Below are 119,331 nucleotides of genomic sequence, written 5' to 3' on the forward strand. Positions count from 1 at the left end.
CACATGACCATTGAAGCCCATGGTCAAACAAACAAAACTAGAAACAATGACAAATATTCCGAAGATTTTCCTCGAGAGCCCTTCGAAACGCTGTAAGTGAAGTTAAAGAACGGATAAAAGAGGAAGATTGTTCCAATCATATGGAGCCTTAAAACAAAATGCATACTTGCCTACTTGTTTTTTAACTCTAGGAACAACAAAAAAAATCTGATCATTGTATCGCAGGCTGTATAGCGAATTATAAAGCACCAAGTGTTGCTTGAGATAAACTGGATAATTCAAGTAAAAACTTTTAAAAATAAACTGTAACCAGTGAGACTGTCTCCTGGCCGAAGGGGCCAACCAGGACAACTGTCTGTATAACACACAGTGGTGTGTCCTGAAGGGACAACGGAGAACAAAACGGCAAAGACTGTTGTAGACCACATCAATGGAATGCAAACAAGAAGCAGGAGAGTTCTGATAAATAATGTCGGCATAGTCCAAAATAGGCAGAAGCAGCTGTAAGACTATTCTTTTCCTGACCGGAAAATTAAAACATTTAACAGATTGATAAAGTATTTTAAGACGAGAGTTAAGTTTGTTTGTCAATGCTTGTACATGAGTTTTGAAAGATAAATCAGTTTCCAACCAAACACCAAGATATTTAAAGGTCTCAGTTGACTCTAAAGGAGAGGAATCAAGAAAACAAAGATTAAGGTTGTTTTCACCTATATCCAAGGTTTTTCTATGGAATAATAAAGAGTAGGACTTTGATTTATTAAGGAGAAGTTTATTTGCCAATAGCCACTGCTGTATAGAATTAAAGTCATACTGTAAAGCGAGGTTTATCCGGAGATAGTGGGTTTACTACAGTAAATGACTGTATCATCGGCATAAAGATGAATATTACAGTCTGTACAACATAAGGGCATGTCATTAACAAAAATAGAAAATAATAATGGTCCCAAAGAAGAACCTTGAGGGATGCCTTTTACTATACCTGTATACTCTGACTGACAACCCCTGTAGGACACACCCTGACGACGATGATGAAAATAGCTATTAAACCAGAGTAAAGATGATCTCATGAGACCAATAGCATGCAATTTATCTAATAGAATATAGTGATCAACTAAATCAAAGGCTTTGGAGAGATCTAAGAAAATGGCACCGGTACACAGATTGTCATCAAAACTAGAAAATATATCATTAGAGAGTTTTAAGAGAGCAGTGGTAGTGGAAAAGTGTTTTCTGAAACCTGATTGGCATTGAGTAAGTAAATTATTATCAGATAAATAACCAGATAATTGATTAAAAATGATTTTCTCAAAAACTTTAACCACACTATTAATTATTGATATTGGCCTATAATTGTTCAGAATTTGTGAGTCTCCACCTTTGTGCAAAGGAATAACTTTGGTACATTTCCAAGCAAGAGGCACTTCACATGTATCAAATGACATATTAAAAGCACAGCCAATGGTGGTGCTAGTACATGCGAGGCAAGTTTAATAAACTTACCCTCAAGACCATCAGGGCCAGGACTACTGCTATTGGAAAGCTTATTAATAGCCTGTTGAACTTCCGTTGATCTAACCAGTCTAAATTTGAAAGAACTACCGCAGGGTTGGCTGTTAAGACATGGGTCTGCGAGAAAAACAGGAGGTTGGACAAGCGGTATTTGAGAAAAAAGCAAACTAAAGGCATTAGAAATCACAGCTGGATCATTAGTTATTTCATTATTAATTATCATATTATTTGAAGTATTATTGGACTTACCAACTAGAGTGTTAACTCGCATCCAGAATTGCTTTGGGTTACTTAGTTCATTTGACAGGCTATCTCGATAATAATAGGCTTTAGCGTTTCTTGTTTGAGTTGTACATAAATTTCGTAATCGTTTGTATTTCTCCCAGTCTTCAGGCAGTTGTGTATGTTTATGTTTAACCCAGGCCCTATCCCTCTTTTTAAAAAGATTAATAAGATCACCATTAACCCAGGGCAGATGATGGCCTTTAACCTTAATGGATTTCCATGGAGCATGTCTGTCAATAACTAGCCCAACTTCAGTATAAAAAAAATCCCATGCAGCTTCAACATCAGGAATTAAGTAGAACCTATCCCAATTTATCCTCCGAAGGTCATTAACAAATAAATTATTATTAAATAATTTAGTTTCCGTACCTTGATATATTTAGGAGGAAGATGAGGAGTAGCAATTTTCCAGATACAATGGATAATGGAATGATCGCTAAAGCAGTCTGAGAGAACTCCAGAAGTCATTATTCTGTTTGGATGAGAAACAAGAATCCAGTCAATGAGAGATTTAGAGTTAGAGCAGACTCTAGTGGGCTCAGTGATGATTTGAGTCAAATTAGCACCATTAACCATATTACGTTCTTTGAATGTAGAAGAATCATTCCAATTTAAATTAAAATCCCCAGCAGAATAATTTCTCTCGAGTCTCCCAGTAATGATACCGTAGCTAAAATGTTCTTAACAGACTCTAGTTTAGGAGCTGTAGGAGGTCGATAAATATTGCCTATTATCAAATGTTTATTTGCATGAAGAGTTATCTTAACAAAGATACCTTCGAAAAGCTCAGGTTTCACCTCAGGAATAATTAGCTGTGAACTCAGATTAGATGAAATATAAGTAACAACTCCACCTCCCCTGGAACCTCTGTCAGCCCTATACATTACATAATTTTCAAGGTGAATAATAGCGTCAGTAGTACTATTAGTAAGCCATGTTTCAGACAAAGTAATTATATTGGGATTATTATAGGACAGCCAAGCTCTAAGCTGATCAATTTTAGGGAGTAAACTACGGATATTAAGATGGATAGCATGGAGACCTTTACCCATAAAATATATATTTGTAATCAATGAAAATAAAGCTAACTAACCTCGTGAGGTAAAAATCGTGAAAGTGAAGAAGAGGTGAACATGAGAGCCAACACCATATACACACACACTCAATCATACCTACATTTAAAAAAAAAAAAAAAAAAAAAAAACAAAAAAAACAAAACAATAATACAAAAATCCACACACAAAAGCAAGATAACAAATTAAACTAAACTGTCTTCATTCACTCCCTGATAATAGAACCACTGAGTTACTTTCCATAGCGTAATTAAGTGCTTCAAGATTTATAATAAATCCCTTAAAGTGAATAGGTAAAATAAATTAATAAGCAAAAGAAAACACACTTAATACATTTTTATTTGCTTTATACCAGAGACCCAGTGGTGGAATAAAATAAAACAGCATATATTGAAAAACCAAAAACAGCAATCTTCAGGGTCAGAGAAAATCAAAAAAAGTAAACCTAAGTAAATATAAGTAAATATAATCTGGCAGAATATCTCAAACCGTAAGAGATCAAAAACACAGATGGATCCTCACCAAATACAGACTCAGTGATCACAGTCTGGCCATAGAAAAAGGCAGACACAGACAAACATGGCTACCAAAGGAAGAATGAGTCTGTGCTCACTGACACTGGTGAGGTCGAGGCAGAGACACACTTTCTCCTTCACTGTGAAAAATTTACAGAGGTGAGAGAGAAATACCTCCACAAACTCTCAAACCTCATGCCACAGTTTTCCAGTTCAGCAGAAACAGATCAGATGCAGGTGTTACTGGGGGAGGACAATCATGCATCAGTTTTTTTTAGATGCACACCCTCAGAAACCAATCAATGCCTTAATGTACTTTATTCACAGTACTTTTATTTTCTTATATTCATAATGCCATGTTAAAGGCTTATTTTATTTTTTATATTGTATAGTGTATATTGTTATTATAGTTTTTATTTTATTAATTACCTGGCACCTTATTTTAATTCTATTTTTATTGTTATTTGTTACTATTTTATTATTTGTCTTGTCATTATCTGTTTTGGTATTAATGATTTGCCAATATTGTATGTAAACACAATCACGCAAACAAAGTACTTTAAAATTGAATTGAGAGAGCGCGCGTGTGTGTGTGTGAGAGAGAGAGAGAGAGAGAGAGAGAGAGAGAGAGAGTGTGTCTAAAACCAACAGTACAAATTGGAGAGACACCGAAAACAAGGACAGAATAAAGCAAGACAGAAAAATAGTTTAGAAGAAACAAACTAACATTTGTATATGAGAGAGTTAAAAAATAAAGTACGTGTTTGCCTTTAAGAGTGTGATGGGCGTAGTTTCAGGCACAGTGACCTCAGCGAGGTAGAGTTTCTACTCAGTTGTGTTACTAAAACACCTGTTCTGTTGCCGCTCAAACACGGAGCCAAAGTCGACGGTGTGTTTTCGGAACAAATTTTGAAACGTTTATGACCAGGCCCAATTTGTTTTCAATTGTGTTTTTTGTATATATTCTGCGGCAGCGCTGGTTTGCTGAATATGGGGCCTCTTGCGAGTCTGGATGTGCTTTCGTGGCTGTTGATGGCCTCTGCTCTCCAAGTGTCGAGTGTGCGGGCCACTTACCTGTGCACTGCCTACCTGAACATTTCCTACGTCATTTCAGAAACAAACCAAACCATCTGGCATCAAGAGGAGAGCGGCTTATATGGACAAGATTCACCCAAAATATCTGTAGCGGGGAATGTTTATTTAGCTGAACCGATCTACGGTTGTGAGTTGGACACGGTTTATCGCCGACCGAACGGCTCTAGGGGTTGGATCGCCTTAATTCAGCGCGGAAACGGATGCACTTTCTCCAACAAAATTAACGTCGCGGCTAGGAAAGGAGCCGCCGCTGCTATTATTTTCAATGACGACGTAAGCGAAAATCGGGTCATTCAGATGTCTCACCCAGGTATGTACCCAAAAGTTTCAGGTGAAGTCTGGAGGTTACCTAAAAGTCCCTGGACCACATATGGTCCTTATAAGACGTTTTTTTAGGTGTGGTCCAGTCTATGTTTTCGTTGTACGGTTGGGTAGGCTATGTGTAAGTGATCTCCTGCATTTTTTTATTTTGATCAATCAATTCTCAGTTGGGCGCCAGTTGTACTCTAACCCGTGCGTTGTGTTGTGTAAGTTGTGTAAACTGGACAGCTGATACAGACATCACGTCCCCGTGACTTTGTCTATGCGGAAGAGCCCACACTCTCCTCATACCTGTTCAAAGAAGAAGCCGTACTAAACCCGCAATTGAGATCTGGTGTGATCTGGTTTGCGTTTTTAACGCACATATTTTTTTGTCGCTGAGCCTAAATGAGAAAACTGCATTGTGTAATGACTCGGCTTCCTGATAAAGGGCTTGTCCAATTACTTGTAATAAACCTGAGCGCTTATCGCATCATGTCATAAAACTGCATTTGTTTATATGTGTGTTGCAGAATATTGTCTTATGATGAGCCCAGACAGATTATTGGGAATGATCATGCAGTGTTTTGGTGTGATGCACATGCAGACAACTTTTTTTGTTCGTTGGGGCGGGTAACAAAACAGAAATAAACTATTGACACTGTCAGTGATCACTGTTTAATGGCAGGCACGCTGACCCCAGGGCAGTGGCTAATCCACAAGAATCCTGGATTTCTTACTTTTTGTTTTATGAAGATTTATGATTATTATCTGCATTTTTTTTTTTACATAGGCTATTAATCAAAGGAAATAATGTTAACTACTCCGCCCTCTCACTCCTCAATCGTCAGGTTGCTAAGCGCGCGTATGTTTTGGTGCGCACATGCGTCCTGCGTTTGTTTTCATTAGCCTCTGCTTTGTGTGTATATGTGTCTCCAGGCACGAGCATCGTTGCCGTTATGATTGGGCACATCCGTGGGATGGAGCTGTTTGGGCTGCTGAAGCAAGGCATGCCAGTTGCCTTAGCAATAGAGGTCGGGAAGCAACACGGTCCCTGGATGAGCCACTATTCCGTGTTTTTCGTTTCCATCGCCTTCTTCATCGTCACCGCGGCGACGGTTGGATACTTCATCTTCTACTCCGCACGGAGACTGAACGGCCTCAGACAGCAGACCCGCAAACAGGTACAACATCACAATATCTATCCTGCATGGAGAGTTTTGATGGAGTTTAAATAAACGTTAATACGTCCTTACAGTCGTTTCCTCCAAAATACCAGTTGAATTGCTGTTACAAAAGGGGGTATATAAGTTACTGAGGTAACTTGGTATTGGACACCACTGTTATGAAAAATAAATACATTCAATCTTTAATCTCTAAGGATGTTTTAAAATATTTCATTATTCAGTGGCATACCCAAAATAAAATATAAAAGTAAATTAAAAAAAACTTTTCAAATGTTTTAATGATATAGATTATGATAAATCATGTGGCTCTAAACCTAAAAAAACTGCTAATAATCATGTCACCTGTTACTGAGTAAAACTTTCTGTTGAAACCACAAAGCCATCAGTGATTACACAAATGTATCCAAGTGTCCAAAAGCCTTTCCAAACAAATAAAACACAATAATTGTACATAAGAACTAAAAACACTTGCAAATACAATGATAACTAAAGGTATGCTCTCTCTCCAAAGTATGCAGGTTTGAGTAACGAGATCTCATTCCTTTCCATCTGTGCCATTTGAACCATCATTGAGTCTGTGTTATGTACTTGGCTCCATCTCTTGGTGGCCATATGCAATTAGAGTGAAAGATCCTCTCTGCCCATATTTGGATGACTTCCATCTCTGGTTGCAGCAATCTTAATTCTAATACAATTGGTTTAGCTTTCCATGATGCTGGACAACGTACTACCTAATTTCAGATGAAGTCATCTGATCCAAGAAAGCTAATGTGATTTTAGCCAGATTGCAAATTATGTGCTGTGTGCACATTATGTGCTGTGTGCACATTATGCTTTGAGTGGTGGTGGCGTAGTGGGAGTGGTGGTGGCATAGTGGACTAAAGCACATAACTGATAATCAGAAGGTCGCTGGTTCGAGCCCCACAGCCACCACCATTGTGTCCTTGAGCAAGGCACCAAACTCCAGGTTGCTCCGGGGGGATTGTCCCTGTAATAAGTGCACTGTAAGTCGCTTTGGATAAAAGCATCTGCCAAATGAATAAATTTCAATGTCAAATGTCAATGTGTGGATTATCTAATGATCTATGCATCCAGTTACTATGGCTGAACAATTTTGACCAAAAAATCTAATTGTGATTATTTTGAAAAAGATTACGATTTGAACTGTGATATGATAAACCTAAAACAACAAAAAAATTGTTATTCCTTTTAACCAAAATTAAGCCATGTTTTGCCCATGATTTACTGCCTACCACAAATACTGTTCTAGAATGAGTTCACACTTGAGTCCTCTTAAAAGAACCAACCTAAATAAAACAGAGGGGAGAACATTGCATCTGTATGCATTGTTAAAAAAAAAAAATATATATATATATATATATATATATATATATATATATATATATATATATAACTAGTTCAATTTGTGAAAGGGTCAGTTCACTTTTCATCATCATTGTTTTTTGTTTTTTTTTTTAAACCCATTGAATATTATATTATTGCATTAATAATACAGTTAAGAAATTATTGAAGTATATTATACTGTAATAATGTATTATTATTTAATAGTAATTTATTTATTTCTTAACTTACAGTCCCGGTTAACCCTCAAGCCTATTTCGGCAGAAGTTTTTATTTTGAAATCTGAAGGGACAGAAGTTTATGTTGTTTGAAGTTGATTTGACAACATACACTCTCATACACCTTGCTTTCCAACAACATATGACACATGGCTATTTGATCTTTTTTTTTTTTTTTTAGATTACAATAAAATGTGCAGTGCAAAATTATTAATAAATTAGCAAAATGAAATGCATCTAATTTCTCTGCAAATTTAAAAGCTCTTGTTCAGTTTTGGTCATAATGCCTACATGCATTGTAAAGTGAATAAGCTTTAAAACTATACCTATCTTGCATTGGTCAAAACTAATAATTTTTTACAATAACAGTCCCATCCAAGGTTAAAGGGTTAATAAATAAAAATAAGAATTAAATATAAAAAAAATTCCATATTCTGAAATCTTCTAAACACTGTATCAAGGAGATCCCACCCTTAACTATGTAGTAACTATGGTATTTTGGCAGAAACTATGGTTATCATGTTAAACCTCTTACAATATTCAGTGATGCAACTAAACATTTTATTTAAATTATGTAAAAGTTTACAGGTGAAGTGTGTAATTCTGGCCCACTAACATCACCAAACAGAATTGCACAAAATATTCCCCTCATCTTCCATTGGTCGGCAAACAGATATTTCCAGCCCGAACTCACACCAATATATGCTCAAATAAGCAAAACGATAGCTGCATCTGAATATGTACACTTCCCTACTTTATATAGGGCCCTATATGGAATCAGTTTTATTTTTTCCAAAATTCTGTGTTTTTCATTTTAATTTCTCTGATTGATGGGTTTTAAAATTTAATTACATGTTATCATTAAAAAAAAAAACTATCTATTCAATTTAATTTATATAATTTTAATCAAATGAATTTTTTTTAATTAAACAAAGCGTGTATATGGATCCGCACAGCATGATCCAAAACCCAAAATTTTAGTTTAGTTTTTTTAATTAATTTATTTTTTTGTTTATTTTTTTGTCAAATATATTGCAACAATGTATTAATGAAAGCAGCGTTGAAACGCTTGTTTAAATATTGCTTTAATTTAGCGTTGTTATTATTATTGATATATTATTATTAATACTACTACTACTACCACATTAAATATTACATTTTACTTTACAGAAGTAAGATATTCCTGTGACATATTTTCAATTTCAAGCATCTAGTTGAATAGAGCATTTACTTTGGCGGAAAACTGGATGTTTTTGACGGCTTCACTTCTCACCTCTGGAAAAGCAGTTCACTGATGTTTTGATAATGTCACTGTGTTTACACTTTGGGGGAATCAACCGACAAATGGCTTATTCATAGTTGTCTCTCTCTGCATATTAAGCGGGGTTAGGAGCAAGTATTTTAAAATTGAAAAATGACCCACACGTCCTTTAAAATTATTTCAGTGACATCTATATGACCGTGTTCATTCATCACATCAGTATGTATAGTTTCACTATCAACACATGCTTATTCATTAGTCTGGTAAATCTGGCTTCTAACTGGTTAGTCTACTTTCACAGTTTTCTGGGATCTGTGTTTGTAGTTGTTAGTACAAAGAGAATGTTTTGATCTGGATAACGTTTAACCAAATTCACAACCAGTTTCTCCTACTATTGTCAGAGGTTACACACAGACCATTTTCAGGGGAAAATCCGCTGTGAAAAAAGTATTTTTAGAAACGAAAAGTGAAATATTCTAGAATGCGATTCTTATTTGAACATGACCGAAAAGTACCTGTTCAAATTGATTGCTTTCTAGAGAATAAGCGGAAGAAAATTATAGATGCAGATGACTATAATTCAAATAGAAAAAAATTTAGTCATTAATACAGACACTGTTGAACATTATCTGTGTGTTTGTGATAGCGGGATGCAGTTATTTGCACCTACAAATGGCAAGTTCTTTATTAAAGTGGGAAAGTTGTGTCCTGTATGGCTGAGCAGTAACATTAAAGGATTAGTTCACCCAAAAATGAAAATTCAGTCATTGTTTACTCACTCCTGTGTTGTTATAACTCCATATGATTTTCTTTCTTTTTGTTAACACAAAAGGCGAAATTGTGAAAAAACATTGACGTGCTCAGTGATGTCATAAAATGGCAGTTTATGGTGACCACCTCTTTAAGCTTCAAAAGGACACAAAAAACATGTTGATAGATAAAACAGGTTGCCACTGTTACGGAGACAGTCGACCAGAGAGGTCTTGTTAGTGTTTGTAACTATTAATTTAACCAACAAGGCCTAGACCTAGCTTTTGTCTGCTTTGCTGGGCATTATGGTAATTTTTATGGAAACTTCCAGTCAGTCTACTTGTAGAGTGACCCAGAGTAATTAATGTGGTAAAGTGTTCAGTGGTTCCCAACCCTGTTCCTGGAGTTCCCCCAACACCACACATTTTGGATATCTCCCTAATCAAACACACCTGATTCAGCTCATCAGCTTGTTAGTGGAGACTCCAAGACCTGAATTTGGTGTGTCAGTAAAGGAAGATATACAAAATGTGCAGTTTTGGGGGGCCTCCAGGAACGGGGTTGGGAACCACTGCGATAATACATTTTCCTACTTGCATATTACAGTTTGAGTGATAATGAACTTTAGTGCTTTTAATTTAGTATAAAATAATAATAACTCGTAAAAATAGTGATATTAACATATGCAGAACTCTTAAACCAGTGAGTTGAAACCCTCTGACATCCAGCTGTGACATTTTGGTGAATTTCAGCCCTCTGATGTGTAGCCTAATACACCAAAGGCTGAACCTGTGCCAACCTTCCCTTTATCAACATTTGACTCTGATCATTAACTGCCTTGACATTGACAAACACAGTTTCACTTTGGTACTTTCCTATGCCAGACTAAACTTATTTAGTGACTAAAGATTCTGTTATGGGCTCATTTATATATATATATATATATATATATATTTTAGAAGACTGCTGATCCTTTCATTTTTACTGTTGTTTTCAGGCAATGAACAGTGCTTGAAGTTTAACATACATGCATCACTCTCAGCATCAGATTCAGAACCAATAATTCCTCAAAGCTATCTCAGTAGATCAAAAGAAAATCTGCAAGAAAGACAGGCCAAAAAAGTTCTGGTTAGCTGAGGTTACTTGAATCGGAGTTAAACAAATAGGCAGCAGTTTAACTGGAGTCCATCCACATTTCCATAGATTTTCAGTATTGAGCTACAGCTGAGAAATCTTTGACTTATTTACAAACATTTCAAATTCATAGTGGATCTAAAAAAATATTAGCAAAACAAATGACTGTTTTCAAACATATGGAAGCCCAAAGAAACAGTGCATCATTGGATTTTACTTCCGGGCACTTTAATGGACATCTGGAAAATAAAGACTCATTTCATCACATCTCAAATGAAAAACTCCATTGTCTTTGAGGCTAAATTAATAGCTAACATTTATGTAGTTTGCATAATTGGGCAAAATTACTGCTTCGGAAATGACACCCATTACAAATATTTTGAGTTTACTCAAGTTTACTCAATGCACCACCACTTGATAATTTAAATTCACATTAAATCTGAAGTTTATAATGTCTTCTGCATTAGTGCCACCGAATGGAATTGCATAAATTAACATAAGCTGTGTCCCAAAATACACACTATCGACTATGCACTTACAAAATATACAGTTGAAGTCAGACGTTTACATACACCTTAGCCAAATACATTTAAAATCAGTTTTTCACAATTCCTGACATTTAATCATAGAAAACTTTCCTTGTCTTAGATCAGTTAGGATCACTAATTTATTTTAAGAATGTGAAATATCAGAATAATAGTTGAGAGAATTATTTTTTTCAGCTTTTATTTATTTCATCACATTCCCAGTGAGTCAGAAGTTTACTTACACTTTGTTAGTATTTTGGTATTATTGCCTTTAATTTGTTTAACTTGGGACAATAAGTTGCTGGAAGTTTGGCCTATTCCTCCAGACAGAACTGGTGTAACTGAGTCAGGCTTGTAGGCCTCCTTGCTCACACACTCATTTTCTGTTCTGCCCACAAATTTTCTATCCAATTGAGGTCAGGGCTTTGTGATGTCCACTCCAATATCTTGACTTGTTCTTAAGCCAATTTGCCACAGCTTTGGTGGTAAGCTTGGGGTCATTGTCCATTTGGAAGGTCCATTTGTGACCAATCTATTTTGTGAAGTGCACCAGTCCCTCCTGCATTAAAGCACCCCCACAACATGATGCGGCCACCCCCATGCTTCACGGTTTGGATGGTATTCTTCGGCTTGCAAGACAAGAGGACATTTCTCTGAAAAGTTCGATCTTTGTCCCCATGTGCACATGCAAACTGTAGTCTGGCTTTTTTATGGCAGTTTTGGAGCAGTGGCTTCTTCCTTGCTGAGCAGCCTTTGAGGTTATGTCGATATAGGACTCGTGTTACTGTGGATATAGATACTTTTCTACCTGTTTCCTCCAGCTTCTTCACAAGGTCCTTTGCTGTTGTTCTGGGATTGATTTGCAACAAACTACTTTCATCTCTAGGAATCATAATGTGTCTCCTTCCTCAGCGGTATGATTGCTGCATGGTCCCATGCTGTTTTTACTTGTGTACTATTTATTGTTTGTACAGATGAATGTAGTACCTTCAGGTGTTTTGAAAATTTCTGAGGTCTTTGCTAATTCCTTTTGATTTTCCCATGATGTCAAGCAAAGAGGCACTGAGTTTGAAGGTAGGCCTTAAAATACATCCTCCGGTACACCTCCAATTCAGTACACCTCCTATCAGAAGCTAATTGTCTAAAGGCTCGACATAATTTTCTGGAATTTTCCAATCTGCTTAAAGGCACAGTTAACTTGGTGTACCGTATGTAAACTTCTTACCCACTGGAATTGTGATATAGTCAATTAAAAGTGAAACAATGTCCATTTCTGTTACTCAAACCCTTCTTATTCATTGCTAAATTGTGTGTGTGGGCAGGTTTAATTGGTTTACGTTTTTTTAGGTTACAAACTGGTAATTACAAGGGTATTATGATATAAATGTGGTTTATTAAGACATTTCTAGTGTCCCCATAATTCAAATCACAAAAAAAAAAAGAACATAATAAACAATGTTTTATTGAAAATGTAAAAATACAGAAAGTGAGGTTTAGGGGATAGAATATAGTTCATACAGTATAAAAATCATTATGTCTATGGAGAGTCCTCATAATGATGCACCAACTGTGTGTGTGTGTGTGTGTGTGTGTGTGTGTGTGTGTGTGTGTGTGTGTGTTACATTTCCTGCATAAGGGGAGAGTGCTTCATTTTGAAACCATACAAGCAAACAAGTTCCCCTTTTTTTTTTTTTTTTTTTTGCTGGATTGTGAAAGTGTGGAATGGATTGACTAAGGACTTCAGTATGTGTGACCAAGGTTTATAAGCAGAGTTTGAGAAACTAGTGATCCAACCCCGTCATTGTAATATTGTAATTGTATATTCTGTTTTATGATTATGGAGTATAGTGTGTATGTGTGAATTGACACAATAATTCAAAATGGATGTTGTTTTTTTTTTAATTTGTAAATGGTAATTGTAACTCTCCCTGCATATTTACTTAATACTCCTGTATATTTTAGGCCCTTTGTTGCTAGTGTTTTTAGATTAGAGCAAATTCTTTGTGTGTGTGTGTGTGCGCGCAGTGAACTTTGTGTGTCTTCTTTGTGTGTTGATACTCACGTTACAGTTCTACATTGTTCATACACTTCCTGAAAAACCAGTGTGACCAGATCAGAAACACAAGATCACACATACTGAACGCACACAAACACACACTCACGCATACCTGAAATTGTTTGTCTGTTGCCCTTTTACAGAAAAAACTGAAGGCTGAAGCAAAGAAGGCGATTGGTCAGTTGCAGGTTCGCACTTTGAGACAAGGGGATCAGGTACATCTCTATTTCCTGTGGTCTTTATTTATACATGAATACCATAAATGTTCCCCCTCTATACTTCACAAGGACTAGGGAGGCACAAATACCATTTTTTTTCTCATCTGATCCAATTCCGATTACTGAACTCCACATTGGCTGATACTGATCCGATACCAGTGATGTTTTTTTTCATAATCAGTTTAGTAGATCTTTACTGGGTGGAACTGATTGGGGGAACTCTTTTATATGTAAAGAAACACAACATCTAACTAAACATTAGACCCCCAAAAAAATATTACATATAAAATATGTAGCCTATTAAAGTTCTCATTACAGTTTTATTTTTTTTCCAACTTTAATCTGGATTAAGACCACTTTTTTGTTAATTTCAGTTGTAATAGGATATCGGTCCACTTTTCAATTGCACAGTTGATTTTTTTGGAACCCAATCAAGTTAAAAATTATTGTAACTGAATATAAATTATGATAATAATAATAATAATAATATATATATATATATATATATATGTATGTATGTATGTATGTATTTTTATTTATTATTATTATTAATAATAATAATAAATATTTGAATTTTAGTATGAAGTAGAAATGTATTTCAGTCATAGTTTCTTAACTTTAAATCCCTGGGGCTTTTATTTTGACGGAACACTCCAGAGTGTCTGCGTGTTGGCTAGATCACAGTAGTTTAATATACATTTCATTCAAAATCTGGTGAATTACTCCTCCGCTTCCAATCTCAATGCATGTTATAATATAAGTGAACCAAACTATCAAGCACCTACATCCGAGATGTGGTTTGTGTGGAGCGCTCTCATATTGCGCGCCACTCTAAAAGCTGAAAACAGCAGCACGTCATCAGCCTGTGTGTGTGTGTGTGTGTGTGTGTGTGTGTGTGTGTGTGTGTGTGTGTGTGTGTGTGTGTGTGTGTGTGTGTGTGTGTGTGTGTGTGTGTGTGTGTGTGTGTGTGTGTGACACAACATCTGCGGATGTAGACGATATATTTGTTTATTAAACACATCCTTTTAAGATTTACAAAAATATTGTTTGTCTTCAGTAGACTTCAAATAAAGAATATTTAATGCTACTTTTATGCCATTTTTGGAGCTTGACAGTAACGGCCATGACAAGTACACACAGTATCAGATTCGGATCAGTCTGTCAGACCAATACCCAATCCGGTAAAAATTATCCAGGTATCAGATCAGTGTAAAGCTGGGCGATATGAAGATATATCGTAACGATGATGTAAAGTGTCAATCAGTAGAGATTTTGCTTTATTGTGTATATTGCGATATGTAAATATCCATGTGTGCGGCGTGTGCTTATCTAACAGTGGGGAGGGCATAATTTTTTAGCTAAGAAAACCAATTGGAGAACTAAATCTTATGGAATTATTAAAATGGGTGCGACATCTGTGGTTCGCACAATGAAAATCACTCGCAGTACTGTACAAGCAATTAATCGTAATACTGTAATGAAATTAAAGCAATTCAATTAAATTGGTACTTTTCAGATTAAGGATACATATATACAGTATATAACAGAGAAGAGTATAAATATTACAAATATTTAACTTTACATATATGTAGGTTTTAAAAAAATTAGTATTGCAAATTTATACAAACTGGAATCTGCATAAAAAGAAATGAAAAAAGGCTTTTTTTCAAGTTTTATTGCATTTTTAGTTTTTATTGAAGGCATAATGTCAATATGTAAAGTGATCAAACACCATTATTCGCACCGCTTGAAAAAACAACAGCTTAAACAATGTTTTGATGATTTATGTTAATGTTTTGGTGTGTTTGTCTTACAGGAGACTGGCCCTGATGCTGATACCTGTGCAGTGTGTATTGAATTGTACAAACCTGGAGATGTGTTGTCAATTCTTACATGCAAGTATGTCTTCTCCCCCCATCATCCTTAGTCATTCTTTCCAAAACGTTTTCACTGTCAATCAGAAATGCCCTGTTTTTCCAGTCCTGATATGGGTGTATGGTTGTGTTTGTGTGTGTTTTGCAGTCATTTCTTCCATAAATCTTGCATAGAGCCATGGCTGCTGGAGCACAGAACCTGCCCTATGTGCAAGTGTGATATTCTTAAAGCACTCGGAGTTGAGGTGAGCTTTCACACCGTGTGTTTTACACTGGCAGGCAAAAGTTTTGAATTATGTACAGATTTTGCTCTTATGGAAAGAAATTTGTACTTTTATTCACCAAATTGGCATTCAACAGGACATTAATGTGAGAAATTACTATTACAATTTGAAAAAATCTTCTTAAACTACTTTGAAGAGTTCTCATCAAAAAAATCTTCCATGTGCAGCAATGACAGCTTTGCGGATCCTTAGCATTCTAGCTGTCAGTTTGTCCAGATACTCTGGTGACATTTCACCCCACACTTCCTGTAGCACTTGCCATATATGTAGCTGTCTTGTCAGGCACTTCTCACGCACCTTACAGTCTAGCTGACCCACACAAGCTCAATGGGGTTAAGATCCGTAACCCTCTTTTCCAATTATCTTTTGTCTAATATCTGTGTTTCTTTGCCCACTCTAACCTTTTCTTTTTTGTTTTTCTGTTTCAAAAGTGACTTTTCTTTGCAATTCTTTCCATAAGGCCTGCACCCCTGAGTCTTCTCTTTACTGTTGTACATAAAACTGGTGTTGAGTGGGTAGAATTCAATAAAGCTGTCAGCTGAGGACATGTGAGGCGTCTATTTCTCAAACTAGAGACTGATGTACTTATCCTCTTGTTTAGTTGTACATCTGGCCTTCCACATCTCTTTCTGTCCTTGTTAGAGCCAGTTGTCCTTTGCCTTTGAAGACTATAGTGTACACCTTTTGTATGAAATCTTCTGTTTTTTGACAATTCCAAGCATTGTATAGCCTTCATTCCTAAAAACAATGATTGACTGATGAGTTTCTAGAGAAAGCTGTTTCTTTTTTTGCTTTTTTTACCTAATATTAAGATTTTTACCTTAATATTAATATTGAGACATTTCTCAAAGGCACACACTAACAAATATAGCTGCTTCCCCTTTCTTATTTCTATTAACTCATGTCAATACAGTAAAACTATATGAAGCTAAAAGCTGAACAATTGGTTAACACAGACAGACACTTAATTTCTTCCCTTCTCTGTTTGACTTTAGTGTGCTACTTTGGCGTGGCAGTACATATGTATTACAATTAGCTACAGTGTTGCTATGAACAATTTACAAAGGTGCAAAAACAAAATAGAAATGAAACAATATGATTATTTAAAAAGATAAAGAACAACAGACAAGGAAATGAGGCAGGTTTCTCCTTGTCCCTTGTATGATGTAAAAGTCAGTGTGAGACAGCAGAACCAGGTCATGTGGAGACAGCAGTTGATTTCTGAGTCATGTACAATGTGACGAGCACCAGACTGTGTGAATTCATTGATGTGTATGTTGACTAATGTCAAGCATTCTTGGTAGAGAAATAATGTTCTTTTGCTGCTGGTCATTAAGGTCATATCTCTTTCATAAATAGAATAATTTATTGCAGTGACACACCTAAAAGTTCAAAGTTTAATTTTCACGAGCTCTATTGAGATTGCAGTAATATTATTTTATCCACATGTTCCATGCTGTAAAAAAGCACTAAGATAAAGACAGAAAGGCAAAATATAAATGCATTACCAGTTAAAAGTTTGGACTTGCTTGTTCAATCAATATTATTACTATTTTCAACATGTTAGATGTAGTAATTTTTTTTTCATTCACTATCCTGCTCAAGAGTTTATATCTAAAGGTTTTTAAAATCATGTAAAACTAAATTCAGTCAATAATAAATTCAGTCAAGTGTGTCCATAAGTTTGAGTGTAGTGTATATAGTGGGGCAATATACAAATTCAACAGATAACAGGCTAAATTAACCTAGTGTTTAGAATAAATGTGTTTGTGTAGATTTGTGTGTAGAGAGGTGTGAAATTGCATTTTGTAATGTCCATAAGTCATGGGTAGCTAGAGAAGCAGGATGTGTATCCTTATTTAAAATCCGGTGGTATTGGGGGACGTTTTTCTCTTGATTTCTCCGTATTGGCCCTAAAAGTATGGTCTCACAAGACTTTATGCTCCATTCACTCCCATTCAAACGCTTCTGAACACACAAGAGTGGAAACACTCATTTGAAGAAATGTCCTATTCCACTGTGCACCAAAGTTCAAGTTTGGTGAACTCACCTGCAAATTGGTATGACAAGAAGATGTGTGAACGATAGAAGATTGAAATTTCAAACACTGAGCTCTTGGCTCATTACAAAGAATACATATTTCAAAGTGGTTTTGATTGTTGCTGGAAAGTAAGATGAAAGGTTTGCCCTCTGCAAGTCTTTATGCTCAAGCTCCCATTCCAGAGAGTAATAATGCCTGACAGGATGATTTCAATGGAGCATCCAAAAAAGGTTCTTGGCATCTGGGGTCTTTCCTTATCTTCCAGAGGTTCCTGAGGCAATACAAGAAACCTGGGGTGTGGCTTCCGGTCACTAAGTCCAGTTTGACCTATCTGCTTACCAGAGCTTTGGAGTGGTGGTGGTGTAGTGGGCTACAGCACATAACTGTTAATCAGAAGGTTGCTGGTTCGAACCCCACAGCCACCACCATTGTGTCCTTGAGCAAGGCACTTAACTCCAGGTTGCTCCAGGGAGATTGTCCCTGTAATAAGTGCACTGTAATTCGCTTTGGATAAAAGCATTTGCCAAATGCATAAAGGTAAATGTAAAGTTTTGTCTCTTAGCCTTTGTTTGTATTTAACCATTACAAAAATATAACTCTGATCACAGTTGCAAAACAGGGATACTAGAACAGAGTAGTAAAATTAATCCAGTATTCTATTGTCTCTTATTGAGCAAGTTAGATTCTGGTGGAAATTTTAATTTAGCATTACATTTTTAAGGGTTTGCCCTTTCATATTCCTTGGCCACAAAAGGGTCTGCGTCTGGATGCAACTCATAGATTGCATTATTTTGTCTGCTTGAGATGGTATGCAAACTATGGAGATGAGTACTGAGGTGAATTCCTTGAAGATCAATTCAAATTATGCATCATATACAGCAGAATAGGTGATGTTCTTGATGTCACACTTCCTGCTGTTAACCATAAAACCATTTTGCTTTCCACTCAAGTTGCCAGACTGTCCTGTTTGGCCTCTGTGAATTGATTTCAAAGGCCCTGATTGATTGACGATAAGTAAAGATAGTAACTAATACTGTCCTGTTGTCGTCTGTCTTTGTTTCCAATGACTGGACCAGGATTGTCGATATGCAATGGATCTTCTTAGCCTGTTCTTAACACTGGAGCATCTCTGCCCACCTTTGTTTTTGCTGTTCTGAAGAGTTTCCCTTGGCAGTTGTGAACCAAAGATGTCAGAAATTCTGCATGCCTGTTTCAAGGGGTGCTAATGAAAAGTTCACATTGCAACTGAATGTGGCCCAGATATGATTTTCTGCTCAAATCAGATTTTTTGTAAGGTTGTTCACAATACATTTTAAATGTAGCCCATATCAGACACTAGTCTGAATAGCCAAAGCTAGTTAACTGACCCACGTGCGTATACAAATACATGAGCATGTGTATAACAAACACAGACATGTTCATAATTTAAAATCTATAATTAACTTATTAAAATTGTTTTTAGCATTTTTAAACCATAATAGGACACTTAATGGCTATCTAATAAAATATCAGCAATTGATGGAAGACCAGATGTATAAAGTCCTCTTAAATTAAGTAATTTTCAGACATATGGTAGAATTTAATTACCATTGAAGCTGAAGAATATAATATTATGTGCGATTTCGATTCATAGCAGCCATATCACCCTGGTGCTCTTGACTGGTTACCCACTGAAGTTAAGCAGGGTTGGTCAGTACATGGATGGGAGACCTCCTGGGGAAAACTAAGGTTGCTGCTGGAAGAGGTGTTATTGAGGCCAGTAGGGAGTGCTCACCCTTGGTCTGTGACTGTGACACTATACTGTAAAAAGGCACCATCCTTTGGATGAGATATTAAACTGAGGTTCTGACTCTCTGTGGTCACTAAAAATCCCAGGGAGTGAGTGTACAAGCGCACTATGACTGTCATCGCATCATCCAGGTGGATTCTGCATACTGGTGGTTGGTGAGGAGAGTCCCCTATTCTCTATGTAAAGCACTATGAGTGTAGTTTCAGAAAAGTGCTATATAAATATAACGTACGTTCATTCATTCATTCACTTGCTTCCATTGGGGTTTCAATACAGTTTCAGAAATGTAGATAACGTTTTCTGCAAGAGTGACATGAACAAAGAGCTATTATATAGGCTAAATTTACATATTTCACTGTGAAATCAAACCAAATGTTGAAGCTTATAGTTTGCTTTTCTTGTATTAAAAGAACAGATATAACAAGAAATGTAAAGTTTTAAACCATAACAGGCATATTATGTGTTAAATCAAGCACACAAGTGAATAATGTTGAGTTAGATTGATGTAAAAAGTCACATTAAATCTGACCTGGCTGTTCAGACTTGAGGCACATTGGAAAAAATCAATGCTGATATGTGTCTGATTTATTTCTACATATGAAAGTGGCCCAGATCGGATTTGAAAATGTCAGATTCAAAGCATTTTGGCTGTTCACATTGTTATCCAATTAATAAATCCATGGAACATGTGAGTGGGAAAAAATCAGATTTGACCCACATTCAGCTGCGGTGTGACATAGCCTTAGATGTGCTAATTGTCCTGTTGAGTGAGAATATAAGATATTTAGTAAACATTTATTTTTCTAAATCTCTTGTAGATGGATGTGGAGGAGCAGCCACAGATTTCAGTGCATGATTTTAGGTCTTTTTCTACCTCTGAGGACTTCCACAGTGAGACAGCATCACACACACATAGTGAGACAGCATCCTCTGGATATGCATCCATGCATGGACACGAGCAGCTCGGTCCTGCTGAAGACACAAGAAATGGTTTGAAAACACACATACACTAATTTCTCCCAACAGTTAGAAACACACACTTGAACTTGTAGCGATATGCTGTTTAACTTTAACACACAAGTACAAAAAAAAAAAAAAAAAAAAAAAAGAGTATCACTGCGAAATGTAACAGTAATGGTAATAGAAAAATGTATTTACACATTCTTATTTGGCTAAGATGGGTGTGAGGGTGAATAAGACACAATATGATATAATGTCTTTTAAATCTATATATAATTAAAGGAATATTTAGGGTTCAATACAAGTTAAGCTCAATCTACAGCATTTGTGGCTGAAAAAAAAAAAAAAAAAGTCAATGGGGCCAATCTGTAAATGGTAAACAACTCACCGTTTCAAAAGTATAGCTACAAAACATAAACTATATGCATGTTAACACGATTGTAGTGTGATAAAAGTTATAGCCAATTTGGCCACTTCATTGCCATACTTCATTCAGCAATTTAAACCCTAAAACATCTGTAAAAAGATGATTTAAACAACTTTACAGCTCAAATAATACACAAGTTTTAAAAGAAGAATTAATGTAAGCTCTTTTATAAAATTACAAGCTTCACATTTTGGTATTTAAACTCTCTTAAAATTGGTCCGGTTGACTTCCATTGTAAGTACCTCACTGTAACCTTGATTTATTTATTTATTTATTTTTTAAAGAAAACTAGTAACATTTCTTTTGTGGTCCTCTAAATTTTCCAAAAATGCTTTTGATTGAGTTTAAATGTGTAATATATTTACTTTACTAAATCATAAAATAATCATAATATGCTATCAGAGATTTAGGAGACATGCTAAATTGAAATACTGGCTTCTCCAAAAACAATGCTACAGCCAGTATATTCTGCTTTGAAATGTCTGTTCCGGGCCGGAATTTCTGTTTGCATTTTTGCCTGTGTGATCCTGCCCATTTCCCAATATTATTTTTGACACCCCGGGCTGCAAGATTTGAAACCAGTTAGTGGGCTAACACATCGCACTGCAGCCAAGGAAGCCAGCAATACATCTAGCTAAAATTGACAGAGTTATAAAAAAATCCACATGATCTGGTTTATAATTTGCAAACAATAAAAACATTGCAAACATATACATTAGCTGATCAACTTACAGAGTAAGGCTAGTCGCTTCCCATTGTCAGTTTGCTTGTTCCTGTTGTGTGTCCTCAACCTGGCAACCCACCTAAGCTTGGAGTCTAGGGAGGAGTTTGCGGGGGTGACAATTCTCTCCAATATTTTGAATTTGGACTGCAGTACCCATTTTAAATGCTTAATGTCAATTTTACATATTGTTCCTTTAACTCTTATTGAACACAGAATATTCCTTTAAAATAATTCAGATGCAATGAAAATCAAGGATGCATTCATACATCATATACTATATACAGTGGTATGTTGTGATTGATTTGCAGGTTTGCAAGAGGAGCAGCTGGATGTGCCACATCAGTATGATAATTTTGCCTTCGAGAATGACATTCACAACCAGAGTGAAGTCAGGACCTGAGCGGCTGTCTGTGACACCAACACACAGCACTCATACAAATGAATAGTTTTGATTCAAGGACTTCTAATAATTTTCAAGCACTGCTGAGCCCTTTTCTGATTAGGTTCTGACTAAGTGCCTATAAATTCTCTTTCTCTGTGTGTGTGTGTGTTCGACTGTTTGTCTCTGTGGGTGATCTCAATGATTTGATTTCTGGGCTGATCAGAGGTCACGGTTTAATTCTCTGTGGCTAATTCAGGGTATTGTTATTGATGATTCAGGGTTTAATTCCCACTGTGGTTGTGTCAGGGTTTGAGACTTCCAGCCTTCAATAATATAATGATGAAGTCAGAGCAGCTGTGGAGATGCACAATGAGAGACTGAGTGCTCCAATTGCTGTTCGTTAGTGGACATAACACTCACTGTACTTTCTCCCCTGTTATTCACGGTTTATTAGACAATATATTGTTCCAATTTTTATGGAAATTTTAGAAATATTGTGCCTTACACCCATTTATGTGTGCAAATGTATAAAACTCTGCATAGATTTAATGGGGCTGGTTTTAAAATGTATTTTAAGTTCTCTTGATTTGAATATTTAAATAAGAAATGGAAATATTCTTAATTCTTTGAATGAATAGTACAGACATAAAGATTAACATTGTAAATAAAATATTTTACGAAATGCCTGTATCCATCTTGTTTGACTTGCAAATGTGTGTGTGCTAGTGTGAAAATTCAGGAAGTTAGGTTAACCATGCTTTGTGTCATCAATACAGTAAAATGGAATTGAAGGGGTCCCACTTTGTGAAACCATAAGTATAATTTATTCTCAATACTACCCAAGCAAAATTTTATTTGGTTTTGCTATTTGTTGTGATTTTAATTTGCAAATTAATTTAGAAATGTAAATGTTTTACTTGACAATTATTTAAACTTTAGAAATTAGTATCAAACCATATTTATAGCACACCATATTTCTTTTTTTTTCCACTACTGTCTCCCATAGTTATCCATGTGAGGCAGTGGCCAGAATAGTTCTGGTCCTGGGTGCTAATTGGGCAATTAATAGCTGCGCTTTATTAACAATATAGCACAGCTATGACCTTTACCAAGCTTTTTTATTATTTTACTTAAAAACATACACATTTTAATTAACATTTGTTGCATTTATACTTTTATTATGTGGACAGGATTGTTCCGATTTTGTTAATTTTTAGGCGAACCTAAGGTTAATTCGCCGTGTGGGTTCCTTCAAGAATTTAATATGGATTTTTACAATGGGGTTTGTCAATGTATGAGTAAAATAAGGTCTGTGGTAAACATTACCAGAGGTTAATTGGACATTTTGTTCTACAATATAACATATGTCAAACGTAATATTTAAACCACCGTGTCTTAAAGAGTTGCTAGAAAAAGACAAATACCGCGAGCGTGCCTGACGAAACGGAATACCATAGTTTTAACTTAACAATTTCTTAGCAACTTCTATATATATATATAAAACATGGCGGCTTCGAAATTAACTTTGGGGGATATGACTATAATTTATACCGTAGAACAAAACGTCAAAGTATCGTAAAGAAAAATTTTTCCTCAAACTTTATTTTACACATAAAACAAAAACTGGACTAATAAAAACCCATAAGTGAAGGGAACCAAATGCTCGAAAATGCGGATTCTCGTCAGAGTTTTTGGACAACAACCTGAACAGCTCTATAAAATGATCTAACGATAAGATACGATTTCTAATATACGCTTACACAATTTAGGATAAGAAGTCTATGAGTCGCTATGCCCCTTTAAATAATTTGAAACAAAGTCACGCGGTGGTTTAGGAGTTATGGGAAGTGTAGTTTGTTATTTAGAGGACATGGCTTTCCTCTGCTCACCGGTGCAGATGTGGAAGACTACAATCCCAGTGCCGCCGCTGTCTCTGCCTTTGGCTCGGTTTCTGTCGACGTGGGAAAAGCGTTGCAAGAGCAAGCAACACTGAATCAATCTATGGGTGTATGCTCTTGAGATGAGCGGAGTGTCATGCCAGTGGACGTGTAGCCCTAGAAAACAGATTCTAGTATGTGGCTTAAACCCGAAGAGGTGCTTCTCAAAAACGCGCTCAAATTATGGGTGACGGAAAAATCCAACGATTACTTCGTGCTGCAGCGCAGACGCGGATACGGGGAGGACAGCGGAGGATTGACAGGTACCGGGAACGCGCGTACCGAGATCCGTGTGGAAGCATTAAACGTGAAAGCCGCTCCTTCAATTAATGTGCCGTATATGTTGCAGTCTCTCTCAGTGTTTCTGAACACACGTCAGTTGAGTGATTTTGCAACAGGTCAAGGGTTAATTCAACCTTGAAGATGTGTAGTTTGTTTCGCTGTCATTGGACTGATTATGTGCTTATTTGAGCGCTGACGTCACCACTGCGGTAAATTGACTATCTTCGCAATATTCCACTGTGGTATTTAAATATGTAACATTAGTCTAAATCTTTAAGTTTAAAAAGCTGAAGTCCGAACTTCGTGTTTAATAGAGAGATTATTCAGGTAAGTATGGAGGTATTGACGGGAGTTATTGCGTCATGGTGTGACGTCACGTTGTTTAGGTTTTCCGTTGGATTCGGCATGTTTTCTTGGCAGATGCTTCCCCACCAAAGCCACTAGGAAAGAAGTCCATATCGATTGGTGTTGTGACTTGGGAGTGTTTTATCAGCAAAGAGTGATTACTGCGAATCTGGTGTCATTTAAAGCCAATTTCACTCTTTTATTTCTTGTAAGGTCAAGCTCATCTGACCCTGAGATCTGGCTAGTGTAATAGTACATGTATGGTTGCTGTTCATTTTGAGTAGTCCTTTTATAACTTGGGACAAGAGCAGAGGAGCTTGAGGATCAAGCGTTTTGCTCTTCTAGAAATGAGGCAGATCTTCGTGAAGCATAATAACCTTTAAGAAGTTTTTATCAAAATAAGCTCAAAGCAAGACTACATTTGTGTGATGGGAAATGATATATGTGTGTTAAACTGATCCTGCAGTTCTAAAAGATGATTTCATATGTAAGATCATTAGATGGTTGAAAACCTATTGGTCAACTGAGGAGTTCTTGCAGTAGTAGGCGTTTGGTCACCAGTGACAACTCAAATACCTGTTTTGTGTCACATTGTCATGCAGCAGCCAGCTCAGATGAATATGTGGCTTGAAGTGATGCTTGTTAGTGAGCTAATTGTGGGTTTTACTCTTGCTAGTGACTCACTATATCTTTCCTTGGAGTTCATCACCATGGCAACCAGTGCTTTATGGCCACACTGGTGGCTTTCTGTGGCTTTTCAACATATTTAAGCAGTGCTGCTTGAAGCTTAGAAGGAGGGAAGATTTGCAATAATAACCATTGTCAATGTGAAAAAAGAGATTCTCACTGCTAACATCCATACGTCCCTTGGAGATATTTCCAAGAAGTAAATAAAGTGCCAGATAAAACCAGGATTTAAAATGTTTGTGCATTAATTTGCAATGCTGACTGAAAGTTTAGCCTACTAATAGTTCTAATAATATATTGTTTAATCTCAGAAGAGTTCTCATCTCTTAATCAGTTGTATTGGAATAACTATGCTCAAATGTTATATTTAAATGGTTATTCTCTGGATAGACCTGGTCTTTATACTACTTAAACAATTAATAATTTTCTCAAGAGATGGTGGTTTGTAGGTTTGCATATGCAGCTGTTTGCTGCAGTTATATTTGGATATATCACTTGGAGAGAGCCCATATCAGTCTGTAAACATTCCTGCTCCCCCTAAATTTAGTCAGTGGATAATGGATAGACTTGCAGAGTCAGACTTTTGAATATTGACATAACAACTTTGCAAACTTTGACTAATCAATTAGAGAAACTAGTTCTTCCTTAGAAGTACTCATTGTAGCATTCTTGTACCTTGTAAATGCAACTTTTTTTTCCAGATGAACCGAAAAATCTAGCATCAGACAGTCCATGAATGGACCAGTTCTTTAAACCATGTATATAAATTACGTTACAGATTGTGAGATGTATTTTCTTAATTTGGTTTTTCCAGGCCTGCTGGTTGGAACATTGGACACAGTTCTTGACTCCTCTTCCAAAGTGGCCCCGTTCCGCATTTTACACCAAACACCTGACTCTCAGGTGTACTGGAACATTGCCTGTGGTGAGAGAGAGATGCTACACAGTGTGTGTTTCTGTGTGTTTGTTTGAGGGGCTTGGCTCAGATCCACTTCATTCAGATCCTGATAAAATAGGCAGATGCTATTTGCACCCTGGTGCAAATAATAGTATGCGCTATGTACACCCCAGTGCAAATAGTGGCATATATTATTTGCACCCCAACCCATACTAATTGCACCCTGGTGCAAATAATGTCAGATACTATTTGCATCCATATTTAAGTACTAACATACAGTATATGGGCATCACTGCAGTGTGTTTATTGTGTTTAATGTTTTACCCTTTAACCTAACCTTTAAAAAAAAACAAAAAAACAGTAACCATAGTTTCCCCATGGTATTTTGTTGTAAATTTACAGTAACCATAAAATTAACTATGTTTACTATATTACCACTAGATTACTGTAGTAACAGCATGGTTAATTTAATTAAAAAATATGGTTTCTGGGGGCCTTGGTAGCTCAGCGAGTATTGACGCTGACTACTACCCCTGGAGTCACGAGTTCGAATCCAGGGCGTTCTGAGTGTCTCCATCCAGATCTCATAAGCAAACAAATTGGCCTGGTTGCTAGGGAGGGTTGAGTCACATGGGATAGCCTCCTAGTGGTCACGATTAGTGGTTCTCGCATTCAATGGGGCACGTGGAAAGTTGTGGGTGGATAGCGGAGAGTAGCATGAGCCTCCACGTGCTGGGAGTCTCTGCGGTGTTATGCACAACGAGCCATGTGATAAGATGCGCGGATTGACTGTCTCGGAAGTAGCGGTATCTGAGACTTGTCCTTCGCCACCCGGATTGAGGTGAGTAACTGCACCACCACAAGGATCTACAAAGTAGTGGGATTTAGCCATTCCAATTTGGGGAGAAAAATAAAAACTATGGTTTCTTCCAAAAAAAACATGGTCACTACAATATTACTATAGTAATACAGTAATTAAATCTACACAAAAGCGATGCCGAGCAACAGGAATCAGTGCGATCGACAGACCCTGCATTTGCATCAAACCCTACTCTGCACTCCCTGACATTCAATGACCATGGCCAAGTCACTGCGATGAAATCAACATTTACATTCATTTTTATTCATTATAAGTAGTAATAAAGATAATATTAAGAAAGGAAATCGGATGAGAAAAAGAGTGGGACAAAAGGCGGAATCGAACTGGGGTTGCTAGGGCAACACTTCACATTCACACCGTCTTTACACGCCACTGCAGCAACATCTATTGTCTAGTTTGCCATATGTGTATATTCCAGTTGTTTCACCAGACTGTTGGGGTGCAAATAGTCACTCTGGATAAAATATGTTTTTTGTGTCCAGGAGCATCTTTAGAGGAGATCTCGCAGCACTGGGACTGGCTGCAGCAGAACATCATCAGAACTCTCTCTGTGTTCGACTGTGGGGAAGACATCACCAGCTTTGTCCAGGGAAAGATAAGGGTGAAAGAACATTTACACTTATGCTCAAGTTGCAATACATTTTGGATAGGAATGTCAGAATGTCTCCAATACAAATTTTTACAATACAAGTCTACAGTATTAGCAGTAAAAAGCACTGAATCAATTTTACCTGAGTGTCTGATTGACATGCGACTGCTTTTGAATGCATGCATGTGTCTGCACATGCTCTGTGAAGAGCACTCATGTTATATTATAACAACACTATGAACTGGTCAGCTGGGGCCAATAGTTTCGGATCTCAAGCCGCAAGACCAAAATCGATCTGCATTCCAAACATGGGGCCAATAGCCCCGCAGGTTTGACCTAATAACCACCCTAAATATGCCGTGCTAGTGCCATTGTCATACACCCTGCCCGTTTCACAAGCAAGAGGGAAGTTCAAGCTGAGGTACAGGCTCTGGAGACTAGCTAGCTCTCTAAATGAACATGGTGGAGACTGAAGCTGCCATTTGTTTGCTTATTTTGGTCTTTGCTTGGTGGAAAGCTAGTCCTGACTCAGTGAAACTCCTCCTTTGACATTGACCCTGTCTCAATCCCCAGTTGGCCTTCTTTGGCAAAAGGGTAATCGACGGGCCAAAGGTGCTTGCCTGTTCATCCCAAGGAAGCCCGAGGAGGCATGACGAAGCTCCTTAAGTGACCATGGGAACACAACTGGTCCTGGCACCCACTCATTTGGCCCGATAGTGTAAACGCAGCTTAGTGAGGCACTTTCAGTGGAAGGGAATGGAGCCAATCCGTAAATGTTAAAATACTTACAAGTCTTGTGGCTATACTTCATAATTATAAATATAAACAATAGGGGTGTAAATATTGGTAATGTCAACGATTAGATTAGATTAGATTACGATTCTAAACCTTACTATTACAATGCATCATGAAATCAGTCATTTGGTTACGAAATCGATTAGATGTTTTAAGAATGATTCATAATAATTTTCAAAAATATGCAAAAAAAAGATTCAACATTTAATGAATGTTCTTAATTTAGACAGCACCAGACTTGAGCACTAGAGACACAGATGCATATTGGAGGCTTGGCATATGTGAGGCTTCATATATAAACAGAAAATTAATACTTATGTTTAAATGCATTATTGAGCTGATATGAATAAAGGATAAAATAATGCAACATAATGACTTGATGCAAACAGATGGCATGTAAACCGCGATTTTGCATATCATGTCAAATTAACATTTATTGCACCAATAATTACAAATGGAAAATGTGATGTGCAGGCAGCAGGCAGCTCTGCTTGTCAAGCATGTTCACGAGAATCTTTTATCTGCTGCCATGTGTCATTGACCAATCAGAGATATCTTTAATCAGCTGGCATTTTGTTTATAACTGGTTAGTTCCCTTTAGAACATTCTGAAATTACTCCCCATTCCCCATATAGTGCACTATTTTGTATTCACTATGTGGTGTTCACATTCATTTAGGCTGTGTTCTATTCGTGGTAAAAGTATTTTATGGAGAAATAATGCAATCAAGGAGATATAAAGCAATATATACATAATGTATTGAAATTGAAGAAGAAAGCATAGGCAATGAACTTACTTTGGTCAAATGGACGCAAACATTTATGAATAATGTCACCAAAAATAGAACTCGAAAGCATGAACTTTCTTAATTTAAAGTGCTCTTTTTTTCCTTCATTCTTTAGGGTCCCGTGGGGTTTGTTTTGAGAAGGCTTGTGTAATCTGAGACAATATCTTTATCACATTGGGTATTAATATAGTAATAAAGATAATCGATTCTGAAATTCCATAATCAATGCATCAACATTGCTTTGTGAGACAATGTTAACAAAATTTTAGTATGATAAAATCGCTTACTAAACTTTTCTGTGTGAAGTTATATCCAATTTTACAACTTTTGTTGCCATGATGACATACTTTAAACCCTAAAATTACTGTAAATAAACAACAATTTAAACAATTTTACAGCTCAAATAATACATGGACCTTAACAGAAGATTTGTAGTGTAAATGTAAGTGCTTTTATAAAATTACAAGCTTCACATTTCTGCTTCCAAAAATTGTCTCTATTCACTTCTATTGTATGTGTTTCAGATTTTTCCTTTTTTTTTTTTTTTTTTTTATGAAAAGGAGGAAATTATTTTTCGTGAGTGTCTGCATTATTAATTAATTATTATTTTATTTATTAATAATTATTAGTAGATTAAGCTTAACTCAAAGTGAACCTGGAATATTCCTTTAATTTGTATCTGTTCCCTATTGTTTTTATTTGATCTATTGATTGTAAATTTTTTTCTTGTTTCTTTTTTTTTTTTTCTGGCTGTTTATTTTCCTTGAGTAATTTCTTAAGTAATTTGTTTAGGTATTTTAATTAGAAACTACTTGATGGTTACAAACCATTGTTTCAAGATCATTTGTTAATATTTTTACTTATATTTATCTTAAATATTTTACATATTAAAATATTGTTGTTCAGTTGCATAATAGTTTCCAATGTGATATCGAAACTGGTATTGAGAATTGTGAAATGTCACTGTTGATATTGACTTTTGAAATGTTGGTATTGTGAGAACCCTAATTTTGAATAATTTTTGTATTTTAGATTTTAGTCCATGCAGCTGCACATGTGCTATTGATTACAGTAGTGTATGTTGTGTTTGTGTAGGGTCTGATAGCAGAGGAGGGCAAATCCGCTGGTGACGAGGAGGATCCAGAGCACTTCAGGGAGGTAGTGCTGCGCTTTGAACGTCTGTTCGGTTTGCCTCAGAGAGAGAAGCTTGTGACGTATTTCTCCTGCAGCTACTGGAGAGGACGAGTGCCAAACCAAGGCTGGATCTACCTCAGCACCAACTTCCTGTGTTTCTATTCCTATATGCTGGGAAATGAAGGTTAGTAACACACTCACTTACAGATTTGATATTTGCGATGGTGGCTTTCTTTTGGTTCTTTGCTGTGGGGCAATAACATGCACCAACAAATGTCATTGTTTTAATTTGAATGCATACTGTTCCTTTAATGGCTCAAATGTAGACTTTAGAAGGACACATTTGGCCCCTAATCGGCCCCTAATCAGGCTGATTAACCCGAGAGGGATAAGGGCCAAATGGAGATGGCAGTGCGACAGAGAGAGAGATTTACGGGCAGCTGCCCGACACCTGTGTGTGTGTTTGTCTTTTTGGTTCAGTTTTATATTAAATTATTATTTATATTGTCAAGCCGGTTCTTGCCTCCTCCTTTCCCTTTAATCCCTTTACAATTTGCTAGAGGGCATTTGATTTTTTCTTCAAAACAATCCAAACTAGTGAGCTATGGCAGGTAAATAGTGATAGAATTTTCAAAATTTTATTTTTTTAATAATTTAAAATTGTACATCACAGTAATTTCCTTAGTAGGAAGCAATTGTAATCTCACACGTTGATCACTGTTTGTGACTTTCATTCTCAGTGAAACTGGTGTTTCCCTGGGATGACGTCAGCCGTCTAGAGCGTACGTCAAGCGTGTTTTTGACGGAGAGCATCCGTGTGCGTGTAAGAGGAGAAGATCATTTCTTCTCGATGCTCTTGAGGCTCCAGCAGACATACCTGATCATGCAGCATCTTGCTGAGTATGCCATCGTGCGCTACTTCGAGAAAGAAACCTTCAATGCTGAACATCCATTAGCCAACCCCCTTCACATCACACAGAGGTTAATTTATTTATTTGAACTGGATTTAATTCCACTGATCTGTGTACTGAATACCAAATGTACCATACCAGATTTTTTGACAGTATTATAGAAAGCAATTCATTTATGTAAACGGCAAGGCTGTGCTGTAGATGTATCTGTTTGTTCTCTGATGTATTGCACTTTACAGTCTAATTTTAATGTAATCTGTGCAGAGCTCTGGAAATACATGCACGGAATCAGTCGTTCCGAGCATTTTTCCGGTTGCCACAGGAGGAGAACCTTTGTGAAGTTTATGAGAGCTTCCTTTGGGTTCCTTTCAGTCACTTGAACACACTTGGAAAAATCTGTGTCTCTGAGAACTATTTGTGCTTTGCAAGCCAGGATGGGTCTCAATGCCATCTCATAATACCTTTAGGCGAGGTGTGTATTCAGAATCTTATTTTAAATGTAATCATTTATGTGTACATTTTATCATGATTTATGAACATAACATCAAGTGTCAATTTACCATGCCAAGCAAAACGAGACTCACAAAATTTGGAAATACACAAAAGCTACACTGTACAGTAAAGTGAGAGGTCTTGAGACCTGGTTTGAATGTGGCTAGAGAGCTGTTCTGACAGTTATTTGTGAAATCATTCTACAACCCTAATTCCAAAAAAGTTGGGATGGTATGTACAATGCTAATAATAAAAAAAGTAGTGATTTGTAAATTGTATTCACCCTTATTGCAAACACTACAACTACACATTATATTATGTTTTTGAATGACCTTGTGAATTTCATAGTTTGTTTGTTTTTTAATATACAGTAATTTTGAATCAGATGATTGTAACACATTCCAAAAAAGTTGAGACAGGAGCAATTTAAGACTAATATCAATTTGACGAGTTAAAATAACAAGGCAATGTGAAACAGGAGATGTTAAACAGGTGAGACAATTGTGTCATAGTATATAAGGAGCCTCCAAAAACTGACTAGACCTTCAAGAGCAAGGATCATTTGAGACTTGTCATTTTACAAACAGATGCTTCAGAAAATAATCCAGCACTTTGAGTCTCTGATGAGTCCACATTTCAAATAGTTTTTGAAAAACTCAGCAGTTGTGTTCTCCTTGCCAAAGAGGAAAAGGACTATCCAAGATGTTATCAGTGTCAGGTCCAAAAGCCAGTGTCTGTATGGGCCAGTAGTGTGTCAGTGCCCATGGCATTGGTAACTTGCACATCTGTGAGGGCAGCATTAATGCAGACAGATATGTACATATTTTGGAGTAGCATATACTGCCATCCAGCACTGTTTTTTCCAGGGACGTCCCAGCATTTTCAGCCTGACAACTTATAACCACATACTGGCCGAGAGCGCGGGTGCTAGACTGGCCTGCCTGCAGTCCTGACCATCTCCAAATGAGAATGTGTGGTGCATTATGAAGCGGCAAAAGACCCCGTAAAATTGTGCAGCTGAAGACCTGCATAATGGATGAATGGGGGAAAATTCCACTTTTTAAACTTAACAAACTTGTGTCTTCAGTGCCCAAATGCTTAATAAGTGTTATTAGAAGAAATTATGTCCTAACTTTTTTGAAGTGCGTTGCGGTCATCTGATTTGAAATTACTGTACATAAAAAAAAAAAAAATGAAATTCACAAGGTAAAACAGCATATAATGTGTTGTTGTAGTGCTTTCAATATAGCAAAGCGTGAATATAATTTACAAATCCTTTTTGTTTTTATTAGCATTTGTCATACTGTCCCAATTTTTTCGGAATTGGGCTTGTACATCACACTATTATATAACTATTATATTTACTGTGTATGTGTGTGCTGCATCAATACTTATGTTTTAGTGTTTTTGCAGGTGTTTAGTGTGGAGATGCCAGACCGCAGCACTCGTGCCCTGACTGTGTGTATGCGTGGCAAAAGAGCTTTGCGGTTTTCTGAGGTTCGAGATTTTGAGCGACTTGCTGCCACCATCCGCAGGAAATGTGGGACAGCAGGAAGCCCTCAACATTCCTTCAGTAACCAGGTCTCTGCACTCTAACTACTGAAATAAATAAACTGATATAGTTTGATATATTCTGCAGTCATTTCTACATGTACTATTTTGAGGTAAAGTACTATATTGGAAGATGGATAAAGTTAAAGGACTTTTTAGTAAATTAGAAACTCAAGCGCTCTGACACAATGGCCCTCATTCATGAAACACGAACAACACAAATTTCTTCATTTATAAAACTGTAGTTACAAAAATGTAATGTGGCAATTTCAAATTATGAGTAGAGTTTACACAGTTTTTTGTTCTGCTAGAGTTTCATGAAAGACGCCCAGTTACTTTCAGAAAAAACACTATTAGAAATGTCAAATGATTAGAAATTATTGCAGGTAGTCTCATGTCAAAAAAATAAAAAAAAGGATTTAATAATATTCCAAATTGCATTATATGATTTTCTTATAGCGGTCAGAAGATACTGATTGGACTTTGGGTTGTGTGGGGGTGTTTGTTTGTTTGTTTGTTTGTTTATGTCTTTCTCTGAGGATGAGGAGGGTGTGATGGTGGGGCAGAGTCAAGCTGTGAGCACCGAAGCTCTCATGAATGTCTTTCATCCACACGATGCAGAAAACCTTGACCCCAAAATGGTGCGTTCTGATTTCACTGAATTTGACACTTGCTCAAATTCAGACTAAAAATTAGATTTATAAATTGCGTTGCTGTAGCTCAACTGGTAAAGCATGGCTGTAGCATTGCCAAGGTCATGGGTTCAGTTAACACATAAAGTAAACTGATAAAATGTGTACCTTGAATGCACTGTAAGTTACTATGGATAAAAGTGTCTGCTAAATACTTAAATCTAAATGTAATTGATCTAAGCATGTGCTATGTGTCGTTATGTTGTTATTAAGCTCCCCACTATTGACATGATAACATTGTTATTGATAGCTGAAGGAGCGAATGAAGGAGCAGTCATGGCAGATCCACTTTGCTGAATATGGCCGTGGAACTGGAATGTTTTGCACCAAAAAAACGCGTGATCTCATCGTACGAGGAGTTCCTGAGACTCTCAGAGGAGAACTGTGGTTGCTCTTCTCAGGTGTGTGTGCGCTCGTGTGTGTGCTTGTTCGTGTGTGTGTGCGCGTGCAGTTTATAATGTTGTGTTGGTTTGCGTTACAAAAGGTGCTGTACATGACATGACCTCTCACCCCGGGTACTACGGCCGGCTGCTGGAGGAGTGTATGGGCAGCAGCTCACTTGCGTGTGATGAGATTGAGAGAGATCTACATCGCTCCCTCCCAGAACACCCAGCATTCCAGAGTGACACAGGAATATCAGCCCTCCGAAGAGTCCTGACCGCCTACGCTCACCGCAACCCCAAAATTGGTTACTGCCAGGTAAAAACACACACACAGTCTCTCTCTCAGTTGCACACTCGTAGTCCCATGGACCATTCACTGACTAGATGATTGTGTGTATTAGGGCTGGCCAATATGACGATATATATTGTGGCAATGATATAAAGTGTCAATCGATAGAGATTTTGCTAGATTGTGTATATCACGATATGAAAATATCCATGTGTGCAGAATGAGCTTATCTATTAGTAGGCAAGGCTTCACATGACAGTTAGAGAATTTAAGAAGAATGGACAGGGTTTTTATGGCATAAACAAACATTTACTGACCTGCCAGGCAAATTAAAAAACATTTATCTAGCTTTTGCTGCTTTAGAAGCGCTTCTGACATGCTCAGCTATGTTTCATCTGCGTGTCGTGTGCACTTTCTCTGGATCACACAAGTGCGTGTAAGTTCAGCAGGCTTCCTGATATTTACAGGAGAGCACAGAGCGGGATTACAAAAGCCATCACTGAGCAGAAAAATTTCATCTGTAAACAAAAATCACTTGTAATTCAAGCAATCTGTTTTACCTCCTCAAATGAAGGATGCAAAAGTATATTATGAAACCCAAATAATGCTTTCCTCGTAATTCGAACTTGAGTTTCTTAGGGAAAGTTTAAAATAATATATGCCAAAAACATATCAGATTGAAATGTGGTATAATGTGAAATTTAGCATTATGTTAAGAATGATTTCAAACTAAGTTAAGTACTTCTTCCTTTGACTATTGTCAAGTTCAGATTAAAGAGAAAATTATATAAGTGGAAGTATTTGGAAGTATTAAATTCACAGACCGTATTACACAAAAATAGGCTGTACAATATGGTTATTTAATATATTAACCAATTGTTATTGATTTTCAAATACAAAATAACTATATTGTGATTATATTATTGTTATCGTGGTATAACATTTTGGCCACATCGCCGACCCCTAGTGCATTTTATTTATTTTCACAAAAACGGTGAGAACTTTCTGAAAACGGCAAGCTCAAATCTGATTAGTTGGCTTTATGTAATTTCCAGCAATCAGAGTGCACATGTTTTTATCAGTACACAGAGAAGCAAACAAATGTTTAGAAGTACTCTGATGGCTACAGTAAGGAGCACTTCTGAGGAAGAACTAGCTACATGCTGGATTTGCCAAAATGTGAGTATAAAGGGATATTCCGAGTTCAATACAAGATAAATTAATTCGGCAGCATTTGTGGCATAATGTAGATTACCACAAAAATAATTTTGACTTGTCCCTCCTTTTCTCTAAAAAAAAAAAAAAGCTAAAATCGAGGCTTATAATTTTATAATATATTAATATATAACTAATTAATATATTAATTCTTCTGTTAAAACTCATGTGTTATTTGAGCTGTTAAGTTAAATTAAGTTAAAAGTTTAAATTATTGTTTTACGGTTGTTTTAGGGTTTACTGTGCTACATCATCATGGCAACGAAGTTATAAAATTGAACATAACCACAGGAAAGTTTAGAAAGCAATTTTGTCCCACTAAAATCATGTTAATGCGCATATTGTTTACTGAATTGGAAAATTTAGTATTTTTACATGTATTGTTTGGCCCCATGTACTTCCATTGTAAGTATCTCACTATAACCTTTATTTTTGCTTATTGTAAAGACCATTCATTTTGTGGGAATCAACATTATGCCACAAATGCTATCAGTTCAGCTTGTATTGAACCCAGAATATTTCTTTAAATGTGTATAGCACTGATTTTTTTTTGTTGTTGTTTTTTTTTTTTTTTGTTATTAACAATTTTTATTGATTCCATATAACAAATTAAAAATACATAACAAAATATTTAGAATCAAATTATATACATTTACAACCCTTCTCCCTGAACATTAATCCCCCACCTGACACAAACAGGCACCCCGGTGGTCAAATGCCAATTGAAAATGACACACAAACAGACAATAAAACAACAGAAAATATTTTGAAACGTAAAAAAAACAAAAACATAAAGTATACATTCAAAAACAAAAAGGTTGCAGCATACACTTTTAAAACAACAAGTCTCTCCCACTGCCCCTCCCAGAGAGCCCTCCAAAAAAGCCAAAGAGCTGCCCCACTTCTCAATGAACAAATCTATGTTGCCTAGCCTTCTATATGACAACTCCTGAAATGCCACCACCCTGCCCATCTCCATGCACCATTCACGAAACGAGGGCGCTCCAGCCGACTTCCATCCCCTAAGGATGACCTTTCTGCCGATTATAACACCGGGCAGGATCCAATTCTTCATGCATTTATCCCCTACATCAGTGACCGCCCCATTGCTTAAAAACAGAGTCTGGGGAAAATCTGTGTACCCAATACGTCACACTTAAAACTCTAAACCCTCAACCAAAACTCTTGAATACTAACACACCATCAAAAAACATGGGATGTGTCCTCATCTTCTGATTGGCATCACTAGCAGGTGGGTTTGTCTTTAAGACCATGCCTATACAATCTAGAGTGGGTCCAATAGAATGTAAAATCTTAAATTGCATAAGACACATTCTTGCATCTCTAGATGTAGACTTGATGTTTTTTAGAATCCTAGCACACACTCCCTCCTCCAATACCAAGTTTAAATCTTTCTCCCATAATCTCTTGAGAGAAGTTGTAGCTCCATCCCCAGACTCTGAATAAGCATGGAGTAATATACTGATGCCTCGTGGCCTTTTTCAAAAGCAGTAATCACCAATTCCAGAGTATCTGCCGCTTTAGGGGGGTGTATGCTATTCCCAAAAATAGTACAAAGCAGGTGGCGCAGCTGTAAATACCTAAAGAATTTAGATCTGGGAATCCCAAACTGTTGAACCATATTTTCAAAAGATCTCAACACTTCTCTCCCATATAGGTCAGCGAGTGTGTTATACTCCCTCACAATCCACTCTATACAGCAGAAAGGGGACTTAATATACATAACTTTGAGTTCAGCCATAGCTCAAAGCAACATTTAAATACATGTTCTAATTAAACACTCTGGACACTTTTGTCCATACCATGTGCAAATGTGAGATAACAAGGTGTGACTTAACTTCTCCAGTTAGTTTGATAGAAAGGCTTTGCAATGGCGAAATAGGGGCAAGAACTTACTGTTCAATACAAAACCAGGGAGGGTCTTTCTCAGGTGGAAGAGACCAATGAGCCAAATGTCTGTGACTGAATGCACAATAATAAAACTAAATCTTCAGTATGCCTAGCCCACCTTTGTCAATTGGCCTATGTACGCCTAGCCCACCTTTGTCAATTGGACATTTACCATTCCAAATGAAGGACTATCAAATTGCTTGAAATAAGAGAGGAGACATCAATAGGGAGATATTGTGGCAGGTAGTTGAATTTTGGAATACAATTCATTTTAATAACATTAACCTTCCCAATTGATAAATGTAATGATGTCCACATCGCTTGAAAACCTTTTTATTTAAAGGGTCAAAATTAACTCTAAATTAAACTAAATCACACAAATTTGCTGGGAATAAAATACCCAAAAACTTAATTCTCTGTTTGGTCCCCTGGAAGTGCTCGGCTTAAAAGCCATTACCAGGCAGAAGGCGGTCAGAGCCAAAGCTTTGGATTTAGACCAGTTAACTCTGTATCCTGAGAATGAATTATTAATTCTGTGGAGGAAAGGCATAGATCTAGTAGGGAAATATCCTATATTTAGGGGCAGCACCTCTACGCACCAGGGCATTATCTGAGACTTATTTTTTTCCAATTGAGCAATCAACAACAGATGGAATGAGGGACTTGGATATAAATAAAATCTATTCTAGAGTAAATCTTATGGACTAATGGAAAATAAAATGTACAGTCCTTCCCAGATGGGTTCAAACGTCTCCAAAATATCTGTAAGACCAAGATTTTTACACATCCTATGAAGTGTCAGTGTTGCTCTAGGGGGCTTGCACACTTTTGCTTCACTATGATCAAGGACTGAATCCAAAAGATTAAAGTCTCCTCCCAATTTTATATCATAAGGGGTGCCAGCGGCTTGCCGCATCCTTTCAAGATCTATTAAAAAAAAACCCTGATCATCAACATTAGGTGCATAAATATTAGCCAAAATAAGACTTTGCCCCTTAATTTCAGCTAAAACAAAAATAAGAGACATTTGAATTGTAGATGTTTCCTTCTCAGCGTAATGACTCCCCTGCTCTTACTTGAGCCAGCACTAAAGCAAGCATGCCCACCCCATATCCTCCCAAATTTTTCAGCTTCCCTCTGAGAAAGATGTGTTTCTTGAAGAAACACTATATCATATTTCTTGTGCTTAAGAAGAGAAATAACCTTCCTTTTTTTTTATGGGGTACCCCAACCCATTCACGTTCCACGTGGAGAGAGATAATCCACTCATATTAACATTTGACATTTTGACATATAAGAAAAAATAGATTGTGTGTCAAAAACAAGATTATAAAGACCACATTCCAACATTAGTGCATCCATGAAACCCCAAACATCCCCCAAAACCAAACAAACAGAAAAAAGATAAACGTGCGCATTAACCCTGTGCACGATAGCCCAAACTGGCGTCCATACCTCCAAACTCAAAGAGTCCATGCCCACCAATTAAAACCCAATGACAACTTTGCCATCGGATTACTCAAGTCCGGTTTCTGTACACTTTTTGTGAGACAGAATTACACGGCAAAAGATATTCTATAAAACAAACTCCAGCCAATAGGTGGAATAAACACAAAGAGCATGTAGATTCATCCATAAAACTGTCCTGAAGGTGTGCTACTCTAAAAAATAAACTTCAGCCGCTAGGCGGAACCAGCACAAAAAAAGAAATGCTCAGAGTCAAGTGAATGGTCAGTGAGTTGGTCCAACCGGCTGAAACGTGAGTACCATAAGATAACTTTACACTCCATTGACTTTATGAAGGACATCTCTTGCTGTGCATCTATTCTCAATTTGGCCGGGAAAATCAGTGCAAAAGCGGCCTTCCGTTGATGTAGAAGTTTCTTGCATTCCTTAAATCGATCATGTTTCCCTCTTGTCGAATTCGCAAAGTCTGGGAAAAAGAAAATGCTGTGGTTCTTCCAAGAAAGCTTTCCTTTACTCCTCGCCTCGCGTAACACAAGATCTTTATCGGATGATCTCAGAAATTTGTCCAGAATTTTATTGGGGCCTGAGTCCCTCCGTGGATCTCTGAGCTCGCTCGATTTCCAGCTTATGGCCTGTTTTTGCGAGCAGATTCGGAAGGAGCCCATCCAGGAATTTCCCTATATCCCAACCCTCTTTGGCCTCAGGAATTCCGACAATACAGGCATTATTCCACCTGCTTTGGTTTTCCATGTTCTCTAACTTCTCCCAGACATGCTCCAAATCCACCCTGGTCGCTAGCGGATTAGCAGATAATTCCCTCTTTGATGTCTCCAAATAATCGATCCGTTTCTCGACATCCCCCACTCTTGTAACCACCTCAGAGAACTTCGTCTCCATGGCAGTGATCGATCGATGTATCACAGCAAGATCCTCAAAGTCAGTAACAACCTTCGACAGCATTGCCGACATACCCAGCATCTCTCGCCGCATCTCTCCAACCAAATCGTCTCCCTGGCTCGCTGCTTGCACGGGGGTGACAGCTTGAGCATGTAAGTGTCTTTTAATGTCTCCAGAGCTCGAGGATTTTGAATACTTTGACATATTGTCCTCCTAGAACACTTATGGAGCAGAGTGTATTGAATCTGGGAAACAAATTATGTGCAATTACACCTGTATTCTACCCTGGTCTCATGGCTATATCCAATTTGAGATTTTCCTACCTGTAAACATGATTTTGAATAGCAAACTGTGTCACTTTACTTGTGCGTCAGCTGGCCCCTTCCTATCTAAGTGGGTGGTTTTTTTTGTTTTTGTTTGCCAGAATAGGCTTCAAGGTGGGTCAGACTTTATGCAGATTGTAAAAAGTCTTGCTCTTTGAGACAAAACAAACATAATACTTGATTAACTTACACATAAATAACAATATGTTTACAATGTCAGAGATCTATCTACCATCATTTTTGTATGCAAAACTGCTTCAAGGATTGCATGTCTCATCTTATGCAAATAGAGATTAATAAAGGGAATTATGGGCAGGACATGGAATATGAAGGGTTTTGTAAGCCTAACGCTTTGTGTATGCAAACTTCAAGCATGGAAAATATGCAAAGTACATCTCACGTATTTGTGATATATGGTGACAAGTGATATATGATGAGCACTTTGAAGGTATGACACTAAGAATAAAACATTATTTACCAGAAGAAATATTAACCTATCATCCGTGATTTTTTTATATATCTTTTTTTTTACTTCTAATTTGATTGCCAGATGTGCCAAAATACCATAATAATTATTTCTGAGATGATAACTAAATGCTTGAGTTAATTAAACACAAAACATGAGGTCATGTGACAACAGTATAGCATACTATTGTTTGAAACAGTTAACATTACATATTGCATGCTGTTTCACATACTTCTTATACAATAGAAGGCAGTAAATGGTATGTATTGTGCAGTAAGCAGTATGCTCAAATTCTTTTCTAAACCAAGCCATAAAATGGCTAATTTGTACTTAACTCGCATCATAAACTCTTAAAACATTAGTTCACCCAAAATTTTTATTATGTCACCATTTACTCACCAAAACCCATATTTAAGTTGTTATTCACTGAAAATCTTGCACTTGACATCATGTAAGGAGGAGAACTGAGCTCAAAGGTTATTGGTTCTCACATATATCATACCGCTATTTAAATGTACATGGGAGTGAATGAGATTTGAGAGCTCAGGTTAAAAGTTTGGTCTGTTACTCACAAAGTTATTCTCTATGTCTGTCCAGGCGATGAATATCCTGACATCAGTGTTGCTACTGTATGCAAAAGAGGAAGAGGCCTTCTGGCTGCTGGTAGCTGTATGTGAAAGAATGCTCCCAGACTACTTCAATCGCAGAATCATTGGTATGTGTGTGTGTGTGAGAGGGGTTTGTTATATAGATGTTATATTCAACCGCATTCCTGGGAGGTAATTGACATCATATTAATAAAATGGCAGCATTTTGAGTTTTGCACAGCTGCAAAACATTATGACACAGTGCCAATAGTAGTTGTCTTAAATAATCTTCTGATGTGAAGTACTTCCCCTCACACTCTGGGGAAGGCTGTGGCTCAGGTGGCAGAGCGGGTTGTCCACTAATCACAGGGTTGGCGGTTACATGCCAAAGTGTCCTTGGGCAAGACACTGAACCCCAAGTTGCTCCCAATGGCAGGCTAGCACCTTGCATGGCAACTCTGCCGTCATTGGTGTGTGAATGGGTGAATGAGATGCAGTGTAAAGCGTAAACTTAGCTGTTTTAAATACAGCTACCTTTAAAAAGGCTCTATATAAGTGCAGATCATTTACCATTTACTCAAATAGAAAGGCACCTATGAAGTGGATTATAAAAACTGAGCTTTGTCTTGGTGTACTCTACAGCTATCTGTGTTCAAGGATCTTCTTTTAAAGGTTAAACTAAATGTTATGAATAAGAGTTATGACCTAGACTATGATCTGTCCTTTGACTTACTACAAAATCCACACTAAAACCAAAAAACTCAATTTCAGTGTTACTCACTGGGGTGGGGTGGGGTGTTGGGGTTATTAGTATTATTCAAATGTGTGTATAAATGTTTCCCAGGAGCATTGGTGGACCAGGCCGTGTTTGAGGAACTGATCCGTGTACATCTAACCCAGCTGACAGAACATATGACAGACCTGTCGTTTTTCTCGTCAGTATCGTTGTCATGGTTCCTGACTCTCTTCATCAGTGTACTGCCCATAGAGAGCGCTGTGAATGTCGTCGACTGTTTCTTTTACGATGGAATCAAAGCCATCCTGCAGCTTGGCCTTGCTGTCCTTGACTACAATATGGACAACCTGCTTTGTTGCCATGATGACGCAGAGGCTGTCACAGTCCTCAACAGGTGATGAGAACATCCTAAATCTTAAAGGAATAGTCTCTCTTTACTTAACCTCATGTTGTTCCAAACCCTTAGGACTTTCTTTTTTCTTTAGAACAAACTGTTAGGGGTTGCATCTTTTTTCCATACAAATTATACCATACAGCTTAAACTTTGCTCATCAGGGCCTAATAACGGGATGTTTTTTATTTTGGTTCATTCTGAGCAGATACTGTATTTTTTTGTTTTGGTTCCTGCATTCCACAGCATCCTTTCCTTACGGTTAATAGTTAATAATGTTCGAATGTCGTTATTGAACTGAAAACTACCGCATTTGAATGATGCTGTATCTACCATAGGTGTCAATGTATGTCCAAGACAAAATATTACTGAGTGCGCCTATAAATATATCTCCAAATGTATTTGAAATATTTCAAATATTCATCTGGCCACCTAAAATCAATTAATATCCTGAATCTCTCTCCTGCATGCACATACATGCACACATGTGCATGGCGCGTTTGGCAAAAAGTTATTTTAACGTTGATTTTTAGACTAGCTGGTTCCTTCAGAATCAAAGCACATGCTCATGTTCTACAAAAAAAAAAAAGACAGATTTTTTTCTTGCAACGGGAAATGTTGTACTTCCAAAAGTGTACTGTGATAAACCCAGTAGTCTTTGGTTTCATTAAAAAAAAAATATTGGTACAAAATTAACTGGTTATTGACCGGTTACTATTATTTAAAAATGTATGTTTTCACTATATTACGTTCTGCGAAATATTTCATTTTTAGTCCCTGTTGCTCATATCGGATTTTGTCCTTCAGGTTTTTTGACAATGTCACCAATAAAGATAGTCCCCTCCCAGCAACTGTACAGCAGGCGTCAGCAGCAGCCAACGACAAATCAATGCATAAAGTGGACATCAGCGATCTCATCAAAGAGGCGTATGAGGTAAACATTGCACACACTTTAATAGATTGCAGTGAGTATTAAAACCCATATTCAATTTAAAGATTTTGCTAGTTCACAAGCACATTCATTTCAGATTGTTCTATTTTAATTTTTTAGGTTTTTTGGCCATTTTTTGCAAGTCCAGAGCTATGGCAAAACCACTCCTGGTGCTTCTTAACCAATTAAATATTAAATAATCCTTTGCTATTAAAACCGTTTGTGTCTTCACAATTGAATAAGTAGCAATAATAAATGTGACTATTTAAATGCATCCACAAAAAGTGTTTTGGAAGCATCTGATGCCTTTGTTAATGCTTACATGATTAATACCTGTACTCGTGGTGACAGATCTCTGGGGAATTGGTGTGCAATTAAAAGGTGTAAATTTTGCGAGCACCTAAGAATTCAGCTCTCTCAGACTGGACTATTGCTGAGAATGAAGGGAGGCCCTCTCTGATAGGAGTTTTGGGGTCAGCACACCAAAGGCCTGAGACAAATAATCACTCAGATATATAATAACAATGCTTTGTTTCAGAAATATGGAGACATTCGAACAGAGGAAGTGGAAAACATGCGGAAGAGAAACAAGCTGTATGTTATTCAGACACTAGAATACACAACCAAACAAAATGTAGTAAGTACAAAAATCATGCTGATGTACTTTATGATGCCCTTATATTGTATTCACTGATTAAATATTTGAACATCCTTTTACATTCCTGCCTAGAAGGACCAAAATATGTTTTTTATCACTTGTAACATTGTTAGTAACTATAAATGAATTGTTGAATGTTGAAATATGGAGTTATGAATAATATAATGTACTCATTCATGAAGTTCTATGTCTTAAAAAGTTGTTTTCATGTTAAATTTGATCATCTTAAAATACTTTATTACCTGCACTGTTTTTGTTTTAGTTGCGTGTTGTTGCTCAGGATGTTAAATTCAGTGCTGCTCAGCTGGAGGAGCTGTACATGCTGTTTAAGGTTAGTTACACTATAACTGCCATTGTATGTATGGTTTTTACTATTAAAACTTGAATTGCTCATGCTTTAGAATAAGATTCAATTTCTTAGCATTAGTTAACAATATTATTTAACATAAATTATCAGTGAACAATACTTTTACAGCATTTATTAATCTTGGTTAATGTTAATTTCAACATATAGTAATTTTTAAATCAAATGTTGTCTATGTATATGACATATTAAGGATTGAATCTTTTAAATGTGCCAGAAAACCCACCACACTCAGGCCCCACTTTACACAACAGCACATCTAAACAACATAAAGCCATCTTTACACTGCAAAGGTGGCACAGATGCTGCTCAGAAGTGGCATAAATGGCATAAAATTACAATTGAATAATGTTATGAGATTAATGTTTTAAAAATAAAATTATGAATATAGAAATATGACATGATTAAAAATATATATACATATATATTTTAAAATGTGAGCCTAAATTATGAAATAAATGCTCTATCATGACAACAACAAAGTTTAAGGCTACTACTATTTCATTTTCACAGAACCAAAGCAGCGTCAAATCTGCCTTTGAAACTAGAGGCTGAGGTGGGTCAGAGCTGCCATAATTTAGTCTGGCTTAAATGCAGCAATACGTCTTTACACAGAAATTTGAGCAGGCACAGAGCACAGTAATACAACTAATGAACAGTGTTACAGTAATACAACTATGCATGATAATATTTTTAGCTTTTATTGTATCATAAAATATGATTAAGATATTATGACAACCCTATAACAAACACACACCGACATACAGACATGTATTTATGACATATTGTCTCATAAAATTATATTTTGTGACAAGTTTGTGTATATATTTGCTATGTATGACCTGAAAGCCTTTCGAATATGTAAGTGTGTATGGAACAATGGTTATTACCGTGATGGTTTGAATGTGTTACAGAGGCAACACTTTGTGAGCTGCTACTGGTCAGTGTGTAGTCCTGCCCTGCAGAATCATGACCCCAGCCTGCCATATCTGGACCAGTACCAACTTGGTCAGTCCCAGTTTAGCAACCTGTTTAACCTGCTGCAGCCGTGGACCACACAAACGCACACTCGCACACTGGCACGATCAGCCTTCCATCTACTGGACGAGAATGGAGATGGACTGGTGAACTTTAAAGAGTTCATAAGCGGTCTGGGTAAGAGGAGCCTAACCCTTACTTAAAATGTGTGCCCTTTCACCTTTCTTCATTGCAGCTCCCTTTACAACCTGTCAAATTGATTCAACATTTTGTGTGTGTGTGTGTGAACGTGTATTTATCACTTTGTGGGTACCAAATGTCCCCATAAGGATAGTAAAACCCGAAATTTTTGACCTTGTGGGGACATTTTGTCGGTCCCCATGAGGAAAACAGCTTATAAATCATACTAAATTATGTTTTTTGAAAATTTAAAAATGCAGAATGTTTTCTGTGAGGGTTAGGTTTAGGGGTAGGGTTAGGTTTAGGGGATAGAATATAAAGTTTGTACAGTATAAAAACCATTATGTCTATGGAAAGTCCCCATAAAACATGGAAACACAACGGTGTGTGTGTGTGTGTGTGTGTGTGTGTGTGTGTGTGTGTGTGTGTGTGTGTGTGTGTGTGTGTGCGTGTGTGTGTGTGGTGTGTGGATTTTACTGAGGACAATTTTGTAAGTTACAAATTAGTAATTACAAGGGTATTATGCTATAAATGTGATTTATGAGGACATTTCTAGTGTCCCCATAATTCAAATCGCTTAAAAATCATACTAAACAATGTTATATTGAAAATGTAAAAATGCAGAAAGTTTTCTATGATGATTAGGTTTAGGGGTTGTGTTAGGTTTAGAGGATAGAATCTATAGTTTGTACAGTATAAAAGTCATTATGTCTATGGAAAGTCCTCATAATGATAGGTAGACCAACATGTGTGTGTGTCTGTCTGTGTGTGTCTGTCTGTGTGTTTCAGATGTCTTATACAACAGGTCATTCACAGAAAAGCTCAAGTTTCTCTTCAAATTGCACCTTCAACCAGGTAAAATGCTTAATTTTATTCAACTCCACTGTTATTTATATAGTAAACTTTTTCTAATCTCTGCCAGTGTGCTGTAGTAAGAATTTAGTGTTTACAAACAATATTATTCTATATGTATTAAATAGTGGAGTGATTTATTTAATACTTGTTTTGTATTTCATCTCTTTAAATCTGACCTGATTAACCATGTACTACAATCTATATAGCTAACCCCTTTACAACCTTTATTAACAAAAATGATATCTGATCCTTCCATAATCCTGTGTAATCTATATACAGCGATCAGCCACAGCATTCCACATCTCAGATTAGCATTCTGAGATGCTATTCTTCTCAACACATTTATATAGAGCAGTTATGTAAGTTACTATTGACTTTGTCAGCTCAAACCAGTCTGGCCATTCTCTGTTGAACTCTCTCATCATCAAGGCATTTCCATCCACAGAACTGCCGCTCACTGGATGTTTTTTGTTTTTGGCAATAAATTCTAGAGACTGTTGTGTGTGAAAATCCCAGGAGATCAGCAGTTACAGAAATACTCAAACCAGCACATCTGGCAAAACTTGTCTCGTTAATATTTCAATATTTTATTCAATATGAATTTGAATTTTACATTTGTTTAATTTGTTTTGTTGTTGGATTGCTAAATGTAGATTTGCTATTTCCTTTTACTCGAATAAAACAAGTTCTTACTTAAAATCACTCCAAAATAAAATTAAAGTAATTTACATTTAGCAATCCAACAACAGAATAAATTAAACAAATGTAAAATTCAAGTCACTTTCAGGAGGAATATCAAAACATTGTGCAACCTCGAATTTAGCAGTCCAACATAAAATCATTTTACAGTAAAATTAGTTCAATTTGAGTAACATTTAAATGTTTTTCTAACAGGAATCAATTCAAATGTGCATTCTTAATCAACTCTCAGTAATACACACACCCAACTTAGCACATACACACAATCTCCCTCCACCTCTCCTCTCTCTCCTTCCCACTGATCTTACAGTAAAACTGGTGCAATTCGAGCAACAGTTAACTTTTTCTAACAGGAATAAGTAAAACTATTTAAATCTGCATTAAATCTCTGTGGGGTAAGGAATAAAATTGAAATGATTTACAGACTGTAACAGTCACACAGTTTACGCCATTTTCTCACTCATACATGGCCGATAAAGTAAACAGAAAATATAAAAGAGCCAAATAACAAATTTAGATGACACATGGTGTAAATTTACGTTAGCAGCGGTAGAGAAATTACTTTTAACATGGGGGCAATGAGGAAACATTTAGAAAATATATTTTAAGTGACTACTATTAACAGAAACACATGTTGTAATACTATACTTGGGTGGGTGGGGACTAGGGGTGCAACAATACAGTTAGTCGACGGTTCAATACATACCTCGGTTTTTTAACCGCGGTTTTCTGTTCGGTTAGATTTTGATGGCTTGGCACATCAGATTGTTTTTTGTTATTCTATGCTTAGGCGACAAGTACAGTAAGAGGAGAATTTTTTATTTTTTTTATTGCAATACTCTTTATTTAAAGCAAAACAAAAAAAAAATCCACTTGTACACATTCCTAGTGTATTGTATAATTTCTTCCTCTGTGGAGGGCACAGGAGTCTGTACTAGACCCTGTGTATCAAAGAGAATGATCCTTTAGTATAATTACACCTCCCCCACACAGATGCACACACATGCATGCACAGCTCAGAACCACTTTGCTGTCCTTTTCTGCATATCGTGGCACCGTTTTGTTGTCCATTCTGCATAACGCAGCGGCTCATTTTTGCTTTTCGCGGACCATTCGGCACATTTCGCGGCCGACAAACCAGCCCGCTCGGTTCTCCCAAAGCCAGACCGCCCCTGATCGGCCCCAAAGTGTGTCGGCCCACCGGGAAAATGCCAATTATGCCAGTTTACCAGTCCAGCCCTGGAATCGGGATTTACCTCGGCGCTGAAAAAAGTGCGAGACGGTTGTCTGTAACGCGGATCGAACGCTTTCAAAAGGTGGCGAAAGCTCAAATCACCGAAAACGGCTGCAAATCTTTGACAATGAACACCCCCACTGCCTTTGTTATTTTTTTTGTGTCTCTTGGAACCATTTGGCTATGTATGCTGGAAGGAATCAGCAAGGGACTGTTGCTTTTTGGATGACTGTATTACCTGCCCTGCTATCCTGATTTCAGACAGTGAGATCGCTGTCATGTTGGAAGTGTTTCCATTTGAGTTGGCAACATGTGTAAAACAATGCTTGCACAGTCATTTTTTTATTTACCATTTTTTCTTCCTCAGCATTATACTCAACGGCAAAACCGAAATGACACCACACCACAGATTTGAAAGACGGTGGTGCTTACTCGTATTGCAGCCTCACTTCACCGCTCACCATGTTAAAGTGTGAAATCTGACATTAGCATTGCAAGCATGGTTAAGCGCCCCCTAACTTTAGTGCATAGTGATTGGATATTTACTTGCGGGGAGGCGTTTCCTCATCTAAGCGCGTAGACGGGCACACACAAACAGTTCGGAGAGAAATTATTTATACGCAAAACCAAAAAACTGCAATTCGCAAGCGCGTATTGAACCGTGGATGTCATACATAACGGTTCAATATTATATTGAGAATTGTGGCATCCCTAAAGCTGCAGCTTGTTCTTCGGGGAATCCATGCTTAAACCAATTGCTGCCATTTTAATTATTCCATTGGGACGCACCGACGCATGTTATGCAAATCAACGTATTTCTGTAATCGATGACATTGATTACGTCGATGAATCGTTCCAGCCCTAATTCACTGTCTGCCATGATTACTTTAATAAGTGAGTGAAAGTGTCAAATAACAGGATGGTTACTGAGATTAAGAGAGTAGTATTTGGCCGGTCATGTGATTCTAACATGGCAGCCCCCACGTGCAGACCCTCTCCATGTTGAATAAAACAGCTTTTATAAGGTTACTGATATGACTGGAGTCTTCATTTTAATGTGAGTGGTCATAATGTAATACATGTATTGCAAAATTACAATTTATTTGTAAACTTTTTTTTTTTAATTGTTAGTTAAAAAATTACTGAATGCACCTTTAACGTCTACAAATTGAATCACTGGAATTCATATTTTTGCTTTTTGTTTAAGAAAAAGGGGGGCAAGTCAAAAAAACTTTTGTGGTTATCAATATTATGCCATAAATGCTGTCGATTGATCTTAACTTGTATTGAACCCAGAATATAACTTGATCCCTGTATAATCTGTATAGATAACCTTTCAATAACCCTGTATAATCTACATATCTAACCCCTTTTTTAATCCTTATACTCGTTTATAATCCTGTATACTCTATAATCTGTTAATCTACCCCTTCTTTAACCCTGTATAATCTACATATCTAACCCCTCTATAACCATGTATAATCTATATAAGACCTCTGAAACTGTCTATTCTGTATATCTAACTGTTCTATAATACTGTTTAATCTGTATATCTAACCTCTCTGTAACCCTGTATAATCTATATATCTAGCCCCTTTATAACCCTGTACTCTAAATATCCCACCCCTCTGTAACTCTATACACTCACTGAGCACTTTATTAGGAACACTTTTACACCTACTTATTCATGCATTTATCTAATCAGCCAATCATGTGGCAGCAGTGCAATGCATAAAATCATGCAAACACGGGTCAGGAGCTTCAGTTAATGTTCACTTCAACCATCAGAATGGGGAAAACTGTGATCTCGGTGATTTCGACCGTGGCATGATTGTTTGTGCCAGATGGGCTGGTTTGAGTATTTCTGTAACTGCTGATCTCCTGGGATTTTCACGTGTAACAGTCTCTAAAGTTTATTCAGAATGGTGCCAAAAAAAATTTTAATGAGAGAGGTCAACTGAGAATGGCCAGACTGGTTCTAGCTGACAGAAAGGCTACAGTAACTCAGATAATCACTATGTACAATTGTAGTGAGCAGAATAACATCTCAAAATGCACAACACGTCAAACCTTGAGGCGGATGGGCTACAACAGCAGAAGACCACGACCATAGTGTTTCTAATAAAGTTCTTAGTGAGTTTATATCTAGCCTCTCTATATCCCCTCAGCAATCTCTTTTCTTTGCAATCTCTTTACTTTGTCCTAAAGAAGACAATATCTCACCAAAAGGGACTTAAAGTATATTTAGTGCAGGGTCATTTCTTTTTGAACTGCCTGGGGGTAAATGCTTGCGTGAAGGTCATATTGTAATTTAAACCATTGACCTCTGAATTACTAGTCCAGATCCTTAATAACTAAGATACTACCACTTTATCTAGATGTCACTCTTTGTGGTGAATAGTTAATGGAACACATTTATGTGTCTATCTGACATTTTTAAAAAAAAAGGGTTATTTTGATAAGTGTCGACTTATCAGATGTCCACATTAATGTTAGTTATGTTGTAAGTTTATGTTCCTGACAGACGTTTTCATAAGGCAATTAACAGAAGAGGAATGTGTGTTTCTGCGTGCGTTTTTATGTGTTTCTTTAGGGACCCAGGAGTGTACGATTTTAAAGTCTTCTAGATTTATTCCTCCGGCTGAAGGTCACTCTTTCTCCACTCGCCTTTCTGGTCAGCTTTCACTCCTGTCTGTGGCTCCTTATATTCGCTCTTTCTGTCTTTTTACTCTTTCTTCTTTCTCCCCATTGTGTTATTTGATTGATTTTGTGCAGTTATGCTTATGTGTGTATTCACATGTATGGTGTGTCTTGTGTTTTCTTCTGTGCTTTAGAGACACATTGCCTTGTTTGTATCACCTGACAGCAAAACATTATTTTACATTGGTAGAAAACTCATTCTGGTGTTTTAAAACAGATGCACTCCAACCCAAATACCTGCCCACCCTGAAAAGCTTGTAAAACGCGTGTGTGTGTGTGCGCGCGTGCGGTTTATGAGGACATTTTCGTAGGTTATAAACTTAATTAATAAACGTAATTACAAGGGTATTATGCTATAAATGTGGTTTATGAGGACATTTCTAGTGTCCCCAAAATTTATATTGCTTAAAATCATACTAGACTATGTTTGAAAATGTAAAAATGCTGAATGATTTTTATGAGGTTTACGGGTAGGGTTAGGGGATAGAATGTATAGTTTGTACAGTATAAAAATCATTATGTCTATGGATAGTCCTTGTGTGTGACTGCTTGTGTGTGTTTCATGTCTTAACACTCTCTCCTGCCTTCTGTTTAGACTCTGCAGAGGATGGAGTGATCAGGAGATGTCCAGAGAGAGGTGATCTATTTAATTACAGTTCTGCAGTTATTTAGTCATGTTCTCTGGTCATTCAATATTTATGGAATAATCTGATATATTTCTCCCTCAGGTCGTGCTAAAGTAGATCTGCAAGAATATCTGAAACAGTGGCAGGAAGACTTGCAGCGGAGAGAGGAGAACATTAAAGATCTCCCCAGAATTAACCAGGTACACAAATCTGAAATGTCTTTGTGCTGTTGCATAATTGGTTGATACATTTATAATTTAAGGGCACAGTTCATGGTTATAAATAGCATTGTCCAGCCTTTTAATATTGACTGAACAGTATCTGTTGATTGGCTTGGCCTTTTTCTTCCTAGTTTTTCAGTTTGTGTACTGTAGATATTTGTATTTTAACAATCAGTACAGTTCACATAGTTCTATTCTTGGTTTCTGTTATACTGATGTTCAGTAGTCTGTGAGTCTGCCCTTTTGTGCTCTATTTCCTGAAAACATGTAGAAATGCTGCCCCTATTTACCTCCTTACTGCTTTGTTGGTATTGCAGAGCACATATAAAGAATGTGAGGATCTCAAAGCCAGATAAAAACAACTCTATTGTTTGTATTTAGAGTATAAGCTATCATTTGAACTCCCAGTCTGCTTTTTTTTTTTTTTTACATTTGATACAATAAAAATGAGGCTGTGATTGACAAAAGTACTGTTTGTTTTATATGTCGTTTTTAAAGTTTAGGCAAAGAAACACTGAAAATGCATCTTTTCACAGGTCTCAGTGGACTAACAAATTCCAGTAAACATGGGCTAGCATGTTAAATAGTCCAACATATAGGGTCCTATGATTTCAGCATCACGGAAAACACAGACAGAATTGCGGAATCCAGTCATAAAAATGGAAATAAAAATAAAACATGGAATGTCACAGAATTTTACATATTTGGAATTAAATTATTGTTTAAATGCACAATTAATCAAATTAAAATCGTGATATGTCCTAGTGTGATGATTTCACTACAAAAGGCTTAGATTTACTGTCTGCATGATCTTCAGCAGTAAGTGAAAGTGAGAAGCCACTGCTTATACACTAATAGCATCATTAACATCACATGCGGTCTGTGTGTAGTAATGACAAAGAGCAGAGCACTTAATTCACTGTGAAGCGCAGCACACGCAGACTATATATTTATATAATTAAATCATAGTCTTTCGCGGTTTAATCAGCACATTAGCCCATATAGCGAACTGCTTTTTGAAGGTGAATCCTTTAAAACTTATGGTTTTCTGCCAAAACGACAAAATAAAAGCTCCAGTAAACTAGATGTGTGAAATTGAAAAAAATGCTACATAAATATATTACTTCTGTTTAATAATATATAATATTAAATTTAGTAGTTGTAATAATGATAATAATAATATATTAATAATAATTACGTTATATTAAAGCAATATCTCAAGCACGTGTTTCATCACTGCTTTCATTAATACTGTGATGCTCTACTGTGCAGCACTGTATTTGACAAAACATTTACATTTACATTTATGCATTTGGCAGATGCTTTTATCCAAAGCGACTTACAGTGCACTTATTACAGGGACAATCCCCACGGAGCGACCTGGGGTTAAGTGCCTTGCTCAAGGACACAATGGTGGTGGCTGTGGGGTTCGAACCAGCGACCTTTTGATCAACAGTTATATGCTTTAGCCCACTACGCCACCACCACTCATTAATAATAATAAAAATAAAAAAACAGAAAACTCTTCATTTCATAAAAGACAATGCAATGGTTTGTTGAAAAGTAATCGTTCTGTTTTCATTTTATTAAAATTGTATGTATTCATTTGATTAGAGTTTTTTTATGCTAAAATTAAACTTAAAATTCAGAGACAATAATATGGAAAACACAGAAATTAGGGAAAAAGTAAAAAAATTGAAATAAGATGGATTTCATAGGGCCCTAAGCATATTCAACAGACTGTACCTTAGTCCCTTACAGCCTTGTTTTCATTGCCTCAAATTAAAGTATATATTCTTTAAACAAATTTGTGTTTACCTTCATGGCAGCTACTAAAGTCTGAAGATTTAAACTGAAAGGGAGATTTTAAAAGGACGTTTTATTCACTTATTTGTGTGGTTTTACTTTTTTTAAACCTTTTTTCTTTTTATTTCTAAAAATGTATTTTTTTTCCTAAAGTGGTCTTTTTCTTGTTGAGGGGATTTTTTTCCACATTTTATTGATAGCCACTGTAGGAAACCAAGGGTAGAGAGAGGGGAATGGGATGGGAACAAATCCAGACTGGACTTGAACCCAGGTGTCCCATGAGCAAGATGTCAGATCACTTGTACTGACCACAGATTTTTCTTCCCAGAAAGTCTATGATACTGCAAACCTCAAAGCATAACACTCCGCTCACACGTTTCTCACTCCATTTCACACCTTGTTTGTGTTCTAGGTGCAGTTCATTGGTTTGACTAAGACTCTTTACGCTGTGTTCCACGGTGATGAGAAGGAGGAGAGTCTGTGCCGTGCTGTGGCACGAGTTACCAGTCTTTTGTTGCGCATGGAAGAGGTGGGACGCAAGCTACAGGAGAGCAGCCCACTAAAAACACCCCAAACTACGGCCCAAACTACACCCACCAGCTCCCCCAGCACAGCTCCGCCTGAGATCTCCCAGCCATTACCCGCCAGCCCTGAGACCGAATGTGACCATGGCCCACCTGAGTCTCCAGTGAGTCTACGTGAAACTGCTCCGTCACACTCTGACATTACCCCTAACTCCACCTCGCGGCCCTCTACACCCACCAGCAGTCCTACCGGAACCAGCAGCCCCGCCTTGGACACACCCACAGACACACCCAGCTCGCCCATCGTCCTCAGAGATGAGGACTGGAGTTTCTCCTTTGAACAGATTCTCGCATCTCTCCTCAATGAGCCGTATGTTGTTCGCTTCTTTGAACGTGCTGTTGACACAGACGCTCTGATTGCATATGCACGTAAAAACCAGCTTAAAGACACACACTAAACACGCACACACATCAGAGCAATTACAGCACAACACTGCCCTAAAAGCCATAAACAGTCACCCTCCCTCTTTCGCTCTCTTTTCCAGTTTTCTTTGGTTCTCTTCGTCTTTCTCTGTGCAGTTTCTACTAGTCAGTGTTTGTAAAAATCTCTGTCCAGTACAGATGAAGGAAATTATTTTGTTTAAATACAATGGAAAAGTACAAGTCAAAGGGGAGAAAAAGAGAAGAATTGAAGGTAGCGCTTTACAATATGGGTCTATACTTTAACATCAATACATTAGGTATCATAAACTAACAATGAACAGTATTTCCTTACAGCATTTATATATCCTTGTGAATGTTGATTTATAAATATTCTATTGTTCATTGTTAGTTCATAATGCATATACAGCTTTAAATGTTAATAATGCCTGTTATTTTCCATTATTATGCAAATTAACATTAACCAAGATTAATAAATGCGGGAAAAGTAATGTTCATTGGAAGTTTAACTATTGCGTTATTAATGTTAATATATACAACCTTATTGTAAAGTGTTTCTGAATTATAAACTGACTGTTTCAGTTATTAAACTAAAGTCAGGTGTAATAGTGATGCATTTCAGATGGAAGGTGTGAGGTATTGCGATGTAATATAAAGGATTAGTGTTAGCTGTATCAAGTTGTAAAATAGATGATTGGTATAACATAAATATAGAGATGATTGGTACAGGTATTATGATATAATATAGATTATTAATATGAACTAATGTTGTAATATATTTCACAGCTGTTGGGCATTATGATGTAATATATATATATATGGGTATGAATTTTTATGATGTAATATAAACAGTAGGTGTGATTTGGGATGATGGCATGTTATAGTGTTTCAAGCTTCATTAAGGAACCTCAGAACATTCCTCGAGCTCATAGGCAAATGCACAGCGCCTGTCCCTCGTTCCCAGCCTGACCTAGCACACGTACGCACATATAGGAAATACAGCCACCACTAAAGGGAGAGATGATTTTTATTTTTTTCAAAATATTATGCTGTTGAACTCCTAATTATAGAGCTATTTAATTTGAAATTTTACACAAATGGCGCCTTACTTTATTTACCCTCCTCAAATAATCTTCGTAGTTGTTTTTGCTTCTGAGGGTTGTTTAGAAATGCCTGTAAAGTCAGAGCTTAGCACATTAACTCTTCCCACTTAGCTGAAATCAGATTCCACTGCATTCAAGGTCTGCACCAGCTTGGTTCTACATTATTGATGTTTGTTCCTGAGTCACTGAATGTGTTTGTGTTTGTTTGTACAAACCAAAATCTGTGGTTTATGCCTTATTCGTTTTGATTCAGGTATTCAGTACAAATATCACAAGTGCTTCCATTCAACAAAAACGATTTAATCTTTTCCATCATTAATGGTCAGATAGTTAATAGTAAATATTTAGCACCATTTCCAAATATCATATTTGAACGAGCAGGATAGTTTTTATACATTATACACTTTAAAAGTATTAAAGAATTATTCTGGGTTCAATACAAGTTAAACTTAATCGACAGCATTTGTGGCATAATGTTGATTGCCACAAAAATTACATTCTACTTGCCACACTTTTTCTTAAAAAGTATGTGTTCCATTGAGGCACTTACAATGGAAGTAAATGGGGCCAATCCATAAACATTCAAATACTCACTGTTTCAAAAGTATAGCCACAAGACATAACCAAAATGTGTGATAACATGATTTTAGTGTGATAAATTTGCATACTTTTGCATACTGTGTAACATTATAGGCAATTTTACAACTATGTTGCTATGATGTAATGCTGTAAACCCTAAAATGACCATTTAATGATTTTAAATGATGATTTAACAAATGTACAGCTCAAATAATACACAACTTTTAACAGAAGAATGAATGTAAGGGCTTTTATAAAATTACAGGCTTCATATTTCTGCCTTTAAACACTTTATAAATTGGCCCCATTCACTTCCATTGTAAGTGCCTCAATGTAACCTTGATTTTTGCTTCAAATACATTTTTGTGTTGACATTTTGCCACAAATTCTGTCGATTGACCTTAACTTGCATTAAACCTGGAATATTCCTTTAAGGCCATACAGTACACAATGAAATATTTTAGCAAGGGAAATATGTAGAATTATAACACTATATATTATATCCAAAGAAATAATATAGCGATCACAGTTTAAGTAACCAAACCGGTAAGGAACATTAAGCGATGATTCGCTTGACCAATCAAAGTAAGAGATGTATTATGCTTTAAAAGTACCAATGAATATGTAGTGATGTTCTGAATTTTGAACTTTGTTTAAATGCTGAGAGCTTTTGGTGATGAATGCAAAAATGTATACGAGAGAGAAATTGATGTTTTGTTTAATTCTGTGGTTATTCTGTTTAAAGATGTCTGGCTTACACCAGCTAAACAACGTTGTTAACTCTAAGAGTAATGGAGTAGTTTTGTTCTTCTAAAGTTAAAAGGCACCTCAGAATATTGGAATGCCATAGTGTGTATTTTCGGTTTTATGTGTTGGTAAAATTTCAACTACGGATGATGCTTATTTTTTGCCAGAGTTCCTGTTTCTAGGACACACACAGCAACAGAAAAATCTGCTCAGCACTTTGCAGAAGATTGCAGTGGAAGTTAAATTACCTGTGTTCCATGTTCTCTGAGTCACTCACTTGCTGTTTGCTGAACATTTGCTGTTCACAAATACTGCAAGGTAATAGTGTGGTCATTTTTATTTCTGTTTTTTGTCTAAAAGATTTAGATATTTGTTATGATCTGTTTGTGCCTCATAAACTGTCACATTATGGAAATGTATCAGTAATGTCAATGAAATAAAATGAATGAAGAAAGGAAATAAGGATCTAATTTTCTCATGTATTAAATATGAAGACACTCTCCGAAACAAATTAAAATGCAATTAATACCCTTGTGGGGAACTGAATATGACATACGCCCTAATACATTCCTTCAAGACAAAAAAATAATTTTGATCCTGCTTAAAATAATAATATTATTGCCCAGTGTTTTGTATTTTTGGATATATTGTTTCATCATATACAGTTAAAAATGTGGGTGTTATGTTTAATAGCAATTTGGTTTTTGAAAATCACATTTTCAATGTTTGTAGCACAGCATACTTTTAAGTTCAAGTCAAGTTATGACACGTGCTTTCTGTATCTGATGCCAAAAAACTAATTCATGCCCTCAAGACTAGATTATTGTAATGCATTACTGTGGGACGCAGGTTCCATAAATAAGCTTCAGTTAGTTCAAAATTCAGAGTGCTAACTAGAACCAAGAAATATGATCATATTAGCCCAATTTTTTCGTCACTACATTGGCTACCTGTTAAGTTTCATTTAAATTTTCAAATTATGCTAATTATAACAAAGCTTGGAATGATCTAGCTCCTAAGTACTTAAGAAACCTTATATCACGCTATAATCTATCACGTTCCCTATGATTGCAAAATTCTGGCCTGTTATTAATACCTAGAATCAGGGACAGACTGGGACACAATTTCAGGCCGGAAATCCCCCCCTTAAAATTACATTTATTTCACAGTATGACCATAACATAACATAAAAACATAAACAACCAACCTAGAAGTAAAGCAGTCCTAATATCAAATGGGTCTGCACATAACGTCCTGTGCACTGCAATTACAACTGCAATAATTAATGTTATGAGATTTATGTTTTAAATAAATGTTTGAATATAAAAAAAATGCAATACTTAAACATTAAACTAAACCGCCAATAGGTGGCGGCAAGTGAACGTCTTAATTAGTGAGTCATTCATACAAAAGATTAGTTCAAAACGCTGCTGCTGTAGCTTTCCTTTGGAACTATTTTAGTCGGTGAAAGAGAACAAAAACATTTAATATGGGTTGCGTCTAAAATGTAAGTAACTTAATAATAAATATTAAATACGCTACTTGTTTATTGAACAATAAATTCAATGTAACATTTTCAGTCGTGATAATATTCAGCAAAACAGCTCCCTTATTTGTGTTGTTAAACTAAATCATATGTTATAAATAAAAAAAAACAAAAATTCGAATTTTTACCTCAGTACATTGCTTCTGTGAGTTTTCTGTGTGCACTCATTTGTTTTGATTTCTCCACGAATGTAACGTTAGACAGATTTTCTGTTTAACCGTTTGTCTGAGGCGTAAAGTCGAATCGTAGCCTTGCCAGTCAAGACTAACAGATTCATGATAAAAAAAAAATATTGTTATTAATATTAATAATAATTTTATTGAATGACGAATTCAAAAATGATCACTGGTAAAGGTTGTAATATAAAATAATAATAATTTAAAATAAATTAAAAAACGCTGGCTGGCAGCAGGCCAACTTAGTCGCCAGGCCAGCGGGAATTGTCCCGGTGCTCCTGATGGCCAGTCCGGGCCTGCCTAGAATATAAAAATCCAAAAAAGAACTTAGATCCTTTTCCTATTTGGCTCTTAAACTATGGAATAGTCTTCCTAGCATGGTTCGGGACTCAGACACACTCCCTCAGTTTAAGTCAAGACTAAAGACTAGGGATATCCTGATACCGATAATGGTATCATGATGGCTACCGTCATCACATCAAAATAAAAGCTCAGTCAAATTAAAAGCTCAATCTAAAGGAAAAAAGTATTACAGAAATATATTACTATTGTAAAGTTAAGTAATATTCACTGTATTACTACTACCACTAATAATAATAATAAACAAGTGGTCTTGTATTATATTTAAGTAATATCTGTGATGCTTTGCCATGCATCACTTTATTTGTCAAAATATATCCAATGCTGTAGTTTGTATTGTGCTGTGAGGTTCTGTATATAAGCACTTCATTTGATAAACAAAATCATAAATTATTATTGTTATATTTTCATTTGATTAAAGTTTTTATTAATTAATTTTGATCATAAAATTTAAATAATTTGTTGATATGGATTTCAGAAAAAAACGGGAAAAAAACAGGTATCATACTCGGCATCGGCGAGTATCTGAAAGAAAGTATTGGTACTCGTAATTGTTCTAAAAAAAGTTATATTGGGACATCCCTAAAGACTCTTCAGCCAGGCATACACCAAATGTATCCCTCAACCTGTAGTAACTGTATGCCTCATTTGTCAGGTCTGACGGAACCGGAAACACATCTCATATCACACTGCTTTAGAGTGAATGGGATCTACTCTGTTTTTTAACATTCTGTTTGTTTACCTGTTTCAACCTCAGGATACATATCCTTAGGTTACTAGAGCCTGCCAGATCCAGCTCCAGTCCAGCACAATGTCTTACTCCCCGCTATGTGTCGCTGAGCGATGAATACTAACTGCAGCCTCTACCAACCAGACAGCGAGGGGTGCTTTGATGATCACTGTCTGCATCACATCAGTTGCAATTTCTATAGGGAACGGTTCTTGTGCTCCCACGAGATAAAGACTACCACGAAATAGAGAAATACCCCCACTTGAACAGCTATTTTATCACTGAGAAACCAGACCTTCAGAAAGCTGACAGCTTCTCTTCTTGGGTGTGGCAACAGGTGATCCCACATGCTCCATCTCTCTCTCTCTCTCTCTCACTCTCTCACACACACACACACACACACACATCCATCCATCCATCCTTGTTTATCCAATAACTTGTTCGAAGCAGCACAAGCTATGATATTATTTCTGAAGTGACATTTTTGAATTACTAACAAAGGCTTTGACGCATCATCGAACCACTTTTGAACCAGCAACAACAGATTCTGATCCATTGTGTAAGAAAGTAGTTCCATGCACAAATGCGTTTTTATGACCATACTCAGTTATTCCTATTTTTTATTTTATTTACTTGTTCTTTGTATATAAGCAAAATCACACTCGCAATCATGCTATATGGCCCTAAATCAGCACTGCTGTGATTAACTGCGGCCTCGTGCTTGCTCGTGTGATATTGCTTAATTACTACATAAATCACTAAAATTGACATTATATTCATGCTTTAGCCATAGGGGAACTGCCTTCCCCAGCTGAGCAAGGTTTCTCTCAAGGTTATTTTTCTCTGTTAATTAACATCTTATGGAGTTTTGTTCTTTGCCACAGTCGACATTAGCTTGCTCACTGGGGCCTAAAGACAATAATGTTTTAATGCATGAATTGATTCACTTTATTCATTTAAACCGCACAATGAGGACTTTTAAGACATTTCAGAATTTTCTGTTACAGAATAATTTTCTGCATAGCTGATTTGAAACGATGTATGTTGTGAAACGGCTATACAAATAAAAATGACTTGACTTGAAAGAGGCTTCAATGAAACAGATGCAGCTGAAACTGTGCATCCAGCTGCTTTTTATTGTATTTTTAATTAAAGAGTGACAAGAGAATAGATCACATAAATATTTTTGTATTCATGCCTTTGAAGAGGACTACTGATCCCCATGCTGATCCATCTGAAAATATGTGGCCAAACTTCCCGCCATTGTATATATAAAAAAAATAAAAAATTTATTTGGACAGATACAATTTTATACATTTATTATTATATCTGAATATATCAGGCAAGAAACACAACCTGATTTAGCAAAGATAGATTGACAAGTATTTGAAGAATTTGAGTTAAAGCCCCTAGCCCCAGGCGGGCCAGATCTAACCCTAAACTTAACACTAAATTCTGATGCATTTATTGGAGCGTATGTTTTTCCAGGACTAACAAGGATGTTCATGTAGGAACATGCCTTAATTCAACAAAACACATTAAGCCTCCTGGCATGAGAACAATCAGAGCAGATTGACCACAGAGCTGTCAATAGTTTGATCGACCCTAACTGCAGGTGAACAGGCAGGCTGCTGTTGTAATCAATCTTTACTCCAGACATGCAGACAGGCACCTGCTGTGGTCTGATTAAGCTAAGTTTGATAGGTGAGTAGTTAACACAAAACATGTCCATGGAGTTCTTTGTCAACATCAACAATTTAAGTTAAAATATGCATTATTAAGAGAAAGTGTTTTTTAAGTATAGTGACATTTGAAAAATACAAATACTCCATGTAGCCTTTGCATGCATAATAATAATTATAAAGTATTTGCAACATATGTTCAAAATAGTTTATTTTGGATTAAAGCATGTTACACTGCATGAAAAGATATTTCATTTCAGATACCTAGGTTATTGACTGTACTGTAGAGACTCCACAATGATCCATAAAAAAAATAAGGTCACGCTGGCATAGCTCACATGACCTCTGACCCTGAAAACTGTGGTAGCACCTTCAATGAGTCATGTGGCTTATGGAATGTGAGGGAAATTCTCTGTTCCAAAATACAGTAAGCTACCAAACAAGGCAACATTTTTAGGCATCATAAAATGTGTGCTAAAAGTCAAGTTATTTTTATTGTACAGTGCTTTTTGATAATACACATAATTTCTGTGTATTGTGGCAAGGAAAATGCCACAAGATGTTGAGTTAATGGAGGGGGAAAACCTTGAATGGAAACAGACCCATCCTTATCAGACTTTATGGTACATTAACATACAGTATGATGTATAATACAAGTCATGTAATACATTTTATGTATCCTTTGCAGATAAGGCCAATGTAGAATGGATTGCAATAAGCTCAGTCAAATTTTAGTTTTTTACATTTTAATTTTAAATACAAAATACCTATTTAAATTATTGATAGAAAATAGTTACCTTTCATTAAGCATGCAACATTTCACTCAGTATTTGTAAGCATTTTGAATGCATTTTGAATTATGAAGTCATTTGAGCTTAGCAACCTGTTAACATCATGCTTTATTTAATCAACTATGAACGTTAGTGTAGTCTCTTGCATTTTACATGAGGACACATTTGTGTGGACAATATTTGACAGTTAACAGAGTTGTTGTCAGAAAAGAGCATTTCAAACCAGTCACTTATACGGTTCCATGTAATCTATAATGAGCTTTAGAAGGTATCTGCCCATGTAGAAATCAAGGCAGCTCACTAGGTTTTGGAACAGAGCTAGAGAGAACATAAAAGTGTATTATTGCCCTGTCACACTCTCTAATGTATGTGGAATTTAACTTTTAGAATCTGCTGGGATGTTTTCGTCCAATTCAGCTCTTTTGAGCCAATCTGCTCTCTTGCCTAATGAAATGGATTTAACCAATCAGTGTTCCTTCCCATTCGTCTGCCAGAACTGTCTCGGGTTTCATTCTGAACACGCATATACAGAGTGTCTCTGGGTACTCGTTTCAGTCTTCTTAGAATAGAATCCAGTGTTTATTTAAGAAGTGAACACACACACATAACAACTTAAGTTTATATGAATCATGTTTACACGCTGAGAATGTGTGGACAGTAAATTACTACAGTGGTGGATCTCTGGCTAAAGAGTTTTAAACTGACTATAGACACACACTGATGATGCTGTGAACCTCAGGTTAAGATTGTCAGAGCTGAAGTCCATACCTTCCAAATGTGCTTTCTGGTATGTGTGCATTAGATTTGGTTCATTTCAGCTGTACAATTTGAACAATTTGAAATTCTGTTCTTAATCTAAAATCTCAATGAAAATAAAAATAACAGGTATTTGACACTGTATGTGTGTGTCAGGTTGTTGTGTAAAAGATATTTAAAACTGAAGTGTGTTGTTTTTGTTTTTTGTTAAATATTTTTTCTGCCCCAGCTTTATACAGAGGCACCTATAAGGAAGCCATTTATAGGATGATATCCCTGAAAAGTGTAAACAATGTAGCACCATAAATACATTACTTTGTTTGACCATTCAGCTCAGACAGACACAGCAACATTGGCTTAACCATTTGCATGAATTTGGGTCAAGACCATCTGTTGAAAATAATTATTATTTGTACAATAATTGTTTCATGATGCTAGCGTGCTGAAATTACCAGCATTGGATAAATTGCTCAAAATTAGTAATAAACTACAAATGATTTATATCTATATTCAAATTACTTTACTGATTACTTCATAGGGGAAATAATCACAATACAAATTACTTTGCATTAAGTTACTTTCTAAAACAATTTTCAGAGAATAGTTTGTTTTTCCACTCAATGATTTCAAAATAATGTCTATTTCCACCTTTTTCACAGTCATTATGCCTTCAGCTGTCACAAAAACAAACAGGTGTATATATGAAAATGTTTTTAATGGTTTCTATATAAATAATATTATTTTAGAATTATGTGTAACCCAAGTGATGTACTTAAAAGTAATTAACTTTGAAAATCAGTAACTGTAATCAGGGGTGGGTTCATTGTTCATGCCCAAAAGGATGAACTGATTTTCAAGCAAGGGCGGTTCACCAAACTACATCGCGCAGCCTTAAAGCCCAGGGCACCCCCGGGCAGTCAAGGGCTCCCTGGTAGTCAAGGGCCTGGTCAGTAATGTAATGTCAGTAATGTCCTTCTGATCAGATTTTGAGGTCATCCAGCCTGGTCTTATTGCTGCTATAGCGACTTGAATGGCTGGGCCTGCGTTGCTGGTTTACGGGGATCCAGGTGCAGAGTTTGAGTTTTTGCTGGTCTTGACTTCTGCGTCAGGCTTGCCACTGCGCTCTACAGCCATGTTCTCCCGGTTTTGCTTGTAGACAGTGCGGCTGCCATGGGGCGGGAAGGTTCCATCCGGTTCTGAGAGGTGGAAGTGGGGCTCGGTGGGGAAGGGGGCAGGGGGAGGAGCGTTGGGGGGGAAATATGGGTAGTTTGGCACAAAAGAAACCATGGCTTCCTCACTGGCTGTTTTAGATTCAGTGTCACAGACGGAATGAGAGCGTCTGTATCGAAGACCCTGTCGGCACTTGGTAAAGCCCAGGTGATACATTTCCACCAGGTTGAGAAGCAGAGACAAGCAGGCCACGGCTAGCATGAAAATTATGAAGATGGTTTTCTCTGTCGGTCGTGAGATGTAGCAGTTGACGGTGTTGGGGCAGGGCCACCTATTGCAGGTGTACAGTGGTCTCAGCTCAAATCCATACAGGAAGTACTGTGCCACAATAAAGCCCACTTCAAACAGTGTTTTGAAGATTATGTTGAAGACATATGTGCGTAGCAAGACACCCTGCAGACGAATCTTCCCCTGCTCATCCCGAACAGGACTCTTTCCAGCTTTGGTACTGATCAGGGCCTGTTTGTCCGTCCCGCTTGGCTGATTGCATTTATGCTTCTGCTCCATACGCACAAGGTGAAGGATGTGGCCCAGGTAGATCAGCGTTGGAGTGGACACAAATATGATCTGCATCACCCAGAATCGGATGTGAGAGATCGGGAAAGTTTTGTCATAACATACATTCTGACAACCAGGCTGCTTGGTATCACATGTGAAGCCAGACAGCTCATCACCCCAAACCTTCTCTGCAGCAGTACCAAGCACGAGGATACGGAAGATGAAGAGGACGGTAAGCCAGACTTTCCCTACAACCGTGGAGTGTTCTTGGGCGCTTTCCAAAAGCTTCCCAAGAGAGCCCCAGTCTCCCATTACTGCTCTGTGCCCACCTGCACACACATTGAACATACATACAAACATTAATACTTGGCTTTTTAAGGGAATGTGTGTACATTTTTTTATGTTCATATTCTGGGTTCAATACAAGTTAAGATCAATTGACAGCATTTGTGGCATAAAAATTGATTACCACAAAAATAATGTGATTAACATTTTTTATTTATTCATATATTAAACAGATAAAAGCAAAACATATGCAAACAGAATCAATACTTAACCCCCCTCTGACGCATGCTGTCGTCTGAGTTTGACTTGTATTAATGTTAACTATCCCTTTAAAATATTTTCTCACATCCTAGTTTAAAATAAGTAAGCCATTTGTAGGTTGATTTCCCCAAAAAGTGTAAACACTGTGTGGTTCTGTGGCGCTACGGTGATCTTCTGTTTGTTTGCATGATAAAGCAAAATTGTCTCAACCAGTGACATGACTCTGGGGCAGGACTACCTGTTTGGTTGATTAATGGAAGACCAGCAATGTGTTTGTGAAGCCTGTATGAAAACAGACTTCACTTTTGCAGTTCAGTCAGTGTGGCGCCATTAGAGGCCAAGAAATGACATGCTTCCCCTTTAAATTCAGCTCCATAAGAAGGTCCTGCATACATTGACACACACATATTAGTAGAGGTGTTTGTTGAAGGTTCTTTGTCAGGTTTGAGGGATGTGTTTGTGCTGCTGGTTTGACTGGCATGTTCTCATGCCTGAGCATGACCTGAAACAGGTGGACATATTCGACCCCTGCACACTCAAACACACACGCAAGTTCAAACACATAAGGATCTTCTAACAAACTCCATAGTTCCTGTATTACATGCCATCTATTCAGAGCTTTCCAGCTAAAGAGTAATTTATCTGTATATGTACACATGTAATGTGATTCAGCTAAACATTAAATCCAAACTACAAGCTGAACACCAGATTCCACCATCCACAAGTTTCTCTCTCTCTCTTTCTTACATACAGAGGCAACAGCAGGAATATGCCAAAATGCTGCTTAATAAACATGTTATTACAAAAGGATATTTAAATCCCAAATTATTACAAACCCAATTTACACAACCTCTTACCCCTCATGATCAGTCCTAGAGACCCCAATGTGTTAAACCTTTTCATTTATTTTCAAATTCCTTATATTATGCTGACCTAATCTAACTGATCTGACAGATATTACGCTATTTAAACTCTCATTAACTATCTACTGCATCATAAAATGTATCCATAATAAAAAAAAATAAGAAATATGATTGCCATCCAGTATTGAAATGTTGCTGCTGTTTGGGGTCAATCTGTACCCAGCAAAAACACATTGTCAAAAAAAAAAAAAATGAATACAAATGATAATAAGTCTCAAAATTACAGAAATTCTTTGCTTGTGAAAATGAATTGCATTTAATCATATTTTATAGCTATGGTCTTTTGAGACCCCCAAACTGAAGCAATGTAACATTTGTCATGATGGATGAGTGGTGAATGTTATCACGTTGATATTTTGTTTATATCAGTTCTTATAAGATTAAGAAACTCAATGAAGTATCAACTTGCTACTTTAATGTAGCAGGTTGATACTTTATTAATGTACTTTATTATTGTAATTTATAGATTTTATAAGGGCCTTGGTGTCTCTCAGACAACCCAAATTGACCCCCGCACTCAGTCACACATGATTCAATCACATAAGTCATAATAATAAATATAGAATCCCTTTTGCTGTCTTTAGATGTGATCGTTTCAATCATCTGCCATTTTACTTAAATGTAGAAATAGAGAATAATTAATGTGCTGAAAGAAATAAAAAACTGTTAGAAGTGAGACAGAGTAAAACAGAGAGAGTGAAATTACAGAACTGTGAAAGGTTATTATATTGCTCTTTCAGTCTGATAGATGCTGCGCCAGTGCTCCTGTTGCTAAGTGTGTTTAAAGCCCATGTGTGGAATTGATTCACTATAGGTTAGCATGTGAGAGAGTTGGGTTGTTTGATTCTATAGATTGATACTCACCTTGTTTAAGTGTCCAGAATGAAAGTAGTCTGCTCACACACGCATACACACGTCAACGAGTCTACACAGAGTGCCGTGCCTTCTGTCATACACTTTCTTCTGTACTCCACCACTGCCTCATAGAAAGAGAAGACTGACCCATAGAAATACACTGTATATGTGTGAGTGGACGTGCATGTGTGTGTGTGTGTGTGTGTGTGTGTTGGGGTTAATTTTGGTAGGGAACACAATCCCCAGGGAGAATTTTGAAGAGTGTACCACCTGCCTTGTTTCTCAGAGCCTCTCTGCTGAGTGACAGCTGTCAGAACCAATGGCAGAGCTCACACGAGACTCAGAGTCAGTTCATCTCAATGTTTTCCTCCCTTCGAAGGAAAGCAACTGAAATACAAACTGTCACTTTTTGTCTGTTTGTCTGTCTATTTTTGCATTGGTTTGGCACCAAATAAAGCGCAAATAGAATTGAGAGAGAGTAAGAGGCAGACTGAGAGACATTGAGAAAGAAGCTGCAGTGCTTTGCGTCTTTGTTTGTGTGTTTGGTAGGTATGTCATTTTCTCAAATAGAATGGGGGGCTTATTTTACATTCCATAAGATTTGAATTTGGCTGATTATATGATAGAGAAGACCCAGGATACAAAACAGCCAATCTGATTGGCTGATGAGTTTTCAAACATGGACATGTATATATACTGTATTTAAATAGTGTGATGATTCAGTAATGGCCTCACAGAAACTTGTGATATGTAGGTAATGCACAATTTTACTAATAAGCATTTTAACAACAGATGTTTTGCACACAACTAGAGATGTATGAAAAAGTTGAATGCTATTAAATTATTTACTTTAGTAGAAATCCTTGTAATTACCTAACTTTGGTTTACAAAAAGTATGTAATTTATTTAATTATTTTACTTTTTATTATTTATTTACGTATTTTCCCTCTCATACTTATTACGCTCATGTCTGCTCAGCTTAGTTAAGATGTATTTCATAATATTTTGATGGCTTGTTTGTTGTATTATTGGAATTTATGCAATAATAATAATAATAAAAAAAAAACTTTCTGCAGTGTTTCAATGGAGTGTTGGATTTTGGGGTTGTAGCGCCACCTAAAGGTGCTCTGTTATAGAGTAAATCAAATTAAATCTTGATGTAGTCGGCAGTGCTTCTCACTTTGTAATAATAGTGATATTATATTAAACACTGGTGACAGCGTAAATTAATTAAACTGTCCACAATAAATCTCTATTTGAAGCTTAAAGGGAAAGTTCACCCAAAAAATAAAATTCTCTCATTTGCTCACTCTCATGACATCCCAGATGTGTATGACTTTCTTCTGCAAAACACAAATTATTTTTAGAAGAATATCTCAGTTCTGTAGGTCCATACAATGCAATTTGAATGGTGGCCAGACCTTTGAAGCTCCAAAAATCACATAAAGGCAACATAAACAACATATCAACAGAAACAATATGATAAGTGTGGGTGAGAAACATCAATATTTCACCCTCCTATTGCATTTAGGTAATTTTTTTATATGGGAGAGGTAGATAAATTTTTTTAAATACCACATAGTTTTGGGACTTTGTCAAGATAACACATAACAAATGTTTTTCAGATTTTTTAATCAAATTGTTTCAGAGATATAACCATTGTTTTATTTTAATCTTCTGAGTTCATGGGTCAATTTTGACTCGGACATCAATTGTGGCTTTACACATATTATTATGTACATTTTTTGTACATCTTTGAATTATATCTTTTCTTGTAAACACCACTTACATTTTGCCTCTTTTTTTCCATACTCTCACTTTTTTGTCTCTCGTTGCATGGGACTGCATCTTGTTTACAAACACGCACACACACATACACGTTCCTGTACAAAGACAGATGTAAAAAACATAACAAATAAACTAAATCAAAGGTACTACTGTCTAAACGGGGTATGGGCAGAGCAGAAATTCATGCACACATTAGTCTGAAAGAGGAAATTGTCCACATTTAAATCTGTAGCCATCTGATACTGAACAAGCTTGCAGCATACTAAAAGTTTACTAGTAATTCTTAATTTAGATGTTAATATAAATTGCATATTATGTTATATTTAGATTAAATTTCACAGAAATGTTGATAAAACAAATTATTTGCATGTATCACACAAAAAGTCAAAGAATTACTACATTTTATTATTTCTACAGAAAAATGGCATATTAAATAAAAACCTTTATATCAGTCAGTTAACATGCCAAAAATATCTATCTTTTTACATGTATGAACAGTAAAGAACCTGTTAATGACTGTCGTGGAAAATCGTGATTAATCTCTCTAAGTTGTAAGAAAACTCTCGGAGTCTTGAGTTCCAGATGCCAAAGTTGTAGTTTATTGAACACCAACAAACTTGAGACCGGTCAGCTGTCCGTTCTGGCTCTCTAAGTCCAAAACCTCCTCTTCTATACAGTTTGTTATCTGGCATTACCTCATTTCTGTGCCCCTTCGTTATTTTTGTAACCAATGGATACTATTTGCCACCATTATCTCACAGAGCATTTTGATATCTTTTTACTTGTAGAAACTTGTCTTTAGTCTATCTTTTTAATACATTTGACCACTAGTTGTTTTTACTACTTATCTTCAGCTGTGTTACAAGGTCCTTAGCCTCATTATTTTGTTACAGCTGGGTGCTCTTTGTGACCTCTGCAGCATCAACACTTTTAGTAACCTCATATTCTCTCTCCTGGGTCACACAAAGGCCAGGAATCTCATAAGTATTTGATATAAAAAACATACTACAATATTGAAAAATACACAATATGACTTACAATTTAGTTTTAGATAAAAACCATTGGATTATGAATGATTTATAAGCTTGAATTCCACCGGGTCAAAATTGACCCTCGAATGCAAAAGGTGTATACAGATTCTGAACACAATATGAGGGTAAATGTAACCCGCACACACACAAGACGAGACAGTCACAATGTGAGTAAACACTGCTTTTATTAAAGAGCAGGCAAAGGTACAGTGGGGAAAATCCAGAGGGAGAATCGTCGAGGAAGCGTAGGGTCAAAAGCCGGGGAATCAAAGTAGAGTTGCGAGGAGCGCGACCTCTGGGAAGTGGTGCTGGACGATCCCAACAAACAAAAAACCCTGAACAGACAACCCACAAAACACACAAACAAAATTGAGGGCAGTCCAAGGGGCACAGAGGGAAATGAGACAGTCCATGGGGTCAATGGGCAGTTTCAAGGCAAGGTCAGGGGGAACATAGCGGACAGGCAGGTGGTTGGGAGATCTAGGGGGCATCCAAAGGGCAGAGACTGGGTCAGGGGGTCTGGAAGGCGACTGGAGGACAGGGACTGGGTCCGGGGGTCTGGAAGGTGACCACCGGACAGGAATAGGGTCCGGAGGCCAGGGAAGAGGCCACAGGACAGGGAGGGGGTCAGGAAGTCCGGGCTGAGACGTGAAAGGCGGTGCCGTCAGAGGCGGCACTGTAGGCGGCTCTGGAGGTGGGGTTCTGGAAGGCTCTGGAGGTGGAGCCGAAGGAGGCTTTAGGGGTGAAGGCCTGAAAGGCTCTGGAGGTGGAGCCAATGACGGTGGCGCCGTGGGAGGCTCTAGAGGCGGAGGCCTGGAAGGCTCTGGAGGTGGAGCCGAAGAAGGCTTTAGGGGGGAAGGCCTGGAAGGCTCAGGAGGTGGAGCCAATGATGGTGGCGCCGTGGGCGGCTCTAGAGGCGGAGGCCTGGAAGGCTCTGGAGGTGGAGCCGAAGGATGCTTTAGGAGCGAAGGCCTGGAAGGCTCTGGAGGTGGAGCCAAGGGAGGCTTTAGGGGGGTAGGTCTGGAAGGCTCTGGAGGTGGAGCCAAGGGAGGTGGCGTCGTGGGAGGTTTCCGAGGCGACGGCCTGGCAGGCTCTGTAGTCTCGGGGGGTAGAGCCGTAGGAGGCCCGAGAGGCGGAGCCATAGGAGGCTTGAGAGGCGGAGCCCTAGAAAGCTCTGGAGTCTCTGGGAGCTGAGCCGTGGGAGGCTCGGGAGGTGGAGCCGTAGGAGGCTCTGGAGGGGGAGCCGTAGGAGGCCCGAGAGGCAGAGCCTTAGGAGGCTCTAGTGGCAGAGTCCTGGAAGGCTCGAGAGGCTTGAGGGACGGAGCCCTGAGAGGCTCGAGAGGAGGAGGAGCCCTGAGAGACTCGAGAGACGAAGCCGTGAGAGGCTTGAGGGGTGGAGCCATGAAAGACTCGAGGGGCGGAGCCCTGAGAGGCTCGAGGGGAGGAGGAGCCCTGAAAGACTCAAGAGGGGAAGCCCTGAGAGGCTTGAGAGGGGGAGGAGCCCTGAGAGACTCGAGAGAGCGAGCCGTGAGAGGCTTGAGGGGTGGAGCCATGAAAGACTCGAGGGACGGAGCCTTGAGAGGCTCGAGGGGAGGAGGAGCCCTGAAAGACTCGAGAGGGGAAGCCCTGAGAGGCTTGAGAGGGGGAGGAGCCCTGAGAGACTCGAGAGGCGAAGCCGTGAGAGGCTTGAGGGGTGGAGCCATGAAAGACTCGAGGGACGGAGCCCTGAAAGACTCGAGAGGGGAAGCCCTGAGAGGCTTGAGAGGGGGAGGAGCCCTGAGAGACTCGAGAGGGGAAGCCGTGAGAGGCTTGAGGGGTGGAGCCCTGAAAGACTCGAGAGGAGAAGCCCTGAGAGGCTTGGAAGGAGGGGGAGCCCTGAGGGGCTCGAGGGGTAGAGCTCTGGGAGGCTCGAGAGACTTGAAATGCAGAGCCCTGGGGGGCTTGGGAGATAGAGCCCTGGGAGGCTCGAGAAACAGAGCCCTGGGAGGCTCGAGAGGAGGAGCCCTGGGAGGCTCGAGAGGAGGAGCCCTGGGAGGCTGGTGAGGCAGAGCCCGCAAGGGCTCTGAGGGGCGAGCAGAGCCCGGCAGAGCCGTGGAAGACTCTGAGGGAACCTCTGCGGTCTTGAGCACAAGACGAGACTGGGGAGAAGGGTCCCTCTTCCTTCTCTTACGTCTTCGGCCAACAGGGGACGTGGCCATGGGGATGGTCAAGGCTACAGGCGCTGGCTCTGGGGCGGTCGAGGCTACAGGCCCTGGCTCGTTGACCGTGGCAGACATGGGCGCTGGCTCGTTGGCGCGCCGAATGTGACGTGCATCTCCGCTCTAGTGAGCTGCGCGAATCCTCCGCGTGACGCATTGTGAATGTCTACGGTGGGGTTGTTTATTCTGTAACCCGCACACACACACACAAGACGAGACAGTCACAATGTGAGTAAACACTGCTTTTATTAAAGAGCAGGCGAAGGTACAGTGGGGAAATTCCAGAGGGGAGAATCGTTGAGGAAGCGTAGGGTCAAAAGCCGGGGAATCAAAGTAGAGAAAAGGGGCAAATCCGGGAGAGAGTGGTCAACGAGAGCGGGAGGTCAAAGCCGGGAATCAGACACAACTAGACGGGACTAGTGGGAGCAAAAGACAGGGGAACAAGGGGAGCTGGCAAGCTAAGGGGTAAACTAGAGGAGTACAAAACTAGACGAGACTAGCGGGGGGCAAAGATACGGGAAACTAAACACAATAACCAACGGGTGTGAATCGAATGTGCTGTGATATAAATAGTGGAACTAACGAGCGGTGCAGGTGTAACGAATAAAGGGGTGATTGAGACGAGTGCAGGTGTACATAATGTTCTGGCGATTGGGAGCGGGCATGTGAGCCCGAGGGGGGAGATAGTGTACGAGCATGTGAGCTCGTAGGAGCAAAAACGAGCGTGCAAGCTCGAGCGAGCAAAACGGGCGTGGAAGCCTGAGGGAGCAAAACGAGCGAGGAAGCTCGAGGGGGCGGAGCGAGGGAGCGGGGTTCGTGACAGTAAAGTCCTTTTTACTCAAAATATCCACTTTTACTTTCACTTTTACATCTGAAAGTCACATGTGGTAATTACATCATCATTTACTCACCCTCATGTTGTTCCATACACCTTTCAGGTTTGGTCACATTTACCTTTGAACAGCGAATGTGCAAATGTGTTGAGAGCATGTGAAACCAGCAAAAAATAATTGCCAAGCAGCCTCATTTTTTTATTTATATATTTTTTCTCCCCAGTTTGGAATGCCCAATTCACAATGCGCTCTAGGTCCTCGTGGTGGCATAGTGACTCGCCTCAATCCTGGTGGTGGAGGACAAATCTCAGTTGCATCTTATCACGTGGCTTGTTGAGTGCATTAACATGGAGACATGGTGTGTGTGTGTGTGTGTGTGTGTGTGGAGGCTTCATGCTATTCTCTGCAGCATCCACTCACAACTCATTACGAACCCCCCCGAGAGCGAACCACATTATAAGGACCACGAGGAGGTTACTCCATGTGACTCTACCCTCCCTAGCAACCGGGCCAATTTGGTTGCTTAAGAGACCTGCCTGGAGTCACTCAGCACACCCTGGATTCGAACTCACGCCTCCAGGGGTGGTAGTCAGCGTCTTTACTCGCTGAACGACCCAGGCCCCCAAGCAGCCTCTTATTAATCCTGCACTTTATAGAGTGATGTTAAAAAAATAACTCGCCGCTAAAATGATATCCTTGTACATTTAATTATTGTGAATATTCAATGTAGGCTAGTTGTTTACGAAGCACCGTCCACACAGAGGTCACTGGCAAACCAAGCAATTCCCAAAGTGCAGGAAACTTGAACTCCATGCAAAATCAAAAAAGGGAAATTATTTGCCACCGGAAGTCCATCGCATGAACTTTTGCTGTGTGAAGTTAAATGTGACTGCGCCTTTACTCACCCTCATGTTTTCCACATAAGAAAGAAAGTCATATAGGTTTGGAACAGTAAATAATTAAATTTTTGGGTAAACTATCCATTTAAATCTTGACATTTACAAAAAAACTCAGAGAGTGAAATATTTGTCATTAGTTATAGAGAGATGCTCCCACACATACAGTAAATTAAGGATTTTATTTCATTATAGTATTTTAGCTACAAGATAAGTATAAAAATTCATACAACAGTGAGAACTGAATTAAACATTGGTCTAAAATTATATGGAGTATGCTAATATTTTTTACATATTTTAAATGTATGAGTTCTGAGGTCTACAATAAAACAGCAATGAATAAATAATGTCAGGATATTATCACTTGTAAACATTAGGTGTTTGAGTGAAATGTATTTTAGAGTTTAGAGTAGAGTGAGGCTCTGAGTGCCTTTTGTTTCTGAGCACTTCTAAAAGGAACACAGTTTCTGAGAGATCCAGGCTCCCAAGGGGGAATCCTTGGAATTATTCAGATGTCGACTTGTCGCCCTGGCAACAAGATAGATGATTTCTGCAATGTTGAGCAGGATGCAGACGCCAGACACGGCAAGCATAAATATAGTGAACACTGTTTTCTCTGTTGGTCGGGACACAAAGCAATCTACTATGTTTGGGCAGGGGTACGAGTCACACTTTACCAGCCGGAACATTTTATAGCCGGGGTAAATCATATAGAACAAATACATAAAAGCTGATTCAAACAGCACACGGAACAGCAGGCTAATCATGTATGTCCACCAGAGACCACCAGTAATCTTCATCTTTTGCGTCTTTATCTGCTCCAGGTCCTTTGGACTGGTGCGGCCAGCCTGGCGGTACAACTTTTTATCGATATGCCGACGATGTGCAATGTGCATGGTCACCAGCAGGGCGGGGGTAGAGACCACAATCAGTTGCAGTGCCCACAGCCGGATATGAGAGATGGGGAAGAAGTGGTCGTAACATACACTGTTGCAGCCAGGTTGCTGGGTGTTACAGATGAAATGTGCTTTCTCATCACCCCACACACTCTCTGCCGCCACCACCAGAACCAGGATCCGAAACATGAAGAGGACCGACAGCCAGATCCGCCCTATACCGGTGGAATGCCGGTTCACGCCGCTGATCATGGCATAAAAAGACGCCCAGTTCATTTTTGGTTCCAGATCTGAAAGAAAGAGCAAAGCCCCACTGTTAGGAAACACACATATATATGTTATTAGAACAGTGGCCACTCTCAACCAAACAGATGATCATAATAATATCTGACATTTTATAACAAATCAGATATCATGCATTCAGCTTGACTGCATCATCAGATCTTGCAGAAATGCAAAGGCTTTCAGTATAACATTTTAGATGTAAAAACTATTCATTCAGTTGCTTATATATTTAAATGTTTTGAGTCTCAATTCAGACATAAGACATAGGAAATGGTTCCTTAAGATCAACAGGTAGAGCATGCCTTTAGCTAAAAAGAAGATGTAGTCTATACCTTGAATGCACAATGAGTCACTTTGGATAAAAGCATCTTCCAAATACATAAATGTAATGTCATTGAGATATTACTCTAAACTCCTCCACATCTGGCTCCGTGTACCAGCGTGTGACACAATGATGATAACAACTATCAATCAGAACCTGGTGATAAGATGACCTCAGAATCTCAGAATTGTACTCAGAATCTGAAATATCACAATGTAAATGTCTTTTAAGTATGCTTTTTTTTTTTTTTTTTTTTTTTTTTTGCATATTGACATTCATGCTACCTGGAATTGCTATATCCATTGAATATTATTCACATTTCAAAAAAAGTTAAAGTCCAAGGCCACAATACAACAAAATCTACAGTAGAAAACAGCAGCAGACAGCTTAAGTTATAATTCTGGACCAAGAGTAAGAGAGAGATTTATGGAGTATTCAGTATTACCAGACTCCGCAGGTGGTGTTAGTGGCATGGGCAGTGCCCTTGTGAAGGGGTTCTGAGACCCGTTGTGTCTCCAGTGTGTGTATGAGTGTGTCTGAATGTGCGTACATCTGTCAGATGGAGAGTTTCCAGCTTGCATCCACGATTTATGAAGGCACGGCCAACCATGTGACCTGCAATCACGCCAATGTCATTCTCCCATCGCACAATGAAAGCGTGGGTTCAGTCACAGAACAAGAGTGTGTGCTTCTGTGTGTGATATGGGTCATTGAGTATCTTCTATCTTTTACCTTTCTTTTGCTGCCTCATAGATTGGTGAACTTTTAAAAGTTGTGACATAAGAGGCACAAATGATAAAACAATAATTTACAGATTGAAACACACTATTGGTCAGTAGTGCGGTTTAACCCTCATTATGAACTCAAATATTTATTGATGAGTTTAGATTTGATTAACAGTGGATTTTAACACTCATTAAGGTCTCAGATATTTATAGTTTAGAATTGGTCAGTAATGGGTTTAAGACATTATGAATTCAGTTCTTTATATTTTATCAAACTGATTATATTTGCTGTTACTCCAAAATCGATGTTCTTTAAGTGCAAACCATGGATTACCATGATGTATTTTATGTAAATTAAACTTGGTATTGGAAGAGGGAGTGTGGGCTAGGATTCTAAAAAAAACATCAAGTCTACATCTAGAGATGCAAGGGTGTGTCTGCGATTTAGATTTTGCATAGCTTCTATTGGACCCCCTCTAGATTGTATAGGCTTGGCCTTAAAGACACACCCACCTGTTGGCGATGCCAATCAGAAGATGGGGACACAACCCAAAAGATCCAGGAACTTTGGTTGAGGGTTCAGAGCTTTATTTAAGAAGTAGTGGACACTCGATTTTATGTGATTTGATTTTGTATTTTCTGTTATGTGTATATGATTTGATTTAAAAAAACAAACACAAAGAAAATGTTAAGCTTAATTTAACGAACCAAATAGCTTTCAACTGTGTTTGATATTATGATATACTAAAGTGATTTTCTAGTACCAAATTAGCAATTGAGCATGATTACTCAAGGATAAGGTGTTTGAGTAATGGCTGCTGGGAATGGGACCTGTGTAGATTTGATCAAATATGACTTTTTTCAAATAGTGATGGTGCTGTTTTTTTTCATCCATAATGTCCTGACTATACTTTGTGATCAGTACCAATTTCCTTCCAAAACAGCAAAATCTGTACATTATTCCAAACTTTTGGACACCAGTGTCTATGATATAACCCCTAAAATTAGTTTTGCTGGTGTAATGTAATATATTCAGGTTGAGACAGTGATGTTATTTTAAGATTTTTACTTGAATAAAACCAGTCTATTTATATGTTACAACATGAAGCACATTTTTAATCTAAAGTTTTTTGCGTATATTGTTATTTCAGTTCATACAACATTTTAACCACACATCATGTCATAAAATATCTTATATAGATAAAGCAGAACTATACAACAATTTATCAATCAATGAATTTAGGTGTGTGTTAAAAATAGATATTTTTTAGTTTATTTCTGTGATGTTACAGGTCAGTTTCATCTCTAATGCCAGAAAAAAATCTTGGATCATTAATGTTTGTAATAAAGAGTTTGCTGTGTTTTGATTAGAAGTGAATGAATGTTTGATGTAAAATGGTGGATGTCAACATAGATCTGAACAAAGTAATTAAAAACAAATCACTGAAGAGCCTGTAAATACACTGCAGAACATCTTTCCTTCGAGTACACAGACACAGATTTTTAGTTTCCCATGTGGTGTTATGAACAAATATATATTTACTGACTTATTATTGTAACTTATTATGTGTTATATTCATTAATGAAAAAGGAGTGGTTGTAGTATTTACATTTCTAAATTATGTAAACCATGGGTGTTTCTTTGGTGGTTTCACTGGTAGTGGTTGATTATTACTGAGTTGTTGGATTGAACATGGTTGGTAGTTGATTATGACAAGGTTTAAGTGGTTGGTTTAGTACTGTGTTTGGTAGGGTTGGTATTTGTCTGATGTTTACCTGCGGTTGATGAGATCCCTGAGCAGAAGAAAAGGCTGGAGTTGAAGTCGCACAGAAAGGGTTGATGTTTCACTAGTGCAGATTATGGCGCAGAACTGGAACTTTGCATTGCTAATCACTTGTGTCACGCTGTTACTCACCCCACTACAAACATCTCCACACAAAAGATGCTTGTGCTGCTGAGTTCTTAACCATTCAGATCAGACAGAAGATACACACCCACCAGCAGAGACTCTGACGCACATAATATACGAACACACACACCAACATACACAAAATCACACACACAAGTTATGTGCATTTACATACATTCACACTCATATACATACAAATACAAACGTTAATGTCTAAATGCACAAACACTCTATGCATTACAGCCTTTTACACACACTTAAACCTATACTTGGGCATCACAACTGTACATATAAATGTACATAATAAAAAGACACCTTTACAAAACTTTCTATTTTTTCTTCTTTTGGCTGCAGAACAAAGCACAAAATATAGCAAATGTGCCCTCAGCACAGCCAACAATTAAGTCCACATAACATTGATGGTTCCCCTAAATTTGGATAATTATCCATTAAAACATGTACCATTTAAAGCTGTAATTGCTCTGGTGTGTTAGAGGCAGTAAAAGGCACATATACTTGTACACAAATATTTATTCTCTATTCATCTGAGGACTTCTGACTATAGAAACTCTTTGGACCAAGAAATGATACTTCACTTGTCAAAAAGTACCCTACTCACATTAAGAATAATGCTGGACTACACTGGCACAAGACACATAAAGACATACACACACACATGCATAAAGCAAATACACAGCACAAAAGATGTTTGTAGCTATCTTATTGTGGCCTTTCCATTGACTTCTATTCTTCTTTTTAATATTATTATTATTATATTACGTTCGCCTAACCAGCGCTACCAGTGCTTTCCTCTCACTTTGTCCTTCATTTTGCCACTGTCATTTGAAAGTGAGATTTTTGTAGCTAACTTAAAGGGATAGGTCACCAAAAACAAAAAACAAAAAAAACTGTCATCTTTTGCACACCCTCATGTCGTTCCATACCAAACCCGTATGGAATTCTCCATACAATGAAAGTGAATATTGTCTGAGGCTGTCATTCTGCCTTACATCTCCAGTGTTCCACGAAATAAAGTCATACCGGTTTGTTATTACATAAATAATGACATCATTTTCATTCTGAATGAACTGTCACTTTAAAGTTGTCAAAAAATACAAGTCAGCACCACACACAAGTTTATTTTTATACTTTGTGAGTGCCGTCTTTTGACTTATTTCTAACGTAATATGCCCAAAAGTACCAACGATGTTAAGTGCGCGCGCATGCACGAACGTTCAGTCCCACCCGCCCAGGAATTGTGGGAAGACATGGCAGCTTCCGGTATTTGTGTTGAGTGAGTTTCTACACAGTAAAGTCAACACGAAAAGGATTTATAGAGTTTAAAAACTTAACGAGTTTAGCAGTGCCGCGGTACGGTCCGATTCGGTATGGAGGAGAGCGGCAGTGTGGAGTCGCTGTGCAGGTACAAGCAAAACACACACATACACAATGTCTCTCCCCTCACAGCTATTTCTACATGTAAATATAGTTAAATTTCACAAATGCACTTTATGAAACACATTTATGCAAATTAAAGGGATTTTGAGGTGTCCTCAGTGGGATTTCTCTTGTCAGAACACGACACATTATGAGTAAAGCAAATAGATATGGGATTAATCCGTCTTCGTCCTCTAAAATTCTTTCAGCTCCACCACGACCCGTTCGGACCTCTCGAGTGGCACCAGACGGTCGGATGCAGAGCTGCGGGTCAGAACAAAACTCCAACACAACACTTTACACTCTGTTCCTAAAACTGCTGTATGTTCTGAGCTATGACTACTAATGAGCTTAAAGATCTCCCTATTCATAAACTTAACCTCATTTCTTCTTTTTCTTCCTTGCAGACTAAAGGAAAAGCATTTGAAAAGGTAGCCTATAAAAGTTATCAGAAATTTAATTAGGTCTTAAAATGTAAGTTTCATCAGTTCTTGTGCACTGATCCTATATTATCCTTTGTTCAGGTCTATAAGGACCCTAGTAAAGAAGTGCTTCCTCTTTTGCCTGAGGAAATCATTCAGGATGCGGGTATTTATGGCACATTATATTTACTACCATATATTTCTACTGAAAGATGGCTTCATTGCTATAGATTACTGCTCTGATGGTTTTATTGTAGATGCTTGTGTGTTTGTGTCCACAGCTAAAGACGTCACGTATATTTGTCCATTCATTGGGCCTATTAGAGGAACTCTAACAGTCACCAACTACAGACTGTTCTTCAGATGCACTGACAGGGTAAGTCATTCACACTCGCATATACTGTCCCGGTAAAGTAAAGGCAGTTGGTGAGAATTTCCAAAAAGTCTATTTTCATTCACTTTCGTTTGTATAGGAGCCAGTGTTTGTGCTGGATCTACCGTTGGGAGTTTTGAGCAGAGTAGAGAAGATCGGAGCAGCAACTAGCAGAGGAGATGTCTCATATGGCCTTGTCTGCAAGGTTCGTGTGCAGTTAACAAAATTAGATTTTTGCAAATGTTTTAATGCAAATTAAACGTGTGTGTGTTGTAGGACGTGAGAAACCTACGCTTTGTGCACAAGGAGCTTGAGGACTCATTGAAGAAATCAGTGTTTGAGGTTCTAATGAAGTTTGCCTTTCCAGTGTCCAACAACATGGTGAGAAATGGCCCTAGACAGAGAGCATTGATTGAACTCATTAATCTTCAAGAAATATTCATGTCTCAATTCTCTGAATCTCTGTTTGACTCCCTCCTTCCCTCTATTTCTAGTCTCTCTTTGCATTTGAGTATAAGCAAGTGTTTCCTGTGAATGGATGGAAGGTATATGATCCACTAGCTGAATACAAGAGACAGGTATATTATGTTTTTCTTTTATATATATATATATATATATATATATATATATATATATATATATATATATATATATATATATATTATTATTTTTATTAGTATTTAATTTTTTACACATTTGCTTTATTTTTGAGTTCTATGTGCACAGCTGCTCTAGACAGTATTCTCACATGTAAATTCCATGAATTTCATTGCATTAGATGGCAAAATATGGTACTGAAATGGCATTTGCAAACTTTTGTGTACTTTTCTTTGCCTTTTTGCAACGACTTTTAACCATCCAGTCCCCCAGGTCATTTTTAGTGGATTTAGGAAATCAATTTACACAGGTGCCCTAGCAGAGTGACCACAGGTGTAGTTAATTACATTGACTATGGCCATATTTCACTAAATTCGACAACCAGAAAGTATCCAAATACTTTTGTTCTAATTTTAAATAATATATCCAATAAATTGGAGACTTCAGTAGCTATGTTTCCATCCAAGTTGCAAATTTAATTTATGCAAAAAACAATAATGGCACAACAACCATGTGCGAATAAAGCCGCGTTTCCATCCCTTGTGTTCAAAAGAACAAAATCATAATTTCTGGAGAAATTGTAGCCACCATGACTCTTTTATGAATAAAATACTCTTGGGGGCCTGGGCAGCTCAGCGAGTATTGATGCTGACTACCACTCCTGGAGTCGTGAGTTCAAATCCAGGGCAGACTGAGTGACTCCAGCTAGGTCTCCTAAGTTCTACCTCTCGGTGGGGCACGTGGTGAGTTGTGCGTGGATGCCGTGGAGAATAGCATGGGCCTCCAAACATGCTACATCTCTGTTGTAACACTCTCAACAAGCCACGTGATAAGATGCGTGGATTGACCGTCTCAGACGCGGAGGCAACTGAGATTCATCCTCCACCACCCACATTGAGGCGAGTCACTACGCCACCATGAGGACTTTGAGCACATTGGGAATTGGGCATTCCAAATTGGGTAGAAGAAAAAAAAAACTCCCAGTTTAGAGCATGCAGACAAAGCACTCTAGAAGAACTTGTCTCATGTCTGGGAGCGACAGCGTGTCACACAGTTCTGGGAGCACTGTGTGTGTGCATTCCTCCATCCATATGACTTTGCTGGGTTGATCTATAATATATTTTTAAGTGTCAATAAACCTGCTCTTCAGCACAGTTAGAAGTTTTCTTTCAACTTATTTGCTATATAGGTTTTTATGCACTTTTTGGAAATTGTATTTGCATCTTGGTGTTTCCATCCAGCAGTTTTTATGCAATATCTCAGGATGGAAACCCAGCTGTGTAATGTATTGTTTTATCATATAAACAAACTTATTTTGGGGAAAAACTTTATTGTTGGGAAAAGTGTGCTTGTGCTATATTTGTTTTTAAATAATTGCAACTTGGTTTGATATTTTGTTTCAAATGTGATGACATTCTTACATTTTTAAGTATGTCTTAGTTGTCCAAATACCTTTTTGGGCCATTGTATATAAATGTGTGTGTGTGTGTGTTTGTCTGTAGGGTCTTCCAAATGAGAGCTGGAGGATCTCTAAAGTGAACGATCACTATGAGCTTTGCGATTCGTACCCAGCAGCGCTAGTTGTCCCTGTAACCATCACTGATGAGGAACTAAGGCGGGTCTCAAGCTTCAGGGCCAAAGGTCGCATTCCAGTAAGTGGTATCAGTTCGACATAAATTTGTGTGATTGTTTATATGTACCATCTCACTAACTGAAGCTTGTTGCTCCCCATACTTTAGGTGTTGTCATGGATCCACCCAGAGAGTCAAGCCACTGTGGTTCGGTCTAGTCAGCCAATGGTTGGCCAGAATGGCCGGCGGTGCAAAGAAGATGAAAAGCTCCTGCAAGCCATCATGGATGCAAACGCACAATCACACAAACTCTTCATATTCGATGCCAGACCCACTGTGAATGCTGCAGCCAACAAGGTGAGTATCAAGACACTATTCCCCAGTGTTTCACATGAAAAGTAAGCTTTCAAAATGCAGTATTTGTCTGTGTTTTAGATGAAAGGAGGTGGGTATGAGAGTGAAGATGCTTATCAGAATGCTGAACTGGTGTTTCTGGATATTCACAATATTCACGTAATGCGCGAGTCACTTCGGAAGCTGAAGGAGGTTGTCTACCCCAACATCGAGGATTCTCACTGGCTTTCCAATCTTGAGTCCACCCATTGGCTAGAACATATCAAGGTGAGAAGAGTGGGGCATGTCAGATCTCTACATCACGTTTCTTGCATGTGAAGAATGGGGTGGTATAGGTAGCACCAATGATGATTTGTGTGTTTGACAGTTGATTCTGGCTGGAGCTTTAAGGATAGCTGATAAGGTGGAGTCTGGTAAAACATCAGTGGTGGTTCACTGCAGTGATGGCTGGGACAGAACAGCTCAGCTGACCTCACTGGCCCTGATAATGCTGGACTCTCATTACAGAACCATTCGGGGGTTTCAGATACTTCTGGAGAAAGAATGGCTCAGCTTTGGCCACCGCTTCCAGCTGGTTAGTGCACACAGACAAGAATCACTCTCACACACCACAAAATAAGACACACACAGTACTCCAGAGGTGGTTTGAGACGCATTCCACGCAAAATTAAAACCTAAATGCATCCGGCTATTCAAGCCAGGTAAAATACACAGCACGTGCACTGGGCAAAGTCACTTTGAATCAAATAATAAATCAGATCTCTTAAATGTTCTGCCCGACATTAGCATAATCATGGAATTAACCATTTTACGTGTTTTATTTGCATATAGCGCCTAAATTGAAGATCGGATTTACATCCATTTGGTTTAGACACATTGAAGTGGTCTGATGTAAATGGAATGAGCTTATACAAATGGATAGCAGTTTGATCAGTAAAAATGTGACAGTGTAAATACCCCCTTGACTTGTTTACCTTTTTGTATTTAGCTAGTTGTTATAAATGTAGTCAGAATGAACTTGACCGTTAGACAATTTTTTTAAATCTGTACTTTTTTAAGTGAACATTTTATTGCCATTATTAAGTAAAACAAATTTTATAATGAATTCATGATTATTTTGTTTGTGTGGGTGTGTATAGAGGCTAGGTCATGGTGATAAGAATCACACGGATGCAGATCGCTCTCCTATTTTCCTGCAGTTCATTGACTGTGTCTGGCAGATGACAAGACAGGTAAGTGCAAAAAAACAAAACATAGTTACTAGAGCAACATGTGCCTATTTTAAAATGTCTTCAATGTACTACCACAATCGGTCTTTATACATTACAGTGTGTATGTGTGTAGTTTCCTGCAGCTTTCGAGTTCAATGAGTATTTCCTTATTACAATACTGGATCACCTGTACAGCTGCCTTTTTGGAACATTTCTGTGTAACAGTGAGCAGCAAAGACTCAAAGAGGTGAGAGATAGCTTGTGGGCGTATTTCTATACTGGGCCTGGGTATTGAGACCGATTTTATTCTGATTTCAATATCAATTCATATGTGTACATTTCTGTTACAATGTCCATTTTGCGTACATATGAAAAAAATTCTCACTCAGCAAATGCTCTTAATTTTAAAGGTGCACTCAACAATTTTTCTCTTTTTTTGCTTTATATTAATATTTTTAAATAAAGAAAAAAGTGCATACTTCCTGTTACAATTCACATTTTTGCTATATACAAATACGCACATATATACACACATTAAAAAAAAAGGACAAATAAACTGAACACCCCCTCCCATCATGACTACACACATTAAAATGAAGACTCATATCAGTCTCATCAATAACCATATAAAAGCTGTTTTATTCAACATTGAGAGGGTCCACACATGGGGACTGCCATGTTAGAATCACATGACCAGCCGAATACTACTCGCTCAATCTCAGTAACCATTCTGTTTTTTAACACTTTCACTCATTCGTTAAGTAATCATGGCCGACTGTGACTACAATGGCATCTGAAACTGAAAACTATTGATTTTAAATTATGCTGCATCCAAGCCGCTAGGTGTCACTGTAAGTCCAAGATGAGACAAAGATACTGAGTGCACCTTTTAAAGGAACTTTCTATGTAACCCATCTAGTTGCAATTCGAAAATATACATTTGACAAATTATATTTTATCATTAGTTTTTCATCAAATTGGTCACATTTAAGCTTTTGAATAGTGTTCAAATTCAGTCTATTCCATCAATTAATGTTTTGAAATTGCATATATTATTGCTGTATATATATATATATAGTTGTTACATGTTTATTGTTTACTTGCATAATTTGTACTATTTACAAGTATGTACATTGATGTGTAGAACACGTGCTTTATCTCTTTAAGACAAGCACATATAACGAAAGATGTGCGTGATTTCTTTAGAGTGTCCATGTGCGATTAGAATTAAATGTCCCTTTTTTTGTAACTTGCATTGTAGAGGGTTGTGAATAGAGTGAAAGATCGATTTTGGGATTTAAGAATCGATATCGAAATCCTTCAAATGAAGATCACGATGCATCAGAAGATCGATATTTCTTCCCACCCCTGGTGTATACACACACCTTTTTGTATTTACACAGTTTGAATATTAAAGGTACCATACTAGAAAATTTGTATTCAAAACACCACCTATGTTTAATATGATCTCTAATAGATCTGACTGCCCCTTTTAGAAAAATCCTCAGTAATTCAGGTGACAATTCAGATAGAAATGAATTGATCTGCATCACAATTTAACACTTGAATCATCAGGTCCAACTTCTTTATTACAGTATGTTATAAGGTTGTGGCCTAGTCATGCTCAAAACATTTGCCATTGCGCTTCAGGCATAACAAGGTTCATTTCAAGCCCAAGAGACATTTAAGACTGCGTGTTAGATCATTTACATGTATATTTGTAAGCATTATATAGGAGTGTTTTTTAGTCTAATGGACTGTTTGTGTATGTTTAGGAAGTGCCGAAGCGCACTGTGTCTCTATGGTCATTTGTGAACAGCCAACTGGAGGAGTTTGTGAATCCGCTGTATGTGCACTACCCTTCCCATGTGCTCTTCCCCACTGTTGGCATACGACACCTTCAGCTCTGGGTCTCATACTACATACGCTGGAATCCACGGATGCGCCCACAGGTAAACAAATTAAAATGCTTTATTGGATGTGCAGAAATGGTCAGGCTTATTGTCTAACTCTGCTGAACCACAAGTTACAGTTCACAGTTTTATAGTCAGTGATTACTCACATTGTCCTGATATTAACAAGTTTATGAGGTAAATTAGTGCTGGTTTTCCTATCATGTTGAAAAATATTGCTCTTGCAAATTCTAAATGTAAAAGTTTATTTAAGGCTCCATTTGTAATTGCTTGTAACAGGTACTAAATGGCTTGGATTTTAAAGTCTGTTTCCTTTAAAAGTACATGTTTCTGTGTTCAGGAGCCTGTCCATCAGCGCTATAAAGAGCTGCTCGCCAAAAGGGCGGAGCTTCAGAAGAGGGTGGAAGAGCTACAACGTGAGGCAGCCAATCGAACGGCCTCTTCATCCTCTGAGAGGACCGGATCTCCTACACTCTCTATCACACCTGTCCAAACCTTTGTATAAGGTTCCCATACACTAACATAGAGTGTGTGAGCGTTTTTCACAGTCCTCAATTACTTGCAGCGATAGACAATTTATGAAAATTCACACACTAACATTCACCTCACTGCTGCCAGATGGCTGGATGGAAGATGCTTTTGATCACTAAAACTGCTTAATTCTGGTATTATATTAATACATTTATTATTAGGACTAGAGGCATTAAGACATTATAAACATATATTAGGGATTATTATGGATGAGCTGTGTGTTGTAGTAGAACTGGATGGAGGACATGCTCTGATATCGAGCAACACATGATAAAAGCAGTGTGATGTCACTTGGGTTCTGCTTACATAACCTTAAGGTGGAGGAAGTTGAGGAGAGTCTTTTGGGCCTCAGCCTTTTATGTACAGAATTCTGTCTTCACTTGAAATTCTAAACATTCTTGGGCACATTTCAAAATGACACTTCGTATAATCAATGATCCAGTCCTGTTTAAAGTATACACTCTAACTTTTGCTTCTAGCTTAACAAAATTAACAAATGCAGTGTGTCGACACTAATTAAATAGGCCTCTGTTAACAATAATCACTACTAGATGGCGCTATACTACAGGAGAATCTACAGCAATAAACAATTGCAGTATCTTGATCTACACAATATATGGTGTGTTTTGTTGAAGTGGATTGTTTTGTTCAGAATAAGACCAATACAAGATCAAACAGACCCTGTCATGAGAATTTGTGTATGAAATTGTATATGCAGCAGACATACAATCCAAGAGCAGAATAAGAAATTAGCTATTAGAAATCTAAACGGGAGATTTTACATGATTATCTCTGTTAATTCAGTGTGGAAGAATAAATACATGGAAAGAACAAATTTCTAATGCTATATCTTCAAAGATTCCTTACATTAATCCCAGCTGGCCCCACAATACAACAAGGTCTGACTTAATATTATGCCTTTGAAAAGTGACCCCATTTATTTCCTGAGCTACTGCTTGATTGTTGACTGGACAAAGGTGAGCCTGTTCATTTCATTATTGTTATTTTATATTTGTCATTAAACACTTGCTTTTAATTCAAAGTACTGTACTGAATGTGGCATTATACAGTACACCATAAAAAGGTTTTTGATCACTGAGGTATCATGTTTCACAATGCAACATTACATGCTTTTTCTCCCCATTTGAATTAGGCAAGAACAGTTAACTGTGTTAAACCCTGGCTGTCCAAACACTTATTACACATTACAGGCACATTCAATTACATACTGACTCCATGATCATGATTTTTAGATAAGTACTTTTTATATAAAGTACATAAATACACAATATTATTTACAATTTTGATGTTGAATTGAATTCCTTTTGTGAATGTCTCAGCATGGTAGCTAGTTGCTACAGTCTTCCTTATAGTCTGTACTTTACCACTTCCCTCTTTTGCTCCAGTCTTTAGGAGTGAAATGCAAACATTTGGGATCAATTCGGAGAAGGCGTTTCTGCATGGCTCGCTCATGACCTTCCACTATGTCCTCGGACAGTGTAAGGATATACTGACCCTGAAAAGGGAGCAGGTTATTTAGTCTTAATGAACAGCCCAACCTCAGAACATGATTTAGAATTTGTTTGTGTTCAGAAGAAGAATTAAAGTCATACACATCTGGGATGGCAAGAGGGTGAGTAAATGATGAGAAATGTTTCATTTTTGGGTGAACTTTTGTTTTAAAAATTAAAATTCCTTTTTTGTGTTGGGCTTAGAATGTCATACAGGTTTGAAACAGCATAAGGGTAAGACATTTTTTTAAATTATAAATTTTCTGGGTTAACTATTCTGTTAACATGGAGTGTAAAATCTGAAAGAAACATCCCTTTCATTTGTAATCATCTAATATGATGTACCTTATAATAATTGATGAGGTTGAGGTATTGGAGAGTTGATATCACATCCTCTTTCTTGACACTTGTGATCTCACTAATTTCACTAAGAAAAACAAAAATGGTAATGAATACAAACTGCAGCACTTAGTCAATCAAAATGGAAATACACATTTTGAGTTCTGGTGTCATCAACACTAATACTGATATTTGGCTTATAAAAGCAGTGGACACGTACTTGATGGTGATCTGTGGCCTTTCTCCATTCTCTGATTTGAGGTTCATGAGGATCTCCAGAATGGTCTGCGACCAGTATGATCGGTAGGAAAGAAGGCCCAAATCTGACAGAGGCTTCTCTGGAGTACCAGTCTTACCTTCCACCTTTGAGAGCTCATAACCTGGTGATCAAGACCCAAACATTCAGAATACGATTTTTAACAAATAAATTAAGGTTTAACCTATTTATAATTTTAGGACCGCGAGCAACAATCTTGTCTTGTCACCTGAAAAGCTCTCCCTCAGTATAATAGCCCTTAAGACCTAAAATGACTCACTGAATTCAATTAGTAGCTTGCCATAGCCTCTTCTCTGGTAAGGTGGTAAAGTCAGAATACATGCCACATTATAGTCTTCTGTTGATTCTTTCTCCTATAATGAGAGGGGGACATATGTTAAATACACAATACATTGTCATATCAATAGGAAGGAGGGGTTTATCAAAACAAACATCAGTGCACTGATGTAAAAAGAGCTGGGGCATGTACCTTGGAGAAGTAGCCAACTATGTGGAATCCCTTTGAGTCGTATTCAGTCATAACGTAGAAAAGAAAAGGATCTGTGTCATAGTACAGGGTCTTATGGTCCAGGAAGCATTTGGCCAATAAACACAAATTTTGGGAATATGCCTGTGCAATGAAAGAGAATAACATTTTATAATTCATCAAAAGATTACTCCCACAAACACATTCCTAACCATCTAATTCAAATATGTTCAATTTTAACTGTACATGCAACATTATGTATGCTGGATGTTCTTAGTGGGGGAAAAGGTTGCAAACAACAACTTTCTAATGTTCTTTTAGGCTGACCCACATTTAACAACATTAAACTTGAAGATTTGTCACATCACTAAGGCGATTACTAACTTTACTTTTTAATCTTTTTCACACCAAATTTCAGTTGCAACAGACCAATTACCCACCTTGTTTTTCCTGCCATCTATTTCAAAAAAGGAGATTGTTCCTTTGCGGTAGATCTCATTTCCAGGGGGGTGCCGAAGGTTGCATTTGGTCTGTACAGGTTACAAACAGGTGTTGGATGAGAGTTTATGTAATTTAGTGACTAATTTTTTTTAAAGGGGTCATGAAATGGAGAATCAAAACCTTGATATTGTCCTTTTTTTTTTTTTTGTACAGTAAGTACAAATTAAATTCAATAGTAAGTGCAATTAGTGTGGATTGTTTAAGTGCGGATTGTTTAAGTGCTCGGGGAACAGATGTGTTTTCAGCTGGTTCTTGAATGTTGAGATGGTATCAGCAGATCATGTGTAGGTTGGAAACTCATTCCACCACAGATGCACAGAGAATTATCATGAAATAGACTTTGAGCCTCTTTGTGATGGGACCAATAAGTGCCACTCGTACTATAATTACTATTATCGAAATATAATATATTGTACATTTCAGAAATCAAAACTTCCTCTTAAGTCTAAAAAGAGCATTTATAGTCACCACCCTGCTGAAGCATCTCGTTTTGAAATCTGAGTGTTCAAGATGTCACGAGACATTGCTCATTTGTATTTATACATCCCACAACATGCGCTATCTCATCTTTAGCCCCGTCAACTGGCGCTAAGTACAAGAAACGAAGAGAGAGCAGGACAGACAGGCCTAGTGTGGCTAACTATTCTTGAACACCAAAGAGGAACCATCTGGACTATTTTTATATATAAACATGCACTAGACAGACATCTCTAACCACTGTAGTGTATCTTGCCACTTTTGTTTAGGGCACAAATTTGACCTGAAAACCTCCTTTTGCACATGTGTTCATTTTAATTGTTGGTGTTTGTAAACATGCACTAGATGGATGTCAGTGAGATATGGTTTTGACGTGCTTCTGGCGATGTGCATCATTTCACCTTGCATGTATGTGCTTTTTTTTGGGGGGGCTAATATCAGCGTTGGTTGCTTGTAAACCAGTCAATACGATACAAGCTTTGCAAAGAAACAGTTATTGAAGGATGGGTAAGTTGAAAACACTATTGGTCCTGATGGCAAAACAGTAAGTAAACAAGTTCACTCATGAATATTTAAAATATCATGACTGTTTGATAGTTTATGTCGCTTTTGGGCTTACAGTAAGAGAACAGTTTAATATATTTGGATGCGATGTGTTGGATGTGCGTTGTGTGAAAACCCTAAAATTTTGTTTTATAATGTTGTGGAGATTTGTTCACTCTTCCGATTTAGTTTCAAATATGTCTGTATTGGCCAATGGCATGATGTTAGTCAATCATAATAGTGGGCATTTACATAGAAATTCAAAAGAGACGTTGTGGCCAAAACGGAGTGTTTCAGTCAGAAGGCCAGAGACGGTGGAAAATTATCATATTACTAAATTATGACTGTTTTGGTGCAAAAACAAACTTCACTAACTGGATCTCAGGAATGATAATATATATATTTTTTAAAGCATTTCATGACCCCTTTAACAAATTAATCATGGTACGTTAAAACAAACATTAAAATATAATTATAAATATTTAAAAAATAATATTTACTTTGCCTCAAAGAACTTGCCAGAAATTGGTTATTTAAATATATACATGTGTTAAAATTTGACACATTTTTACAGCTATAAATCTTTGATACAAGTATATGTACAAGACCTATAAAATCAGTAAACATCCTGTAATTAAAAGTTGGGAAAAATGCAATAATTTTCCAGTGGACTATTTTAATAATCAGATCAAATGGGTAGATTCAGTTTGTATCAGTTTTATTGGCAAGATAAACTTAAGTGTTCATTGCCAATGTATTATAAGACACTAAACATACAGATATAAAACATATTGAATGCTTAAGTTTATTTTGCTGAAGTTTAAAATCTCAAAACTATTATTTTCTCTGGCTGCCATCATGCAGGATCTCTCTCCTGCGGATTTGCTTTTGACATTGATTCAGATGACAGTGAGAGCATTTTGGGGCGGTGAGAAAAGATACAGCAACTTGCCCGTATCTCCCGTTTCTCTCCCACATCTGGCTCCACACAATCAGTTTCTGTAAATGTAGCTCTTAAATTTATATATGCCAATTTTAGCCATAGGAAGAGGGGGAAAACATTAGTGAATTTTCAGGAAGTATATATATATATATATATATATATAAAAAAAAAAAGATAATGTATTAATTGCGTTAATTTTGTTTACACGTTAAAAAGTTAAATTAATTGCAAATATTTACACTATAAATTTCCCAGCCCTAAAGACAGTACTACACGAAGTATGTAGATATACAATTGTCAGATTGATTAAGGTCAAAACAGAGTCCTGTATTGTTCAGGGATGTATAAGCACCTAAAACTAATCTTACCAGGTGCCTCTGGAGACACTTAAGGCTCTTGAGGTATTTGAGACAGAATTCACAGAGGTAGAGAATGGGCAGTGTGGTGAGCTCCTGTGGGTATGGAGAAAAGTACCAGGGCTTCAGCCTGTGCCGTCCCAGCTCAATACAATTTATGTTCTTCATTCGTGTCACAATGTCGTCGTGACTTCGGTCTGACACCAAGCTACCAGTCATGCGTGGGGCAGAGGGGATTCCATCAGAACTGTCCTGGGAGTCCTGAGACCAGAGAGTAGAATTAGGGAGATGGTGGAACAATATCTAACTGCAATCGATGACACAAAATTATTTTATATTCAGATCTGCACTTCATTATACACCGATCAGCCACAACATTAAAACCACCTGCTTAATATCATGTAGGTCCCCCTCGTGCCACCAAAACAGCTCTGAATTGTAGAGGCATGGACTCCACAAGACCTATGAAGGTGTCTGGTGGTATCTGGCACCAAGATGTTAACAGCAGATCCTTTAAGTCCTGTAAGTTGCGAGGTGGGGCCTCCATGGATCAGACTTGTTGGTCCAGCACATCCCATAGATGCTCAGTCGGATTGAGATCTGGGGATTTTGGAGGCCAAATCAACACTTTGAACTCTGTCATGTTCCTTAAACCATGAACAATTTTTGCAGTGTGGCAGGGCACATTATCCTGCTGAAAGAGGCCACTGCCATCAGGGATACCGTTGCCATAAAGGGGTGTACGTGGTCTGCAACAATCTTTAGGTAGGTAATATGTGTCAAAATAACATCCACATGAATGGCAGGACCCAAGGTTTCACTAGCAGAACATTGCCCAGCACATCACACTGCCTCCGCTGGCCTGCTTTCTTCCCAAAATGCATCCTGCTGCCATCTCTTCCACAGGTAAACGATGCACAAGCACCCGTCCGTCCACATGATCTAAAATAATATGTGATTCGCCAGACTAGGCAACCTTCCTTTGGTCCATGGTCCAGTTCTAACACTCACGTACCCACTGTAGGATCTTTCGCCGGTGGACAGGGGTCAGCATGGGCACTCTGACCAGTCTGCGGCTACACAGCCCCATACGCAGCAAGATGCGATGCACTGTGTTTTCTTACAGCTTTCTATTATGGCCAGCATTACGTTTTTCAGCAATTTGTACTACAGTAGCTCTTCGGTAGGATCCGACCAGACGGGCTAGCCTTCGCTCCCCACGCATATCAATTACCCTTGGGTGCCCATGACCCTGTCGGCGGTTCACCGGTTGTCCTTCCTTGGACCACTTTTGGTAGGTACTAACCACTGCATACTGGGAACACCCCACAAGACCTGCCGTTTTGGAGATGCTTTGACCCATTCGTCTAGCCATCACGATTTGGCCCTTGTCAATGTCACTCAGATCCTTACACTTGCCCATTTTTCCTGCTTCCAACACATTCAAGAACTGACTTCACTTGCTGCCTAATAATCACAAAATGATCAATGTAGTTCACTTCACCTGTCAATAGATTTAATGTTGTGGCTGATCTGTGTATAACTAGTGTAAGTGGGTTTCATGTAAACTCTTTTGCCTTTCATTCTTAATAATCTTAAAATACAATAACTGATTTATAAACGAAAATAATTAAATATTATAATCTTTTAAAACCTGTGTACATTGGACCGCTGAGCTTAGCAGATCTAGGTCTGCAATGATTGAAAATGGCTTTTCAGCAATATATATAATCTGATTCCACCTCTCTCTAAAAGCCCTAAGCCCCACTGACAGACACAATAAAGGCAATTGAAAGTAAATGAGCCGGACCTCTCCTGGCAGCAAATAGATGGTGGAGCAGCGGGGGCTGTTATTCTGGAACACCTTTACCATCTAGCAGAAAAACACAAGGGGTTGCAGAGCTTTGGGAAATTTTATTGTAAAGTGGAGAAAGTCAGGAGATTGTACAGCAGAACAAGCTAATTATGAATTGGAAAACGTTTTAAGGATTTTAAGGGAGATTAGACCCTGATGTAGACCTGATATCTCACTGAAATCTCGGTTTTGAATGCCAATTGGAAAAAACAACATCAGTCATCATCACAATCACACATTCATTGGTTTTGAATGTAAACATGTCTGTATAACACCGACTTAGATCATAGTATTTTGCCAACTGCCTAATTATTAAGATGATAAAGTAAACAAGTGCCCTAAAACAACACATTTCGCCACCTCAGATGACAGTGTTTTATTATAAGATCATTATCCAAAAATGTGTGAGCAAGATATCGGAAAATGGGATGCATAGGCATGTCCTTACATTGACCTATTACTGGATTATTTTTTACAAGACAAGTTTAACAAAGGCTCTCACATTGTGAAATGGGTACAATATATAGCACTAAGAAAGTGTAAAAAGAGCTGCAGGGCCTACCTCATCTGTCCCTCCACAATTTTTCCTTTTTCTCCCTGGCTGAGATGGAATAAGACGACGCGCTGTGCCATTCTTTCAAGAGCAAAAAGCATAGGAGAGAGAGAGAAAAACATTCAATGTCACTTTAAAATTCTGATAATTAAAAGATAAATAAAAAAGATAAACTGTTCTTCAGTGACCCATGTAAAACTATCTGAAACCAAAAATTTTCAAAATTTGTTTTACCGTGTTGAGAGAGGCGAGTTGTTCATGCTCTTCTCTGGATTTAATGCTGAATGAGGGATCTCTCATTGCTGGGTAGACAGAGGCTTGATTGGCCTCCGCAGGACCAGGAAGTGAAGGCACTGGAGTCGCTGCAGTAACTTGTGTTGCCAAAGAAACTGATTCTGCTTTCCTCTTCTGTAAGACCAAACAGAAAAAAAGATAGAAAATGCATAGAAAATAAGTGCAAAATATTAAAAAGGTACTAAAATACACAACATATCTAAAATATGAAATAACTTCTGCCATTTCATATTATAAATAATATAGAGTAATGAATATTTAGAACATGATATGTCCTGATCAGTGAGGTTTGGCTTTGTAAAAGAGTGGAGGCTTTTACATTCAGATTGGAAAATAACTCTGAACAGATACAGAAAAATATTGAAATACTGTTTATTCCTTTGCAATATATATTCTTAATTGATTCCTTACATAAAATTTTCATGTTGCATGGCAATCTGCAATTTTGAGATGAGGCAAAAACAATATCCCTCGCACTGTTTGGAAAGCACAATAAGAGCTTATTCAAATGAGTATTCAATCCAGCCCATTCACTTTGACCTGTGGCTTGACAGATAGAGCAGTAGAGTTTTATTAGTGTATAATGGGCAGGGTTTGTCTGTACCGGTGTGGGGAGGGATTTGCCTCTTGAAGGAGCTGAAGCAGACTGACCATTGAGCTCTAGACTCTTCCTCTGAATTTAAACAGAAAGGAAGAGAGGATTGAATGACATGAAAATTGTGACATAGTGCTTTAAAAAGAAGCATTGAGATGGGAACGTGTGGTTGTGTCACACTTCATATTACCATCAAATCATTAGCATAAATCCTTACATTGTCAGCAGATCTAAAGTAATGGCAAAACTCTCTGTAGTACCATCAAATATAGTATTAAATGCACAGGAGTGATATACATGATAAATGAGGTCCATTGAGCAATTCATGTTGGTTAAGCCATTTAAAGTAATATTCCAGGTTCAATACAAGAGTTTGTGATACTCTTTTAGTACGGTCAATGGTCAGGTAAGCACTGAAGATGCGCACAGACCTGGACCATGTCGGCAGGTCAAGAAAATCTGGACTGTGCAGATGACTAAATTTGCATCATGCATACCGTCTGCAGAGCGATCAGCAACGTGGAAAACCAAAGTATACTTTGGCCTTTAGTGTGATAAAATCGCTCATACGCCTTTTCTATGTAAAGTTATAGCCAATTATATGTAATGTCAACAAACCCTAAAACTACTGTACAAATAAAGATTTAAACAATTTTACAACCCAAATAATACATGTTTTAACAGAAGAATTAATGCAAGTGCTTTTATAAAATTATAAGCTTCACGTTTCTGCTTTTAAACACTCTTCACAATTGGCACCATTCATTTAAAAAGTGCCTCAGTGTAACCTCGATCTTTTTATTTTTATTTTTTAAAGAAAAGGAGATACAAGTCAAAATTAGTTTTTGTGGTAATCAACATTATGCCACAAATGCTGTCGATTGAGCTTTACTTGTATTGAACCCGGAATCCTTCTTGAAAATATTAGGATTCAGCCTAGTTTTTTTTTTTGTGATATGGTAACACTGAAGAAGTAACTGGGGGGGGAAAGACAAGGTTCTCTTACCACATCTCTTTCTGGGGAGCTGGGGCGAGACCCAGGCAGGCCGTTCTTTGTGGGAGTCTTTGCCTCCTTTGGAAACTGAAGTTTCTTCAAGTCTAGCCGATCTGGTGTAACCCATTCGTCCAGCCTCTTATTGACTTTCAACAAACAAGAAGAGGATTTTCTTTGTGAATAATTAATGAAAATCACCTTTAATATTAAATAACATTATGGAGACAAGAAATGTCTAGCAACGGTCAAGTAATTGACGTGATTGAATTGAATAATTGAATTTTTAGGCTAATGATTAATACTCACAGTCAATATAGTGGACATAGTAGAGCTTTCTCCCGGGAATGTCTTTGAGACTGAGAATTTCAGCCAAAGCTATGGAGGAATAATAAAGATAAATTACAAAAGATAAAATATCTACTGCTATCGCATTGTACTGCTATCAGTGAAGCTTGTAGTGTTTTGTTTACATTCTAAACGGAGCCATCGCCTGAACACTTACGCCATTCGTCTTCATTTTCTTGGTTTTTTCGCAGCACAGGTAGACGACAGCCCTCAACGACATCAACCTACCAATATATAACGTATTTATAAATGTCACCGACCAAAAACAACACATCAAATGTGATTTAAATAGCTATTTAGCCTAAATCATTACAGAAAGACTGGCGACTACTCACCGAGGGGTCCGCCATGTTTAATCGGCAGCACTGTATTATGGGATACATACAGCCTGAAGAACAACAGTACACTGAATGACTTCAATGAATGTAGCGCTCTCTAAAGGTAGCAGAAAGGAGCAGGTTAAGTAGCTCTTCAGTACCTTCTTGATGCTTGTAGTTTTTGCAGGTATGACATTTTTTTTTTTTTTTTACATTTATGTTGGTATTTATTATAATTGTACGTATGTTTATACATACTAAAGTGGCATATCTCCCACAACGTTAAAGAGTAAGTTCAATAATGTTTTCCCAACACAATTAACGCAATTTTACAGAAGAGGATTAGGGCCAAGCAATAATAAAAAAATAAAACCATCTCGAGATTGAAGTCATTATAATGCGAGATTAAAGTCGTTAAATTTCGAGAAAAAAGTCGAAATACAATCTTGAGAATAATCTCATTAAATATCGAGAATAAAGTCATTATAAAGCGAGATTAAACTTAACGAGTTTTTTCTCGAAACACAACGACTTTATTCTCGATATTTAATGAGTTTATTCTCAAGATTGTATTTCGACTTTTTTCTCGAAATTTAACGACTTTAATCTCGCATTATAATGACTTTAATCTCGAGATGGCTTTATTTTTTTTTATTATTGCTTGGCCCTAATTCTCTTCCGTACAATTTACTGTATTTCCAGACCCATAATATATTAGGCAGAATGTTAGGGCCTGACGTCTCCTTTTACTTTCATTGTGAGGGGGAAAAAAGATGCAAAGAAAGTGAATGGTGGGCTGCCACCCATCCAGGTTTTTTCAGGATCGTCCCAGTTTTTGGCCATCTGTCCCGGAAAAATTCAATTCCATTCCGGGATGCAAAATGTCCCGGAATTTCATCATTTTCCTGACCTGTTCATGTGAACCCTTGTTTATAAACACTATGCATGGAGTAGAATCAAACACATTCTCAAATGAATCATTGGAAATTACGATTAATTTTATTGAACTAGTTTTCAGGTGATTGAGATTTTTCACTTTAGTGTGAAAAATCCTTTAAACTTTTGTCTAATGTTCTGGAAAATATGTTTTAATCAATTTAGTTAAAAGGTATATATATATATATATATATATAATTGTATTATATATATTTAAAAGGTATATCTATATATATATATATATAGATATATATATATATATATATATCCATCCATCGTCAACCGCTTATCCTGTGTACAGGGTCGCGTATATATATATAGCCTATATATATATATATATATATATATATATATATATATATATATATATATATACCATAAACTCGAGAAAACAAACTTAGGCCAGAATAAGTAAATAATATAGGCCTATGTTAAACACCTGTATGTTTTATTATTATAATTTTTGGAATTACACAATTCATTTAGATGGAATTTTGTTATGAAATTTAAATGTGTATCTTAAAAATAGGCAAACAAAATTGACAGTATCAATGTTATTGTATGATTGAATTATATGCTATATATGCAGTAATTTCCATGAGAAAACAATCATAAATAATATGTTTTATTTCTTGCATGATGGGCCAGCGATACGTTTTTCAGTCACTGATCAAGTGTCCAGGGACTTTACAGGTCCAAGGTGGCAACACTTTGGTGACTGAGGCTAACAATCTTTTTGTGTTCCACAAAAGAAAGAAAGTCATAGGGGTTTGGAACAACATAGGGGTGAATAATCAGTGACAGAAATTGTATTTTTGTGTGAACTATCCCTTTAGGGTCATATTTTGCATTTCTCCCCGTTCATCTGCAGCGCTCATCACAACTGAATAGCCTAACAGAAGTATCTGAGGTTTAATCCTTGGCAAACTCTAATTGGATATCTAATTTGTAATTCGAATAAATCATATAAATTTCACAATTCTTAAATGTGTTCCTATAATACAATGGGGTTCTGTCAAGTTAAGCACTGGAAACGAGGACACGGACCTAAACCAATTTTCCAAGTACAGTGTCGTCCTCAGTTTCACAGGATGCACAGAAGGGTGTAATCGTTACATCACTTAACACGTCACAAAAAATAATTCGTAGTTTTCTTAAGGGGTGGGACGACTTCTTTGATTGGTGTGGGTATTTCAAATGTTTTAATCCTGACTATCGGCGCGGGCTCCTGATTGGCTGTTGAGTCTTTCCTTTGTAGTCAGAGGTCGCATCCGGTTCGTGCGTCGACAGATAAAAAAAAAAAAAATCTCATACTAGACGCCGGAACGTCGAGATTTTAAATCAGTTTTACTTATTCGTTTTTTTAGCATAATTATGCGTTAATTTATATGTAGTTTTTAATTATGAATGAAGTCCTCTGATGTTGCTTATAATAGTAGTCGCTGAACAGTTTTGGATGGTTGGATCGATTTTATTTATCGGGATTAAGTGCAGTTAACGGGATTTAATCGGCTCAGGTCTCACTTGATCTCCCGTGTTAAAGATTATCTGTGAGTTTAAGTATTTGAGTAACATTAGCGGTAATTTTGACTTTGGTCGGTTGATGATGGCCACATCGGCCCTGTACGCCTGCACCAAGTGTAACCAGCGGTTTCCGTTTGAGGAGTTGTCGCAGGGCCAGCAGCTCTGTAAGGTGAGTTTACACATGTTCACTCACTACAAGTGCTTAGTATCCTGGTCAAAGTGTGTATGTCCAGTGTTAGAGCTTAGAGTTGCCTTGGGTTGCGTAACATTTGTGTTTTGTGTGAATAGAAGAAACATTCAAACATTAGGTACTTTTCAGCTAAAACACTGTGGCTATCTGTAAATCAAGTATAGGCTGGCACCAAGACATTACCAGTCATACAGGAAAGTATTTTATGATTCATATACTAAACTGTACTGTACTTGCTAGCCTGCTATGCTACCTGTATTGAGAACACTCATCCCTTAAAGCTGTAGTTGACCCAAAAATTAAAATTTGCTCACCCTCATGCCATCCCAGATGTGTATGACTTTCTTCTGCTTAACACAAAAAAAGATTTTCAGAAGAATATTTCGGCTCTGTAGGTCCATTCAATCAATGTAAGTGAATGGTGGCCAGAACTCCAAAAGTTCCAAAAAGGAGATAAAGTCAGCATAAAATAATCCATAAAACTCCAGTAGTCTCATCCATGTCTTCTGAAGCAATCCAGTTGTTTTTGGGTGAGAACAGACCAAAATATAACCAATTTTTTCACTGTAAGTCTACACATGATAACGATTTCAAGCTTGATTACACTTCTTAGCACTTTACACATGCACTGAGCGCTAGATTGCACTATAGGAAGTGTAATCGAACTTGAATGCATGGTCGCCAAGTAGACTGCTGTCGAGATGTACAGTGAAAAATTAGTTGTGTTTTGGTCTGTTTAGTCTCACCCAAAACCAACTGGATCACTTCAGAAGACATTGGTTAAACCACTGGAGTCTTATGGATTACATTTTATGCTGACTTTATCTCCATTTTGGTGTTTTTGAAGTTCTGGTTACCATTCGCTTGCATTGTATGGACCAACAGAGCTGACATATTCTTCTGAAAATCTTTGTGTTCAGTAGAAGAAAGAAGTCATACTCATCTGGGATGGCATGAGGGTGAGCAAATGATAAGTTTTTGTGTGAACTATCCCTTTAAGGTAACCTCATGTTAATCGTTACTTGTTTTTTCTCCTCAGGAGTGTCGAATTGCACATCCTATTGTAAAATGCACCTTCTGCAGGTCAGAGTTTCAGCAGGAGAGGTAAGTGAGAGATACACGCAGAGAGAACTGATTCTTTACCATCATATCTATGCTAATTAAACATCCCGTTCCTTTTTTTTCTCTCCAGCAAAACTAACACTATCTGCAAGAAATGTGCACAAAATGTTAAACAGTTTGGGACGGTAAGTTAGGTTCCTGTTATGCTTTGTGCATATTTGTGTTTTAATTAGGGCTGTCGACCAATTTAAATTTGAGCACGAATAATCACATATTTTCTTTGTAGCTAATTGCAGATTTTGAAAATGCTGAAATTTGACACCATACAGTATATACTTATTTTCCTCTCAAAATTAATTTATTTCCATTTTAGGAAAGAAAACAAAACAATATGTAACAATATAATGCTTTATTAACATTTTCCAAATAAAGCCTTCCACAATATAATGTCACCTATTCAAGTAACATAAAACGGTTCCCAAAGTCTAAATGGGAGGTTGACTTATTGAAAGAATTTGTCCCACAGGTTGAGTATTTATTCATAATTTCATAAATTTTATATTTCTATATTCATATTTTTACATTTAAAATATTCTTCTCATAACATTCATACATTTGCAACTTCTGTGTAAAAGCGTTTATTCCTGCTCTGTGAAAATACACCTAATTGCCACTTCAGATGCAGCTTCTGTGCCACCTTTGCTGTGTAAAGATGACTTTAGTCCCAATAGGTTTAGTATTCATTGCAATGGACATAAAAAAAAATTTAAACTCTCATCCTCCACAATATTAATCTGCTGGTAGACTGTGACTATCCGCTTTCCTACAGCAATCCTGAAGCTGCGTTCATGATTCGTATCAGAGCGTCAGTCAGTGACTCCGGGTGGACACATTACAAAGGTTCCTCCCTCCTAACAAGTGTTTATGCTGTATTAACGGTAAATGCGTTTATCGCGATGAAGAAAAATTACTCGCATGCGATTAACAAGTTTATTCCGATAGCTATTGTTTAAATGGGTGCGAGTTGATCTTACTGCTTGAACATAATTATTAGCTATTAAGAAAGCAGATTGTTGGGTTAACACCGTCTCTCTTTTGCATTTCAGCCAAAGCCATGTCAGTACTGTAACATCATTGCTGCATTCATTGGGACCAAATGTCAGCGCTGCACCAACTCTGAGAAGAAGTATGGCCCTCCACAGACCTGCGAACAGTGCAAGCAGCAGTGTGCCTTCGACAGGAAGGATGAAGGAAGGAGAAAGGTAACTCCCCTCACACTGGTTTATTATTCATTTTTACACACTCTGACAGTGTCTCCATATTTCAGCTCATGCATTTGGGCACAGCTTATTCAGTATCAAACACTCCAGAAAAATTCTGTCGTAGACACGACAGATCGCTGTATCTCATTTCATAAAGATTTGCAGTACTTTTAAAACCGAACAAATTTGATTGTACCTTGGTAGCAGTTTTGACTTTAGGCCTCTTCTAGATTCCCAAGCAAACTTTTTATGGCTTTGCCATAAAGAGAGGCCTGGAAATGATGCAGAGAGATCGGGGAATGGTTCTCCCACAAGTGCACCATAGCTCAATATATCTGGTGTACTAACCGCTTGACCATGGCTATGGCAAAGTTTCCTTTGTCATTCCATTCTATATACCTTTGCAAAGCACAGTTTTCAGTCATGGCCATAATGAACAGGAAATTCAATGGAAATGAACCCAAAACAATAAGCTTCAGGTTTGAAGGTCTGAGAGAAACACTGAGCTGAACTGCGGAGTTCAACGAATGGAGGGATCGCTTGTGCAAGAGAATCACTAGACACTTAAACAGAGATGCATAAGTTGATTTTCTCTTTTTGCAGGTTGATGGGAAGCTCTTGTGTTGGCTCTGCACACTGTCATATCGTCGAGTTCTACAGAAAACTAAAGAGCAGCGCAAAGGCCTTGGCTCCTCTCACTCCAACTCTTCCCTCAGCGAGAAAGAACATCAGAGACACCACCATCACCATCATCAACACCACCGACACAGTTCACATCACAAGTAAGCATGCATGTGATCATATGTAAACACAATGCTAATGCATCAACATGTTAATGTAATAGAAGGGCTACCTTGAAATCATACCTGACACAAACACCATTCCTGGTGCATGTGTGTTACAGAATAAGTGGTACTTTAAGTCCAGAGCAGGATCAGGGACTGTGGATGCAGAGGTGAGATGCTTCTATTGTACATGGACACACTTTGTATGGGAGTTCTTGTGGATTTGTTTATTTTAATATGTTCCTTGAGGTTCACTTGTAATATTAGTTTTTATAAGTTTTTTTGCATATAAAACAATTTGTAAAACATGATCATTTTCCACACTCATTATGACCCTCTGTCAGAAACACGCTGTTTTGGTTCTGCTTCTCCTTTAAGACTTGACAGTAAATGTCCACTGTTACAATTGGCTTTCTGCTCTTGACTGACCTGCTCTCTCCTTGCTATCTCACTGCTTGCTGCTACTGAGCAGGCAACCGAAGTAATAAGGTAAAGTACGGGTTAATGCTAGGATTGGGCGATAAATAGAGAACATTTCATGAAATCAATGATAAGCTTTTGAATCATTTTAAATATTTAGCCTGTGTTCTACATCTAGACGAAAAACGCAAGCAGTTTGGCTTTCTCAGACTGTTTGAAGTTGCTTATGTTAGCATCTTGCTATCAGTTAGGCTGCGCCAGTCACTGCGTTCCGGGTCCAGACCCTGGATTGATTCCATATGGACTATGAGATATCATGACGGACCCCCTCATCTTCTCCATCTTCTCTCTGTCTTTTTGAATATTTTTCTCTTGCACCAAACATGCTTTATTTATTCCCTGTCCCTTTCTGCATGCATTGCCTCTTTTCCCGCATGTGAGTAAACATGTGGCACTGCATAATTTAACATGGTTCCGTAACGCTTTAGACCATAATGTTTTTCATTTTCAATTTTTTTAATCCGTATGTTATGAGCCTTTAATAATAAACGAATAGATTTCTGTTGTAATATTGTGAAATTGGTCCATTCAGACTCTCTCAAGGGATACCCCTGAACCCCCATACAGTATCATTCCTCAGACTCAAGGGCTTCCATGCCCCAATACTTGGGTATCTGAATGTTATGAAATATAAAACATTATTTGAATGTAAAAATGATATGCTGTCATTATGCTTCAAAACTAACAGATGATCTTTTAACATTCATATCCAACTTCACTCGATTGATAAACTCTATAGAATATTTTAATACTATGGTAGAATATCCCTCAGACACCACTGCTTTGGCTGTCTCTGGGCCCCCAATGCAGTTTTGTATCTACTATTTTGACTGTTTAGGATTTATTTTCTTCTACTAACTTGGATATAAAATAAAAAATATGTGCAAATGTGAATGTATATCATGATAACTCTAGATATCGAATGATATGAAAAAGAATATTGTGATGACATTTTTGGCCATATTGCCTAGCCCTAGTTGATGTGTTTTTATGGAGGTGGTCAGATGCAAGTGTCTATCACGGTGTGACATCACAATGTGGAGCAAGTAGAGAACGAGTCGTTTTGTCATCTTAGATTTAACAAATGCTCTTTGCAATAAGGAGGAAGTTTTCAGTTCTGAAATTTACAGTATGTTTTTAATAGTACAATGGCCTCATATATATATATATATATATATATATATATATATATATATATATATATATATATATATATATATATATATATTATATATATATTATTATATCAAAAGATTAAGGAAAACATGATTCCTCAATCTTTTAAGATTTTGGTCAGTGTCTCTGTGAATGCTGTGAGGTTGTGATGATGTATTGACATTATTTTGCTTCTCTCATGCAGTATTCAAAAGGAAACGCCAAAGAAAAAACCTAAACTAGAGACAAAGCCATCTAATGGAGACAGGTAATTAAATCTCACTTTAATTGTCTCTATTTTACGGACTCTTGTCTTTTTTTTTTTTTGTCATCGCCAACCATGTTTCTTTTTCTTTTCCCTTTCCCTTTAGTAGTTCAATCACTCAATCAATGGATTCGGGAGGCACGGATAACTTCATATTGATTAGCCAGCTGAAAGAGGAGGTGATGTCACTGAAGCGAATGCTTCAACAGAGAGACCAGACCATCTTGGAGAAGGACCGGAAGGTAAGTTTTGAGATCACCTTCTGTGCTAGAGCTTGGTTGATTAGTACAGATTCCGATCTTACTTTTTCAACATTCATATGGGCAGAACATCATCTGACTCAATGTTCCATTTAAATAGCTAGTAAGGTATATGTAGATTTTTCAAATCTACAGTAAAATAGATTAAATTATCTTTAGTTTTACCTGCTTGAATATGACTGAATCAATTGCAAACTTACCACCTGGCCAATAAACTCCAAAACATTATCAGCCAGTGTTTAATCTGTAAGCTTGTAGGAAACCACTTCTAGGCCTTCTCACATTTTTATGAAGTACATAATTATAAAAAAGACAGCAGATGGTTGTTATCTCAACCAACATGTGCAATGTATGTTAATCAATAGAATTCATTCTTGGCTCATCCAGCATTCTGTGATCACCCTCCCACATCACAGTCCAATTAGTTGCTTGTGGTGTTAATAATTTGGTCAGACATTTGAGTTGTTACTAGAGTTTAAGTAAAGATTAGAGCGTTTAATTGAAGTGGATAAGGGTTTGCGTTTTATGTTTTTTTAACATTTGAATATTAAATGGCCTATTCTAGTATTCTGATGTTCTTTTTAGTCCTTTATAAAGTGTCTGTTAAACCTTGTTGCTTTATCAAACCTTCATATTAAATTTGTTTTTAAGAAAATCTTAATCCTTTGTCATGGTCAATGTAATGTCTAAATTCATTACACAAAGTAGCAACTATGCTGCTACTCTGCTCTGTAGAATGTTATTTACACTAGGAAATGTTGCATTCTATTAGGTTTGAGTGTCTGCTTGCTGGTTAATTGCTTTTTGTGAGAGTAAAATTTCCTTTGGAAATGGATGGTAGAAGGAAACTTGTCCAATGCCATAGACAAAACAAGCATACTTGCAACTAATAAATGCTTAGAAATGATTTATCTTCTGTGATTATTTTGCAAAGAGTGTGTCATTTGTGTTATTACGTGCAGTTAACAGAGCTGAAGGCAGATTTTCAGTATCAGGAGTCAAATATGCGGGTAAAGATGAACAACATGGAGAAAGCGCATAAAGAGGCCATGGAGCAACAACAGGTAACACCATACAGTCAGACATGTGATGTAACCAGAGATGTCTTTATGAAATCACCATACTTGAAATTTGGTTCTAAATTTAAAGCTGGAGTGCTTAACTTTTTTTTTTTTTTTTTTTCAAAACCGCTTTCCAAATATGCCCCTTATCCACCGTTGTTCAAACTTTCAGATAGTCTGACCCCAAACTCACACCATTTTAGAGTAATGTTGGGTGGGGTCTAAGCGGGTCGCTCAAAACAAACAGGAATTTCTATAGCGACAGTGTTTACAGTTTTCCAGAAAATTAACCTATGAATGGTTTACACATTGTTGGCTCTGCATATTAAGCTGGGATAGAAGTTTTTGAACACCGTAAAAGTGACATACTTCAGCTTTAAGTTCAGCTATCCTATAACTTGCAGCCATACTTTCAATAATAAATGAACAATGTTGTCAATATACAATTACATTGGAAACCTTAAATGTGTCTTTTAGTGTTTCAAATTTAGATTGTCATGTTTTGTTTTTATTAGCAATTTGAGAATTCTATAATGTTCACACAAACACCTGCATAATTTGCAATGTGTGTCTGTCTTTCAGGCAAAGAACAGAGAGCTGTTGAAACAGGTTGCTGCACTCTCGAAAGGCAAGAAGTTCGACCGCAGCAGTAGCTCACTGCTGTTACCATAGCAATGACCTCATGCCATCACATGACCCCTTGCCCCAATGTTTCATTACTGTGAGGAAGCTTCACCCTCCATTTCTCACAGTTTTTCTGTGTTTTATTCTGATGATGTCACATATGCAAATATCTCCATTTATTATTCGTATTGTTTTTATTGTTTTAGTTTTGTGGACTTTCTTTGGCTGTTTTCAGCCATTTTAGTAATCACACATTTACAGAAGATACATGGCTGTATGGAGCCATTTCAGGAGCTGAATCCAGCCTCAGATCTCATATGCAAAATATTTTAGAACTTTTCAAAACTTGATTGAATGCAAGCGGAAGAGCCCTCGGCAAACGTTTGAAAATGAAATAGAACACGAGTCGGATGTATGGATTTTTTTTTTTTTTTTATAGATTCTCAGTTTGTCTCTTTCTCTCACTCACTCATGGAAAGACTGTACTCATGTCTTGCTGCCTGGTCAACTGTGTGGTTTTTGTATATTAACTGATTACTCTCATGTTTGGCTTTGTATTAGTGATATTTCAGAGATGGATTCTGCAGGCCGGTTTGAGACGCTGCTGTTTTCATGAGTGAGGCTTTCTTATCTGTCTTTCATTCCTCCTGAGCATTCTCATCTTTTTTTACTGTCAGACACTTTTGTACTTTTTTTTTTTCTGCAACAGACGTTTCAGGAATATTAAAGCTAGTAAAACCCTCAAGAATTATCTTTTTGAGTATTTGAATCTGTATTTATGGATCCTTTTATGAATGGTGGAAAGAGTCTTTTGTCACTGGAGTGTAATTTTTCTGTTTTGTATTTATTACTTTTAATATTTTTGTTAAATATATTACAATATATATTTTTTTTGTGATCAACTGTTAAGTTAAAAAAAAAATGTATTTCCACCAAATTTTCCAATTTGCTGAATTAAGCCATTTGTTGTACAACCAATTGAAGATGGGAGTTTTCAGGAATTATTTTTGCAATTCCGTTCGTTTATGCTAGTGGAGCCAAAATTGCATAATGATATCCTAAAATAAGATTACATAAGATAATAGTTTTATCTAAAAATATAATAGGGGTTGTTGTTTCCATAATATCTATTAATTCAGGGGGTTTCAAACTGGGGTCCAGGGACTACAAGGGGGTTCTAGGGGGTCCGTGGAAAACGAATGAAGGTAGGAGTGGTGGTGGCGTAGTGGGCTAAATCACATAAGTCTCATTAAGCAAAGCTGAAACTAAGGTACGCATTAGGACATATGTACATCAGTATGGCAGAAGTATTGGGATGACAATGAAACCGGAAGACATTTATATAATATACAAAAACATGTTGTTGCTGGGAGGATGTAGGGTAGGAATCGAAGGGAAGGAAATATCATCACTCGTCTGAAAATAGGTCATACTAGACATAATACATTGTATAAAATAGTCAAGCAGTCATCTGGGAAATGCACATACTGTAGCGAAACAGTCGATCATGTACTATTTCATTGTAGGAAATACAATACCAAGAGATGTCACCACCTTCAGTCAAGGAAGGCTAAACAGCATGCCTTTTCTTTATCATGTATCTTGGGGAAAACAGCTGGCAATATGATGACATTAAGTTTATAAATAAAATAAATTGGTTAAAATCTGATCTATAGATCAGTACGTTTTTTTTTTTTCGCCTGTATTATCCTGTACCACACTCCAGTCCAGTCGGTGGCGGTAATGCACCTATAAGCTGGTTTGTCAATCGGCTGTAAACAACAAAGATGTTTCTCGCACAATTTTATTCGCTTTCGCCTCTACGTTGTTTTTGTCCCGCTACGGCGACCGTAACATCCTCAAGGTGGCTGATGGGATTTCAACGATTAGCAAAAACAGCGTATTTTCGATTATAAATCTATAAAACTCTCTTCATTTCTTTAGTTGTTTAGGTTCTGTGTGTTTAACTTGTGTGGTTTTTAAAGTAGGAAGATCATCCTGTCGTAAGTGAGTGTAAAATTATATAACTCTCAAAACATCCTAAAATGATAGAAAACGGCATGAAGCGAGATTTGGATTTGAGCTAAAATATGTCATGTTTTTGGTCACAGAGCCCATCCTGAGCCTCGAACACCGTGAGAAAACGATATTGTATTAGTGTGGGTCAGGTTTTTACAACATTGTGGCGAATACATGGATTCATGGACTACATGGATAGTTAAAGCTGAAATCACACACATTGTGGGCAAATGGGGAAAATGTTTTCAGTACAAAATCAAAAGTAGTTCGAGTATCTGAGTGAGATACCGGTTACCTGTGTGTTTTTTGCAATACTTTATGTGCTACATAAGAACTTAATTCGCTGCAAATTGAGGTCTCGCTAAGGCAGGCAGAATGGAAGAAAGTGTCACAGTTGTGATCGAAGTGATTGTGATTGTTTCAGGTAATTGAAGATGACCACAGCGGCAAGGCCAACGTTTGAGCCCGCTCGAGGAGGGCGAGGTAAAGGAGAAGGAGATCTCAGTGCTTTGTCCAAACAGTATTCCAGCAGAGACCTGCCTGGACACACCAAGATCAAATACAGGTTTTATCTTCTGTTCTGTATAGAGTCGCACTTATTTCAGAGTTTGGTTCTTTCCTCATAGAGAGAAAAATCGTTCTTAGATCTGTTTCCTGGTCTATTTAGCTCTGATTATTTTGTCATTCATTGTTTTAACATTGATTTGTGTAGGGTCAGAAATGAAGGTGGTTTGGTTCAAATATGCCACCGAAAGTGCCACGCAAAATTCTAAATTTAGGGGCAAAAAAAATATATTATCTATTATCCTGTTCTTTATATGTAATGTCTGATGATGACTAATATATATATATAGCAGTGCATATATATATATATAACTATAATAGAATATTGAAATCTTTATCACATTTTCAGGTTAGAATGTAATATATTCTTAGTCTTGAGAAAATGTGTTTAATGAATTGATTAAATTGTAAAGTATTAAGAAGTATTTGGCATAAACGGATGATGTGAAAAAATGTCTCATAAATGTATAAAAAAAAAAAATAAAAATACAGCTGAAAATCCAGGGCACAAATACGGTTTAAAGTTTTTGGTCCAGATTTATTAAATCATTAAAAAATGCAGTTCACACAAACAATTGCTTGAATACACCTCTTAAGATCAATATGTTTTCATTTTCTTTGATCAAAGTCAGTTGATTTTATTTTGTTATTATTTTGGCTTAAGGTGAAAACGGTTATGTGGAGTAACCATCCAGAGACAGTAAAAAAAAAAATGTAAAAGCTAAAATTTTGTTGGTGTAAGTAGTGCAAAATAATCTTTTTGAATTTCTTAAAAAAATCTAAGTTTTAAAATGTTATTAATATTTGAAAAACTTTTGTCCAACAAAATGTTAACGTTTATGTTGAAATCCAACCTAAAACAGAGAAGACCCCTTTAGACATAATACAGAGTGTGAAGTTTTAAATGATTAAATTAATTTGTATAAATGGGCACATTTTGTTCAGGTCATGTGGTGTAACCCTGAGAAAACGTCTTGATTTAAAAAAATTAAAGAAAAAAACCTTTAAAATGTGTTTGAATACGTTTTTTGAAATGAACTATTAAGTTGTTTACACATGTATTCAAGGTGCAAGAAAATAACTTTAATACCTTTTCATGGTTACACCGCATGATATTTTTAGAATCATTAAATGAATTTTTGTAGAGAATGCAACAAATATTTTTATTTAAACACATTTCCAGGTTGAACTCCTTTCCTAACGAAGCTTTAAAAAAATTAATTGCTTAATCTGAGAGAAAACATGCGAATGTGCATATTTCGAAATTCGAATTTTAGTTTGACAGCCCTAGTTGGGAGTGTATTAGATCACACCTGTTAACCCAAAGTGTAAAGATCGTTTGGAATATTTGTTTTTGTGGGAGAGAGAGATTTTAAAAAAATATATATATTTTCTCCTTTTCTGCATTTTTACTTCTGCTCTAGTTTTCTGTATTACTTAACCATGGCATTGAAATACTGCAAATATTGTTGGCTCTTGTATGATAAATGGTTTGTAAGGTTCCTCTTTTGTAAGTCTCTTTGGATAAAAGTGTCTGCCAAGTGATTAAATGTATGGCATTTTTGTGGATGTTGATACGCATGTCTCCCTCTCAGGCAGCCCACTCAGGATGTTCCGGAGGAGGTTAGAGCTCGTGACTTCAGACGTGAGCTTGAGGAGAGGGAGAGAGTTGCTGTTAAGAGCAGAGACAGAGGAGCAAGAGGTGAGGGAGAATATATGTATGTTTAATGTATGAATTTTGTTGGTTCAAACTTTGTTATAACTAGTGCTGTCAGGCATTTCAAAATTTAAATCACATAGTTTTTGTAGTTAATTGCGATTTAATCACAGATTTTGAAAGTGTTGAAATTTGGAACTATGTATACTTAATTTCTTGACTAAATGTATTTATTTCCATCATAGGAAGAAAACAAAACACTATGTAGAATTATAATGCTTTAACATTTCCAAACAAATCCTTCCACAATATAAACATAGAAATGCACTAAAATATTACCAATTCAAGTCACATCAAACGTTTCCCAAAGTCTAAGTGGGAGTTTGACTAATTGACAAAACTAGTCCTCACATAGGTTGCATATTCATTGCAATGGGCATTAAATCTCTTTAATCTTTTAAAACTCATCATCCACAATATTAATCTGCCAGTAGACTGTAACTATCTGCTTTCCTACAGCAATCGTGAAGCTGCATTCATGATCTGCATCAGAGTGTCAATGTTAGCGCCGCTTTGAACTCACCATGCGCCTTACATAGGCTGAAAAATACTTGATTTTTGTTACAAGTCCCATCTGGGCTTGTTCTGTGCATCAAAAGAAGGGCTCTGGCACTGTGGCATGTGCATCAGTGTAATGACTACAGGCAGACACATTACAAAGGTTTCGCCCATCACACCAATGTTTTTGCTTTATTAACGAGTAATGCGTTGATCGCGATTTAAGAAAAATTAACACGTTAAACATTTTAAATTAATCACACGTGTTAACGTGTTAATTCTGACAGGTCTTGTAATAACGATGATCTATTTCCTTTAGAACACACCACATCCTCCTCTTCATCTTCCTCTTCCAAACGGCCACGTCTGGATCAGATTCCTGCTGCCAACTTGGATGCTGACGACCCCCTCACTGATGTATGCACTCTTATGCAGTCACACACTAGCTTATAAGTATTTTTGAATATAGAATGATTTTGATTGCAGTCTGAATGTGTGTGTTTTTGTGTGTTAGGATGAAGATGACTCTGATTCTGGTTCTGACAGTGATGATGACACTGCCGCCTTGCTGGCTGAACTGGAGAAGATCAAAAAGGAGCGAGCTGAGGAACAGGAGAGGAAGGTGAACCTAACTCCTAATTTAGAGCTCTCCTACCCAGAGATGGAGCACTTGTATTAAAATAAATGGGAGAAATTGGAACACCCAAAATAGCGGATGTAGAAACGGAAAGTCCCCCCTTAAATTGTTAAATAGCAATCACCTTTTTAATACAGACATCACTCGTCAATCAACTTGAGAATGCACATTTGCATTAGGTAGACCAGCTGGGAAAATTGTGTTTTTTGGCGACAGTCGGGAGGTGTGCGTTCATATTCGGTTTCATCAGATATCTTCTTGTGAGTTATTGAATACATCTAAAGAGCACCGGTTTGTTTTGCGCCACTTTTCACCCTTTCTGTTGATGATATGAGCTTGCTGCACGCAACAACAAACACCACACGAGCCATGATCTCCGATTCATAAACAAATGACTCTTTTGAACCAGGTCTTTATAATGAATCACCCGACAAGAGCTTATTTGAACTCAAGAGCTCAGGTTAGCATTCAAGTAATTTCTCAGCGAATCAGCCATCAGGGAGTTCACAACTGAGAGTGTAGACATTTCCAAATAGTAGTCCCATGTGTATTTTGGGCTTGAATATAATTAAATGTCCAGTGTTATGTACCAAATCTTTTTTTTTTCTTCTTCCCCTGGTTATTATTAATTGGGATTGGAGTAGCACAATAAACTGCATCTGGGATTTCATTCAATTTGCACTCTTGTAGTCTATGTCTGGACCATCTAGTCACAGTAAAGAAAGATTTTAAGAATTGTTTTTAAATTGTGTGTGTGTGTGTGTATATGTATATATATATATATATATATATATATATATACATACACACACACTGCTGTTCAATAGTTTGGGGTCACTTACTCATTCTTTATTATTTAAATTTTTTTCATCAAAACTATGGAATATCAGAAATGGAATTATGTTGTACCTAGGGCTGGGCGATAAAATGCTAAAAATATTTATCGCGATAAAAAAACTCCATGATATGATAAGCTTTTGAGTAATTTTTCGATATTTAGCCTGTGTTCTACATCTAGACATGCGTGTTGCTAAAAACGCTAGCAGTTTTGCTTTCTTATTGTATGTTTCCAGCGTCAAACTCGCGTGGTGGATTGTAAAATTGACAGTAGCGCGGGGCAAGCTGTTCCCTAGCGTTGGGAGTGGCTTTGGGCAGATTTCTTCTGCATCAGTGGAAGCAACCTCAGACTGTATGAAGTTTCTATTGCCCCCCGCTATGCAGGTCACCTCTCATCATCTTTAGTGAGCAGCGCGACAAAACAACAGTGCCGGTTACATCATATCTGATCTTTCTGTACTGTATTCTTGAATATTTTTCTCTGGCACTGAAACACGGTTCACTGATGCCCTGTCCCGGTCCACACCCGCATTCTCTTTTCCCCACATGTGAGTAAACATGAGGTACGAGTTTCCCGAGCGCCTTTAGACCATAAAGTTTTTTCTTTCTAAATTATTATTATTTTTTTTTTAATCAGCATGTTCCAAGCCTTTAGTAATAAAAAAATAGATTTCTGTTCTAATTTTGTGAAATTATTCAGATTTCATCATCTCTGACAAGGATGAAAGATGAAACAATTACTAGTTTGTAGCCTAGTCTTTCTCACTTTAATGAAAATAGAAAAATGTTCCATTCAGACTTTTACATTTTCAAAAGTTTCAAATTGTGATTTGCAAATGTGATTGAATATCGTGATAAATATCAATATTGAATGATTTGAAAAAGAATATCGTGATATTTTTTGCCATATCACCCAGCCCTAGTTGTAACTAAAACAATCCAAAATATGTTACATTTTAGCATCTTCAAAGCAGCCACCATTTGCTTAGAATTTGCAGACATCAACCACCTTCTTGAGGTATCACCCTGGGATGCTTTTTAAACAGTTCCCATCTATAAAGGAGTTCCCATCAATGCTGGGCACTTAGTGGCTGCTTTTTATTATTATTTGGTCCAAGTCATCCAATTTAGTTTTGTAATGAAATAAATTAATATGTTGACACAATTATATTTTTGTCTACAAAACTAATTTAAAACATTTAAGCATATGCCTTCAGATCAAAAGGTTTTTAAAATCAGGTGAAAAATTTTAGTCAAGTGGCCACAAACTTTTGAACGGCAGTGTGCATATATATTGAGAGACTAATACAACAATTGCACTAGGTGAAAACATTCACTGATGCTCTATCTCTTTTTTTGTATATATTCTGAAAGGAGTGTGAAAACTTATGAGACAAATGGGGAATGCAAATTTGTGCACTCAACTATACTATTTATTTATTTATATATATATATATATATAACACTTGATTAATGAGCTGTCAGCTGTCTTTTATTTGGCTTTCTATCTTGTATTTGAACAACAATATAAATCGAGCAATTCTGTGATGTGGCAACTAAAACCTAAATGTTTCAGTTTAGGAGCCAATGGCTCCCTGCTAATTTTTTTGGTCTGGAGCACTAATCTAAGGGTAAGGAAGCACAATTTATTATACCATAATTATCTGATTGTCCTTTGATCATAATCTTGACCAACTGTTTTGGAGATTTCTCTCTCCATTCAAGTTGATAGCTGTATTTTATGCCACCTTGTATTCAAAGAAAAAAAGCTCCCAGGAAACGTTCCCTATTTGGCCGCTGAGTGGACTGACTTGCCTTCCTTGAAAATGACTTTGTTCATAGCCCTAAAATTAGCTTGATCATATTGAAACTCTTGAGTCGTGTGTGTTTATTGGTCCGTGTATGAGTTAGGAGCGGGAACAGAAAGCAGAAGAGGAGAGGATACGTATGGAGAACATTCTGAGTGGGAATCCTCTGCTTAATCTGGCCGCCAACAACAACAACAACAACAAACACAGACCCCGAACACATTCAGTGTGAAAAGAAGGTACATGCACATCATGTACAGAATGTTTTATTTAATCGGGGCTTTTAATAAAGAATTTCTTGAAAAAATAAATAATGTCTTGTATAGCTTTAAATCGCTGTGAAATGACAATTAATTTATTTTGAAAATGTTTTTCAGCCAGTGTTTTTTTTCCCCATAAGGTACAGCAAAGAATGTCTATGTATTAAATGAAATCCCACTATTACATTTCAGTTACTATAAAACATTAATTTACTAAATTTTAAATACATGGAAAATGTTTAAAAGACAAATTTGTATTAATTTTGTTAGAATTAAAGTGTTTTTACCACAAGGCCCTTTTAACAAAAAGTGCTATGAAGCTGTATAATCAAAGAACAGAGTGTGATCTTGAATGATTTACATTTGAATTTCTATTTCTGGCAGGTGGGATGATGATGTCGTGTTTAAGAACTGCGCTAAAGGAGTTGATGAATCTCGCAAAGAGAAACGCTTCATTAATGACACACTGCGGTCTGAATTCCACAAGAAATTCATGGAGAAATACGTTAAATAAGACGTTATGGAATAATGTTTCAACCATTTTTTTTTTTTTAAATAAGTTGTGTGATTTGCCATTCTGTAATTTGATCTGTAAAAGAAATGTACTTTCAGTAAACAATAATAAAAGGTTAAATTCTCTCCTTTCAAATTTTCCTATATGAGAACAAATTGTGGTTTTCACCACAATTTAAAAAAAAAAAAATAAAATGTTTTACATTGATTCACACATTCTTTCACTAATTATTAATTTGATAAGGTAATTATCTTCTCGTTTTTCTGTTTCAAGTGGGAGAGTTTCTGTAAGAATGCCCACTAGTCCTGTGTAACCTGATTACATTCATAGAACAAAACCCTTCACATGTCTTATTCTTCAAACTTTTATTGTTCTGGGTCAGAACTGTGCTGTGATTTATCTTTGAGAGTTATTGAAGCAGAGCCACCCTGATTCAATAGAGCAGTTTTGACCTGAGAAAAACAGAACAAACTCTGATCGTGAGCCACAGACTCCAGCCTGACCTGCGTCCTTTACAGCGTCCTTATTTTTATGTATTTTTTTTATTTATTTATTCATTCTGCAGTCTTTGAGGTGTCCTTTTCAGCACACATTATTCCCTCTTTTCTGTGGTGTGTGTGTGGACTTTTTCACAACAGAGATATTCTCAGCTTTCCAAAGTAGCAGGCCTAAAACCCCTATAGAGCATACACAAGGCAACCGTTTCATAGAAAAAGTCACCAATGTTCAGAATAGACCTCGAGAGGAGCCAAGGCCCAGGGGAGACCTATTCTTCTCTGGCTGGTCTGAATGATTCTTCGAAAGACAAGTTGATAGAACACTGAGTATCTGTTAACGGTTTGTCCAACATTAGCAATCCCAGCCTTGTGGTTGGAAAGAACCAGCCATCTGACTCTGAATGTGTTTAGATATGCTGATAGCAGACAAACGGTCATTTGAGTTCAAATGTGAGTGATATTAAGTGCCAACTTCTAAATGTCCTTTAATTACATTTACTGAAGACAGCTACATCATGCTAACAAAGGTGAGATTTGGGCTAGTTGTCTCAGTTTGTTTTTACTTCAGTGAATATTTCTCATGGTAGGTTTATATTTGAAAGTCAGTTTCTTTTTTTGGGACATACCTTTAAGTATTTGGAAAAAAAAAAAAAAAAGCGATCTAATGAATTAAATACACATTGATATTCTCAATAACATCTTGTCACACTATATGTGTTGTAACAATAGTCCCTGGCTTTTCAGCAAAATAAACAGTAACACTTAGCCTAATTGAAACGTTCAGAATCTAAAAGGTAACATTAGAAAATATCAAACAATTACTTTGGCCAACACATATTGTAATTAATAAAGTTATAACATTTAAAACACTTGTAACAATTTGCCCCAAAATTACATTTATGAAAAATACCCTTGTCTTGTGAACACCGTTCAGTGGGCTTTTATTTTGGAATTCTCAAAAATGATTATAATTTAAGAGGGTTTAAAACTAGGTGTTCGAAACCAACATACAAAACCACTGCTGAAGAAAACTTGTGTATTTGGATTTTGACTCAAATCTGAATTGTTAACAAAACATAACCCTTTTAACAACTTCCTCACATATGACAACTAGCATCAGTCTCCCCTTTTTATATAGTCATAAGTGGGCCACACCAGAGCCATGTTCCTAGGTCAGGCTAGTTCGTTAGCTAGCAACTGCACTCAAAAAATAGCTCTTTTGCGGAACTTGATTCAATCATGGACAGCGGTTCTTTGTGTTTTCTTAATTTAAAATTACTGTGTAATCTCAACACAAACACAAAGTGTTGAATTGGATAAACCCAACAAAATCAGACTTGTCTCTTTATGTACAAACTAGTGAAAGTCAATGTTAGCATGCTAAATAGCCTACATGCTGGTTGGAAGCACATTTAGTAAGTGCAATTGTTTATTGAAGCGAGCAGATAGTATCATATGCCAAATGTACATCCTCATAGGAAGCTAAAGCTCAACTCTTCACCATAATAGTAACCCCCAAAACTCCAACATAACAGAAACTCTTCAAAATCTCAACATGACAAAAAATTAAACACTGACAAGTATAGCCTACCCCTTTATATTCATCTTGCACAAAAACACTTAATATTAACATTTACTAAACCTATTGAATCCAATGTACAGCATGATGGGAAATGAAAATCCCCTGCCAAGTGTCATCAGCGCTATATTGACACCACAAAAAGTATTCATGCAGTCCCAACTCAAATAGATTATGTACATTTCCATAATAATAAAAAAAATATATATATATATATATATATATATATACAGTATATGCATATACACACACTATATATATATATAGTGTGTGATTGATTTCATTGCATTCTATCCATTTATATACAGTCACCTAAAGGATTATTAGGAACACCTGTTCAATTTCTCATTAATGCAATTATCTAATCAACCAATCACATGGCAGTTGCTTCAATGCATTTAGGGGTGTGGTCCTGGTCAAGACAATCTCCTGAACTCCAAACTGAATGTCAGAATGGGAAAGAAAGGTGATTTAAGCAATTTTGAGCGTGGCATGGTTGTTGGTGCTAGACAGGCCGGTCTGAGTATTTCACAATCTGCTCAGTTCCTGGGATTTTCACGCACAACCATTTCTAGAGTTTACAAAGAGTGTGAAAAGGGAAAAACATCCAGTATGCGGCAGTCCTGTGGGCGAAAATGCCATGTTGATGCTAGAGGTCAGAGGAGAATGGGCCGACTGATTCAAGCTGATAGAAGAGCAACTTTGCCTGAAATAACCACTCGTTACAACCAAGGTATGCAGCAAAGCATTTGTGAAGCCACAACACGCACAACCTTGAGGCGGATGGGCTACAACAGCAGAAGACCCCAACAGGTACCACTCATATCCACTACAAATAGGAAAAAGAGGCTACAATTTGCAAGAGCTCACCAAAATTGGACAGTTGAAGACTGTAAAAATGTTGCCTGGTCTGATGAGTCTCGATTTCTGTTGAGACATTCAGATGGTAGAGTCAGAATTTGGCGTAAACTGAATGAGAACATGGATCCATCATGCCTTGTTACCACTGTGCAGGCTGGTGGTGGTGGTGTAATGGTGTGGGGGATGTTTTCTTGGCACACTTTAGGCCCCTTAGTGCCAATTGGGCATCGTTTAAATGCCACGGCCTACCTGAGCATTGTTTCTGACCATGTCCATCCCTTTATGGCTACCATGTACCCATCCTCTGATGGCTACTTCCAGCAGGATAATGCACCATGTCACAAAGCTCGAATCATTTCAAATTGGTTTCTTGAACATGACAATGAGTTCACTGTACTAAAATGGCCCCCACAGTCACCAGATCTCAACCCAATAGAGCATCTTTGGGATGTGGTGGAACGGGAGCTTCGTGCCCTGGATGTGCATCCCACAAATCTCCATCAACTGCAAGATGCTATCCTATCAATATGGGCCAACATTTCTAAAGAATGCTTTCAGCACCTTGTTGAATCAATGCCACGTAGAATTAAGGCAGTTCTGAAGGCGAAAGGGGGTCAAACACAGTATTAGTATGGTGTTCCTAATAATCCTTTAGGTGAGTGTATATACATACATACACACATACACACACACATATATATATATAAATGGATAGAATGCAATGAAATCAATTTATGACATGTTCTAGAAATGTGTTGCATTAGTTCATTTGAATTTTAAATTGAACAAACAGCAAAAATCTTTGCTGCTTTTTTATTTTTTGAGTGTGTGTGACCCAAGATGACCAAACTCACAACTCCCAAAACTTCAGGAAATATTTTTTTTTTCTCACGCAACAGAAAATTGACATAATTTAAGC

General features: G+C 37.3%; 8 protein-coding genes across 16 annotated transcripts; 5 read left to right on the forward strand and 3 right to left on the reverse strand.

The window, feature by feature from the left end:
* The first annotated feature begins 4,147 nt into the window (after positions 1–4,147).
* rnf128a (ring finger protein 128a) lies at positions 4,148–22,646 on the forward strand. The gene is made up of 7 exons (XM_052111075.1): positions 4,148–4,790; positions 5,720–5,964; positions 13,419–13,490; positions 15,310–15,392; positions 15,516–15,612; positions 20,300–20,471; positions 21,901–22,646. The coding sequence occupies exons 1-7, from the start codon at positions 4,376–4,378 to the stop codon at positions 21,990–21,992; spliced, it is 1,176 nt and encodes a 391-aa protein (XP_051967035.1). The 5' UTR covers positions 4,148–4,375; the 3' UTR covers positions 21,993–22,646.
* Positions 22,647–23,879: 1,233 nt separating this feature from the next.
* Positions 23,880–57,722, forward strand: tbc1d8b (TBC1 domain family member 8B). 3 transcript variants are annotated; one of them, XM_052101676.1, is made up of 21 exons: positions 23,880–24,174; positions 26,040–26,150; positions 27,486–27,604; positions 30,270–30,492; positions 31,049–31,289; positions 31,484–31,691; positions 33,125–33,292; positions 33,802–33,903; positions 34,205–34,355; positions 34,439–34,653; positions 41,503–41,620; positions 42,337–42,622; positions 43,427–43,553; positions 44,089–44,187; positions 44,471–44,539; positions 45,487–45,727; positions 46,520–46,585; positions 51,112–51,192; positions 51,814–51,855; positions 51,947–52,044; positions 54,284–57,722. In XM_052101676.1, exons 1-21 carry the CDS (start codon positions 24,048–24,050, stop codon positions 54,851–54,853), a joined length of 3,462 nt encoding a protein of 1,153 aa, XP_051957636.1. In that variant the 5' UTR covers positions 23,880–24,047; the 3' UTR covers positions 54,854–57,722. The 3 variants fall into 3 exon arrangements, with proteins under 3 accessions (XP_051957636.1, XP_051957644.1, XP_051957652.1); XM_052101684.1 differs by having other exon boundaries at positions 51,112–51,165; XM_052101692.1 differs by lacking the exon at positions 51,112–51,192.
* Positions 57,723–61,986: 4,264 nt separating this feature from the next.
* gja2 (gap junction protein, alpha 2) lies at positions 61,987–67,485 on the reverse strand. The gene is given in 3 exon segments (XM_052102719.1): positions 61,987–64,362; positions 64,365–65,363; positions 67,368–67,485. Coding segments are annotated over 2 exon segments (1,059 nt in total). The 5' UTR covers positions 65,347–65,363; positions 67,368–67,485; the 3' UTR covers positions 61,987–64,285.
* A 6,829-nt stretch (positions 67,486–74,314) lies between these two features.
* On the reverse strand, positions 74,315–78,215 carry gjb1a (gap junction protein beta 1a). 3 transcript variants are annotated; one of them, XM_052107080.1, is made up of 2 exons: positions 78,109–78,215; positions 74,315–75,290 (listed from the first exon to the last, which is right to left on the reverse strand). In XM_052107080.1, exon 2 carries the CDS (start codon positions 75,274–75,276, stop codon positions 74,554–74,556), a length of 723 nt encoding a protein of 240 aa, XP_051963040.1. In that variant the 5' UTR covers positions 75,277–75,290; positions 78,109–78,215; the 3' UTR covers positions 74,315–74,553. The 3 variants fall into 3 exon arrangements, with proteins under 3 accessions (XP_051963040.1, XP_051963032.1, XP_051963028.1); XM_052107072.1 differs by lacking the exon at positions 78,109–78,215 and adding an exon at positions 76,053–76,148; XM_052107068.1 differs by lacking the exon at positions 78,109–78,215 and adding an exon at positions 75,618–75,729.
* A 1,281-nt stretch (positions 78,216–79,496) lies between these two features.
* On the forward strand, positions 79,497–87,266 carry mtmr2 (myotubularin related protein 2). Of its 2 annotated transcripts, none has more exons than XM_052103020.1 (16): positions 79,497–79,665; positions 79,889–80,000; positions 80,087–80,110; positions 80,204–80,267; positions 80,383–80,477; positions 80,575–80,679; positions 80,751–80,855; positions 80,969–81,052; positions 82,574–82,723; positions 82,811–82,999; positions 83,078–83,263; positions 83,364–83,570; positions 84,136–84,228; positions 84,341–84,454; positions 85,983–86,159; positions 86,461–87,266. In XM_052103020.1, the coding sequence occupies exons 1-16, from the start codon at positions 79,631–79,633 to the stop codon at positions 86,623–86,625; spliced, it is 1,905 nt and encodes a 634-aa protein (XP_051958980.1). In that variant the 5' UTR covers positions 79,497–79,630; the 3' UTR covers positions 86,626–87,266. The 2 variants fall into 2 exon arrangements, with proteins under 2 accessions (XP_051958980.1, XP_051958990.1); XM_052103030.1 differs by having other exon boundaries at positions 79,889–79,949.
* Positions 87,267–88,013: 747 nt separating this feature from the next.
* Positions 88,014–97,055, reverse strand: kat5a (K(lysine) acetyltransferase 5a). Of its 4 annotated transcripts, XM_052103043.1 has the most exons (15): positions 97,036–97,055; positions 96,858–96,924; positions 96,662–96,730; positions 96,368–96,501; positions 95,371–95,439; positions 94,707–94,880; positions 94,482–94,553; positions 93,875–93,937; positions 92,077–92,325; positions 89,685–89,774; positions 89,248–89,388; positions 89,038–89,131; positions 88,722–88,881; positions 88,508–88,589; positions 88,014–88,167 (listed from the first exon to the last, which is right to left on the reverse strand). In XM_052103043.1, exons 1-15 carry the CDS (start codon positions 97,048–97,050, stop codon positions 88,033–88,035), a joined length of 1,614 nt encoding a protein of 537 aa, XP_051959003.1. In that variant the 5' UTR covers positions 97,051–97,055; the 3' UTR covers positions 88,014–88,032. The 4 variants fall into 4 exon arrangements, with proteins under 4 accessions (XP_051959003.1, XP_051959020.1, XP_051959011.1 ...); XM_052103060.1 differs by lacking the exon at positions 95,371–95,439; XM_052103051.1 differs by lacking the exon at positions 93,875–93,937.
* A 2,204-nt stretch (positions 97,056–99,259) lies between these two features.
* On the forward strand, positions 99,260–107,422 carry LOC127628700 (protein FAM76B-like). The gene is made up of 10 exons (XM_052105503.1): positions 99,260–99,646; positions 100,707–100,771; positions 100,860–100,914; positions 101,836–101,991; positions 102,595–102,773; positions 102,896–102,946; positions 104,617–104,679; positions 104,783–104,918; positions 105,899–106,000; positions 106,580–107,422. The coding sequence occupies exons 1-10, from the start codon at positions 99,557–99,559 to the stop codon at positions 106,667–106,669; spliced, it is 987 nt and encodes a 328-aa protein (XP_051961463.1). The 5' UTR covers positions 99,260–99,556; the 3' UTR covers positions 106,670–107,422.
* Positions 107,423–108,392: 970 nt separating this feature from the next.
* On the forward strand, positions 108,393–115,600 carry cwc15 (CWC15 spliceosome associated protein homolog). Its single transcript, XM_052093763.1, is given in 8 exon segments — positions 108,393–108,628; positions 109,065–109,205; positions 110,800–110,906; positions 111,739–111,836; positions 111,934–112,041; positions 114,805–114,885; positions 114,888–114,940; positions 115,346–115,600. Coding segments are annotated over 7 exon segments (708 nt in total). The 5' UTR covers positions 108,393–108,628; positions 109,065–109,074; the 3' UTR covers positions 115,476–115,600.
* The last annotated feature ends 3,731 nt before the right edge of the window (positions 115,601–119,331 follow it).

The sequence above is a fragment of the Xyrauchen texanus genome, chromosome 3, assembly GCF_025860055.1.
Source record: "Xyrauchen texanus isolate HMW12.3.18 chromosome 3, RBS_HiC_50CHRs, whole genome shotgun sequence".
NCBI classification, from domain to species: Eukaryota; Metazoa; Chordata; class Actinopteri; order Cypriniformes; family Catostomidae; genus Xyrauchen; species Xyrauchen texanus.

Excerpts from the sequence above, each read along its gene's own strand:
- rnf128a (XM_052111075.1), top strand. The coding sequence starts at position 4,376 with ATGGGGCCTCTTGCGAGTCTGGATGTGCTTTCGTGGCTGTTGATGGCC. Across the intron at positions 15,613-20,299 it reads TTAAAGCACTCGGAGTTGAG|ATGGATGTGGAGGAGCAGCC; the intron begins GTGAGCTTTCAC and ends AATCTCTTGTAG. Across the intron at positions 20,472-21,900 it reads TGCTGAAGACACAAGAAATG|GTTTGCAAGAGGAGCAGCTG; the intron begins GTTTGAAAACAC and ends ATTGATTTGCAG.
- tbc1d8b (XM_052101676.1), top strand. The coding sequence starts at position 24,048 with ATGTGGCTTAAACCCGAAGAGGTGCTTCTCAAAAACGCGCTCAAATTA. Across the intron at positions 30,493-31,048 it reads CTATATGCTGGGAAATGAAG|TGAAACTGGTGTTTCCCTGG; the intron begins GTTAGTAACACA and ends TTTCATTCTCAG. Across the intron at positions 45,728-46,519 it reads AGAGTTCATAAGCGGTCTGG|ATGTCTTATACAACAGGTCA; the intron begins GTAAGAGGAGCC and ends TGTGTGTTTCAG.
- gjb1a (XM_052107068.1), bottom strand. The coding sequence starts at position 75,666 with ATGTATTTGGAAGATGCTTTTATCCAAAGTGACTCATTGTGCATTCAA. Across the intron at positions 75,291-75,617 it reads TGACTCATTGTGCATTCAAG|ATCTGGAACCAAAAATGAAC; the intron begins GTATAGACTACA and ends TCTTTCTTTCAG.
- mtmr2 (XM_052103020.1), top strand. The coding sequence starts at position 79,631 with ATGGAGGAGAGCGGCAGTGTGGAGTCGCTGTGCAG. Across the intron at positions 83,571-84,135 it reads TTGGCCACCGCTTCCAGCTG|AGGCTAGGTCATGGTGATAA; the intron begins GTTAGTGCACAC and ends GGGTGTGTATAG. Across the intron at positions 84,455-85,982 it reads AGCAGCAAAGACTCAAAGAG|GAAGTGCCGAAGCGCACTGT; the intron begins GTGAGAGATAGC and ends GTGTATGTTTAG.
- kat5a (XM_052103043.1), bottom strand. Across the intron at positions 96,731-96,857 it reads AGAAAATGAAGACGAATGGC|CTTTGGCTGAAATTCTCAGT; the intron begins GTAAGTGTTCAG and ends ATTCCTCCATAG. Across the intron at positions 88,590-88,721 it reads AGGCCACAGATCACCATCAA|TGAAATTAGTGAGATCACAA; the intron begins GTACGTGTCCAC and ends TGTTTTTCTTAG.
- LOC127628700 (XM_052105503.1), top strand. The coding sequence starts at position 99,557 with ATGATGGCCACATCGGCCCTGTACGCCTGCACCAAGTGTAACCAGCGG. Across the intron at positions 100,915-101,835 it reads ATGTTAAACAGTTTGGGACG|CCAAAGCCATGTCAGTACTG; the intron begins GTAAGTTAGGTT and ends TTTGCATTTCAG. Across the intron at positions 101,992-102,594 it reads AGGATGAAGGAAGGAGAAAG|GTTGATGGGAAGCTCTTGTG; the intron begins GTAACTCCCCTC and ends CTCTTTTTGCAG.